The sequence below is a fragment of the Camelus dromedarius genome, chromosome 16 (genome assembly GCF_036321535.1).
Source record: "Camelus dromedarius isolate mCamDro1 chromosome 16, mCamDro1.pat, whole genome shotgun sequence".
Taxonomy (NCBI): domain Eukaryota; kingdom Metazoa; phylum Chordata; class Mammalia; order Artiodactyla; family Camelidae; genus Camelus; species Camelus dromedarius.
In genome coordinates, this window is record NC_087451.1 from 31983110 (window position 1) to 32101767 (window position 118658).

The following is a 118658-nucleotide window of genomic DNA, read 5'->3' on the forward strand; positions in this document are numbered from 1 at the left end:
GTGAATCTTGAACTGGTGTAACACAAATGCCTGTTAGTCATGAAACATAACCAGACCCCATACGTTTCTGATTGTCCCAATGTGGGTGTTGTTAGTATATTTAATTTTCTGAACAGGTAATAAATACATTCACATAGTTCAAAATCCACAAGATGAAGTTTTCCATTCCTGACCCTCCACTACCTATTTCTTGTATTTCCTTCAAGAGCATCCATACAGAGACAGCAAGTATGCTCTTTCCCTTTGAGCACAGGTGGAAGCTTACCTAGCTCATAGTTCTTCGCTTAGCTTTTCCCAATCATACAGATTAACTTGGGGATTTCCTAACAGTACATAAAGATCTTTTTCTTTTCTTTTTACATATGTATATTATTCTAGCAAATGAATATGCCTTGTTTAACCAATTCTTTATTGATAGTGTGAAAATTAATAAAGGAAAACCTCACTGAAATGGAGCCCAGAGGCCAGAAGGGGGAGGGCTCACACATATACCATTTCACCTCATTACAGATCCCAAGAGAAAGAAAATGTACTTTGGATCTTAGGCAGGATATGACTCTGCCACAGACAGCAGGAGAAAGACTTTCTCTTTGCCTGGCAACAACTCAGTCAATGAGAAACTGCCTAACTAAGCCAATGAAAAGCTACTATAATTCAAACTCTCAGTTTCTTCCAATGGACTTTTTGTTTGTAACAGCCCCTCCCAACTTCCCTTTCTCTATACAATTTTCCTCTCCTTTGCTTTACCAGAGTTGTATGTGGTTAGCCATAATTGCTGTCCCAAATTGTAATTCTTTTCTGCTCCCAAGTAAACCTATTTTGCTAGTACAAATAACCGGCTTTCTTTATTGTTTTAGGTTAACAGAGTTTTACATCTGAAATGGATGCTGCTTTCATTTCTTTCGCTTCAATGACAAACTATTGATTTCACTGTATCCAAGCAGAATCAGTTCCTAAAAGTAGAATTGCTGGACTATAGGGTATGTGCATTTTTAATTGGGAGCGTTCCAAATTTTCCATGGAGGTTGTACCAATTTACACTTCCACCAACAAGATAGGAGACCACCCATTTTTCACATAGCACCAAGGCATGGTGTTACCTAACATTTTTGCCACTCTGAAATGTGACAAAATCTCAATGCCTTTTAAATTCATTTCTCTGTGAAAATAATTAGCTCTTCCCCCTCATTCAGCTTTTTTTTTTTTTTTTTTTTTCTTTTCTTAGGAGGCCTATCTTTTCCCATCCTTTACCCAACTTTCTGTTGGGTATGGGTCTGTTTCTTGGTGGTCATACTGTAGTTAAACCCAGGCAGGATTCATGAGCCCATTTGGATGGCCCCAGGGCCAGGAAGCTGCTGCAGGGCAGGTTCTGGGGCATCCAAGATGGAGCCAGATGAGATATCCAGCCAGGGCCTGTGACCTGCCCCATAGGACTCCTGTCCCCCTGCTGACCACTCACTCTGGCCTCTCCTCTCCAGCTGCCCCAGCCAGAATCAGAGCCAGAGGAGGGAGTAACATTCCAGGTTGTGGCACTTTCCTTGGAATGCTCTCCAGTTGGCTGGTACCTGCCTTACACCCACCTCTCTGCACATCTCCTGGAGCCAGCCTCGGACCCGGGTGAAGCTGCTGCAAGCAGTCACATTACCCAGGAGGTACACTCACAGCCCAGAGTCCTGGTTTGAGCGAGGAGTTGAAAGTGACTCGGCCTTTGTAGTCTGCATTCCCAAGGAAGCAGCCTTCTAGGGAAGGAAGCAGCTGTCCCAAAGGAGCACAAGCTCTTGGGTAACATCAGTTAGCAAGTAACTCATAAAACCAGAATCTTTGACTGTGAAATTCCACCACCAATACTGACCAAGACAAAGGGCAATGATATTCAGAGGGTTCATTTCACTTGCAAAAAAGCAGAATGTGGGGTGATGTGTTCACACAGTGGGTGACCACACAGCGTTGATAAGGGCCTACAAGCACCAGCAACATGCATGGGCTGTCTCACAAACGTAATGGTGAGTGAAAGAAGCCAGGCATGGAAGAGTTACTGAATCACTCTGTGATTCTATTTATATAAAGTTCAAAAAGAGGAAATTGAGCTAGTTACAGGATGCTGCTTGGGGTGAGGGTGGCGGGTTGGTAGTGACCAGAATGGTCACAGGGTGATACTATTTGTTCAGTTCGTGGAGATTTCCTGGGTTGTACTCCCATGACTTATGCTATTCTGTATGCATTTTATAGTTTAAAAGATAGAGAAAGAGCTCACTGTTTTACCCTGGACTAATAATAATGACAAGGATGATAATAAAAATAATAATAGCTGACACTTCAGGGCTTATTATGTGCCAGGTACTGTTCTGAGCACTTTACTATGAATTCACTTAATTTTTGGAAGCACTCTACGTGGTGGGTGCCATAAGGATTCCCATTTGATGGATGATAGGACTGAGGCACACAGCTGAGTGTCAGAGCTGGGATGCCCACTCAGGCTGTCTGGCTCCCAAGGCCTGGCAGAACAGGTGTGAGGAGTCACCACCAGCTACAAATGGGATTTCGGTTTCTCCAGCCCATTACAGTGTGTCCTGTGAGCGCTGGGGGCAGAGAGCTCTGTGCCCCCTCTCCAGTCTCTTGTCTTCTGTGCCCTCCTATGCCTCCTGTTGATCCAGGCCAGGGCTTGTATCTCACTCAGCTGGGTGGGCGTGGCAAAGCTTGCCTTATCCCCTGAGCTGCAGGTCCCTTCCCAGGCTTCATTTTATTCAAACCTCCCCAAACCTGAGGAGGGGGATGTGATCTCATTTCTCAGATGGTGAAACAGCTCAGGGAGGATGAGTGGCTTAAGGACCCACGGCCAGTAAATGAGGAATTGGGGACCAAGTTCAAGGGTCCCGCTCTTCTGCTCCATGGCACTTCTGTTGGGAATTGGCTTTGGGACCAGACAGGCTCAGTACCCACTACACCCCACTTCTTGGCTGTGTGATTTCCAACAACCTGCTGCTGTCCCCCTGTCCTCTGTGCAGAACAGTCAACCCAGCCAACTCCTGGTCGCCTCCCCAGGCACATTTCTCACAGGCCCTGGATTTTCCTCATCCTAACACTTCTTGCAAGCTCTTCTTGCCCCCACAGCGGCAGGGACCACATTGCCTTGGCCACCTCTGAACCCCAAGTGGCTGGCCTATAGTAGGTGCTCAATAGAGACAGGCAGATAAAGATGTAGCCCAAGTAATCAAGTCTCCAGCTTACAAGAACCTTCACAGCAGTTTAATCCAGCCCCTCACCTGGGGCTGAGATCTTTCACCTCCAGGCACCGCCACCCCCCCCACCCCCCGCCAGCAGCACCCCACAGTCTTTCCCCGAAGCCCGGAAGAAGCCATCAGGGCTGAGATACTGTGGGCATCTTCCCCTTCTGATGGCAAGGAAAGGCCAGCCAGGGCAGCTCGGGGCCTCCCTCTGCCTCCAGACCCAGGGATGCAGTCAGACAGACTCAAGACGGTTAGCTCATCATTTATTCCCAAAAAGAGAAGGCATATAGTGTTCAGACACAACCAGTTTGATCTGATTCAAGTGGCTTAAAAAACATTCTCCTGAGCACCCGCCTGGTCCAGGGGACACATCCCAGGGGCAAAGGTAAGGAACCGGCTAACAATCATTTCCATTTATATGGGAAAAATCTCTGCACAATTAAAAATTAAAGCCATTGGGCCAGTCCAGAGAAGAGGTAATAAGGTGTTTATTAAAAACTCATTTTCACCTGGAGGCAGTTAACATTTATAATTTAAAATCCAGCCCACTACAAAAAGGGGAAGAGGAGGTTAAAAACTGTGCAACATTGACAAAAGAACCGAGAGAGTCAAGGCCCGGGGAGGGCCAGCCCCAGGGGCCTGGGGTCCCTCTCCTCCTGAGGCCAGGAGCAGCAGCAGAGTGGAAACTGGGGATGCCCCCAGGCCCTCCACGGCCCAGTGCGCGGGCCTCTCCAGGCAGGGCAGTGCCCCGAGGAAGAGCCCTCAGTAGTGTGTGTTCATCGTGCAGCCCGGACGTGCATCCTGCTCATTCCGCTGCAGGAGGAGATAGAGTGACAGCAGCTTAGGGGCATCCTGGGCAGGACACAGGCCTCAGTCACCCACCTGAGCCCAGACATGGAGGTTTTCAAGACAAGCAGAGGCATGTGTCAGGGCTGAGATGGACCCAAAGATCCTGAGGGAACAGGACAGGGGCTCATCCCTCCCCAGAAGCGTGCCCTCCTGGCCGCCCCCCACCCACCCCACGGCAGTGCCCAGAGCCCTTACCTCCCCCGTTGCCGAGGCTGTACCCCACAGCCACTCGCTGAGAACGCCAATCACCACAGCTCCTGTGTGGGCAAAGACAGGGCAGTCACCCTCCATGGGGACTCCAGTCAAGGACCCTTATTCCCAGAGCTCTCCTGGCACCTCGAGGTCCATTCCTGCAAGCCCGAGCAGTAACTCACCCTCGGTCTGCCTCTAGCGTGCTCTGGATCTCCTTCAGGACCTCTGCAGGGCAGGGGTGGGGAACAGAGGCCTGGTGAGGCCAGCAGGGGCCGGGCCAAGTCTCTCTCCCCTTTCTACTGATGGGGTGCTGGACAGGTCTGCCCCACTTCAGAGAAATGGCCCTCAGTTTCCCCTGGCCTTCCAGGCACTCCCCCACCCCAAATGTCCCTCCTGCCAGCCCACTGACTCCTGCCCTGACTCACTCTCGTCATTGAGCAGAGCGTGCTCCATCACAGGGCCCGATCTCCTCTCTGGAAGGCAGAGGCCAGGTCAGGTGAGCCTTGGGCCCTTCTCTGCCCCAGCTCCCTCCTTATGGGGGTTGGGGTGCTGGAGCCTAGAGCTCAGGACTGGAAGGGAAGCTGTTTCTACTCCCAGCCCGAACACCAGCTGCTCACCTGGGGTCCCCTTCCCTCCCCTTTCCATCCCCAGGTCTGGGCCCAGATGTGCTCACAACACCTTTGCCCTAGATGGAGGCCTGTCTTACCCTCTCCATCACTCTGGCTCCCTGAGTTCCTGTGGGGGAAGAGACAGTAAGGATTGGGGGCCACTAGGCTCCCCACTCTGGCTTGGAAAGCCCTGGCTCCACAAAGAATGAGGTCGACTGACCAGCTTGCATGGGGGAGTGGGGCATACGAAGGGGGACAAAGAGCCTGAGCTGGGAGGGTGGGCGGAGCTCACAGGCGAAGGCGACTCTAGCAAGCCTCCCATGGGTACCCCGGGGAGGAGGAGGAGGCGCTGTAGCAAAGACCACCCGCCCTTTTACCTACCTGGCTTGGCCTGAGGCCTTCTCAGGGCTCGACCTGTTGCAGGGGCGGCTGTAGTTCTTTGTTTCTGCTGAATTCACCAGACACCGGGGCTCAACCAGCCACTTGGTGGAGAGAGAGAAGCGCTCAAACTCGGAGGGTGAGATCAGGTAGAAACCTGGGGGGTGGAGAAGTCTGGTAAGTGAGGCCAGCCTGAGTCTCCTGGGCCTTGTGGCTGCCAACACAGCTTCCCTCCCAGCGGGTATCAGGGGCCAGAGCCTCTCCCAAAGTTCTCTGCCTAAGGAGCCTGGCCTTGGCCACAACACCTGTGGCTGCCCTTCCCAGCAGCCCCCGCAGTGCAGTGGGAGCCCCAAACCCAGCCCTGCTGGCAGAGGTCCCCGAGGCGCCCGCCACCTGCACACCTTGGCCATATTTGGTGAAGACACAGGAGGCGATGCCGCTGACGTCCTCCCGGCGGATGCAGCTGTAACGCACCTGGGGCTTGAGCAAGGGCAGTGAGACCACCTGGATGTCACCCAGGTTGGTGAGGACGGCCAGGTGATGCTCCCCGTAGTCCTCAGCTCGACAGCTGCCAAAGCGGGCCGCGCTGACCCGCCGCACCCGCGAGCCTTCCAGGGCGGTCAGCTTCAGCTTCAGCCTGGCACTGACCTTAGGCAGCGTGAACACCTGGGGCACAGGGCAGCCGGTCACACCTGAGGCCAGACCAGTTTGCAGCACTTCATCCAGCCAGGCAAGCACTTCTCGCTTTCCTGCCCAATGCTGCCGCCGGGCTCTGCCCTCCGCCGGATGCCACCCACCCAGCTTCCCAGCAAAGCCGGCTGTCTCAGGCTCCCTCCCTCAATGCTCAGACATGGAGTCACTGCAGTTGGACTGCAGGATGTCAGGGCCTCTTATTTCCCCATCTGCATTTTCTGTGTCTTCCATAGACACGGGTCTATGTCTGCCATGTGTCCCCACTGGGGCCCAGGGAATCCACCAAGACCCCTTTCTTTTCCTGTGCCTCTGCAACCCTCACACACTAGCTACAAAGTGTGTGAGTCCTAGCCATTGTCATTTGTGCCCAAGGTCTGGGTGCCCCCTAATGTCCTGGGGGATTCCCGGGGGACCCAGCCTCCTCCAACAAGGCACCTTGAACTGTTCCTCTGACACGACAAGTAGCTGGTGGCTTCCTTGCATGTCTGGGCTCTTTGACAGGTCGTGGGCCACTTCCAAGGGCTCAGGAAGGGGTACGCTGTGTCCGTCCAGCACCAGGATGCCCACCACGGGTGCTCGGTGCATCAGCTGGATCTCCTTGGCTACAGGGACAGATGTAGGTGGTGGGGCTGGTGGTCAGGTGGAGGCAAGGCTGGAGACACCAGCTGGCTCCCAGCCCAGGCAGACCAGGCCCTCTGCTCTCCCCCACTCAGTACTCACCTTGCTCTGCCCGCACTGGCTCATCCATTCTCCGCTCGGCAGGGGGCACACGCAGGGCAAAGGCGTAGACGGTACCACCATTGGTGCCAGCCCACAGCGAGGGGCAGTGGCGGGAGCCTGACAGGAGGCAAAGGTTTACATCTAACCCCTGGCTCTGAGGGTCAGAGGGAGCCAGGGACCTGGGCTTACTTCCTGGCCTTGCCACTCACTACCTGTGTGACTCCAGCATCAAGTCAGCAAATTTCATAAGGCTCAATTTCTTCCTCTGTAAAATGGAGTTGCTGTGGGCCCTGCCTACCTCCTGGGTGTAGACAACCAAGGGTCCCATGTACAGATGATCCCAAACTCAGACAGCTCAGCCCTTGAGATCCAGCAGTGGACAGCCCTCACCCCACCCTTGCCCTGGCAGCAGGGCAGCATGGGGCAAACAGCCAGGGAAGCTTCTATAGGGCCTACTGGGTACCAGCAGGCATACAGCATGTCCCAACCCTCACAGCCACTCTAGGAGGAAGCTATTACCCCATTGCACAGGGGGAGAAGCTGAGACCCAGAAAAGCTAAGTGACATGTCCAAGGTCACATTTCTAGAGAGTGGTGGAGCCTGGATTTGAAGCCAGGGTGACCTGACTCAGAGACCCAGGAGGGGGAGGGAAAGAGGCAGGTGGGGGCTCTGGTCTCCCCTGCTCACAGAGGGAAGCCCCTTTTAGGGTGGCACCAGCCAGCAGGCAGTAGCCTCCAACACACCCTCATGGCAGCGGGCGCCCACCCAGGCCCCCATCTCAGGCTGGCCACTCACTGTCCTTCAGATAGGTGTCAGCAAAGTAGAGGGTCCGGACAAAGCCTGTGAAGGAGTCTTCTGCTGAGCGGGCCTCGATCTTGCGCTGCACGGGCGCCAGCTCCATGTTCTGCAGGCCGGCCCGCTCTGCCCTGGTGCTCCCCTCAGGCACCTGCAGTGGGTTGGGCCGGGCCTGAGGGTGGGCTCTGTCCTTCCCTCCTGGGGGGTGGAGGGCAGTATCACATTGCTCAACAGTGATCTTTCCAGGGGAAGACTGGCCACAGCCCTCACCGCCACTTGCCTGGTGATATTGACCAAGGACTTGACCCTGAGGTGTTACAATGACTGCCTTTTACACCTGGGGAAGCCGAGGCATGGAGCAGCATTGTGACAGATCTGAGGTCACCCAGTTGGTGGGCAGTGGGGCAGGGCATGAACCTGTGCAGTGCAGCTCAGGGCCTATGCTTGTGACCAAGGCAAGTGGGGGAGGGAGGGGCAGTTTGGACCTGCTGCCAGCCTTGGCCTCACCTCTCCTGGAGGGCCCGCAGGACGCCGCTTCCTGCTGGACACTCGGCTGCGACGTATCCGGCGAAAAGACTGGCGCAGAGACTTCTTTAGGGACTTCACACGGGACAGTGGGCCCTCCAAGGCCAGCTGGTCGCTGGGGTGCAGCGTGCACCTGGGGTGACATTGGCCTGTCAGCGATGCTGGGGCCCAAGGGACCTTGCCAATCACAGAGCTGGGCCCCAGCCACCCTGGGCAAGCTGCTCACTTGACAAAGACCTGCCGCCGCTGCTGGTGGTCAAAGAGGCCAAAGCCATGGCTGGTGCCGAAGGCCACGAGCCGCCATTCGGAGTGCAGGGCCAAGGAGGTGACCACGGCCGGGGGCTGGCACTGCACCAACACGAAGGGCTGGAAGCCAGGCTCAAAGCACACAGGGCCCGGACGGGCACACAGGCGCTCATGCCCCTTCCAACGGTAGCCCTCCTGGTCCTGCAGCAGGTCAGCCTCCACCTGCTCCACGGCGTGCTCTGCCTCCTCGTCATTCAGCTCTAGCACCAGCACCTGGGCGGGGCAGCAGACAGGCTGAGCAACCCCCAGCACCAAGGGACCATGGGACCTCAGGGACCTGATGGCCGGGACAGCAAAGGACCTGGGACCCGTGCCAAGGCCCAGGGCCCAATCAGGATCAGAAGTGTCCCACCCTTCGCCCTTAATTCTGGTTTCTAGAGGGGAAACAACCATCCTAAGGCCTCCCTCTAATGGGATCAGGGAACCTCTATTCGCTGGGCAAAGCCAGAGCCACAGGGTGGGTGATGATCCTGGTGACGCCACCAGTGGGCGCTCAGGAGGCTGGCTTCTGTCCCTTCTGTCCCCCCCCAGTCCTGAGACAGAAGCTTATGGGCCTGGATGCCGCCCAAAGTCACCTGATCATTCCTCACCCTTGCTCCCCACACCCAGCCCAGCCTGCTACCTGCCCTGCTGTGCCAGCCACGGTCAGGTAGCCGCTGTACTTGCAGAGGAAAATCTTCTGAATGCCCAGCCGAGGATCGTCACTGTAGGGGTCAAAGGAGCCCACCTGACAAGGGAGAGGAGGCCCGTGAGTGGCCATGAGCACCAGACCCGGCCCATCCCTGCCCTCCCTGGTTCCCAGGTTCCGGGCCTCACTTTGCGGAGGGGTGGCCACTCGTCCTCGCCCTGGGCATTGAGGCTCTCGCTGGGGTCTGTGTCGGTGAGGAACACCTGTACCGTGCTGAGTTTGTAGAGCAGCCGCAAGCAGACGCCCGAGGCATCCCAGAACCGCACCGTGCCATCCTCGTGCCTGTGGGCAGAGCCCGCCTGCCACCCGTGAGAGGCATGCCGGGCCAGGCACGCACTCCTCTGGGCTCCACTCCCACTTCGCTTATCCCACTAGGCAGGAAGAGAGTACCATCAACATCACCTACCCTGTGAGCAGCAGGTCCCTCTGGGGGGGGGCTGGGGCCAGGCTGGTGCCACCATCGATGGGCCAGTCCTGGAGGAAAAGACAGAGAAGTTCATGGTGGGGCCTGGCCCTGGGGTGGGGCTGGGGAAGGGCCTGGACCCACCATGGTGGAGAAGTGTGTGTTCTGCTGGCTGCCGGCAGCGATGATCCGCTCCCACAGCTTCAGAGGGATGTTGGAGATGTGATGGGAGCAGGTGATGGCGGAGCAGTGCAGGGAAGCCAGGTAGGGAGGCTGGACTGGAGGCCAACCAGCTGTCTTCAGGTCAATCACCACCAGCTCCTCCTCGGCCAGCACCACCAGAGCATAGGGGTCATCAAAGGCTGCAGGGACAGGCCAAGGTCAGGGGCTGTGGGAGCCACTAGGAGCAGTTTTCCCAGCCTGGCCCTGTGGAATCTGAAGCTCTGGGGCTGGAGCCAGGGAAAAAGCCTGTATTTAATATCAAGCTCTGAATCCAACAATGCATAAAAAGAATTATATGCCACGACTAAGTGAGATTTATTCCAGATATGCAAGGCCATGTAAACATTTGAAACTCAATGAACGCAATCCATTACATCAATAGGCTGAAAAAAGGAAAATCTCATGATCATATCAATAGATGCAGAAAAAGTATTTGACATTCCCAACACTCATTTATGATAAAACCTCTCAGTGAACTAGGAATCAGGGCAACTTCCTTAACTTGATAAAGAATACCTAGGAAACCCCTACCGCTAACGTAATACGTAACAGTGAGAAACTTGAAGCTTTCCCGCTGAGACCAGGAACAGGGCAAGGTTGCTTCCTCTTGCCACTCCCTTTCAAGTACTAACCAAGGTAGCAAGACAAGAAAAGGAAATAAAAGGTATACAGATTGGAAGGAAGAAATAAAACTATCTTTGTTCACAGATGACACAATCATCAATGTAGAAAATCTGAAAGAACAGACCAAAAATCTGGACCCTGCTCCCAGCATGCTGTCAGCTGTGAAGAGCAAAGAGGCTCAGAAGGGAGGAAGAGCAAGTTCAGAGTCTCCCTCCAAACGGCCACTGGTGAGGCTGGGAGCACACAGCCCAGGGCGTCCCGAGCAGGTCCGCCCCGACCTGGCCTGTCGGTTCAGAGTCATTTGGGGAGTAGGCCCTCCCTCCTGGGGATCTCCCGCTATGCCACCTCTCTGGGTTTCAACACAGGCCCTTTCCGGCCTTGCCTGTCACCCAATTTAGGAAGCTGACTCAGGGCTTTGCTGGCCCGGCTGAGCACCAGGAGGTCGGCTCAGCTGGCCCCACACTGTTCCTGCCCCACCCCGTAAGGGGGGCTTCACCATGTCCAAGCCAGGAGCCCCGTGCCTCAGCTTGGGTGGGTGTTAAACCCAAGAGTGCAGATCTGCCCGCTTTGGACTAAGTCCCATCTGAGCCAGGGAAGGGCAAAGAGAGCCCGGGGTGGGTGGGAGGTGTGGCCAGGAAGGAGGGAGGGAAGGGGAGAAGCCTCGGGGGCACTAAGAAGAGGTGTGGTGGGGCTAAGGGACTCAGGGAGGAACAGGTCTGGGGACACCTGCAGGCCCTTCCCCTTTGTTTTCCAATGGGGGATGGGCCTGCATCCCCACACCTCCCTAGCCCTCTGAACCCACTCCTGCCTACCAGCCCCAGGGCCCGCCTCGACGAGGACAGTAAAGTCGATGACCCGAGAGGTGAAGTCGAAGGCTGTCTGCTCGCCATTGTGGACCACCGAGATGCAGTGGCGGTCCCCGTAGCTGGCCCGTGGCATGCCACCCTGGAAGATGGTGAAGGGCAACCTGGTAGGGAACAGAAGAGCAGGAGCTCAGGTGGGCTGGGGCTTCCGACACCACTGCTGACAGCCACATCACCCCAGAGAGCCACACCACCCCGTGAGCCAGCCACATGGACTGTTCTGTGACTGGCCTCTGCGGCAGGGCCCGGGAGGCCAGCCAGTCTCAGAGTGAGTTGAGTGTTCACTCAAGGTCCCCAGGAGGGGCTGGGGCAGAGCCTCATCTCTGCTCAACTGCAAGAGCCCAGGAGAGCTTGGGGGCGAGCGGAAGGGCAGGCCGCAGGTTCTGAGACTACCGCCACTCCTGCTCCAGCCAGAGTACCCCCACCACCCTTGGCTGCTTATCCATCAGGTCTCCCTGTATCATTCTGCTTGGTGAAACAGGCCTGCTGCTAAAACAGAGTTGGAAACCTGCTGACCTGAATCACCTCTCCAGGATGACAGAAAGGAAAGAACGGGAATTTTTTTTTCAGGAAATAGCCAGTGAGAGGTACGAATGGCCCCTCTCCCTTCCCTGGAAACCCAGATGTGGGGCCCAAAGGTATTCACGAGGCACCTTCTCCCCTAGGCAGAGGTCTGCAGACTTTCCAGCCCCCCAAGAAGGTTCTGGAAAGGGAAAAGGAAAAGGACAGAGCACTGATACCTACCCCTGCTTAGTGGTCAGCCAGAAGATTTTGGTAATAGCTTTGCAAGGAAAGGGACCTAAAAGAAAAGGAGTCAGCTTGAACAAGTCCTCCCACTCTCAGAGGCACACGGGTTTGTCCCCGTGGAGCAGACCTATGCTTGGGTGTCTTGCTTGGAGCAGTTCCCTGAGCCATCTTGGGTATCAGAAAACCCGCTGCACGGCTTTGGACAAAGCTTTCACCCCTCTGGGCCCCAGGTTTTGCTTCTGTGAGTTGGATGCCTACACCTGACAGCAGGAGAGACCACCTGGAAACAGAGAGGGTGTTGTCCCGCTCACTGGAAGGTGGCCCCAGGTGGTGGGCGGAGCACTGACCGTAAGGCACACAGCTGCGAAGCGGTTCTGGTTGCTGGGTGTCTCGGGACACGGGCCACTGGCAGTAGCTGCCGTCAGAATGGCAGCTGACAATCAGGTGGCCATCCCGCTGCCAGCAGATGTTCTCCAGTTGCTTCACGGTGGGAGAGGAGAGAGCGGACATGCGGGCTGGGATCAGGGTGGCAGTCCCATCGCCCGCACCCCCACACCTCAGCATACAGGGCTTGGGAGAACCACGCGGCACCCACCAGTGTCCCAGGCACCCCCTACCTGGCTGCTGAGGAAATGACAGAGCACGTGGCTGCCCTGCAGGTCCCAGATGACAATGAGGCCCCGGCTGTAGCCAATGAGGATCTGGTTGGGGTCCCGAGGATGCTCCTGCAGAGCCTCCACCATCTCAAACACCCGCCGGTGGCGGGCCTCCTCTGGTAACCTGGGCGAGGGGAGAGCCGTGAGCCCACACTGCCATCCACCAACGGAGTCTGGCTGAGAGTGTGGCACAGCCACACACACACATTCCACAAAGCAGTGGGCACTGAATGTGCCAGCACAGGAAGGCCACTAGGACACACTGCCAAGGGGAGAGAGAAGCAACACAGGACAGGACAGTGATATAGAAAACCCCCAAGGATGCAAACACACGTGGCACAACTATAAAGAAAGGCAAGGAAGTGATTTCCAGAAAAGTGGATGTGGAGGTTACTGCTGGGGGAAGGAGGTGGGGAGCCGTGACTGGGAAGGGAGGTAGGGGGATCCTGGGGATCTGGCAAAGTTCTGTCTTTCCCCAGAGTTGGTGCATGGATGCTTACTTAACAAGAATCCATTATACCATACATTCAAACTTGGTGCATTTCTGTAAGGTGGTGGTATTTCATTAAAAAAAAGTTTTTAAGACCCACAGAACAAAACTCTCTACATCAGTTGGCCTGGCCTTGAGCCTTGACCTCCTCTTCCTTTTCTGGGCCTGGAATGCTGATGTGAAGTCTGGAAGTGCTGCAGCTAACACGAGACTGTGAGGTGGCAGGTACAGAACCAAGAGCCAACACTGAGGATGGCAAGTAGGAAACTGCAACAGCCAGGACCCTGAGGGTATCTCTATGCTCAAACCCAAACCAAATTCTCTATATTTAGAATAAAGATTTAGATCCATTGGAGGTGTTTCCAAGGCACTCAGGCCGGAAAAGCCCAGGCGAAGGGCTCCTCCCAGACTAGACTCCCACCAGCGCAGGTGAAGCAGGTGCCGGCACAGCCACATGCTGAGGAGCAGGTCCTTCTGCTGTCCTGTCCACAGAGCAGGCGCCCCGGCTGAACACCAGCCCTGCCTGTTGTCCTGCAAACAGTCCTGCCCTGACGGTGATCACACTGCCCTGACTCTACCCCATCCAGAGTGGGAAAGACAGAGGTTTGTGCTCAGGGGGACCCATTCCTAAGTGAGAATCTTCCCAACCCAACAACGTCCTGCCCTAGACAGCTGGGCCCTGCTTCACCTTCATCCGGAGACTTGACGGCTGAGTGCCACAAGCCTAGTCCAGAGCCGTCAGGAAGCTTGAGTCTGAAGCAGCTTCACATCCCAGCTGCCTGGCTGCCTCCTTGCCCCTCTTCGCTGCAGAATGTTCCCCTGCCACCAACCCAGCCCCCCCAAGCTCCTGCTAGACTCCTTCATCTCCTCCCCTTTTGGGCCCTGGCCCCCTCTCTCCACACCCAGACCAGATCTGACTCCCTCTCTACCGCAGACACCACCATTAAGGAGCAAAGATACCGAAACGATCTCAAGACACCTACTAGGGCTATGGCTGCCAGGTGTCTGGGGCCAGGGGGCCTGCGTGCAAAGGGAAACGTAGCAGTGACTCCAAAGCACCAGCATCAGCAGAAGCCACCCCAGCTGACAAGGGAGGTTTGGGCCCGGCCCGCCCCTTCGTGGAGCCCCTGGGGCTTTGAAAGAGGCGGTATCAGTGCCAAGAATGCCAGACTGAGAGTTGGTAACATTACACAGTCATTTTGACTCTCATTTTCCTCACCTTTAAATGAGGTGACAAATTACTCCCAAGACTCATTTTTTTGCTAGGATGCTAACACATCTCAGGGTGAGATTCTCAATTTGGGGGACAGGTAGGAAGCTGAGAGTCTGTCCTTCCAACCCCACAGATCTTCCAGGAGAGAAATTATAAGCTCCTGAGACATAACTGGGACTGAAAGGAGAAAGCCATGCCCAACTCAAGGGGACAGGTTCCTAAGGGCAGCAGGGTCTCTGGGCTCAGGGCTCACCGTTGCAGCACGGCGTCCGAGCTGATGGTCCGGTCCTCCAGGGTGCAGAAGGCCGGCAGCTGCACCGCGAACACGTTGCCGCTCTCAGTGCCCAGGTAGAGCAGCTCTTGGGAGGAATGTGGCAGGACTACGGTGATCTGCGTGGCACTGGGGGCAGCCCTGCAGACAGGAATGATGGCTTGTGAACTGGCTGCTGCCTGGGCAGGCATGACAGGATCCCCTGAACCCCTCACCCTTCCCAGGGAAGGCCACGCCTCGGGGAAGCAGGCATGTGAGATCCTTTAATGGGGTCCACAGCAACTCGGGCCAGGACAAACATGGGTTCTTTTCTGCCAAAACAGATGGCAGAGAGCTTGGGCTAGGAGGCAGAGAAAAATCCCTTGGAGCCTCCTATGTAGGCACTGTGTGGGATGGAGGGAGGCAGGTGGCAGCCTGCCTGCTCCTCCCAGGGCACCCAGAGTTGGGTGCAGGGGTCAAGCCAGCCGGGAAAGCAAGACCAGGTCCTTACCCTGGGGGGCCACGTAGTGTGAAACTCTCATCTTCCTGTAGCTCTGACACCCCACCTTTGACCTTCAGGCTCCACAGGTGCAAGCTGTTGTCATCCAGCAGGGTGACCAGCTGGCACTAGGGAAGAAATGGGACAGGGGCAAGGGCATGTTGTCTCTTTAACTAGGGAGGGACAGTATTCACTGAGACCGCCTAGCCCATGCTGGTCGTTTCAAAGAGACCCCCAGCTACTGTTAGGGTGACTGTGGACCGCGGCTGGGGAAAGGCAGGTGGCCCAAGGCCCTCCCACCAGCACCAAACCCAGGGCACCAAATGCCTGCCTCTTCATACATGCCTTCTGGAAGACATGAGAGCAAGGAGGACAAGGAGAGGGCTCCTCACCTGTCCAGGCAGGAAGTGGATCTGTACAACCGCATTGTTCTCCCGGTGCAGACCCATGAACTCCACCCCTGGGGCACCATAGCTAGGAGGAGCAGGCTCAGGAAAAGCTCCAGAAGGCAGGACACTGCCCCCAGGCCAGGACCTCTGGGCTAGGAGTATAAATACCCAGCAGCAGAGAAGGGCTTGCCCTCGCCCCAGGCAGCAGGACCCCTGCTTGAGTGATTAGGGTGGGAAGGATAGCCGTGGGCCTGGCCGAAGGGCACACAGCCAGTAACCTGACCCCTGAGGGTGAGGCCAGCCAACCAGGGAGAGCTGTCCCAGCAGGCAGGTGGGGGGTGACTCGGTAGAAGGGTGAAGTCTTATCTTGGCAACAGTGAGGCCGCCCTTGCCCCCCACCCCACCCCATAACCTGCTGAACAGACCTATCAGCTACCACATGGGGGCACCTGTGAGAAAACAGAGTGCTGCTGTAGGCCTACCCACAGCAGCCATGGCCACAAGTCTTGGTACCGGGAATCGGTAACCAGGGTATGGCTGTGGCCTGGCAATGATTAACCAGCTAAGGGAGGGCTGAGCTGGTGTGGGACCTGGGCCCCTGCCCTCATGTGTATACACCACCTCCAGCCTAGCCCAGGACCCCCAGCCTCCCCGCCCATCCTGCAGCAGAGAGAGGGAGGGAATTACAGCTTTGCAGGAGGAGGTGCCGGCTGGGCTGTCCACACCACCCACCTCCCAATTCTCCTAGGTCCCACCCTAGCCCACCCTAGGGGCTCAGGTCAGATTCAGGGGTCCCAGACACAGGCCAGGGGAACCGAGTAGTGATCTCCCATCCGGGAACCGAGTAGTGATCTCCCATCCTGGAACCTGTGGGCTTGCCTCTGAAATGGACTCACTGGACCATGTCCAGCCTCAGGCCAGGGAAGGTCTGTTCCTGCCGACTGGGAGTCCACTCTACTCCTTGGTGTGTATGTGTGCGTGTACATGGCGGGTGTGCATGTATATGGGGGGTGTGCATGGTCGGCAGTAGAATCTGGAAGAGTAGTTGCCCGAACACTGCTCTTCTAATTTGAGGCCACCCTGTCTGCGGTTTGGACAGAGCCCTGGGATCAGACCATTGCCTCTTATGTGCACAGGCGAAGGAAAAACAACACTTCTTGGCCCTTCACCAGCTTCCACTCACTGCATTCAGAGCTGACCCTTAAGAGGGTATTTAGAATATCCCAGAACAAAAGGGGTCATGTGTGACTTGCTTTTCCATGGAGGGTGGGGGTCTTTCCTGAATCTCATCAACAGCAAGGCCCCCGCCCCTTCCAGGGCATCCTTGGGTGAGAGCTCGGAGAACGTAAGGATACAGTTTGATGGCTCCAGAGCGGGTGCCAATGGCCAGAATGCGCAGAGACAGGCTGTAGCCGAGGGCGCTGGGCTGGTGCGGGAATCCATGCTCCACCGTCTGCAAAGAGAAGCAGACAGGCATAGGTTTACAGACACATACCCTCCGCCCCTCCACAGCTGAGAGGGGTCAGTGCTGGACGGAGGAGCCACAGCAGAGCCACCCCTAGCAGGAAGGAGGAATTCAGTCATGTTCAGGTCTCTACCCGGACCCATCTGGGCCCCCTGCCTCAGTCCATTTCTGACCCAGTCCTTGGCCACATGGCTCTCCCACAGACATCATGCTGGCCCCTTGTTCTCCGAGAACTCTGACTGAGTTCCTCCACCATCCGTAATGTGGGTGACCCACCCAGCCCTCCCACAGGGGTGCAGGGAAGCTCTGGCAGGGGGGCTGGCACAGTGGAGGCACCAGGTCACTCAGGAAGCCTGGTGGCACCACAGATCCAGGTGGTCCCCTGGGGTCCGACGGAACCCACAGCCGTCCCTCAGCAAGGCTCCTCCAGTGCTGAAGACCTGCTCTGTCTCAGGGGCCTTTGCTGTCACTGTGAGTTCTCCTCCACCATCTTCCCAGAGAGGAAGCTGCTGGAGTGCTGTTGCAGACACAGGCTTCTGTTCATCTCTTATTATAGAAGTAATACACATTGTAGAAAACTTGGAACATATAATGGAGTTTGAAAAAGAAAAATCACCCGTGGTCCCCCAACCGGAGTAACCCTTGCTAACAAGGGTGTGTGTCTGACTGTAGGCGTGTGTGGGTCTTTACTTAAAACCAGAGACCTCAGAGAAACACAAATACTGTACAGTATCACTTATATGTGGAATCTAAAAAATACAACAATCTAGTGACTATAACAAAAAAGCAGACTCGCAGATACAGAGAACAAATTGGTGGTTACCAGTGGGGAGAGGTGAGAAGGGGTAATACATAGGGCTGGGGGAGTGGGAGGTACAAACTACTGGGAATAAGAGAGGCTCAAGACATATTGTATAATGCGGGGAATATAGCCAATATTTGTAATAACTGTAAATGGAAAGTAACCTTTGAAAGTTGCAAAAAAAGTTTAAAATACAAAAAAGTTTTGTTGGGGGGAGGTGATTAGGTTTATTTATTTATAATTTTTTTTTTTAATGGAGGTACCGGGGATTGAACCTAGGACTTTGTGCCTGCTAAGCACACACTCTACCACTGAGCTATACCCTCCAGCTAATTAGGTCCCAGAGACCTAATTAGGACCAGGCCACATGGATAAATATGTACATGTATAGCTCTGTAGTCTGTTTTTCCACCTACAGTCAGCCCAGGTTGTTAGAAGCACTAAAAGCACTTTTAAATGCCTAAAGACTATTTCTTAGGTGCAGGTGCCCTAACTTGCCAGGCCTCCATTATTGAACATTTACTTTGTTTTTAGAGGTTTTGCAGTCGCCCGGGGCACTGATGACCATTCTTGGGCTCCTATCTTGGCCTACAACTCAGTATTTCCTTAGGCAGATGTCCCAGGGGTGGAATTACAGGTTAAAAAGGGCCAGGTGTAAAGCACTAGAGATTTAGATCAACAAACCATCTTCGGGAAGGTTCCTGGTAGTTTCTTAATCAGCTAACCCTATCCCCTTAACTCCCACTGCAGGGGATCCTAAACCTGCAGAGCTAGATTAGATCTAGACAAAGGATGCCAGCCGGCTACTTTAAAGATCCCCCCCACCTCAAACCATGAAGACTCTGGCCTGCACCAGAAGGTTGCCCCAGTGAGGCAGCTCTCCTCAGGCCCAAGGCTCTGTGCTCCAGTCTTCACTTGGCCTCAAAGGAGCAGAAGGATATAAGTCCTGGTGACAGCTGGCGTGATAGGTCAGCAAACTCAAATGCTGCCTGCGTGCTAGTCCAGCCTGGTGGTTCACAGAAGGAGGCCCTGTGCTGGGGTCGGCCCAGGGAGGAGGGCTCCCAAGAGTGCCTATTCTGGGGAGGCAGAGGTGTGGGGGCCCCACAGGCCTGGTTCTTTGCCAGGAACACAGTCTGCCCTGCAAATGGCTATACCTGGGAGGGCAGAAGTGTGCCAGCAGGACCTCCCCCTCCAATCTCCAGTCAGCCCAGGTTCCTGTTCAGCTATGTGAAAAATGCAGAGCCTGGAAAAGCCTTGGGGAGATAGCAGAGTGTCTGGAATGTAAACATTTCCCAGGAAAAGGAGGGCAGGGCATGTGATGGCCTGTGGGACAAGCTTCCCCAGGACCCCCGCTAGGCCTCGGCCAGGTTCCTGGGATGAGAGCATTTTCCCATCACCAAAGCCTCTGGGATTTGGAGGGCCCTGGGGGAAACCACCAGCAGGAGCCTGGTGGCTAGTAGAGGGTCCAGGCCTTGATGCCCAGTACAACAGCCACGAGCTGTGTGGGACACTGAGAACTTGCAGTGTGGCTAGTGCCACCAAGGAACTGAATTTTTAATTTTATTTAATTTTAATTAACCTAAATTTAAGAATGGGTGCTCAATTCAATTACTGGAAAACTTCTCAGGTATGTTCTTGGGTTCCAAAGGAACAAAGGCTAGAGTTAGGCAGACCAAGCTTCTAATCTTTTCCAACTGCCACATATTTCCAAAGAAAATTTAATGTCCAAATTGAGATGTGCCGTAAGTGTAAAATACACGTTTGTATTTAAAACAAACACAAAACCACTAAGCAAAAAAAAAAATCTAGTATCTACTGACTGTATATTGAAACAAGAATATTTCAGATATATTGGGTTAAACAGAATATGTTATCAAAATTAATGACATTTGTTTAAAAATTTTTGTAATGAAGCTTTGACAACATTTTAATTGACACATGTGGCTCATTATATTCCTACTGAATCGAGGAGCTGCCCTAGACACTTCTACCTCAGTGCATCAGCAGGAAAGTCAAGCCAAAGAGAAAACAGCCTGCGGTTTTGTCAAGGGTTCAAGCCACACATTATCCTCTCAACTCATCAGCAGGAAGTTCTGCTAACATCTCACCTGAGTCACTGTCAAGTAGCTGTCCTCCCAAGCTCGGGTGCCCCTCCCATTCCCTGGGCGTCCCTCCCTCCAACTCCTAACAGCCTTTGAAGATTTGGTCCACATGGGCAGGAACCCGGTCTTGCCCCCACCCCAGCTTGTTTAGGGTTTAGGCACAGTCCCAGGACCCTGGAGCAAGGAGGGTATGACCTTCCTTAAAGAAAGCAACCCCAGGGCACCAGGGGTGCCCTGCTGTGCGACTGCCACGGCACACAGTAACCCCAATCATCCCTCCACCCAGGACAGTGGGTGGGGTGTGGGCTCTGCCTGGAACAGTAGGTGGGGATTCCAGGGCCGGCCCTCACAGCTGGAGACCCCAGCCATCTCCAGCTCAGGCTCAGGCTAGGAGGTTGACCAAATCATGGCAGCCACTTGGGCCATCCTCCCATATCTCCTGAGCTCAGCATCCAGCTACCTGGCTCAGGTGACCTCTGCCAAGGGAGGAGAGAACAATGAACTCTTTTGACAGGGAGCTGGGAAAGGGAGATTGGTAGGAGCCGCCAAACTGCAACATTAGTCTGGTGTGAGAGAGAAAGCCCGTCTGTCTCAGTCTGGCTCCAGGACCCCATTTCAGGTTCCCGGAAGGGGGAGAGCAAAGGTGGTTTGTCACGGAGCCCGAGGCCCCTTACCCTGCCTCCAGCAAGGGGGCACCCCGTCCAAGACTGAGGGCCAAGGAGTACCTAGCGCTGGTCCCAGGGTGGGAAGGAGGGCTGCCCAGGACCACAGGGGGTGCACAGCAGTGGGGTGGGGGACAGAGAGGCACTGCCCCATACTGGGTGTGGTCAGCCCAGATTCCTGACAGTGGCAGCAACCCAGCCTTCCCTATGTGGCTGTCACCTGACACCGAGGCCCAGCCACGCAAAAGCCAACACAAAACAGCCTGGCCCTGGACAGGGGCAGCTGGTCAGGAACACACTGTTCAGCGCTGGGGGTGGGGGAGGGTGGGCCTGGGTGCCCTTATCAGCCAGCTGGCGGGTTTCACCGGAGGGAGGGCCTTGAGGGATTTAAGGAAGGGGTTTTACTTTAACATGAACTTACATCCCCTGGAGTCATCCCCCCCTCCCCTGCTGTCCCCTCATTTGGTCTTCAGTGGCCCTGCTAGCACTGCCAGCCAACTTCTCTGTCTTCCCAACAGGCCTGAGGAGCCACCAACCAGCACAGGAGAAGAACATTAAGTTGCCAGCCTGTGACCACAGAGCTGGCGGCAGATGGGAGTCCTCATTCCCAGCCAGGGCCCTCCTCGATCTGTTTCCTTGCCTACAGAATAGGACCGCCACCCACCTATGAGTTGTCAAGAGGATGAGGCGAAGACGAGGCCGACCTTGGCTCAGGACTAGCCATATGTGGGCACCACTCAAAGCAAATTTAACTCACTTAGCACACCAGTCTGGATGTAGGGGTTATTATAATGCCCATTTTACAGAAGAGGAAACTGAGGAGCAGAGAGGTTAAGTCACATGTCTGCAGTCACTCAATGAGGAAGCAGCACAGCTGGCATCTAGACCCAGGCCACCTGGCTCCAGGTCCCCACCCCAAACAATGCACAACCTGGCCCTGGTCCCTCTGCTACTTAGCACAGAAGCCTTGGTGAACTACAGTTGCTCCTTGGACAATCAGTCCTCAGCAGAAGGTTCAGAGAATCTGTCCACAGACACAGTTCCTTCCCAGGTACCAAAGCTGAAACAGGACATCTCCTGGTGTGGGTGCAAGGAGTTTGGCCAGAAAGTGCTGGCGGGAGAGGCCCAGCACTGGTTTAGAAGCCAGGGTCTGTATGTCACTTGTGACTGGTTGATGATGGGGCCACTGTCCCATATCCCCTGCACAGTGCTCTGCAGTCCAGCGCTTCTGGGATGGAGCTCTTGGAACAGTGACCAGACGCTTCCTGCTTCCCCAGATACAAGGCTCAGAGCTCCAGTTCTATATATCCCACTGTCTGCTGGGACCTGCTCTCACCTGAGGGTGCCAAGACACTCCAAACTCAACCTCAAGCCAGATAACATTCACAGAGATGCGCTGATACTGTAATCAGGGCCCGACTTATATATTAACTCATTTAATACGCACACCAACACTGTGGAGTAGCTTCTATTATCCTCTCCCTTTTAGAGATGAGTAACTTGTCCAAAGTCACCCAGCTGGGTGAACCCTGGTAGCCAGATGCCAGGGTCAGCACCACTAACCGCTGGGCAAAATTGCCTCTCGATAAATCGATGATCATCATTTTTGCTGTTCTGTTCAAACCAAACATATCACTTTCCTCAACCCTGCTCCTCGCCCCTCCTGGGCTCCCATCCCAGGGCGTGGCCCCACCACCCAGCCAGGATGGAGGCCCCCCTCCTGTAGGACATCCACCTCCCTTCCCTTTTATATTCCTTCTATCACCAGATCTCATCAATCTCATGTCCTGAATAGCTCTCAACCAGGGCCATTTTACCTGCCAGGGTACACTGGGCAATGTCCTGAGACATTGCTGGTTGTTACGTCTTGGAGAGGTGGGGCCAGGGTGCTGCTAAACAGCCTCACAACACAGCAGGCCCCACACGCCCCACATGTCAATAGTGCTGAGGTTGGAAACACAGCTCTACTCCTGCCCTGGGCCCCACCCCCACTATGGGGCCCTCCAGTCAATGCAAAGATCACTTGAGTGCTCTGAGTTTACCTGTTTCTAATTGAAAGATTGAAAAAAAGGAAAACAAAAAGTCCCATGTTAGCATTTCTGAATCATAAATGAGATCCGCTCACGGAAGAGGAGGGGACTGGGGTGGGGCTGGCGTGGGTGGGACCACCCAGGTTCCCAAATCTTCCAGAATCTGGCATCCCAACCCTTCTGACTCCACCATTCACCCAGAGCCTAGATGAAACTAATCTCTTCCCCTCCCCAGTGCCCCCTAAGACTCTCCCCTTCCCCCTTTCTACTCTCAGGAAGTGGAATTTTAGACCATCAGCCCACTTCCTTCCACCAGACTATAAAAGTCCTGGAGGGCAAGGGTCTTATCATCTAAGATTCTCACAGCCGCAGCCCTGGGCTGTGTATACAGTAGGTACTCAATGCATGTTTCTTGCAAATGAAAGGAAGGAAGGAAGGAAGGAATTTCAGGAGCCTCCAGACCCCCTCCCCAGCGAGGTCTGGGGGTGGGGCAGCCAGGTTTGAGGAATACGTGTGGGGGAAGTGGGGGGATGATTCCTCAGCCTCAGCCCCGCCCCAGCCCCACCCTGCTGCTGCACAGTTGGAACTTGGGGCGGGGGTTTATCCCTCTTTGCTGAGCCTGTTTATCCGGTTTCCACTAGAATTGGCCACCTTTTTGGGGTGTGAGATCCCAGCGTCATCAGGGGCAATGGAAGGCGACAGGGGTCACCCAGGCCCCGTGGCAGATGCTCAGGGTCTGAGACCCACACCCAGCACTCATGGGCTGCTCCCTTGGGAGTGAGAATGGCAGGCCCCCAGGGGCCCCAAGATCCCCCAGTCATAACACATGCACCCCCATATCACAAGGCCCAAAAGCCCTGCTCACAGCTTCCTTCTGCCAATGGGAAGAGGCATTCATTTCGGGAAGCCCTGATCCCAGAGGCCAGTGGCCTCACAGTCATAGGTCAAGAAAATCAGAGGAAAACAGCAGAGCACATTGGGACCCTGATTCACCAAAAACAAGCGCCTGGGAGCTCTCTATCACTGGGAGGCAGGCAGCCCCTGCAAACAGCACCCAATGTTCCTGGACCACTTTGCCTAGCACTTAAATGATCTAATTCCACGTAATCCTCATAACAAGCCTATGCTGTGGGTGATGGGCATGGGGTCACCTAGCTCCTAAGTGGCTAAGCTAGACTTGAACCCTACCCATCAGCATGTCCTGGAGGGGTCCCGGGACCCCTGAGGGGAAGAGCATCTTGATGCTCCCCTTCCTGCAGTCTGCCTTTATGGTGCAGGGAAGCTCAGGCATGGGCCAAAGGCCTAGATCAAAGCAGAGGTGAGGTGCTAATTACCCCCTAACAGCTGCAGATTGCTAGGTGGGCTCTGACCTAATAAACCAAGCTGTGCTCCTTTTCCCTTTATAGGTCACCTTCTCAGGCCCGGCCCCCAAGGGAAAGCCCTGCAAGGCTTCTGGGACCCTCCCTGTGATCTCAAGTGACAGGACACTTTTTTCGGGGGCCTTAGGAGGTGTGTAAGGTTGGGGTGGTCAAATGCCAACCCCGGCACCTTCTTGCAGGCGCCTTTCCACACTCACCCAGGCCTGGAGCCTGTCAGAAGGAATCATGCATCCCACCTGCAGAGAAAGCTGCATTTTCCTTTGGGGGCAATTTGGGGAGGGAGGGAACAGTCATGGCCTGTGGCCCCAGGGCACCAAGGAAACTGGCGTCACAGGAACATTATTACATTTTGCAGGGTTCAACATACTTTCATCTTTCCCAGCCCTGAGCCTCCTCAATAACCTCGTGAGAAGGTAAGCAGGGCAGGTTGTTTTATCCCCATTTTACACATGGGGAAACTGAGGCTGGAAGAGGCAGAGTTGACTTGCAGAGGTCACAGAATCAGTGAGAAACTTGGGACAAGAAGTGCCGACTCCTGGGCATCCTAATGCCCTTCCCCAGGAAAGCCTCTCTAACCAGACCCCATTTCCAAAGTCAGATTCCCACGAGGCATTGCAGGCAGTGGCAAGTAAGTACCTTAATCCAGGTAAGGGCGACTCAAGTGCCCCCAGCCCAGCCTTTGGTGAGAGGGACACCTTCAAACCTGACATAAACACCCTGTTGGTCCCCCGCTTCCCCTTACCTTGTTAAACTGGAAGAGGTCCCGCTTGAGCCTCTCTCTCGCAGGGTCATGTCCCGGCCTCAGGAACCGCCTCATCTTGCTCCTGTGCAGCCCCCTGGGGAAAGGGGAGGAGCTGCTGAGGACCAGGGCAAGGGAGGCACTGGCCTCTCTCCCCTAGCACCGAAGGTAGCCACCCTCTGGGCCAGGAGGGCCAGACCCCTGGAGTGTGGTTCTGGTTCCCGGTTTCAGGAGAGGAAACCAGACAGAGCTCTGTACCTGGAGGCCGGGGCTGCCTAATGCTCTGATGCTTGCTCCTGGACACCTGTGGCCTTATAAAGCCAACGGGAGAAGCCGGGGGAGGAAGCCATTTAGCCTGGCTTTATAGGAACCAGGAGGGCCAGAGGCCCTGAGGTTAATTAAGCTTAATTGTTAACCTGTTTTCTGAAAACCCATAAAACTCTGGTTAAACAGAAAGGGAAACTTCACAAGCCTCTCTCCAGAATGGGTTAGGAGGTGGGAATGCAAAGGCTCTCAGGTCAGAACCCAAATGGGGGAGGGGAGAGGCAGGGACATTTCTAATGGGGCCCAGCAGAACTCTCTCGGGAGTCTGCACACCTGGGCAGACTCCTCCTTCTAACTTCAGGGAAGCCTGCCAAGGGACTCTCAGCTTAGGAGCCGGAGCAGGCGAGGTGCAGAGCACACAGTCAGGGGTGCTGGCCCATCCCACTCCACACCTGGGACCCACAGTGGAGCTGGGTCCACCCCCAGGGCTGATGAGGTCTCTGCAGCCGCAGCCCTAGCCCCAGGCTTCCTGGCTGCCCCCTCCCCAGCCCCCATCTCTGGCTCTCCCAGTTCTAGCTCCCCTGGGGTGCTGGGGTGCGCTGAGAAAGGCTCCGTTTCCCACAGGTCCAAGTGGAAGCAAATTGGGAGAAGAAATGTACTCCCAACAAAGAAACCAGCTTAAGGCTCCAAAACCATCTGCCCACCATAGAATGCACTCCCAATCCAAGGGGAACTATTTCTGGATCATCCTTGGGGGAAGGAGGAAGGATCATGTTTGTTCCCGCTTCTGGCTTCCTCCCACTGACCACAGGACACCAGGATCTGTCCTTGGAAACACAGGGGCCAGGCCCACCCCGGAAATGGCTTCATTCATTCAGCACTAGACTCTGAAAGGAAGGAGGCGGAGCCAGTTCCTACCCCGAGGAGCCTACTCTGGAGCAGGGGCAGGTAAAGACAGGGTGGTGCAGTGTGCTAGGTGCTCTGACAGGGAGGCACAGGGGGCACTTGGCCCAGGCTGGGGAGAGGGAGGGGATGTCCTAAGAGAGAAGAATGTAGCTGAGCTGAGACCTGAAGGATGCCCTGAAGTTTCCAGCTTTTTGGGAGGTGATAAAAATTAACCATCAGGCTGAGACACTGCATATGAAAGGACCATGGGAGGCACATATGTGGCAGAGCTGGGGGAACTTTCTGGCAGAGACACACATCCTATGGCAATTCAAACCCACCCCAGCTGGGAAAAGGTAGAGACCAGACCTCAGAGCGCCTCACCTTCTGGGGACACTGGAAAGGCCACCACTAGAGGGAGGTGGGGGAAGGGGTGGGTATGAGAGGTTTGTGCCTTTTTGGGGGGAGCCAGAGCAGGAACCCCACTTCTCCAAGGATCAACAGGTAGTGGGGAGACTCCCAGGTGCCCACTTGACCCGAGGCCCTGCAGCAGGTTCAGGGAACAAACACAGGAAAGTCCCGGAGGCTCCAGGGACTGGGAGTGAAAACAGGCCTGCAGTGACCTCAGCCTCCTGGACAAACAGCTGAGCTGGTGGCCTCACATTCCAGCCGTGGGGGAGGGTGGCGCCAACTCATCAATCGGCCTGGGGCTCCTGGGGGTGCCTGTTCTTGCTCTCTCTCCCCCAACCCAGGTCAGTGGGTCAGAAGTCAGAGGAAGCTGGGAGTGATGCCCTGGAGGAGGACAGGGGCTTGCAGACTCCAGGGAGAGGCCAACCTGGCTCTGCTCTAGGGACTGGCGCAGGTCATGGGGTGGGGACAAGAGGGCACAGGGCTATCTGTGTGCAGGACCCACAGAGGCTCAAGGGTAACATCGCAGTCCCGGGGAAAAATGTGCACGTGGGAGGGAGGGAGATAGGATGTGGAGCAGGGTGGGAGGCAGCCCACTTGGGAGGGTGGGGCGGGCACTCCACCCACCCAACTGCTCCTCAGAGCACCTGCTACGTACCAGGCACTGAACCAAACCTTTGTGTGTTAGAACAAGGTGCATCTAAACCTCATCCTGAATGTTCATTCACCTTCCAGATCCTCCCTGGGAGATGAATGGAATATCCCTACTTGGCAGACAAAGAAACGAAGACCACAGAGGCTGGGCACCTCATCCAGGTCACTGAGGAAGAACCAGCAGAACACGGATTTGACCCCAGGTCTGGCAAATTCCCAAATCTAAGGGCTCTGGGAGGCAGCAAAGGATGGATATGACAAGACAGAGGATGCCTAATTACACCCCTGCAGTTAAAAGGCACAGACGCACGCAGACACACACTCCCACATGACTTCAACTGGGAGCCAACCAAGCAGTTTGGGGCCAGGGGCCTGGCCGCTGGCGAGGTCTGGCTGGGTAGGACTGAATGGCCTTGCATGGATCTGCCATTCATTCCATGGGGGCTGGGACCCCATTGCCCTGGGGTGATAGAGCCAGGACCAAGGCAGGGAAGCCACAGCATCTGCTCCTCGCTCCAACTTACCTTCAGTGTAGCCCCCGATACGGAAATAGCTGCCCAGGTCAAGGCATAGAAAGCACCATCCCATCTTGAAGGCGGACAGGGCTGGGACTGGCTGGACTCACCTCCAGGCAAACTCCCAGCCCCACTCACCCCAGACAAGCAGGTTCTCTTAGGAGAAGCTTCCGGAACCGGGGCCTGGAGCCTCCTGGTGCGGAACAGATCCTACCTGCTCAGCCCACTCCTGGGGGGTGGGGCAGGGAGACGTAAGGGACCAACAGCCAAGGCTTAAGCACTACAGCTCAGCTCCTCCAAGCCAAGTGTCCCCCAGGACAGCTCCTCGAGGCCCAGAGAGTTCGTATGCTGGGAGCAGCGGGAGCAGCGCCAAACGCCAGTGCCTGACACAGTGCTTGGCACGGAGCAAACACTGCCCTAGGACTGAGCATACACCTGTGACAGACAGACGAGATCCCCCAGTTCACCAAGCTTACATCCTTGCAGGGGAGAGTGTGATGACTCACAGGTATGCAATCAGTCAGCGGGATAGTTTCAGATAGAGATCAGAGCCAGCAAGAAAATAAGGGAAGACACGTGATCGAGTGACCAGGGTTAGGTGGTCGAGGGACTTGGTGAACCTTCCAGAGCCTGACCTGTGGATTTGAATTCCTTCTGCCTGGGACGCTTTTCTTGCAGATACTCACCTGCCTCCCACCCTTCCCTCTATTCAAACATGCCTCCCCTGACATTCCCTCTCCTCTACTTCCTGGCTTGGCTTTGCTCCCCAGGACTGGTCCTGATGGAACAGTTAACTAACAGTTTACTACCTGTGCAACCCTCCACAAGGGTCTTCTTCCTACTCAGGGACTCCCGCCCTGTTTCACCCCACACACACGTTGGATGAATGAAAGCAGGTGGTAATACCTCCACCCAGGCCTGAATGATGACAGGAAGTGGTCAACCATGGCAAGATTCAGGACAGGGTGGGTCAGGCAGCCGGAACAGGCTCACGTGTGCCAGGAGGGGCTGAGTACAGACAACAAGGAGAGATGAAGCGGGTCGGAAGAGGGCCTGGTGTGCCCCAGCAAAGAGCCGCAGTTTGACTCCATGGGAACCCACAGACTGCTCTGGGCAGGGACCTGATGGGGCCCGCCCTCCCCTCCCCTCCCCCACGTCCCCTCTGCTTGGCCTCGAGTTGGCCCCTCCATCTGCTCAGCCCCTCTTCAGGCTGCATTCACAATGGACTCTGTGCTTCTGTCTCCACAATTCTGTCTGAAACAACCTTCTTGCCCCTCAAGCAGCGTATCAAAAATCACCTTCCAAAAAGCCTCCCCGTCTGAACCCATCCTGACCACTCTCACCCCCTTCCCTCAGCGTTTGACCGCACCTTGGTTAAAATGGTGCCGAAAACCACCGGACACATGCACCCATCTGGCTCCTTGGATGTCCTCCTCCCCCATGTCGTGCTGGCCACTAGGGAAAATCAGAAGCAACCTAAGCGGCCAATGACAGGGGACAGGTGAAGGGTGCTCAGCCCCATGGTGGAAGGCATATAGTCATTTAAAGGGCAGGAGACCATGGCCAGGTACAGTCTCCAAGAGTCAGGTAGAATCCATTAAAAATATTTACATAAGTCAACAACACACTGGAAGGGTTATGGGATTACTGGTGATTTTTTTTCTTCTTTTGGTTTATCTGCCTCCCAGGCAGGTAGATAAGAGGATCACACAGAGAAGGGATGAAGGCCCAGGTGGTGGTCAGTTGTGAGGGTGGCCCTAAGCTCACAGTAGGCACTCAGTCCCGTTGGGGGAATCATTCCTACTCCCCCTGCTACGGACATTACACGGGTGCAGAGGCAGGGAGCAGACAGGTGGGTTGGACCAGCTGTGTGACCTCAGGCCTCAGGGTCCTGGGGCCGGAGGTAAAGGATGTTACTATTTCACAGGCTGTGACCAGTGGGGTGGCTGTGAGCTTCAACAGGAAGGGCTGGACGGGGGGTTAGCAAACACTTGAGTACTGTACACCATGAGGGATGTGGGAGAAGAGATGAGTCCAGGAGCCCCCCAAGCTGAGGAGCTCCTCCCAAGTCTGAAACCAAGAAGGATCTAAGGCAAAGTCACTGGGGCTGGAAGGAGCTCCGAGGATCCTGGCTAGACCCCTGGCAGGGGGTCTTCCTGAGAAGAAACACCTTCTCAATCCCCTGAACTTCTTTGTGTTTTTAGACCCACCCACAGAAGGGGGCCTGGGCTGCTCGCGACAAGACTCCTGGGTGCGGGTCCCTGAACTTCTAAAGATTGCCCAACCCGGGCCTCCGTTCCTGTCCACTGCACACTTTGTCCATGACCAGACCTACCTCTGAGCTGCCTGCTCTGCTCCGCCCCGCTCTCTGTTCCCTTGGGGGCCGGAGCTCAGGCTTTAGGGCCAAGACATGTGCTGACCAGTGGCTAATTCTTAACTTATTCTCCCCACAGGTCTGTGCTGCCTGCATGGAGCTAGCCTGAGAGTTCCCCGTGGGCAGCCGACCCCGCGATTTCCTTCCCTCTCACTGCTCCAGTCATCCAACGCTGCTGCCGGCTGGCACAACATACCGGGGCCTAGAATCAGTCTCCTCACACCCTGATGCCCACCCCGGAATAAAAGAGGAGGGCTACCTATCTGGCAACAGGCTAGCCACACCTCACCCTGTCTGCCCTTCCCATCCTCTGCCTGGACCCTGCAGCGGTGTCACATATTGACCCTCCCCCAACCCCTGCATCGCAGGCCCTCAGGACAGAGACCAGTAGCGGCAGAGGAAAAAAATAAATGCATGGCGGGGGACTTGTCTTGGTTCTCTGCTCTAAGTAGCAGGTCTGATTGTGTTGCAGGAAGGAAGAAGGGGGTCCCAGACCAGATTGCTAGTCCCACACTAACACTGTTTGGGATGCCTGGGCTAAACTGTCCTCATGAGATCAAGGCTTGACCAAGCTGAGCCAGCCTGTCTTGGAGGTGGGTGATGGGCCAGCCCCTTAGGGGGTCCTTTTAACAGCCTGGGCATTTCCATTGATCTGCAGGGAGAGGCTACATCCAGAAGCATGACTCTGGGTATCTCGGGCCCAAGGGAAAGAAGGCTCCTGGAGCCACACTAGCACCTGCCCGTGTTCACGATCTCTGGAAGCAAACACAGTGTGAAGTTGAGTCCCAAGCTCTCCTCTCCTCTCTTCTCTGCTTATGCTCCTGCCAGTCTACTGCTGCTGAAACTGCCCTCCCTTCCCCAACATCCTGTGTGAGGCCTGTGTGAGGCCCGTGTGTGGCTTTGGCCTCCATCTGCTGGGTGTGAGTGCACCCCAGCACCTCCCACAAAGGGGAGTGGTAAGGCAGGCCTCTAAGCTGCTGGGGCGGCTGCTGACCCCTCCGTGCCGACTCAGATGCCCACGGCTCCTTTGCAAAGTGCCTGAGTTGCCCTGGGAAACCCAATCTCCCAGAGGCGCCAGGCAGGCCCATGGCCAGCAGCTTAGCAACCAAACCTTAGCTGAAAAGGCACCTCCACGGAGGTGGGACTAGGAAAACACAGACAGAGAGGGGGGCGGGAATCACAGAATTGTTGTCTCTGCTGTTGTTAGGTAATACAAGGGAACTGTGGCTAGATGCTACTTGAAGCACTTAACATGCATCACCTCATGTAATTCTTACAATTACTTGTGAAATAGCCGATTCTGAGAGCCCTCAAGCCCGAGCAGTGAGTAAGAGTCCTAGTCCCAATAACCTGACCGCAGACCATCTGCTCAGTTCAAGCCTCTCTCCCAGGGCAAAGGGCCTTGCCCACAGGAGGCTGCATGGGACCACCTAGGGTCAGCAGCCAGAGCCCTCCCTGCCCTCCCTGTCTGGGTTCAGGTGTCACTGTCCATCCTACAGAGCCACAGGCCACTCCCACAACCCTGGGAGGGTCCTCCTGCCACACCCAGCTTCTTCCTACAAGGAGGGTTTCCCGCCCTAGGCCTGTGAGGATGGGGTGGAAAGTCAAAATGCACACATCCCCACCACATCTCCATTCTGGGGGCCTAGTCCCCTTCTCCAATCTAACACCAGCCTCTCTCTAGGGAAGTGACGGATTCCATGTGGCCAAGTACCTGGAAAAGCAAAGCCCTTCTGGGGAGAAGGTGGATGATTTGCATGGATGACCTGAATAGACGAATAAACAGCTCAGACCGAACTGGGATCAATTAGGCAAAGGTGCTGTTCTCCAGTCGGGAGCCATGGTCCCCAAAGAGCAGTGGGCTGTAGCCCCACATGGTCCCTCAGGGAACCGCCCCCCACCCCAATCTCAGGTCTCCAGCCAAGGCCAAGGCCAAGGCCATGCTGCATGTCATGCCTGACATCCTGCTGGGGATACCCTTATGGGCCCTGCCTCAGCCCAAGGCTCCAGGACACCCAGCTCCTTGGCAAGGAGATCCAATAATAATATTATTTACTAGAATCAAACAGTCCTGTGTCCAGATGTCCCTCTCATCAAACCCTGGGAACACCGAGTTAGGTGTCTCAAGAAAAGTCTCCGGTCTCTGCTGAATTCTTGAAAGGTAGAGTCAGGAACCTAGCAGCTTCCCTGTCCCCACGCCCAGAGAAGCAGCCTCTCCTAGCTCAAGAATTCACTGTGGTTCCTAGGAAGGGGAAGGAGTGGGGTGACTCTTCAAAGGGCCAGTTTCCTCAGAGAGGCAGGGCGGGGAGGAAGAGGAAGGCCACCCCAAGGGAGCTGGGCAAAGCTTCATGGGGACAGGGCACAGGGAAGGGAGAGTCTCCTGGGGAAACCTAGGGAGCCAGGGCTGGAGAAGGGCAGAGTATGCGTGGCACCCATGGCGGACACTCATCTCCTGTCCCATACCCCACTTCTCCCTGCAAACTACTCCTGGGCAGGAAAAAACAAAGTTGCCAAACAGACCTGGCATGCCTGACTCAGGAGGAGCCCTGATAATGATATCGCCTGTGTGAGATAAGAAGGCCTCTCTGGGCTGAGTACTCAGGATAAGTGAGTCCAGGCAGCCAGGGCTGCTCAAAGCAGCCAACCAGGCGCAGGGACCACAGGCCTCTCAGGCCTCCACCCTGGCCCCTGATTCAGGTGTCTCAAAAGCTGCCTCTGACACATTTGGGAGGATCCTTCAGGAAACACCATGTTACTCCTAGAGACTCTTCTCTTGCCAGGGATGCTCAGTGTCTCCAGTGGGGTACACAGTGGGTCACAGATTGATGGCAGAGGATCCAAACTTTCTGGCTTTGCATACCACTTTCTCTATGGGAGGGGGAGTCCTGGGGCTAGGAAGTCCTGGGAGAAGAGGATACCTGTTTCCTAAAGGAGGCACTATGGAGTTTGCAGAAAATCTCCTTAATGACAACAGAGAAGCACAGGAATGTGCTTCCCTCTACCCACCCACCCATCAGGATGCAGAATATATACAGCTAAGCCTTCCCTTGAGCAGAAAGTAGAGCAGATTAGATTGTACACACACACACACACACACACACACACTCCTCCCAGTAAAGGTCCCACAGCGGGGTCTGGCCATTAAGCCTCACTCCTGGCTCTTCCAAGGAGCAGCAGAATTACCAAGGGCTATTGGAACCTGAGGTGAGGTTAGGAGAGGCCACGGACCTCTACCTCTGCCCTCCCAGGAGCAACATCCTCATTTTAAAAGTTCTGATCTCTAGAGGTTTTCAAAAATCATCATTTCTGGACAGAGAAGTCAAATTCCCTCACAACCATCAGGGAGGTCCAAGAGGCCCAGGCGTCTGCCCAAAGGTGGACAAGTGACCACGCTTTTTCTGCTTGGTGGGGATGCTAAGCAGCCCACCTTTACCTGGTGCATGCTGTGTGCCAGGTCACATGTCTTTATGACATTTTGCATCCTCTCGTCAACTTTTGTCAAAACAAGGCTTGCCAAGGCTTGGCATAGTTAAGTGCCAGAGCCAAGATCATGTAGCAAGAAATCAGCAAGGCACAATTCAAAACTACACTTGAATCTGGAAATACACTAAAAAACTTAATGAACATTATCTGAGGAAAGAATGCAAGGGAAGAGAGAGAAGTTTTTTCCCTCTTATTTTACACTTTCTAAAACACTTCATTTTCCCCATTGGGGTCCTATTACCTTTTTTTAAATACCAACAAGGGTCATCTGAGATTAAGGGTCTTTTTCTTTTTCCTTTTAATGTTTGGACATTAAAACATTACTAAGCGCTAAACTAGTAAAGTTATATTAATTGCTGCTAACGGGGATACTCCATTGCCTCCAGAAAGAGTAGGAATGCACAATGATCCCAGACCTGGGAAACACTGTCCAGTGGCCCCATGGCCACAGAGACGGGCTGAGTCTAACTTCAGAGAACAGGAATCAGCACTGGTCAGAGCCCCCAGAGCTGGGTTTGAGTCCCGACTGACATAAGTGAGCTCTGTGGGCCAATGGTTTAGGAAAACCAAATCTGAATTCCCTGTGTATAAAATGAAGAAGTTGGACCATCTCTTCCAGGATCATCCTCATGCTTCAGTTCACAAAGTTCCAGACCTGTCTTCCTCAAAAGCCACTTCTGACCTTGGCTCCCCCTGTGTTGGTCCAGGGCTCTTCTGTACTGCTGCTGTTCCTCCACCTGGGGTTTCCTGTCTCCCAGACACACTCATTCCCTCCCTCCTCCCCTCCCTGCCCAGAATCCTCTCTACAGCCTGATAGGACCTTGAGTTGTAAACTCTGCAGAGGATCCCTAGAGCCCAAGTTAAGACGCCGTGCATCTGGCACATGGATCCCCATGGGAAGGGGGCTGAGTCTACGCCCCGCCCACCTCACCCAAAGCTCACCTGTCTCAGGTGAGAACCTCATGGGGCCACGCCACGGCTCTCCCAGTTACAGTCAGTTCTCCCCACAGCCAAAGCTTTGTGTGTCTGCGAACCGTCCAGCCCGAGCAAACCAAGAGCAAACTTTGCACACTTTCTCTGGCAAGACAGAATTTTTTCACTCCTCGCCAAATCCCAACATACCACAGCGCAACCTCACCCTCCTCGGTAGTGAAAAAGACAATGGGTCTCCATAACGTTCCCTAAAGGTGTCCAAAGCCGCCTGAGGCGGAGAAAGGCCCCGAGACCCAAGTCCCTCCCGCGGGCTTTCTGCGTCCGGGGATTAGGAGGCACAAAGAGCCGGCAGGGAGAGGGCCCAGATGGCAGAAGCAGGGGCTAAGCCGCCGACGTAAGGCGCTCCGGCCCCGGCTAGCGGAGAGAGGGCCACAGAGACGTGCGGCGCCGGCCTCTCAGGCCAGGCGCCTTGCACGTGGAGCTCGAGGCCCGGGGACCCCATCTCCGCCTGCAGTGACCCCCACACCCAGACGGGCGGAGCACCTGTTTCCCTGTTCCTCAAAGCCAACGCTATCGTGCAAACTCGAAACCTGAATTCTGTAATCGCGGGCAGATCAGGCACAGAAAAGTTCCCAGCGGCACTTTCTACAGGTGTCCTTCTCCCAGACGAGCGGAATGACGGGATCCGGGGCGAGGCGAGCGGACCTGGGCGCAGCCCTCCTCGCCCGGTAGGGCCTGGGGAAGCCAGGGGTCCCGGCCCTCCCCCTCCTCCCCGCCCCGAGTGGCGGGCACCCCGAGGGTGCGGGCCTGGCTATGAGGGTCCGGGCCCGCGCCTCACCTGGAACCCCAGGCTGGCCCCCACCCGAGGCCTCCACGTCCCTCGGAGTCCGCCGCCGGCTCCGCTCACTCTGCGGCGGGCCCACAGGCTGCTAGGCGGCCGTCTCCTTCCTGCTCACCTCAGGCGCGGCGAGCAGGGGGCGGAGCCTATATTTACATAAAGGGCGAGAGCCTGGCCCCCAGGGCCCCGCCCCCCACGAACCTCGTCCCGCCCCTGGTCGTCCTGCGCCGTCGAGGTGGGGGCGCAGCCGGGAGCCTCGCGGGGAGGGAGCCACGCTCGGGCCAATCCGTGGCTCCAGGGAGCGAGGGGGCGGGACTCTGCCCTGCTTGAATATGCACGAGGTGCTGCCTGCCCGCCCCCAGCCTCACCTGCGCGCACCTGGCCGCACAGCGGCCCGCCGCGCCCAGTGTCCCGCCGCCTCCCGGAGGAGGAAATAGTTCCCGGAACTCGTGGCAGCCCTCGGCCACCTCCCAGGCCCGACTGCATAGGGGAGCGGTTCCTCCCACAACTCTGTCCCGCGCTCCGCAGAGGGAGGGGCAGAGCCAGGCTGGCTCTTCCTGAAAGCGCCCAACCCGATCAGAGAGGGTAACCAGCGGACACAGGGCCAAGTTTCGGGCCCAAGAGCCAGGTGGCTTGGGAAGAAGGGCGTCGCCGAGAGGCACCTCCTCTCGGGGCGGGCCCCAAGCCTAGACCTTCCTCCGAGTCCCTGCCGCCGGAGGCCCCGAGGGACAGCAACAGCGACCGGAGTTTTTAGCACAACTAGGGAGGGGATTGGAACGACGACGCGGGAGCAGACGGGACGCGGACGCTCGGCCCGAGGCCCTGGGGGCAATGGCGCGCCCCACTGCACAGCTCGAAACAACTAGGGTTCAAGCCACACCGACATGGCGCTTCTCCGCCGCCCTTTTACCCGGACCCGGCTGCATACACGGAAAGACCAAAGGAGTGCCAACTTCCTTCCCCGGACTACCCTTTTGAAAGCCAAGCTAACTAGAGGTCTGTTACTTCCCTGAGAAAGGCGCCGGGGTCGCGTTCCTGCCCTGCTGCGGGCGGGCTGCTCTTAGCTCTTGCACAGAGAAGGCGCTCTTTGTGGGTGGGCAAAGCAGGGGTGAGGGCCTGGGGGCCAGTTCCACGGACAATGGTATGGCGGGGTGTTGTAATCGTCTAGTATACCCAGTTACAGCAGAAAAGGGGTCTAATTTTTAATGGCTTTGGCTTTATCACATTAAGCAGGCACCCTCTCATTTAAAGGCACAGAGTCCTCTCTTCTGCCCCACCTCCCTGGGTCTCTGAAATCTAATCCTGAGTTCCCAGAGGATCACTGCAAGGCAGCAATCTCTTGGAAGCTTGGATGCATTGCAATAGCCAGGTACGAGGGCAAGGCTCCACTCTCCTGCAAGCATCAGATACCCAGGGCCAAGGCCCAGACTAGTCCCTAAAGTGACAGGTCAGAGTCTGGGTGTAGGAGGCAACTGAGGTAGTCCCTGAGAGTAGACAGTCCAGGTCCCCCAGAGCAGACCCCAGGCCCTGCCAGAGCTGCGTGGTCAGTGTTCCAGATCCCTGGGCAGCGTGAAGTCCCTGAAGCTGTAGAAGGAGATGTCTCCGTGATCCACCAGGGCAAAGATCAGAGGAACATCCCCACTCTGGTAGGACAACCGCTTGAGGGTGCAGAGGTCTGGGACTGGCTCATCAAATCTGCAGGGATCAAGGTTAGACCGAGACCTGAATGGAGCCCACCCATAAGCTTTTGAGAACCCAGCCCTCTGAGTCTCCCAGGGAACGGAGAGTGTAAGACAGGAGTTGGGGATGCAAGAAGTCTGGCCCTGGGGCTCTCCTCTGTCTGCAAACTGCATGGCTCTCATAAGTTCTCCAGGTAAGACCCAGAGCCCTGGTTGGGTAAGGGGACTAGAAAAAGTGAGGTTCTCATCATTCTTAGCCTGAAAATCCCTGATTCACATCCCTTTTGCTGGGTGAGCCTGGGACTGAAGTGGCACAGGAGAGAGACTACCTGAAAATACCAGGAACGAGAGCTGAAGATTGGGAAGCTTGGGTTCCCAGAGCACTAACTGGCTATGTGGCCTACCTCGGGACCTCTGGTTTTCCTCAGGGGTTGACAGACTAGTCAGGGCCATGGAGAGGAGGTCCACCTGGTTTACAAGAGAACTGGGAGCAGCCTGGGGGCAGCGCTCACTGTTTTCGTACCCACTAACACACATCCGGACATAAGGCTTGCCAGGGTTATTCTTTCGGAACGTGGCCACAGCGTCAGCCTGGTAAACATCAAAGCTAATCTCCAAGCCCCCAGACTTCTCCAGCAGCCTGAGGACAGAGTAAGAAACCTTAGGAAACAGGGGCTCTCCTCCCCCGCCTTTTCTTTCCAAACCACCCTTTCCCTCCCCTAGTTCCAGGGAGCAGCCTCCAGGGGCACTGAGGTCCTGCTGTGAGGTGTCACTTGAGGGCCAGAGAAGGCTCTGTTATAATAAATCTACTCTTGTCTCTCACTCCTCCCTCTCCCCTAGACACACATGAATATTAGCCAGGGGAGAGGTCCCTGGAATGATCCCCCAGCTCATGCCCAACTTCAGGAGTCAAATCCCAGCTGCCAACTCCTGCTGGCAGCCAAAGTACTGTGGAGACAGGCACTACGAGGAAACTCACCGGGCACCTCCATCAGCAAGGTGTGTTGTCTGCAGCACAGAGATATACTGAAGGACAGTGGCTACAAGGACAGTGAAAATAAGGCGTTAGTGAGGAGGGTCAGCCATCTAGACTCCTCTGACATTTCCAAATCTGCCTTCTAGTTTAGGTTTGCCAGATTTAGCAGATTTTCAGTACAGGTATGTCCCATGCAATATTCAGAACATACTTATACTAAAAAAATTAGCTGTTGTTTATCTGAAATTCACATTTAGCTTCTGTGGCACCTCTACTCTAGTTACTTACAATTTACCATGTTCCTGTAAGGACTGTAAGTAGTTCTGAATCCGTTAATACCGTTCTTGCCTTATTCTCTATTCTCAACATGCAGGGCATACAGTAAGCCTTCTTTTTATTTGTCCAACATATCACATCCTTGTTCCCCTCTAACAAAGGTAGGAGTACAGGGGACCAACAGCCAGTTGATGGCAGAGCCATCTAAATTGCATCTTGTTTATGATTTTAAGGATGTGGCCGTAGTTTTCATTCCTCCTTGCCTCTCCTTGGGGCACTGACTTGCCATCTCCAAACTTTCCCACCTGGGTCTTTCGGCTGCTTCCCAGAATGGACTATCCTTGTGGGTTCCACTCTACCAACAGCTCTCTCCTCCCCCACCAGTCGTGGTCAATCCATTCCCCTTTCAAAGTCTTGTGATTCCTCAGCTACCAGTGGTCTACTGCAGGGTGAGGGGGTACCTGGGGAGTCTGCCTGACCAGGGCTCAGCAAGGGGGTGATAGGCTGGTCCCACAGGTGTGGAGGGCGGCTCTGGGTCTTCTGCAGGTGCCGCTTCTGCAGCAGCTGCTTGTACTCCTGCCAGCTGGAGCAGCGCCGCACCTCGGGGTCCAAGTTTACATCCTCCCGGAAGTGCTGGGCCTCTGCCTGCTGCTCCCGTTCCCGCCGGGAGAGCTTCTCCTTCCGCTGGTTTAGCTTCTGGCACCAGGACTCAGCGTCTGTCTCCCGCCCAATGATGTTGGCGGGGAGCAGCTCTGGGGCTGGGGCAAGGAGGAGGGTGTGGCGGCTGTCTGAAGCCATGTTGGGGAAGGAGATCTGCTCAAAGTTCCAGCGTGGCTTACAAGCCCCCCTGACTCCATTCTCTACTTTGCCACTCTCCTGACTGCACCACACCCCCTCCCTGGCCAGACCAGGGTAGGGCTCCAGGGACCCCAGAAGCTGAAAGGGGCCCCCTGGGCCCTTTAGGGGACTTGACTCCTGGGGTTTCTCCTCTGGGCACCGGCTGTTCTTGTTTCGGGGAGGTGGGCTGGAGGTTGCCAGTCTCTCAGGTGTCCCATCCACCCCCTGCTGGGGGTTCTCCAAGGCCTTGGGCTTCTTATTAATGGACCTGAGGGATGTGGGGAGGAAATGCAGCATATCTGCTCCTGATTGCGCAGGTGCACGTGACCCACACATGCCCTACTGCCTCCCTGAGCCTCCACGGGAGCCACCCAAGCCCAGTGTTAAGCCCAGGCACTCTCCGAGGTCCCGAACACCAGCACTCCCCCAACAGCTCTCCCTTGGGGGGTGGCCAGGTGGGAGCATTACTGAGAGCTGGAGCTCCTCCTCTTCCTCTTGCCATTCCGATCCTTCAAGTGCTGGGCACTGCCATCCAAGTTCAGCCGCCTCTCGTAAGGGGACAGGACAGAGCTGTGGGATGAGAATGGGGAGGGCAACAGATCCACTTCCTCAGTCTGGTGCTCCCAGTGGAGTGTATGAGGGACTGGCCCAGATTAAGTCAGTGGGCCAGCGTTAGAGCCATACCCAAGGGCTAAGGCCCAGGGCAGACCTGCACATGAGGAATATGGGGGCAGCCACAGGGGCCTGCCCATGTATCTTTGTCCAGGTCTCTGGGTCTCACCAATGGCACCTTTGAACAGAGCCTCCCTGGAACCAGGGCTCCTGCAGAGCTGGCAATAAATGATTAATTACTGGTGAGAAAAGATCAAGGGGACTAGAAAACTTGGAAAATACAGAAAAGTGAAACTAAAACCCATGGATACCACTATAACATTCTGTTTCTTATAAATACACTGGCTGTCTCTCTCTCCATTTTTTTTTTTTTCTGTCAAAAAGACACTGTACTATCATACTGCTGGGGGGGGGTCTCATTTTACACAGCTGAAAGGCTGCACTGTCCAATATGGTAGCCCTAGATACAAGTGGATATTTAAGTTAAATTTAAATCTATTAAAATTAAACAAAATTAAAAATTCAGGCCCATAGTTCCACATATATTGGAAAACAGAATATTTTTATCACTACAGAAAGTTCTATTAGCGCTGCTCTAAGGGATAAACTAATCTGTGTGGCCATGCCCTCCCTGTTGGGCTCACAGGATGTTTCCACCATCACTGATTTTGTAAGGTGATGGTGTTTTATGTAAGCTCTCCACTTAATGCAAGTTCTGTAGGGCAGTGGTTTGCTCTCTGCTAGGTAGGCAGTAAATGTTCAACGAATGAATGAATGAATAAACATTCTCACAGGTGAACTTATGCACACATCTGAGACTGTTTCCTTAGGTTATGTTCCACTTTCAGGAATTAAAGGATGTACTTGTTCTAAAGCACTCTTGACATACTGTGAAACTGCAAAGGCTGTACCAGTTTCAAACTTTCAAGAGTCTGAAAGTCTCTGTGGCTCTTTGCTATGCTGGATTACTAAAGTGATGATCTTTGGAGGCCCCAGAAGGAAGGAACATCTAACCTAGCAAAAGGAACATGCAGCCCTACTCAACTGTTAATTCCTCACTTGGTCCTTCATAACTTCACTCAAGAAATCTACCTGCACACCTACTAAGTGCCAGGAATTGTCCCAGTACCACATCTACATGCTCACAGTGAGCTGTAAGTGCTCAATTGTTATCTGTGCAGTGAATGGGTTGAAGATGGGGCTTAATCTGATAACCCAGGATCAGCTGAAATGACCCAGATTTGTCCCAACATGCGTCTCAATACAGCACTTCCAGCAGAGGTCTCCAGCCCACGTCCAGGGAGCTGCAGCTCTGGCCAAGGATTCCAGATGAGGAGAGGCCACTTTCTACCTTGGGGCTAGTCAGCCAGGTCCCAGGACTAGAACAAATGCAAGGGAAATGGGATAGGGATTTACCTTGGTTGAAATCGTCGAACCACATAGCCCAGTCTCTTCAGGTGGCTGAAGACCTCAAAAAAAAAGTAGAGGTCAGATGTCCACTTTTGAAAACAAATAGTTTCTCCAGACAATGGTCATTCCTCACACCCCCTCCTCTGCCTCTCCTACAACCCCCAGACTCCAAACCCTGAAACTGGTTGGACTATAATCCATTATAAACACCCTCCCCAAACTAAGGTCTCAGATGCAGCCCTCTACTCTGGCCACACCCCCATACAGCCCAATGCGGTTTGAAACACCATCCATGCAGCCATGAATGCCCACATTTATGACTCTAGGCTTATACCCCTCCCCCTCTGTCTTTTTCCTAGCTGTGAAGTCAATTGTCCATTCGCTTGCTTGCTTATATATTACCCAAGTGCCACTAGGATGTAAGCACGATAACAGCAGAGACCTCACCTATCTTGTGGCCTCAGCACACCACTTCATGCCTAGTGCCTTGCAGGTACCTATAAATACTCCTTAGCTCAGTGTGTGGGTGGCTCCACTCCCAGGAGAGGGTGGCAGATACCTGGTACTGCAGGAAAGTCCTGGTGTCCTCGGTCAGCAGCAGTTGGTAGGCCTCTTGGATAGACAGCGGCAGGTCTTGGTGGAAGAGCTGGATGGAGCCCTGGAATTGGGACCAACAGCTTGGCTTGTGAACCCTCCCTGCAGTGGCACAGCCAATAGGGCAACTTCCCGGCTCTGATTATCTGCGTGCTATATGCCCCTCTCATCATGGCAAGAATATGGCCAACCAGGAAGAAGGTAGGAGTGGTGGAGAGGCAGCACCACTAATTTAAACCAGAATCCCTGCTCCCTGCATTCTTGTCTCCTGCTCTAAAAATCAGTTTACGAGCTCTCTGAATGCTGTTGTACATACTTTTTCTCTAATAAAAACATGTCCTTCCAGCTCCTTGGTCCCAACCCCTTCCCTACCCGCCCAGGGCCCCACTCACACACTCCAGCAGATACAAGGCCTCTTCCGGGTGAAGCCGCTGCCGGCCCTGCTCTGAGAAGCCCATGGTCTGCCAGAATTTACCCTGCGTGGGACCCAGAGCAAATGTCACATAGGAGCCAGGAGAGCAGAGAGGGCGGGCCCCCTGTCTCTGTGCCCCACCGCTCACCGCAGGAGACTTCAACTCCACGAAGCCCTCTTCCGGTCTCCACTCGGCGGCCACCAAACTGCCCCTGGCGAGGAATAGGAAGGGGTCTGTCTCAGACTACATACAGGATTAGTCTACCGGGTCTGGCCGCCTGGCCCGCCAGCCCTGGCTCCGCCCCCGCCCCGGCCCGCCCCCCTCACAGGCGCTCCACGCGCTCCTCCGCCAGCAGTTGCCAAAGCTCCTCGCGGCACAAGCGCAGCCGCTCAGCCTGCTCCGCTGAGCCGTCGGGAAGGAAGTCCTTGGGGCCATGCGAGCGCTGGGGCAGTTTCTGGGACCGCGAGCGGGCGGCGAAGAGCTCCGGGGCACTGAGGAAAGAAGAGACCGGGGTTAGCGCCACGTAGTCGGAGCCGCTCGGCCCAGGCCGGGATTCCCGTCCAGGGTACCTGTCCCCTTCCCCGCGCCCACCCCGCGGTCCAAGCGCCTCCTCCGGGCCGCGCCGCGCCGTACCTGAGCACGCGCCCGGCAGGAACCTCCACATCGGCGGGTTCAGGTTCGGGCTCCATTGGGCTGCCGTCTGCGGCTGCGCGCGCGCTGCCCATGCCCCGCCCACTGCCGGAACTCCGCACGGCCCTAAAGCCTGTGGATCCGACTTCTACGATTGCAGTCTCCGGAACAAACCACCTGTGCTTTCCACCTTCCTGAGTGTCCTGAATCCTAGCGCCTGATAACAAACATGTGCCTCGATTCTGGGGGCGGAGAGCTTGCAGGTTTTTGGATTTGTAGGAGCTCCCCTCCCCTATCCCCAGCCCTCCTCTGGGCTCCTCTCTAGTAAAACTTGAAAAGCCCGGCATTTGAAGTGAAGTATGAAGAGTCAAATGCGTGACCCTGCCTTCCGCAGCCCTGGGCTGCTTAGTGCCTACCACCCAGCTGGACAGGGAGGGAAGAAGAGGGGATTTAGAGAAGGGAGAGCACTGGGCTCCCAAATTCCAGCTTCGCAAACTGAAGGCCACCGAGGGCTAGCAGGTGCGGTCTAGGGAGGTTCGGACTTCTTTCAGGGTCTTCCGTTGAGTCCCTTCCTAAGGGATCGGAAGCTGGGTTTCTAGGGCCGGGGGGGCGGGAGGCGCTGTCCGACCCACGATGGTGCTGAAGCGCCACCCCAGCCCGTCATTAGCACCTCCTCGAGGCTGGGGTCCCCACAGCCGCCACCGTGGACTTTTCCAACAAGGTCCGCTAGGTGGCACCATTACTCCGACTAGTGGCTTTTGGTATGCGACTCTGGCCGCGGGCGGAGGTCGCCGCAGGAATCCCGGGAGGGGCGAGGAGCAAAGAGAAAGAGAGGTTTCCCAAGTGGGAGTCCCAGGTCTCGGTTCCCAGATCCCTTCACATCATGTCTTCTCTCCTACACAGTCACAAACAGGGTGTCTTATCCTTCGTTCTGAACTCTAGAGCCCCAGGTCGTGCCGGCTCCACAACCCGGACGCAGTGGCGCCCACTCTCGCTCCCACTCGCGACGCTTCACCTGGGCGCATGCGCAGACTGGGCCAGCGTCCTGGGTCCGGATCGGGGCGATGGGGGCGGGGCCTGGCGCGGATCGGGGCGGGGCCGCAAGCACTGACTGACAGTCCGACTGCGCGGCCGGGACGGTCCCTCCGCTCCCGATCCGGCGGGAGGGAGGGGGGAGGGGCGGGATTTCCTGCGGGAGGCGCCGAGCCGGCCTTGGAAAAGGAGGAGAAGGAGGAGAAAAGGGCTAAGAGGGGCAGTGGGAGCCACCGTCCAAGTGCCAGGGACCAAGCAGGACCAGCTGGACCCCCGGAGGGGCGGCTGGGAGAGGTGAGACTGCGGGGCCTGAGCTGGGGGTCAGCACCCTTGAGGGCAGACACAAACTAACTTTTCTTGCGGGTTCGGCGGGCTCCTTCATCTGTCGGCTTCTTCTGTCCTCCTCGCGCCTCTATTCCGTCCTCCCGCATCAATCCCTCCGGCGCTTGGCCCTCCCGGTCCCTCCTGCTGCTTTGTTCCCGGGTCGGCCTGGGTTGGGCTGGATTGGGGGGTTGCGCCGCGCTGGACTGGCATTCCACGGGGCGGGGGAGCCAGCCCGACCCCAGGCACTGCCAGGGGCGCCCTCCCCCAGTGTCTGCCTTGGGCCTTGATCTGGAGTGCCATCTGGGTTGGGCTTGGGACGTTTTGGGAGTAAGGGGACCCCAGCCAGGGCCCCAGGCCTGCATGGCTCTCATGCCACAGGACTCGGGCAACAAATTCGCCGCCACTGAGAAACTGCCTGTAAGCTTTCCTAAAGTGAAGCCGGGGCTCTGGGCCTCAGATTCAAGCTTGGGGAGCCAGGCAGCCCCTTTTACCAGTAATGCCCCGGCTCTTGTCTCTCTTCTCTGCCCACCTGCTTCCCCATCTTGCACAAGGGGTGAGGATGGGTCAGCAACAGGTGCTGTAAAGCCTCCCTGTCCTGCCAGCAGAGCTGCCGCCAGAGATGGGGGGCCGTAGCTCCCCACTCCACCCTCTGAATTCATAAAGAGCCCTGGGGCTAGGGCATCCAGATATTAGAGCAAAGCTTAGATAGGGAGGAGCCTGGGGGCAGGCACCTTCCACAGGGAGTGACCCCTGCCCATCTGCCTATGCCTGACCCTCCCAGGCCCCACCTTCTGGCCCACCAGTTGTCGGTGGGTGTCAGAGCCTTGGGCTGTGGAGAACAGGCTGCTGGCCCCGCCTGCCCCAGTGTGTCCTGCTGCCAGGGCCCCTCCTGCCCCAGGTTGAGGTGCTGCCAGGTGCCCCGGGGCCTCAGTGACTCAGCCTCCCCCTCCCGAAACACCACCTCCCCCCCTCCAAATACTCCTCTCATGCATGGTGGTTCCCTCCCCTCTTTGAGCGGCTCAGCGCCTCCCTTGACTCAGAAGGGCAGCTGGGGTGATTTGGGGGCTCCCTGGAGGCCCTGCTCTGTTCGTTCTCTGAGCCCTGCTTCTGGGACCTTTCCAGGCTCTGGCACAGTCTTCAGCATACCTTCAGTGGACCTTTTCCAGACTCCTGAGACCTGTCCACCACTGCTGCCTGAGGCCTGAGGGAATGCTGGCTGCTCTCCAGGTGGGCACTGGTGCTTCAGAGCCACATTGGGAAGATTGGTATACCCAGTCCCGGCCCATCCCAGGACTGTCAGAAGCTGCAAGCTGATATCCGTCCAGATTTCCACACAGCCTCCACCCCCTCAGAGATCAGCTTTCTGGCTTGTGGCGGCAGCTCACGAAGCACCTTGAAGGAGTACTCGTCAGCACCTAAAAAGAAATCCACTGCCTGGGACACCAGACACGCTTCCCCTGGATGCCTGGCCCTCCAAAGGGCCAAGGGATGGCATCCTGACGCCTCAGCTTAGACCAGTTTCCCGCCTCTACCCTGGATTCCTGAGCCCACAGCCCAGCCCAGGGACCAGGATGGGTCGCGAACAGGACCTGATCCTTGCTGTCAAGAATGGAGATGTGACTGGTGTGCAGAAACTGGTTGCCAAAGTCAAGGCTGCAAAGACAAGTGAGTACTTGGTGGGGTGACTGTCCAGCTGAGACTCTCCCCTGATTGCCAGGATATAGAGAGGTCTGGGACAGGGGTCACTCTGATCTGGAGACTTGGGGTGGGAAGACTGCCTTTTTCTGTATAAGGCATGTCTCTGTGTGGGAGAGCCAGAGAAGAAATTGTGTCTCCTTGCTGTGTCTCCTTAGGCAAATCACTTAACTTCTCTGGGCTTCTGTTTCCCCATCTGTAAAGTCAAAGGATTGAAGAACATCCATTCAAATTTTTTTGAGTGTCTATTGTGTGCCAGGCTCGGTTCTAAGCACTGAGCCACAGCAATCAACAAAACAAACCGAAATTCCTGCCCTCATGGAGTTGTGTTTAGCAGGTGGTTTTTCCGGTGTGTTCTTTGGAGCTAGGGGATTTTTGGCAATGGGTGGGGAAAGACTGAATACGTAGAGCTTCATCCCCATCCCCACCTCCCAGTTCAACCAGCACATCTCTGCTCTTTTGTCAGCTTAATGCAGGTATCTGTAAGATTTCTTTTAAAAGAGAATTCTGCTTAAAACAAAGTTCAACATTATCCAGCCACTTAACTAAAAGTCCCCTTTCCCCCTGACTTATCTGCCTTTGTCCCCTGGAGGGGTGTGGCCAAAGTTAACTTTCTGAAGGTTTCTCCACAGCCTCAGGTCACTAGTCTTGACAGAGTTGTGGGGGCTTCGTGCCCAGGTGGCCAAACCTGAGCCCCATCTCTTGAGCACCTCTGCAGTGAGACCTCCCCCCAGGAGAGTGGACCTCTGGGCTTCAGGCAAGCTCTCTGGACTGTCCCAAGAGGACAGTGAACTTGTCCCCTTGAGTTCCTAGACCAGCAGGGGCAGATGGCTCCTGCCACCAAACGGGCTGGAGAAGAGCGAGTCCTTCCAGAGTGCTGGGGTTCTAGACCCAAGCCAGACCTTGGCCTTGTGCACAGGAAGGAGTCCCCCAGGCTACCTGAAGACATCTAATTATCCCCACTCACACCTGGGAGTATGGGGTGCCAGAAGGAAGAATTTTAAGGGCCTGGGAGTTGTGCCCATGTGTACCCACTTGCACAGCAGGGCAGGACACCCAGGGTATAACGAGATGGAGCTGTGGGGGGTGCTCTCTGTGTCCTGGGGAAATGGGTGCAGGGTGAGCTCGTTTGGGGAAAGGTGCCAAGGGGGGGTCCAGGAGGGCCCTAGAGGCTCAAGAGTAGGAACCACTACCCCTCCTCCCCCCACCTCTGTGTTGTTTTTGGCAATCTGCCAGTGGAGGCTTGGTTGAGCTGCTTCTGGCCTCAAGGCCTTGGGGCCTCAGAGTGAGGCCCTCAGGAGGGCAAGCGATTGGGGTCTGGAGGCTGGTGGCAGGAACCTTGCAGCCAGGCTCCTAGGCTCCAGGAAGGTCCCCTGTGCCCAAGGGGGAAATGTCTGTGGTGAAGAGGACCCTTACCCCAGCCCCCAGGGGATTTGCGCAGAGTAGAGGCACAGGCACAGAGTGATAGGGTCCTGGGACTCCTTGTGGGGTCCCCAGTCCTCTGAGAAGCTGGGAAAGCTGGTGGCAAAAAGGAGATCACAAGGTGACATTTGCAGCCCCTTCAGTTTATGAAATATTGTAATCCCTTCAATTCCCTGTGAGATGGATATTTCTACATACACTTTACAGATAAGGGAACTGACACTCAGAGAGGGTTAGTGTCTTGCCCAAGATCACACAGCCCCATTGTGGGGCAGATCAAAGACAACCCCATGCCCTCTGCCCTGTGCTTCCATACTGGGCTGCCCATCAGAATTACCTAGGGCTTGTTCTGAAAGTGCAGGCTCCCTGGTCTCCCGTAGAATTATAGAATCATCACAGAAAGTTCTTCTGGTGATTCTAAAGTAGTTCTCAGAATACTCTGGCTCCATACTCAGAAAGGCAAAGGAAACTGCCGGAAGGGAGGTGTCAGGGCTCCCCTATTCCCCTCTGGGTGGTGGCTAGAGCTTTCTGGCTGTCCAAAGAGAGGTGCTCCCTCAACCTACTCCATCTGATATCTGGTCACAGGGGGCCAGCTTTCCCTGCCTACCTAGTTCTTCTTCAGGAAGCAGGTGGCTGGGAGGAGAGGGGTACAGTTGCCCTGGCCTTGCCTCTGCCCTCCCTCCCTCCCCTACTCCCTTTTCTGAGCCTTCTCCTTCTCTGGCCAGAGGAAATGGAGTGGACTGGGGGTGGCCCGCTGAGCTCACATCCTCTGCCCAAGCCTAAATCAGGAGCGACCCTTCCACCCCCAGAGCCAGGCCTGGAAAGAAGGTCGAGCTGCAAAGGAAGTGCCTGGAGCCACTGCCAGGAACCAGGACCCTCCACCCTCCCAAGGTCCCCAGCTCAGTCACTCGGAGCCTCTCCCCAACCGCCTTTCCGGCCATTGTTCTGGAAAGAACAGAGCCACCCAGCCCCTGTTCCTGTCCCTCCTGTCACGTTGTCCTGCCACTCCTTTGAGGGGCCGCATCTCACCATCAAGCTGCCCCATCCCAGACTGTCCCAGCAGGTGGAAGGACTTTCTGTGTCTCTTCCCTGCTTGACCTTGTTGTCTTCCCTGAGGCTCAGAAAGGTACCATGGCTGGCCAACGTCACACAGCCAGTAAGAGGGAGAAGAATTTGAACCACGCACTTCCTGCTTCTAGGGCCCCAGTTCTTTCCACTGCCCTGAATGATTCTGTGTGACAAGCACTTTCCAAGGGGGGCTCCAGGAAAGCTGGGAGGCCTGTGTTTCTTTCCCTCAGCCCCCACCCTCTCACCTCTTCCATCACTCCTTGGCTCTGTGTTTTCCTTTTTGATGTAGCGTCATTCGGCTCAGCCCTAAATGTAGCTGTCCCCTCTCTCCCCATCCTAGGCTCCTCACTGCAGGGTTGTTCCCTCCCTATTGGAATGAGGCCCTGTCTTGCTGGGGTATTCAGGGGCCCACGAGGGCCTGGGGGGCAGGCCTGGACCAGCATGCTTGGCACCCTGCCCAGCCGGGTTGAGCCAGGCCTCCTCCTTCCCAGCAGGGGTGGGTTCCAGTAGGAGGCAGGGGCCGCCAGTGATAGGCATTCTCCTTCCCCTCCCCAGCACTCATCAAGGGCCGCCCCCTCCCGTTCCCTGGCTCACGCATGGAGCACACCTGCATGAATCCTGTCCCTGCCCCCGAGAGGGGTATGAACCAGCATCCTACCCATGCTCCTGGCTTTTCTTGCCACCACTCAGCAAGAGTCCCCTTCCCCAGGGTGTGGACCTCTCTGCTAGGAGCCTATGGGTGCAGAGTCAGCAGTTACTCCCCTGACAGGGGCCAGTGGGAGGGTCTGTACCAGCTTTTGCTGGAGGCCAGCATCTTGGTGGTAATGGCTGATGTGTAAGCGTGGATAGCTCCCATCTTTTGCATGCTGACAAGGGTCAGGCATTGTGTACACACCCCTGTGAGCAGGTTCTGGGATCAGCCCATTTTACAGATGAGCACGGAACCTAAGAGAGCACGGAACCAAGTTCCTGACTTGCCCAGGAACACACACCTATTACGTGGCAGAGCCCAGGCACGGTGGAGGTCTGTGTGACACCACCTTCCCCACCATTCTCCCACTCAGGGATGCCCCAGGGCCGGGCAGTGTGCCTTTCAGTCCAGCCCTGGCACTTGCCCTCTACTCTAGAGCATCTGGTCCCCCCTCCTTTCTCTCCCAGCCCACTCGTGTCCCAGCCCCCGTGGGACAATGAGACTTGCTCCTTGGCCCTTCAGGCAGGAATGTTAACCATGTGCTCGTGGGCCTGTCCATTGAGGGCATGGCATGCCAGTCCTCCCCCCCCATCTCCGCCCTCTTTGACTCTATAAACAAGCGGGCCTGGGGGCCTGGGGAAGCCAGGCCACTACTGCAGCAGCTCCCTGCACTTGGTACCCTGGAGCAGCTGGGTCAGGGTCGAGAGCCCTGGGGACTGGCCGGCTAAAGGGCCATGGGGCAGGTGCTTTTCTGCACTCCAAGAGGTCAGCTGGAGTTGGGAGGTGGGTAGGGAGGGTGCACTGGGTTAGGTTTGGGTAAGGGTGGATCATTCGAGGGTGCCCTGATGCCTCCCGCTCTGACCCCCAGAGCTCCTTGGCTCCACGAAGAGACTCAACGTCAACTACCAGGATGCTGACGGGTGAGTGGGAGCTCTTGTCCCTCTAGAGAGAGCAGGGGGGTGGGGGCGGGGAGGGGAAAGACCCGGGGCCTAGAGTCTCTTCCCCTCTCAAACTTGGCCCTTGAAGTGTGTTTGTGGATAGCTCTGGGCCCTGCCCACCCACCTGCCCATGGAGCTCTCCCTTCGTAAGGGGAGTGGGCTCTGGTGCCTCTATGAGGGGCCTCCTTGGGTCAGATTCCTGCTGGGCCCCCTTTTCTCCCTGGAGGGTAGGAGCCCTCAGGCTCCTGCTCCCACAGCCCCCTCCCCTGGGCCGGCTGTGGGGGAGGCCAGACAAACAGGCCTCTCAGCCCAGACACTGAGCCCTTTCATGCTGCAGCCCGGCTGCTCTGCGCTCCCACGGCAGGGCTGGCAGAGTGGGGGTACAGGGCACAGTGGGCAAGCAGCTCATCCCTGCCAGCCCCCAGGATGGGTCTGCTTTGGAAGACCAAGATCTGGGGGGTGGGGGCCTCACACCAAGACCCCCCACCTTATATCCAGATTCTCTGCTCTCCACCACGCCGCCCTGGGGGGTAGCCTGGAGCTCATAGCCCTGCTGCTGGAGGCTCAGGCCACCGTTGACATCAAGGACAGCAATGGTGAGGCCCCAGGGCACCCCCTACCCAGACCCTGTGGTCAGTTTGCCCCTGTTACATCGTTGCAGTGCTCATAGATGTTGGCGTAGCTTCTCTGAGCTTGCAAATGCTTTACCGCTTCAGTCTTCACAGCCTCTGGGGTAGTGGGTGGTACTGACATCCCATTATCCAGATGAGGAGGTTGAGGTTACATCACCGTCATGAGGTCACCAGATCATTTGTGGCAGGCTCAGTGGGATTCTGGCTTCAGCCTCATACAGCCAGACCTCTACCTGACCAAACCCCGGTGAAGCCAGCATTGTTGGGTCTGTCTCCCCTCCAGCTGGGGTGGCTCCAGACTGCTCAGCTCCCTCCCCTGACCCCACGCCATCCTGGGACCTCCCTCAGAACCCCTTCCCCGCTGCAGGCATGCGCCCGCTGCACTACGCGGCCTGGCAGGGCCGGCTGGAACCCGTGAGGCTGCTGCTGCGGGCCTCTGCGGCCGTGAATGCTGCCTCACTGGATGGACAGATCCCTCTGCACCTGGCTGCCCAGTATGGACACTATGAAGTGGTATGTGCACCTGCCTGCCTACAGGGGCACTGAGACGGGGGCAGGGGCTTGTGCAGGGGGCTGGCCAGGCCAGACCCCTCACTCGGCTGCCCCCACCCCAGTCAGAAATGCTCCTCCAGCATCAGTCCAACCCGTGCTTGGTCAACAAGGCCAAGAAGACGCCCTTGGACCTGGCCTGTGAATTTGGACGGCTAAAGGTGAGGCCTGCTGCCCTTGTGATACTGGGATCTAGGCTTTTGTGGGGTCTTAGGAGGATGCCTTGCCTGAGTGCCAGTTGCCACAGGTGGCCCAGCTGTTACTGAACAGCCACTTATGTGTGGCGCTGCTGGAAGGGGAGGCCAAGGACCCATGTGACCCCAACTATACCACACCCCTGCACTTGGCTGCCAAGAATGGCCACAGAGAGGTCATCAGGTACCCACCGGGGCCCCCCCACTTCCTCATCCTCTTCCTGTGGGACTGGTGATGTCCCTTCAGTGCCCTGCCCTTCTGCCCTCTTCACCCTTGCTCTGGATTGCTCTCCCGGCCCCAAGCAATTGGCTTCCTCTCCTGTCCCCACACCCACCCCAACCCATAACTCACCCTGCCCTCCACAGGCAGCTCCTAAGAGCTGGGATTGAGATCAACCGCCAGACCAAGACAGGCACTGCTCTCCACGAGGCTGCACTATACGGCAAGACCGAGGTGGTGCGGCTCCTCCTGGAGGTGGGTGTGGGCACCTGGTCTCCCCACAGGTGTACACGGATCCCCACCAGATGCCAGGTCCACGCCCAGCTGGAGAGGTGCAGGAGGGGGGTCTCCACCACCAGTGTGGTGTTTGGTTTAGGTGGGGCCAAGTGGCTGGAGAGCAGACAGACCTGGTTCGAGCCCCAGTCTACCTCTTACTAGCTGAGTGACCTTGAGCTTGTCCTTAACCCCATCTCTGTGCTTCCATTTCCTCATCTGTAAACTCTGAAAATAGTAGCTTCCTCCTGGGTAGTCCTTAGGATTAGGAGACATGACAAAGCAGGTGTCACACGCTCACACCGCACTGTGCACCCAGGGTGGGGTGGATGTGAACATTCGGAACACGTATAACCAGACGGCACTGGACATCGTGAATCAGTTCACCACCTCCCAGGCCAGCCGGGAAATCAAGCAGCTACTTCGGGGTAAGTGTGCTTGGGAGACCTAGCCCAAGGGGTCTGGAGCCACTCCAGAGGGTACTAGAAGTGGACAAGGAGTGGATGCCACACTCCTGGGCCCACGGCTGGTCGGGGGATGCTGCAGGATGATGAGGCAGGGACCTGGGGGAGGGTCATGAAGGGGCCTGGAAGAGTGGAAAGATAATCTAAAGACCCCCAGATGACATCTGTCCTCCTCCTTCTCTTAGAGGCCTCTGGGATCCTGAAGGTCCGAGCACTCAAGGATTTCTGGAACATCCACGATCCCACTGCTCTCAATGTCCGGGCAGGTGACGTCATCACGGTGAGGACCCAGTGCAGGCATTCCTTTGTGAGCTCAAATGATTGCTGTCACTTACTTGGGTACCTACTGTGGATCGAGCTCTGTATTAAGGTCTTTATGTGTGCTGTCTCATTGAATTCTTCCCAACCCATGTAAAATAGGCACTCTCACCATTTCCTTTTTAGAGCTGACAAAATTGAGACTTAGAGAATTAAAGAAATTTGTCTAGAGTCTCAAGCTAGCAAGAGGTGGAGCTAGGATTTGAATCCAGGACTCTTACTTGTATGTATGCCCTGGAGGCACACAGGGGACTGAGCGGGATGCTGGCAGCAGCAGCAGAACTGTGGGCCGGCTTGGGCATCAGAGACCGCCTCCTTGGAGGGAGGAGAGGATCTGGACCACAGGTGCAGGAAGTTACCATTGTCATCATTCCCTGCCTCAAACTGCCACAGGTGCTTGAGCAGCATCCTGACGGCCGCTGGAAGGGCCACATCCACGAGAGCCAGAGGGGCACGGACCGCGTGGGCTACTTTCCCCCGGGCATTGTCGAAGTGGTCAGCAAGCGGGTGGGTGTGCTTGCACCCCGCCTTCCTTTGGCGCCCACCCCTCTGCGCCCAGGCTTCTCCCGGACACCACAGCCCCCTGTTGATGACCCCCTGCACCCTGTTACCTATGGCCAGCTGCCTCGGGTGGGCCTCAGCCCAGACAGCCCAGGTACATCCTCCCCAGGGGCAGTGCTGGGCACCAGGGTGGGCATCTGGCTTTGGCAAGCTGCCAGTCAGCTGTTCGGGTAGGGCCAGCTGAGGCTCTGACCCCTTTGCTTCTGCCCCCTGCAGCAGGTGACAGGAACAGTGTGGGCAGTGAGGGCAGTGTGGGCAGCATCCGCAGTGCCGGCAGTGGGCAAAGTTCCGAGGGCACCAATGGCCACAGCACCAGCCTCCTTATTGAGAACGCCCAGGTAGGAGGGAGGGGGCGTTGGGGCCAGGGCCAGTCCCTCCCTGTTTCTGCAGTCCCTCAAACGCTGAGTCAGCTCCTTCCTTGTCTCCAGCCGCTGCCCTCTGCCGGAGAGGACCAGGTGCTGCCAGGACTGCACCCTCCATCCCTGGCAGGTAGGAAGGGTGACTGGGACCTGGGTGGGCTAAGAGAAGTGCAGGTGGGGAGGCTGAAGGCTCAGCAGCCCTTTATTCTGCCACCCTGATTCTATTTCTCTTCCTCCTTGAAGACAGTCTGAACCACCGCCCTCTGGCCAACTATCGCTCTGGGGAGCAGCTCTTCACCCAGGATGTGAGGCCAGAGCAGCTGCTGGAGGGGAAGGTGTGACCTCTACTAGGGAGTGGGCTATAGGCCCATGGTAGGGGGTGGGGTGGTCCTCAGTGTGAACTTAAGTCCCTGCTCACAGCAGGTCCCTGGGGAGGCTGGGGTTGATGTCTGCACTGTGATCTTGGCCTCCCCAAGCAGACTCAGCTCTGTTAACTTCACCCCCTCCCCCCATGCCACAGGATGCTCAGGCCATTCATAACTGGCTGAGTGAGTTCCAGCTGGAGGGCTACACTGCCCACTTTCTGCAGGCCGGCTACGACGTGCCAACTATCAGCCGCATGACACCCGAGGTAGGAGCCGCGACGGGAGGGCAGTTCGGAAACCAACGGGCAGAGAAGGGGGCCTGATGGCACAACTCTGTGTGGCAGGACCTGACAGCCATCGGGGTGACCAAGCCTGGGCACAGGAAGAAGATCGCCTCAGAGATCGCCCAGCTCAGCATTGCCGAGTGGCTGCCCAACTACATCCCAGTGAGTAGGCGGCCAGCACGGGCTCCTACCCTCACCTGGGGCTTTGCGGTGCCTTCCTGGCTTTGGGGCTGAGGCTGCCCGGGGAGCCAGCTCCGATGGTGCTGCTCTTCCAGGCGGACTTGCTGGAGTGGCTGTGCGCGCTGGGGCTGCCCCAGTACCACAAGCAGCTGGTGAGCAGCGGCTACGACTCCATGGGACTGGTGGCCGACCTCACCTGGGAGGAGCTGCAGGAGATCGGTGTCAACAAGCTGGGTGAGGACTGCCCTGGGCCTTCCGGCTGGGCCCCCACGTGCTCCCCAGGGTCTCCAAAATGTTTTCGGGGTCCAGGAGGGACTAGAGTGACCCTTTCCAGCACCAGCTAACCTTGCTGCCTCTCCCCACCCCACTCAGGTCATCAGAAGAAGCTTATGCTGGGGGTGAAGCGGCTGGCTGAGCTTCGGCGGGGCCTACTGCAGGGCGAGGTCCCAGGGGAAGGCGGCCGCCGGCTGGCCAAGGGCCCGGAACTGATGGCCATCGAGGGGATGGAGAATGGGGACAGTCCAGCTGCAGCTGGCCCACGCCTCCTCACCTTTCAGGGCAGCGAGCTGAGCCCGGAGCTACAGGCAGCCATGGCAGGGGGTGGCCCTGAGCCACTCCCCCTGCCCCCTGCCCGTTCCCCTAGCCAGGAGAGCATTGGAGCACGCTCACGAGGGTCCGGTCATTCACAGGAACAGCCTGCCCCCCAACCCAGTGGTGGAGACACCAACACCCCACAGGAGAGGAATCTTCCAGAGGGCACAGAGCGGCCCTCTAAGCTTTGTTCCCCACTTCCTGGCCAAGGAGCCCCCTCTTATGTTTTTATGTACCCCCAGGGCTCGCTCTCCAACCCAGCCCCAGGGCCGCCACCTGGTGCACCTCGGGCCTTCTCCTACTTGGCCGGGCCCCCTGCCACTCCTCCAGACCCCCCTCGGCCCAAGCGCCGGTCCCAGAGCCTGAGCCGCCCCAGTGCGGCCGAGGGGGAAGCAGAGGGGGAGGCTGAAGGGCCAGTGGATAGTGCCTTGGGCAGTTATGCCACCCTGACTCGGCGACCAGGACGCAGCGCCCTAGCCCGGACCAGCCCCAGCCCGACCCCAACCCGAGGGGCTCCCCGCAGCCAGTCCTTTGCCCTTAGAGCCCGCCGCAAAGGACCCCCACCCCCACCCCCCAAGCGCCTCAGCTCTGTCTCTGGCCCTACTCCGGAGCCGCCTCCACTAGATGGAAGCCCTGGGCCCAAGGAGGGGGCTGCTGGGCCCCGGAGACGAACACTGAGTGAACCTACTGGCCCCTCAGAGCCCCCTGGCCCGCCAGCCCCAGCTGGCCCTGCATCGGACACGGAGGAGGAGGAGCCAGGGCCTGAGGGGACACCCCCGTCCCGGGGCAGCTCAGGGGAAGGGCTCCCATTTGCAGAGGAGGGAAACCTGACTATCAAACAGCGGCCCAAGCCGGCAGGCCCCCCACCCCGGGAGACACCCGTGCCACCCGGCCTCGATTTCAACCTCACAGAGTCAGACACTGTTAAGCGGAGGCCCAAATGCCGGGAGAGGGAGCCGCTGCAGACGGCACTCCTGGCCTTTGGGGTGGCTGGTGCCACGCCCAGCCCCCCTGCTCCCCTGCCCTCCCAGGCCCCCAGTGAGTCCCCCTCAGCTTCTCCTAGCCCTTCCCGGTCTGACCCTAGCAGCCTTCCAACTCCAGGAGCTCCAGCCCCTCCTTGTTCCAGTCCCCCGACCCAGGCCCCGGTGCCTCCCTGCCCTGGCCCGGCTCCGGAAAACTCGGCAGGCAATTGGCATGGGGAGATGGAGCCCCCGGCTCCCCCCGCTGCCCTCATCAAGGTGCCCGGAGCAGGTATGAGGCTGGGTCTGCAGGGAGAGGGGGTGGTTTGCAGGGGTTGTGTCTAGCCCAGCTGAGTCACAAGCCACCCTTTTTGTCTCCACAGGAACAGCTCCCAAGCCTGTGTCTGTGGCCTGTACACAGCTGGCATTTTCTGGCCCTAAGCTGGCTTCCCGGCTTGGCCCCCGCCCGGTGCCTCCTCCAAGGCCAGAGAGCACTGGGGCTGCGGGCCCAGGCCGGGCCCAGCAGAGACTGGAGCAGACCAGTTCATCCTTGGCAGCTGCATTGCGGGCCGCAGAGAAGAGCATCGGCACTGAGGAGCGAGATGGGTGAGGGGTGCTGGGGGCTGGGCCGGGAGGTGGAGAAGGCGGCATAAGAGCAGTTCCTGCTGAATCCTTTTCCCAGGGTTCCAGGAATGTTGGGAGGGGGACATCGCTGTCATGTTGCAGGCAGATCCTCAGGCTGGGGAGGCCCCTATTGGGATGGGAGGAGCCCAGGTTCTGGAGCCTCCCAGACTTGACCTGCAGGGAATCCTGGTGCCTCTTAGAGGCATGTGAGTTTGGGCAAGTCACTTATCTCTCTGAGCCCCAGTGTGTTTGTGCAAGGAAGGGAACAGTAACTCCTACTGCTTCAGGAAGCTGTGAGAATTAGAAGATGTACACCAAGTGCTTGCACCAACCAGGCTCTCGGTAGTAGCCCCCTTGCCCAGGGCTGGCAGGATGCAGACCACTGGCTGATCTGACCCAGTCCTTCCCCTGCTGCAGCCCTCCTGGGACCTCCACCAAGCACATTCTGGATGACATCAGCACCATGTTCGACGCCCTGGCTAACCAGCTGGATGCCATGCTGGACTGAGCTGGACCTGCTGGTAGCCTTCAGCAGTGCACACCATGACCTGCAGCGACCAATGCCTTTCCCCCAGCACGGAAGCAGCTCCTGCTGCCGTAGCAGGGTCCCTTAGGCTGCTCCAGGCCAGCAGCTGTCAGCACCACCGCTCCAGGAGGCAGCACCCTTGCCCCCTGCTCCTGCCCCAGGGAGCTGAGGGGACCTGTCAGAAACTGACATCTTAGCAAAGCCCCCTCCAGTGTGTAATCTGATGGGATGGTCCTGCCTTTTGTACAGGGACCTGGTAAGAGCTTCCTCCCCAGGAAGAAAGAAGTGGTAGCAGGGCTTCTTGGGGTGCTTTCTCTGTCCCCCGTGTCTTGAGTCCCTGTTTTGAGGGCCTCTTGCCACCCACTTTGCCATCCTAGCTCCCGGCAGGCTGGAGGAGGCTGAGTGTCTGGCCTGGTCCCCTGCAGGTGTACATAGGACATGTAAATAAGCAGCCAGGGGCCTGCTCGCAGCGGCGGTGGCAGTGCCCAGACCAGCCTCTGCTCCCGCCCCTGCCTGCCCTCAGTGAGACAAAGCTGGCAGGGGTGGGGGCAGTGGAATTAACAGATCCCCAAAGTCCAAACTCTTTCAACTGTAAATGTAATTTTTTAAGCAGAGAGAAAGCATATATTTTAAATGGAATTTATTCTATCTATAACTGCCTGAGAGGACGCAGTGGGGGAGGGGCTTCGGACCACAGCAGGAGCGCCCACTGCCCACCTCAGGTCTGGAAGCCTGACCTGGTTGGCCCGGGCCTCGGTTCTGTAACCATTAACCTCTTCCCAAAACTAACACCAATGAAAGTGTCATTCCACGTGATCACACTGTGTGTTTGGATCTGTGCCGTGGACCTCTGAGCCCAGGGTCGCACCTGAGCTGGACCTGAGCACTCCCGCCAATGTGGGAAGGAGGAAGGTGTGGGCCGTCTCCCCTCCTCACCGTTGGGGCTCCCTCACTGGCCCAAGCCTTGAGTGGGCCCCTTAGTGGCTGCCTCATGGACCAGCCACAGGTTTTTCTTAAGCAATTTATAAGTTTTAATACAAATCAGTCTACATTCGTTCCTAAAAGGCTCATTTCCAGTAAAAAATATACACCAGTAAAAACATCCTCACAGGAGAACTAGGGCAGGGAGCTAACAGGAGCCCTGGGCCGTATCCCCAAGACGGACTCGCGGCCAGCCAGGGGAGGCACAGGAAGAGGTTCCAGGGCGAGGCTGGGGCTCTGTTCCATCGTCGGGTCTGAGCATGAGGCTCCCCCACAAAGGGAGGGAGGGAAGGTCCTCAGGGCCAAATCCAGGCCCCTGCCCCAGGAAGACAGGATGAGAGGAGCACAGAGGATGACCACCATCCCTGCCTTCAACAGTGGCTGAGGGAGTTGTTCAGACCCCCCCAGGGCTGCTGCCACTGCTCTTCCACAAAAGGTTGGAGCTCAGACCCAAGAGCAGAGGGCACTGTGTTAGGGGACCCTGACGGGAGGGCGGCTCACAGGCGGAGGAGGCTGAGGGCCCCTCTATTAAGCACACAAGGTCATACATTCAGGGGTCCAGGGGCTCCCCCCTGGCAAGGCCCAAGGAAGAGCCAGACTGTCCTGGCGCCGAGGCCACAGGTCAGCATCCTCTGTAAGCCCCAAGGGTCAGGACAACAGCTGGGTCTGACACCGGGAGTGGGGCCGCCAATGCCATGGGGCACAAGAGCAAACTCTGAAACATTCATGATATCAAACTCCAGATTCAAAAATTGGCCTGGTTTTAGCCTCAGGAATCAAGGCAACTATGGCCACCATGGTCAGTGGCTCAGAAGGGAGAGTTCATGCCCAGCTTAGTTTCAAACTGCAGCTTCTGTCGCTTCTGGTACCGGACCCGGACCCTGGTGGGGCGGGAGATTATAAAGTTCAGGTTAGCCCAGACCCCCCAGGCCAGGGGACAGGCAGGACACCCAAGGAGAAGGGAGGCATGGGCAGTGGGAAGGTGGGGGAGCGGTGCCCAGGAGGTGATGGGCTCAGGGAACATGCCCGAGCCTGGAGGGGGCACCAGGCAGGTGGCTTACCGAATCTCATGCAGCTTCACAATCTCATTGGTGACCACCACGAGGACCAGGGAGAGGCAGCCCAGGAGCCACGTCAGCAGAGGCACATCCTCCAGGCCAAAGTGGACGTGGCTATCTGTGTGTGTCCACAGCTGCAGGTCCACTGCCGTCTGGACTACCTGCCCCAGCAGCCTGTAGGAGGTGGCATTCCGGCGTCAGCCAGGGTCTCTTGCTTCCTTCCATTTCCTTCCAGCAGGAGTAGCTCATGCAGGGCACCCTTCAACCTCTGGCCCAAGCCCCGCCTCAAATTACAGGCCTGCTGCAGCCCCTCCCTGCTCCTGCCCTCCTTCCCGGCGAGACTCACACCACGGGCACCGTCACGGCCCACCAGAGGTTCGTCAAGGGGCTCTTTCTCCACAGGGGCTTGGTGCGATGCACGTGGGTGATGGAGATGAAGACTGGAGAAAATGGGGTCGGTGGCAGGTGTCAGACTTCCCACCACCCGGGGCCTTGTCCCTGGGGTGCCCCACCTGCCCCCATCGGCCCCTCCCAGGGAGCCCCTCACCAGTGTGTAGGACAGTAAGGGCGGCGGCGAGCTTCTGAGCCGGCAGCAGCCCGTTGGCGAAGTCATCAAACCAGGCTGGAGCCGTGTTGGCATGGCTGCCAAAGCAAAGTGTGGGCTCAGCCTCCTCTGGGCCCCAGGGAAGTGGACTGGGGCGGAGGGGGTCGGCGGGGAGACCCACCTGGGCAGCATGATGGAGGAGCAGTTGGTGAGGTTGCGGGCCCGGGAGCTGTCGCAGAAGCTCTGCAGGGTGAAGCCAAAGCAGATGAGGCACGAGCTGATGGTGAGGCTGAACTTGAGCAAGAAGCAGAGCAGGAAGTAGTGCTGGGTCTGCGGGAAGGAGGAGGCCATCACTCCCATGGTGGCCATGATTCAACGGGGTCCTTAGTCAGTGGGCAGGCCCGGGGGATAAGCAGCAAGGATCTTTCCCAGCTCTGTGCCACCACCTCCCCTTTGGTCTGGGGACGTTCTGATGAAATCCTCCCATCGCCCTCTGCACTCACATTCCTCAGGAAAGGCCCAGGCTCACAGGGCCCCGCCCCATGCATACCTTCTTAGGAATGGACTGAAGGTTCTTCCCCGTTGCCATAGACATGATGGAGCTATGGGGTGGCTTCCCCAGCAGAGAGATGCTGAAAAGCAGAGACTCAGTGAAGGGTGGCAACTGTGACCCTCTGTCCCCCAGTTCTTATGTGGAAAACCTTCTGACAGTCTTGAGAGTGAGCTCAAGTCTGCTGGGCAAATGGGATAAGACAAGAGGGAGAGACTCCCCCAGGGCCTCCTGTGCCAGAGGAGGTAAGCACTGAGCATGGCTTCCTGAACTGGGCTCCAGGGGGATGCTCGGTGACATTCCAACCCTGCCTGCCCGGGCTTGGAGGGGTGGCCTGGCCTCTCACCTGAGCAGAGGGTAGCAAAAGGAGGACAGCCACAGGATATCGGTGGTACTCAGGATTGGCGGCAGCTGGACGAGGCAAGAGAGGAACTGGACCAGGAGGAGCCAGGAAGCTCGATTAGATTCTGGCAAATAGTCAGATGCTGGGAGCCCCAGGGCTGCCTTGCCCTGCGCCCAGACAGAGACTCACGCCCTGGCTGAGAGGATAGAGCTGGAGGGGACACTACTCTGCCAATGGAGTCATCTCCAAAAGCCCAAGGGTTTCACAGATGCTCTGGAGGCCCCCCTAGGCTGTGATACAGCCTCCTAGACTCTCAGTGGGCCCTTGAGTGAAGAAGCCAGCATGGAGGGGCAATGCCCATGCTGGCTCCACCTCACCTGGATGACCACGAGAGTCAACTGGCACTGCAGCAAGAAGAGGAAGCATTTTCGAATGCCGTAGGTGGCGTGCCGAGCCTAGGGACCAGGAGGGACAGATTGTGGCCTCTCTCAGGCCCTACAGCTGACAAGCTTCAGCCAAGGGCCAGGTGCCCCAGATGCTCCTGCTAGGAAGGGGTGGAGGCAAACTAAACTGCCTGGGAGGGCATCCCCTGGAGATGAACCACCCTTGGGAGCCCAGGTGGATCCTGGGTTGCAACTCCCCACCCCAAGCAGACTCTGACCCCCGCCCCCTCGCCCGCCTGAGCCCCCACCTGCTCGATGAGCCGGATGATGCTGATGGTCTCCTCCTGGCGAAAGGTCAGGGAGCAGGGCAGGCTGTTAAGCTGCCCCGAGAGCTGCAGAGGAGCAAGGCCGTCCGAGGCCTGGGCCATGCTGGTGCTGGTGGCATAGCCAAAGGTCTCCCAGGAGCAGCGGGATGGGTACAGGGGATCCAGGGCAATGCTGCTCAGCGTAGGGGGGCAAATGGACCCATCAGCTGCACTCTGCCAAGACCCCGTCTCCCACAGGACTGAGCAAGTACCTGCCCCCTCTTCTCCCCACCATGCCCAGATCCCTTGGTCCCAACCAGGGCAAGACTGGTTGTGGAATACACCCCCAGGGCTATGCCAGCCCAACTCTGGGCTCTCTGGGAGGTAGAGGCTGGCCCCTGGCTGCAGGGTGTCACCCTGACCTGATGTCACTCTGGAGGAAAAGGCAGCTGTTCCGCAGGTTGGCAGAGCTGCCCAGGCAGCAAGTCACCTCCCCGTACTCCTGCATGATCTTGATCATCTCACACATGGCTAAGGGAGCAGAGGGGGGAGCACAAGAGTCAGGGAGGCAGAGCCCCAGCTGGGATGCTGGGCAGAGACAAGACAGAGAAAGAGACAAGGGGAAACGGGCCCCTCTTTGGGACCATCCTGTCCCCAATTTCATGAACATCATATGAATATTGTCACTTCTGACCCTCTAGAATGGGCCACCTACAGCTCCAGCCCACCAGACTCCCCAGCTCTTCCCGAGCCAGGTTCCTTCGCTCCCTGCGTGGGAAGCCAACATCCCCTCCAGGGCCCACTGGGTGCCCAGGCGCTGGCAGTGCTCGGCAGAAGGGCTGGTCTGGCTGAGTAGCCATGGCCACAGTACTCACTCTCAGGGGTACAGTCGGTGAAGAGGGGCACTAGCAGGGGCACGTTGTCAATGTTCTGCAGGTGGGGCCGTACTTGGTGGATGCCCCGGGGCAGCTTGGCCTGGAGAAAGCAGAGATGCCAGTGGCCTCAGGGTCCCTCTCCCTCCCTCCTTGGCCCTGGACCAGCCATGCACCACCCCCGGGACTCTCGGGGCATGGACCCTGCCTCTGTACCCGGTTGCAGTCCTCCAGGAAGCTGGGGAGGTCGCTGTCCGTAGGCTGGAAGCTAATGAGATCTGAGTGACCTTCCTCCTCCATCAGGAGGAGACCTTCCGCATCATCTCGGGACACTGTGGGGACAAAGCCTGTCCCTCACCTTAGGGTCAGCCTTCTGGGGGCCTTTCCTTGCCCCGCAGATGGCATATAACCTCCTGCCTCCAGGTCTCCTCTCCCCCACCTGTCGACTGCTGCTACCACAGGGAGATTGGAGCCATTTTCCAAGGGAAGGTATGTATTGGGAAGGAATCCATGGAAGCTCTTTCTAGCTATGGCTCCAAGGATGGGGAACAGCCCACCCCCACCTCATTCCCACACCAAATCTTTGCCCTCACCCTGATTCAGGTCATCATGCAGGGAGCCAGCATGGCTGGGGCTGGATGGGGGGATCTCCGAGCCAGGCACATCACCATTGGGCGTGAGGGAGATGTGGCAATTCCAGCCTGTCTCCAGGCCCATCTTTTCTGCAAACACCTGCACAAAGCAGATGGCAATGAACAGATGGGCCCAAAAGCCCGTGGGGCAAAGGGTCAGTGGCCGCAGAGGAGGCAGCTCCCCCACCTTGCTTTTGAGCTCATCCTCCAAAGAGAAGTAGACAAAGCGGATGCAGGCATTGACCAGCCCATCAATGAGGCGCACAATGTCCAGCCGGGCCTGGTACTGGGAGGACACCATGCCCATGAAGATCTGGCCGCTCAGGGCCTGCATGCAGTCTTCCTTCTCCAGCACCTCCCCGATCCCTTCTTCAGGGGGCACAAGGCACAGAGCCCGGCCAGGTCACAGCCCAGGCAGGACACCCAGGAACCGACAGATTCCAGGAGGCAGCCCAGGGCCACACACAGAGATGCCACACCCAAATCAATGAGCACACGGGCCCCAGGGGACCACATACATACAGCCACACACACATACACACAGCCAAGACATAAAGGAGCCAACGGACATGACACGGGAGAAAAGACAACGAAAGGTACTCATCAGTCAGGTGACAATCCCTGGTCCAGGGCTAGGGGGCAGGCCCCACCCTCAGCAACAGCTTCAGTTCATGGTCTCTTGGGTCATAAGACCCCATAAGGCTGTGTGTTTGACCGAGTGGGGAGGGGTGGGTGGAGCTCTGAGTCTCTCTGTTCCAGCAGGTGTGTGAGCCAGTCTTTTGTCTGATTTGAATACAGCTACTGCTCTATACATGCTGCTGCTTTATCACTGTCCAAGAAAAGGCTCACCTCTATGTCATCCCACCGGAGTGGCACAATAAACCCGTGAGCACCTGGTTATAGATGAGAAGACTAAGGGACTCGTCCACATCACTGGACCGTAAGAGCCACTATGGTGTTCCAGGTCCACTGCTATGCCTGCTGTCCCCTCTGCTACAATGGAGTCCAGGCCCCCAGAAGCCCTCCCTGCCCCCGGCCCCCAGGGATGGCATGCGTGATACCGTCAGAGCTCCAGCTGCCACGGCGGGCACTCAGCTTGATGGGGACGGTGCTGGGCAGCTCGCACATGGTGAAGATGCTGCTCTGGCCGGGCGCCTGAACTAACTCAATGCACTTGCCGTTGAGCTGGGAGGATAGCGCACAGCTCATGGGCTTGTAGGCGAAGGCAGAGCAGTAACCAGACAGGCAGGCTCGCTGATAGAAATCCAGCACTTTCTTTCTGCCAGGAAAGCAGGGCAGAAGTGAGGTGAGTGGTCCTGGGATGACCCCATGCCTGGGAGCCAGGCAGGCAGACCTCCAGAGCTGACTGCCCTCACCACCAGCTTGTGCTTCCTTCCTTACCTGTCCGAACCCGAGAGAGGGTAGATGTCGGCTCCATCCCAGAAGTCCGTGCAGGCCTCTAAGACCACGTCAGCTGTGCCATGGGACAGCATCTGTTCTGTGCCTGCGGGTGGTGGGGGGAGAGGCAGACCAAGCTGTGAGCACCCCAAACCACCCCACCCCTCACTCTGACTTCCAGTGACACACTGCCATCCTTGAGAAGGGTGCTAAGGAATTCTCAGGGTGGGTGGGAACTCCTCAGGCCTCATGCAGCAAACCTGCAGGGAACATCGCTGGGTACCTAACACAGGCACTGAGCTGCCCACCCTCCAGACAGTCTCATCATGTGTGGCCACCACTGTCCCAGCTGTGGTGCCCAAATCCAATCCCTGCCATGTGTGAGGTCTCAGGGAACAGTCTAATGCTTGTCAGTCCAGCTGTCCCTGAAAAGGGATGCCCTAAAAAGAGCCCTGCCCCGCCCAGCTCCTGGGAAGTTTGGCCTGATGCAGGTGGAGCCCCGGGAGGCTCACTGGTGGTGGTGTCCTTGATGAAGAGGCTGATCATGTGGCTGAGTGGGGGGCGCCGCTTAGTGACACAGGAGAGCCTCCCCAGCGAGGTCTCCTTCATGGTCTCGGCACTGGGGAGGCGGTAGAGGGCAAGGTGGTTCCCCTGCTTGAAGAGATCCTTGGCCCCAGGAGTGAAGCCTGTAGGAGGAGGGACGGCAACTCAGGAAGTAAGCCCACACCCCTGCACCTCCCTCCCTGGTAGGGAGAGAAACCTAGGCAGGCTGGGCTGCGTCCGTCCGCCTGTCCATCCCACAGTTACATTCCCAGATGAGGAAATGCTGTCCAGCGGCAGTTAAAGGGAATGATCAGGAGCTCTAAGGGTTGGTGGTGCCCTTGACCAATGCCATGCCCAGGCCCGATGTGTTTGGAGTCGGTGGCCAGCCTCTGGGAAGAGGCCGGTGGCCACATACCGATGAGACGGGCAAGCTCGCAGAGGCCCCAGGGCACGTGCACGGGCAGCACCGCGCTGTGGCTCTCCTGCAGGGCGATGTTGCACAGGTGGTCTGAGAACCGGCAGAGCCGCTCAGTGACGCCAGCGCTGCACAGGTTGAGCAGCACGTTGAGGCCCAGGGGCTTGAGGGAGGTGAGGTGGAGCTGCCAGTTGGAGTCATCGAACTGGATGCAGGAGGGGTTCTGCTGGTCCTGGGACAGGCTCAGCATCTCCAGGTGGTAGTCACACACAAAGTCCTCAGCTTCGTAGGGCTCGCCCTCCAGCCCGCGCAGGGTCTGGAGGACACATGGAGGGGAAGGGGGCCTCAGACAGGAAGGGGCGCAGGGGGAATGCCCCGAGAGAAGGCAGCCCTTCCCCTCAGGGCACACTCACACTCACGCTCTCCCGTTCCTCCTGAAACCCTCTCCCCGTCCTTCCTGGCTCCTGGCTGCTTCTAGAATCTATGCCCAACAACACAGGCGCTACCTGAAAAGAGGTTGACCAGACCAAGCAAGAAAAAGCCAAGGACCTTTCTTAGCCAGGGAAAATATTTTTAGAGGGAGCCACTGGCTTTCTGTCTTTAGAAGGTTGTGATTAGGAAGAAGGGTTTTGCCCCAACCAATTACAACCATCAGTGAGACCCCCAGAAAGGGGGGAAGAGCCTACTTCATAGAAGAGTCCCAGGCAAGGCCTCAGAAGGCCCAAGAACAGAGGCCAAGACATCTGTGCTCCAGGCTGGGCTGCACCCCTGTGGCCCCTTGGGCGGGGAGACCAGGACACCCTGAGGCTGAGCAAGATGGCTGCTCCCCATCCTCTCCCCTCACCTTGCCGGGGTCTTCTTCACCGCCCTCTGTGTCTTTGCTGAAGCTCACATTGGAGCCAGACAAGTGCTTGCTGCGGCCGTGTGCTTTGTGGTGAGAGTAGGGTTCAGGGACCTTGGGACCGTCACCTGGCCAGTCGCCACGCTCCTGCTCATTGGAAAGGTGCAGGGCAGTGTTCAGGGAGCCGGCCAGGAGGGCATCTCGTTCGTGGGGCTGAGGAGGACAAGGAGCACAGGCCTTGGACCGGGGTCCTGTCGGCTGCCGTGGGCCAGGGAGGCAGGGTAGGTGAGTCCCCTCTGTGCCTCATCTAGTGGCTCGGCCTGAAGTGCTCAGAAGCAGATCCTGATAGTGCCTGAGCCCTCCTCCTCCCTCCTAGCTCCACCCTCCCTAAGGCCACCAGCCGGGCCCAGAGCTGGGCCCACGGGCGCTGGCCATACCTCCTCCTCCACCTCAGGATGGCAGAAGGAGCGGGTGGACAGGTCATCTGTTAGGTCCTCGTGGCTGCTGTGCGGGGGCTCCACCTTCCCACTGAAGAACAGCACCGTCTCTGGGCTGGGGTTTGGCCAAGACAGGATCCCCTGTTTGTCCACACAGCACAGGACCTGCAGGGAGACATGGGGTCGGGAAGGGGGCTTGGCATTCCCCAAGTTGCCAGGGGCCCTGAAGTGCCCCCAACATGGCCAGACAACAGGCCTGCGGAGGTCAGGTCCTCCGGCGGGGCTGCCCTCACCGTGACAGAGCCCAAGCTGTGCAGGAGGCTGGAGCTGTGGCTCAGCGTTGGTGATGTTCCCTGGATCACCCGCAGGAAGTGGCCCCAAATGCAACGCAGCATTTCCTGGTGGCAGAGACAAAGCCCGCAAGGCCATCTGGGGCTCGGCCATATTTCCCTGGAGATGGTCCCTGGGGCCAATAGAGGAAACAGTCTGGGGGGCACTCGGCAATTGAGTGGAGAGGCATTTGACCAGTGGGGCAGTGACACATTGCCCATGTAGGATGGGTGGACTGAGGGCTCCAAGAGCCTGCTGGAGGCTCAAAGGCCATAAAGTGGGGGGAGCCCTAGGGTTCTGGAAGGGGCTTGAGGGAGCTCAGGCCGGTGGTACAACGCCTGGGGCAGAATCCATCCCAGGAGCATACCTGAGAGGAGACGGCTTCCGTATAGCTGCTGAGAGTGTCCTCCGAGAACTTGGCCAGCTGCACAGCAAAGAGGGCGTGAGTCTCAGGGAAGAAACTGCCACCCTCTCACAAGCCTCCAAGCTGGCAGGGTGGGGGCCTCACGCCAGCCAAGCTCCTAACGCCTTTGATAAAGGACACCCAGGGAGCCCCTGAATCTTCCATCTGCTGAGAGCCAGGGTGGACGCTCAGCCACTCTCAGGGCCTGGCCTGGAGGCCCTTGTGGATGGAGAGGGCAAACCCTTTGGCTAGCTGCCCAGGGCCTGCCAGCACACTGGCCCATAGTGGGGCTGGACTTCTGCCCCTGTTTGCTGGGGCACAACCCCCCCTCTCTCTTTGTTCCTGTTTTTGGTTCTTTTTGCACTGTCCCCTGGATACCTTGGAACAACCTACCAGGGAGCTGGGGGAGGCTTTGCTCATCTGGGCCAGGACGCGGGCTTCTCCACAGGCAGTTGCCAGAACCCAGAGGACTGGGAAGAGCAGGGGCAGGATGGGCAGGACGCCATTCACCTGGGAAGAGCGAAGAGCCCCCAAAGAGCTGCTGGCAAGACAGAGGGACAGAGGGAGGGAGGGAAGGGCTTCCCTGGCCCTGGGGACATTCCCTGAGTAAAAGGGGACAGCTGGGGACAGGGGGCAGGAAGGGAGGAAGGGAAGCACGCACTCTTAAGCTCAAAGCCTGAGAGACTCCTTGTAGTCAGGGCACCACAGGGAGACCCAGACTCAAGGGAAAGAGAAAAGCAAGGCAGAGAGGAGAGGGCAGTCGTTACCTGCAGCTGGAGGAGGGTGTACTGCCAGGTCGTGACACCAGGCGCATTCAGCAGGAAGCGCAGGGCATTGGTGATGAGGAAGCTGGCCTGTTGCGTACAGGAGAGATGCTGCCTTAATCTACCCTCCCCACTAGAAAGGAGCCAGATTCAAAAGCTCCCCTTCTTCTGTCCACTCACGCCCATGCCCGGCACTGGCCAGCTCGTGCTGGGACCCTTCAGTCTTCACTCGCACGCTCACCTGAGTCTGGCCTTGAGCTTCCCCGGTCTCCTGGCCCCTCCCCCACCCTACGCAGCCCCGTCTCACATACCAGTACCACGGGCACAGCGTAGCGCAGCATCACTGACTGCACAGTGAACCTCTCGTTGTCCAGGGCGGTGACTGGGCGGGACAGCGCCATGTCCAGGCACCATCTGCAGGAAGAGGTGACCCTATACTCAGGCGAGCCCTGCTCAGGGGAGGAGCCAGAAGCCTGCACCTTCACTGAGCATCACCAGGTCCTACAATCCCCTCCTATTTCCCGGCCCCGGCCAAGTGGCCTCTCGGACAGTGGCCCCTGGCAGCCTCCGGAGCTGCCCCCTCAGAGTTCAGATTGTTGAGCGGGGGTCAATCACCCAGTCTGAGAATTCTCACAAGATGCTAAAGAGAAGGGCCTCTGGAGACACCTGCCCTAAGGGGCCTCGGTATGAACGAGGCTCCTTCCTGTCACCCTACCCCCTGCTCATAGGAGGCTCCGGGGCAGAGAAGTCGGGGGACGGGAGGAAGGCAGGGCAGCACCCCTACCTGATGTTGTCAATCACGGGGGTCTCCAGGACACGGAAGAGCCGGTGCTGCTGGGGGTTCTGTGGCCCTTTCTTCACTTCTCCCCGGGGGGAGGGGGGCGGAGAGAAAGGGGGAAACAGGTCTCCTGGCTCCAAAACGATGTGCTCATCATCCTGCCAGCAATGAAGGGGAGGAGGGCGAGGGTAATTCATGCGTTCTGTGGAAGCCACTCTTCCTGGACAGCTGCAGCTAACTGGAGGAATCTCACTGGGTTAGGGACCATCCGTTAGCAAAGAGGCAGCAGGGGTGGGGCCTGGGGACCGGATTCCTAGCAGCTTGAGGATCAAAGAGAAGAAAGAATGGGACAAGGGGAGAGATGGTCCAGCTTCTCTCCATTCTCCTAGAGCCCTTGCCAAGAAGCCTAGGAGCTGGCTGGGAAGCATCCAGGATTAAACCCCCGGACCCTCCCACCATTGTCGGTGGACATTCCCATAGGATTTCCAGGGAAGGAGAAAAGCTTCTAGCTACCTTGATCCCCCTCAGAGAAGCAAACGATTCTTGGCCGGGCCTCAGAGCTATGATGTCTCCTTCTACCAACAGGCTAACTGGCAGGTTGACCAGATGTCCATCTCTGTAGGCCCAGTGCAGGGACCAGGATGGTGCAAAGGGCATGTGGAGGTCTGGGTACATGGCATCTGGCCACTTGATCTCCTTGCCATCCCTGAGGGCATCTGATGAGAATGGAAAGCGGGAAACAGCCTCACCCACGGCCCCGCACACCAGCCAGACCCAGCACACGCCTACGGAGCCATGTCTGCTCTATTTCCCCAGAAGGGCCGCTCATTCCAACACTTTCCCTCTAAGGCTGCCTCCCAACCATGCCAGCCTGGGCACTTCCACCTCCCCTGAACACCTGAACCTCCTATTGTTTATGCCCCAGTTCCATTCAAACACATTTCACTAAATACTTTTCACTAACTTTGCTGCGGGCTTTGAGAGGTGTGCTGAGCCCCAAAAGGAGTACAAAAGTCAAATGTTGAGACAATTCAGAGTCACAACCAAAAGAGGAGATGAGACGTATGGGCAGATAACATCAAACAAGGCAAACACATGCTAAGAGTGCTGGGAAAGATCCCAGAGCCACAGGGGCACAGAAGAGCTGGGGTGACCAGAGATGGCTCCATGGAAAAGGGAGCATTTAAGATGGGTCTTGAAGAATGGGCAAGATTTTGTCAGTTTGAGATGAGCGATGGAGAAGCACTCAAGGCAGAGGGACAGTAGGATGAAGGCAAAGAGGCAGGGGAGTCTGCAGTGGGTGAAGACTGGTGGGTTGTTTTAACGTGAGGATGAGTAAGAAGAGAAGAAGCTGGAGAGGAAGGCTGGAGCCTGAGCCAGAGGTTCTGGGAAGCCATGTGGGATGGCTTTGATAAGCAAGAGGGAGCCATCGATGGTTCCTGAGCAAGAGACTAAGCTCCCAGAGAGCAGCCCTCTAGTCACTGTTGTACCCCCAGTGCCTGGCATGTGGTCATAATTAATCAATCATTTCAGAATGAACCAATACATCTTCGCTTAACATTTACACCCCCATGGCCCAGCACTGTTAAAGAGAAGTCTCATGAGAGCTGCTTCTCTTACAAGGCCATTCGTGTCTGGGAAAGCAGGAGCCAGCGTTTCTCAAAAGAGCCTAATGTGATCCTCCATCCACAGCTGGGGCTTAATAAATACTAGTTGAAAGGAAGGATGAGCAGAAACCTGACTGACCAACACCTTTCTTTAGGAACTGAGCTGCTCTGCCTTGGCCTCCAGCTCCCTGCTCCCAACCCTGATGCTCACGGGTATCTCAGACTTCTCTGGTCCACCTTCCCACCTCCCCTGGCCCAGGACCACTAGACAAGACAGACTTGGAAGAGAAAAATCTCAACTGTCCTCCTGCCAAGAGAGGGTCTTTTCTGTTAGTCTCCTGATCAACTGGGCAAGGCTGCAAGTCTACTGTGCTGCCATTAGCCTTCCTGCCCGCCCAGGCCCCTGCCGGGTGCCCACGGTGGTCCCACGGCTCTCACTGCAATGCTCATAAGAGGGCAGCGCATCCTTCCAACCCTCTCGATGACAAGAGCCCCCAGAATGCTGACCACAGGCGACACCGTGCTGGGGCACCCAGCTGGGTCTCTGGAGGGGAGCTCAAGGGCTCTGACATGTCCAGGGCATCTTTTCCCACCCGACACACCTGCCCCTTGCCCTCACCTTGGATTTGGTCAATGATCCCTCGGAGTCTCCGTTCTACCTCCTGACGCTTCAGCCGATCTTGCCGCCCAATGAGGACGAGGTTGAGGAGCAGCAAGAGGAACAGCGCAGAGGTGTTCACCAGCTCCACGCCGTGGCTGGCAGGAAAAGGTGAGGGGGTACAGGCAGGGAGTCGGGGGACCCTCCAGCCCAGCCAACCCCGGGCCCTAGACTCTCCTCCCCACTCCCTTCTGAAGAGTCTCTCATTCTGGTCCTGACATCAGCCAGCCAAGGGACTGAGGATTCCCATACAACCCAGGGGCAGGAGCCCCTCTCCCCGGGACATCCTAGGTGGGTGCTGAGGCAGGAGAGGGACAAGCCCAGACCCCATGCTGTGTGAGGCGGGAGGAAGCCTGCCCCAGGGCCGCGGCTGTGTACCTGCCGGCCGGCTGGCTCCCGTGACAGCCCAGCAGCAGCAGCACAGCCAGGAGCATGAGCGAGGCGCCCGGCCAGTGGAAGCAGGAGCAGCGGTTACTGTGGTGCAGGAAGCTGCTTCTCCATGTCTCCTGGGGGGGGGGGGGGCAGGAGGCCGGGGAGTGAGAGGCCGGGGGACGAGGAGGGAGCGGGGAGCTGAGATCCTCCGTCCTGCTAGAATCTGGCCACCTTTCTCCCACACCCACCCGACCCAGGCCCCGTGGCCACCTTTGTCTTCTCACTTTGGTCCCAGCTGGGGTCAGGACATCACTCTGAAAGGAACCCAGGTGTCCTTCTGAGTTTTAGTGATGCCTCAAACAGGTCGCACTGCCCAGGGTGACAGGGCAAGTCAGAACCCAGGAACGAGCCTCCCAAGCTCTTCTCCGTCCTAACTAGGCCCTGGGCTCCCTGTGACGATGCTTCACCTTCCACGTGAGACATTGCTTCCGCTCTTTCAGGTGTCCTTCTAGCACGGCCTCCAGCTGCTCCTTCAGGATGCTGAGGGCCTTCCGGGTGGACAGGCCCAGGGCCAAGGGTGGCTCGCCCTGGAGGCAAGCGGGAGGTACTCAGCATCTCCCCGGAGGCCCAGGTCCCTGCCACGATGGGGCCTTCCCCTCCCACACCCCTAGAACCTTCCTCCCTCCTCCCGAATCCCTGCCCTCCCCGCCTCCACTAGCCCCAGTCCCTCTGGGAGTGAGCATGCTCAAATCTCCACCAACTTAAAAGACGTTAGAGCACACAGTCCTCTGCTCTTCAAAGCCAAGTTTATGACCAAACCAGAAACAAAACTTTCTATACTCAATGTTTCCTAACTCATCTCTCACTCAACTCTCAACCCACTGCCATCAGCACCCTCCGGCCCCACTCAGACCATGCTCACCACTGGCCTCCCAACTTAGCTTACTGCTGCCATCTTTCAGATTTCCTGGGCCAGAAAATACATATTGTTTAAGTGGGGAGAAAAAAACTAACCTAGAGATGCTAGCATTTCTTTGTTCCTAGTAAGAACGTTAAGGAAAAACCCCACCAACTTCTGTTACCACCATTTCATAAAAGGGAGGCTATTGTGACACCACAACATTGGGAAGGACACGATCTCAGAAACAAGACAGCCGCTCCCAGAAAAGGACCGGCACCGACTGTACTGCACCCTCATCTCACCGAGGGTGGTGGATGGACGGGGGTGGCTCCTGGCACATTGTCCCGTGTGACCCCACGGCCTGACCACTCCCGCTGAGATCCCATGCTCCTGGGCTTCTCTCCTGTTTTTTTCCTGTCCGTCTACCCCACAGTCCATCTTACGATATCTTCTTGAAAACTTCATGTACGTTTCCAGGGCAACGTCGGCCACGTGGATTCACCCACCACCGATAAGCTTACAACTCCTATATTGTACCTCTAGCCTGACCACTACCCTGAATTCTGACTTGTTTACTGAACTGCCCCACAGCTGCTTCACAGGTACGTACAAGCTGATATGTCCAAAACCCCGAAATTGCCCCCTGGACCTCCCCGCCAGAGTCAGCACCCTTCCTGCAGTTACCACCTCACCCAGGCAGCCCAGCCCCTTACCCTTACCCTAACCCCTCCTGCTCCCTCCAAACCCCCAAGTCCCTACCTTTTCCAAACCAACTGCCACACCCCAGCCAGTGAGTGCAGCTGACCCCAGTTACCTTTAAAATCTAGCCCAGACTCCTGAGCGTGACCTGGGATCTGCCAGCCTCTCCAGCCTCCTTTCCCGCTGCTCCTGCTGCACGTGCCCTGCTCCCCCAGCTCACATGCAAATAGTTTTCTGTATTTTCCTAGCCGAGAACACACTCCCTGCCCCAGACAACTCTTACGTCTCCTTCAAGACTCAGTTCAAGCATCGCCCGCTCTGGGAAAATTTCCCAAAACCCAGGGCTGCATTTACAGGGGGAGGCTTGTATTCCAACAGCACCCCGGGCAACCTGGCCCCAGTCGGCATCGAGGAGGACTGTCATTATAGATTTACTTGTCTGGCTCTCCAGCCAGACTGCCAATTCCTTGAAAACAGGTACTGAATTCTTCCATCTCTACACCCCTCCCACCAACCGCTAAGACAGTGCCTGGCACAGGGCAGCAGCTCAGTGAATACCTGCTGAATGAAGGAAGGAAGGAGTGTACATGTGGCTTTGCCGGTCCCAATGACACCCTAATCAGGGTTGTCAACCCAGGATTTGTAACAGAAACACCTGGAGCTTTTACATATGTGGATGTCCAGGCCCCACCCCAGATGTACTGAATCAAAACTTTTGGAGGCGAGGCTCAGCCCGGGTTGGATCTGATGCACAGATCCTGTCGGGGGACCTGGGTAGAAGAATGCCCACAGGGAAGGCTGTGCCTGGGGGAGGAGTGAGTCTTCCCCAGGGGCTACTGGAAGGGCACCTATGTGGGCTTCCACCAGGAGAAGTTCCTGAGCAAGAGGAGCGAAGCCCTAGGCCTGGGGCACCAACAGAGGGCCAGGGCTTATCTACTGAGTCCTGACCAAGGGTCGCTGAGCCAGAGTCACCCTGGCCGCCTGGGCTCGTGGCCTTCCCCCTTCTCTCCTATCTCCTGTCCATCTGCCTTCCCCAGGGTCCTGCCCTGGCTCTGCACACTCAGGTTCTGGATTTCCTCCTCCCTGCCGGCCTCCACATCCAGCCCCCTCCTCAGCAGCCTTGCCTCTCATTGGACACACATCTCCACGACTAGCTGTTGACGGACTGGGGGCAGCATCCCATGGCTGCAGACCTGGCACGGTGAGATGCACCTGAGTGGAGCACCCCATGCTGGCCCATCGCCAGCTCCCTCAGCCTGATGGATGAGGACGGGCCAGGCCCAAAGACTCCCCAGATCCCTTGCCTAAATCTCACCAAATCCCCGCTCTCCACGGTGGCTTTGGGGGATTATGAGGATGAGAGCTGCTTCTTCCCAGAGGGGATAACTGGTTATTTCAGCTCAGGAAGAAACGGCCCTCCAGCCAAGGAGCCAGCATCCCAGAAAGGGTAAACACTATACCCCAAAGTGCTCATCTCCTTCTGGCAGGGATCCTGGGGCCTCCCTGAGAGGCCACGGTCCAGGACAAAGGAATGTCACATAAGGCGAGGTCTGGACCTCTGCCTCCTCGACTCCTGGCACGAGAGAAGAAAGCCTCTAGTGGCTGGAAGGAGGCAGGGGAAAGACAGGGGGACCACAGGCCTTCTCGTGTCCAGGGGGGTGGCCCAGAGGGCCTGCCCCTCCCAAAAGAGCCCAAGAAAAAGACAGTTTGGGAGGCTGGATCCCTGCCCCTTTCTCCCTCAGGCTCAACCTTCTGAGCTCCCTCCCTGCCGTGGGATGTGGGAGTTCTCAGGATGGACTTGCACAGGCCAGGCCTCCAGAAGCAATAAAGTGAGCAAACCTCCTGGAGGCGGGGAAGGCTGGCCTGCAAAGGGGGAAAGGCTGCGTGCAGGCAAGAAAAGGGAAGGGTCGACGCGTCCTAGGGGGCTGCAGGATCACCTGGGACACTGCTCCCTCTGGAATGAGTGCCAGGCTCATGAAGGCAGAGAAAGGCTAACGGAGCAGATGGAGAGCTGGGGCGGTGTCCTTCCTCGGGCCTGGCCTTTGGACCATGGATGCTCAGGAACTGCCCTCCACCTGCCCTGTGGCCGCCCTGCATCTGCTGCCTTCTTCCAGGCATGGCCTCCCTCAACCTCCTCGTCCCCTTGCCCAGCAATTGTTTCACTCCTGCCTCCAGCTTTCTAGAACCTGCACTCTGCTCCTCTCCGGGTGTGGGAGGCAAGGGCCAGAGGGTGGCAGGTGCTCCCAGGGCAGGGCCCACAGAGGCGGGAGGGTGGCTGCAGAGCTGCCGGAGTGTCTGCCCCCGCATGTTGTGTCTGGCTTGAAGCACCAACTCCAGACTGGCGATTAAAGCCAGCATGGCAGTGGAAAAATAAGCCATTCTGTAATTATATGCCTCCCGAAGAAAGTGCCTGCCCACACAGGCTGGCCCCGGGGCAAGGACACAGGCTTCCAGGCCAGCTGACTCTCCACAGTCCCCCAACCCCTCTTATCCAACTGCCACGGCTGCCCACCAAGCCCAGTGCCAACTCTCCACCCTGTCTCCGGCAGAAGGGTCCCGGTTATGGGTGAAATCACTGTTTCTCTCGTGCTGTGGCTCTTCCCCGACGCGGTGTAAGAGCTGACGCCCAGGAAATGGCGAAAAGACCTTCACACTTTCCAAAGGAAATTCAGAAAGGGCTCACTGGTGAGCAGGCTCTGCCGGCCTTTCTCACAGCAGGGAGTGAGGCTGGGCACCCCCACATGGTGGGGAGACCAGGCGAGGATGGGGTTGGTTTGAGAAATAAGAAGTCGAACACATGCCATCTGAGTTCTGCTCTTCTCATCCACCAGGGCCAAGAAGGGTGAGGAAAATCTGCCCCAGCCTTCAGTACCCAAAGGCAGTAAGAGATTCTTCCTGCTTCCCAGATGCTCAGAAACTCCCACACCCCGGGATGTCCCTGAGGCCAGGAGCAATAGCTAAGCTCGGCTTCTACACCAGAGGGGAGGCGAGGCCCTGCCTCTCCCCTGACACTGACGCTTTTCAGGTAGAAGCAGTCCCGTCCCACTGTTAACTGCTCAGGCTCAACTGGACCCAGCAAAGGAACCAGAGGCTCTAGGAAGTGTGGGCTCAGGAGAGGCCACCAGCAGATGCCCCTCAGGCCCTGGACTTCCTGTTCCATCATCAAAGGGGAACAGGGGCAGGGCATGGGGATTGGGGAGCTACAGGTGGTGAAAGAACTCTCCGTCAAGTCAGAACTGCAAGGAATCCGCTACAGAACAGGACCAGGCCCTCAGGGCCTGGAGCATCTGGGTCAGTCTAACGAGCCTTCAAGAGCCAACCCACCTGAGTCACCCGGGCCACCTGGGTCAGGTTTCTCAGGCAGCCCAGAACCAGAAGCCCCCAGCCCCTGTCCTTTCAGGACTCCTCAGAAGTTCCCTCAGCACAGCAGCTGCTCCACCTATTTCGGGAGAAAGTGGAATCAAGGTCTCCCAGGCTCAGGTAGACAGATTATGAACCTGTCTTCGCCTTTGGCCTTGACAACAGCAGATAACCACTAGGTCCCCACTGTCACAGCCTTCTTGGCCAGTGCAGGTGGGAGGGGACCCAAAGCTGGACTCCCTGGGGTCTGAATAACTGAAGCAGAGATTCGGCCACGACACACCAGGGTCCTTTAGAGCAGTCACCATAAATCTCTTCTGGGTCTGGCCGGACACAAATCGACTGCAGACTGGCAACTCAAAGCCTCAGGCAGAGGCGCCTCCTCTTCCTCACACTTCCAGGCTCATGCTGACCTTGGCTTTTTCACCCATCTTCTTCCTCACCTCCAAGACCCAGGAAGAAATTGCCCCGGCCCTGGTGGCTCCTGTCTCAGTGACCCACGCAGTCTAGCGAGAAAAGCCCCTGTCCTGGCCCTGAGGAGGGACTGGCATCCACGCCTTGTGCGTTGGAGACCCAGGTCCCAGCACACCTTGACAGGATGCCCCACTAGGAAACCTGGGCCCCAGGCCTGTTTTGGGTGACTCGGGAGCCTGGCTGGCAGGTAGCACACTGGTCGTCTGGCCCCGACTCCCAGTCTCCTTCCACGGTCCTCGCTACCTCGTAATCCAAGCTGCCTCCGGTTCAACATCCATCTCTGAGACTCATGCCAACTGTTAACCCGAAGCCTCCGGCACAAAGCGGGGAACAAGGCATTTGGAATGGGCAGGTCAAGCCGGGTTGGCATACTCACTTTGTTTCGTTTGCCCTGATGGGCCATCCATAGCTCCGCCTGCTTAAAGAGCATGGGGTAGCGCCTGGGCCACAACGAGGCAGCCACAGAACCTCCAACACCACCCTTGGAGACAGAGAAAGACAGGGACAGAGAGGGGAGAGGGGAGAGCTGGAGAGCCTGTGAGTGAGGAGCCCCTGCAGCAGAGAACCCAGCGGCAGCAGAGTGGAGCTTCAATCTGCTGATTAATTCAGCCTACTTCCAGTCACGCTGCAGATTTAGGGAGGGAGGAGGAGGCAGCAGCGCTGCAACGGGGAGGCAGGGAGGGAGGGGCAAGACAGAGGGAGGGAGGGGGAGGGGTTGAGAGGAGAAAGTTTGGAGGTGTTCTGCCAGATGTCCAGGGGCTTGGCCCCTTCCTCAGAGGAGGCCACCATAGGGTGTGGTGTGCAGCCCAGGGGGTACGGACACGCCCACAGTGGGGAAAAGAAGCTGTGTGGGAAATGGCTGCTGCCCCGGAGCCCCGAGGGCAACTGCTAGTCTCAAAGGAGTACCTGCCTCTCTCCCCAGACTCCCTTTCCTGGGTCCCAAGTCACTGAGCAAGGTTCAGAGCCCCACTCTGCTGAGCCTGCCGTCCACAAGAGCCCCCCAGATCACTCTGAGACCCCCAGCGCAGAGCCATGCCAACAATAGCTCTTCCCACAGTTAGAGCTGCAGGAAGGAGGGGAGAGGGGACCTGGGAGTTATTAATAGCAGCACATCCTACGTGGAGGGGGAAGGACTGGCAATTGAGAAAACTGGAGCAGTGACTTCTAGGAGGGCAGAGCAGCAGGAGAATCCAGCAGGAGAGGGGAGAGCCAGTTGAAAGGAAGGGCCCCTGGGGATCCCAACACCTAAGACCCAACAGCCACTAATCTGAGAGTGCAGAGCTCGGCCAGCTGCTAATAACCACCCAGGCACATTGAGACACACCTGCTGAAGTACTACTGGGACCAGGACACTGCCTGCAGACATGAGGCCTCATCCCAGGAAGAAGGAGGAAGCCTGTGACCTAGGGCTCCCATCTCAGCACCTCCCAGGGCTTCAAGCAGAGCCTGGGCATCACTCTGGGACCCCGAGTTGGACGTACAGGAAGCTCTCAGCACGGACCCTCCCGGGTGATGCAGGGGGCAAAAGACCCTGGAAGTGGACAGGAGATGTCTCTGCCTCTATCCAGGCCACCCTGAGGATATGGCTGGAAAACCTCAAGGGAGCAGAAACAGCCTAACAGGTCCAAAAACCAGAGCGCAGTCTGGAGCCCGAGTACACTACTCCAGGGCTCTGTTTCCTAGACGACACCATCTCATCTGCAGGGAAGGGAAGAAAGAGCCTAGCAGAGTTCCAGCCAGCCTCTCCCCTCCCCCTTCTCTAGCACAGCTCCCTGTGGGGCCCCACCAAACCCAGAGCTGAATGGGAACAGAGAAGGAGGGGCCCTGGCAGTCCAGAGGTTAAGGACAGGAAGTCTCTATGAGGTGCAGGCCAGGGGAGGGGGGGCCAGCTTCCGAACCAGCCGCTCAGGATGGCTGCTGCCTGTGCGGTCGAGCTGTAGCCTCAGCAAACTGCCAAGGAGAGACTCCTGTCCCCCAGTGCCCCAGTCCCAGGTCACACTCCCCCTTTAGCTTTCTACCAAGGCACTGCTCTACAGGCAGCACAACTAAACAAACACTCCCTCCTGTGCACCAGGCCCTAGAAGAATAGTGCGTAGGGTCTAACCCAGGTGCTCCACGGGGCCCCCAGCGCAGCCCTCTGGCGTCCTGCCCCCTTCCAACACTGCCCACTTCAGCAAGTGAGAGGCAGAGCTCTGCATCTGAGAAGGAGAAACCCAGACCATCATTGCCACAGCATATCCACCATGAGCTGGGGGACTGGAGATGGGAGAAGAGTCTCTGCAGGGGACACTGAGGAAAGGTCACAAGAGAAAGGGGATGAGGTGCAAAAAACCAACCAGCAACAGCCAAACTGATCCTGGGCTGTAGCAAGGTGATGACAGGCCACCTTACCATCCACTACCACCACACCAGCTCTCCCACTCCTTAGTCTCCAAGAAGCCTTCGACTGTGGGAGGCCACAGAGATCAACTATAGAAACCCATTTACACAACACGCAAGGTACTTCAGGTAGCAATGCCATCATATCTGTTGCTTAGCTGCTTGTGCTATTAATTCCTCAACTACACCGTAAGCCTCTCCAAGCCAGAGGCCATCCCCCAGTGCCTAGAGTTCTATCAACCCAAGGGAAGCATTCCATAAAGATGGCTCATGATGATGGTGATGACTCTTCCTACGGCGGGACTCGTCTATTCAGAAAGAAAAAGAATAAAAAGAAAAACCCTCCCGGACAAAAGTCCCCTGAGAGTTACCCACCTTGGGCTCACAAGTGTTCTTCTTGAGAAAGAAGCCAGCCCCCTGGACCACGGAACTTTGTTTCCTCAATTCACTAGGAATGGGGGTTTCAGCAATAGGCTGGAACCACAGAACAACTCTGGGGACAGTCAGCCTCACCCAGGCAGGCCACCATATGCACAACATCATAGCCTCTGCCGGGGTGCTCCCTGGAATTGAGTAGTGCACAGCCCTTGCAACCGTATGCAGCAGCCTTGCACCAGGGTAAAGGAGAGGCAAGGGTGGCTTTCCCTGCGTGCCAGTCACTGCTAGGATGGACACATGCAGAGCAGCCAGGGGCATCTGTAAACAGTGGGCTAAACACACCTGCTTCAAATTCAGGTCCATGAGCCTCTTCCACAGCTGATCCAGAGGCACGTGAAGCCTGGAGCTGAACACGTCAGCAGTCAGCCAGGCACCAGTGTGTGGACCCACAGCTCCTTCTCCAGACCTCCCAAGATCTCTTTGGCAGGAAGATCACTATCCATAAGTTCAAGTCAATAAATATTTACTAAGCCCTTGCTACATGCCAGGTTCTACGCTAGGAGCCAGAACACTGAGATAAACAGACAGGTGATATCAAGACAGCAGAGCAGTATGATGGTGGAGGTGCTATGAATACTGAAAGGAGCAACTCTGGAGAGTGAAGGAGGCTGTATCTGGATAAAATTATGGGTCTTTTTTGTTTGTTTTGGGTTTCTTTTAATTTGTTTGTTTCCTTTTTAAATTAAAAAAATTTTTCATTGGGGGGAGGTAATTTTAGGTTTATTTATCTGTTTATTTTTTTTAAACAGAGGTAGGGGGAATTGAACCCAGGACCTCGTGCATGCTAGACATATACTATACCACTGAGCTATACCCTCCCCAACTAAATTGGATTTTGAAGAAAGAATAGTAGGAGTTTGGAAGGAAGAAGGGTGAGTTTAAAAAAAAATTAATTAAAAAAATGTTTTTAATTTAAAAATGTTATAAAATAAAATAACTTTAAAATTTTTTAAAAATCAAAAAATAAGGGAGGAGAGTGTAGCTCAGTGATAGAACACATGCTTAGCACGCATGAGGTCCTGGGTTCAATCCCCAGAACTTCCATTAAATTAAAAAAAATTAAATTAAAAAAATTTTTAATTTAAAATAAAATTAAATACAATTTTTAAAGTTTAAAAGGGTGGGGAGAATTTTAGGGTGACAGCCTAAATGTGGAATGTGTGCCCAAACTCTGAAGTGTTCAGAATTAACAGCGGTAAAGGCAGAGGCAGGGGAGGCTAGGGACGCTGGGTGGGTGGGCAGGAGTGGGATTCTGGAGGGCTCTGTACCCCACACTAAAGGTTTCAGCAGGCAATGTGATAACTTTTAAGCAGGGGCAACAAAGGTTCAGCTCTGCATTTTGGATGGCTTTCCCTGACAGCCAAGTGATGGAAGATCAGAGACAGACGGGCCTATGAGGAAGGTGTGACCGAAGTCCAGGAGGAAGGACCTCCTCTCCTCTAGGACAATCCTCGTCCCAGGAGAGGAATGCTCTGATCCATGACAAATCTACCTGTGCGCAAAGACGGCATACCTGGAGGCCGGGGTGCCTGCGTCAGGCTTGGGGAGGACACCTGGACATCTGGGATGCCCACCCCCAGCTGATCCCACAGCTGTGTTTGGAGTCTGACCAGGTAGCTCTTCCCTAACCACAGAGAGGGTGCCCAGCAGTACTCAACACGGCCCAGCAGGTTGGGGAAGAGCCCTAGCAAAGAGCCAACAAATGAAATTACACAGCCCTAGGCAAAGAGTGGAAGACTGGCTCCGAGCCAAACCAAATCAGAAACCAGCTCCCATGCGGCTATGTTGACTGGTCCACCCTTCGACCTTGAGTCACAGTTCCCTGAGCCTGTGCGTCCCAGCTGAGCAGTAATATCTCTCAGAGGGATCACAATTACATATCCCAAGCCTCAGAGCCGTGCCCCCTCCCTTACTTTTGGTGTAAAGCCCCCAGATGAGGACCTCCCAGGCAAACACAGGTAGGGAGAGCCCAACAGAGACACACAGGCAACACCCATGAGGGAACCGACCGTGGCCTACCGTATGCTTCTCCTTCAGGTCCATGGGCCCAGAGTACTGCAGGCATGCCCAGAGGAAGGTGGTCACCCCCGAAAGGAAGGCTCCTCCCCAACATGTACAAACCCCAGGGACTCTGTCACAGGCACAGCATCTGGGGAAAAAGGAAGAAAGAGGTCCCCTAAGTCCAGGCTGTTGGAACGGGCAGCGATTGTGAAACGCAACAGTATCATCTAAACAACAGAGCAGTGCGTGGAGAGGCTGGTGCCACTGACTACCAGGGCCCCGGTCTGTCCTGGAGGCAGTGAACTTGAAGTCCACTCTCTGAGGCCAGGAGGGAGAGGGCCATGGAGAAGAAGCTGCAGGGCTGCCAGCCTTCCCCCTTTCAACCCTAATTTTCGGGGGCACATATGTTTTGCTCCCTGTGTACTCTTTCACTCGCTGACTTCCAAGGGGCAGGGAAAGCCTTGGCTTTTCAGTGCTTTAAAAGTGAATGTTATCATTAAGGTAAACTGGAATCTAGATACAACCCGAATAAGTGGGCGAGTGGTGCGGAGAGCAGCAGGGATGCTAAAAGCAGAGACGAGCTCACTCCACTGCCAGCAGGCGTATAGCATCCTTCTACTCCCTCGGGCTGGGAAACACACCACACGTGCCAACACAGATGTGCCCATGGACAGCGGGCCTCTCGGGCGGTATGTGGACAGGGCGGTGCTCAACAGGCACCTGGGCGGGTGACCACGAGGATGGGGGATGCAATCGGACAACAATCAGGAAAACGAAGATTAGCCTTACCTCCCTACCCGCCACCCCCTCCCCACACAACCCCAGACCCTCACCCATCCATCCCGGCGGCCAACTCACTTTAGTCATTTCAGACCAGGGCGTGTTGGGGTAAAGAGTGCCACTGAGTAATCTGGTTTAGTGCCAGGTGACTGCTTGTGGAGAAAGCACTAACCTGCTGACTGGGACAGTTCTTTTGGGGCCTGCAGCAAAGCCTTGTTAAGAAGGGCTGGTCAGAAGCCCAGGAGAACTGATCCATAAAAGAGCTGTCTAGAATCAATTAAAAAAAAAGCTGTGTCCAGAGGCCCCTAGCCGGGAGATCCAGGCTCTGCAGGCGCCACCTCCGCTCCACAATCCCATCCAATTCCTTGCAAGGGGCACTGGTGTCACTGGGCTGCCAAGTCTCCCCACTCCTGCCTTTCCAGCCACAGCTCTCAAAGCGGAGCTGGCCCCAAAGGGTCAGAGACAGCAGCGGTGCTGGGAGCAGCCTCACAATGTGGTGACACTCAGTCTTTGGCAGACGACTGAAATGGGATCCTGAGAGGCCGAGTGCACTTCTCCCCAAGGCCGCTCTGACTCAGGCACCCAGGGCCTGTTTATGAGTACAGCTCAAGATCCCCATGACACCCCCTCCCAGCAGGGGCTGGATGAGGTAGTCACCACACAGGGAAAGGCACCAAGAGCCAGATGGGGATTCTGCTTAACTCCTTCTGCCAACACTCCAAGAGTGAAATAACTGTGGCCGGCTGGAACCACGGCAGTTCAGAAAGGGCAGCCAGGAGCGTGACATTTTTCTAAGAGTCTGTTTTCCCATCGCTCCATACATGGGATTCTGGGAGAGAGCTGTCCTTAAGCATCTAATCCGAAACAAGCAGCTGTATCCTTAAAGGGCCAGGTCTACTCTCTGGCCATAGTGAAAAAAAAAAACCCCACAGGCTTCAAAGCCAAACACTCTTGGGTTCAAATCTTGGCTCCATCATGTATCAAGTGCCAAGTGACCTTGGCAAATCACATGTCTCTCTGAGCCTCAGTATCCCTGGTCACTGAATGGAAGTGATAATACCTATTCCACAGATATACAACAAGAATTTTGTAAAATATGATATACAACTCATTTATAAAATAGAAACAGACCCACAGACATAGTAAACAATCTTACAGTTACCGGGGGGAAGCGGGGGGAGGGATAAATTTGGGAGTTCGAGATTTGCAAATATTAACTACTATATATAAAAATAGATAAAAAACAAATTTCTTCTGTATAGTGCAGGGAACTATATTCAATATTTTGTAATAACCTTTAATGAAAAAGAATATGAAAATGAATATATGTAAATATATGTATGACTGGGACATTATGGTGTACACCAGAGATTGACATGCTGCAACTGACTAGACTTCAATAAAAAATAAAATAAAAAACATATATGATATGCAGAGGGTCTAGCACAGTATTTGGCACATTGTAAGTCTTAATAAATAGTTACCATTACTATCACTAGCAAACAAGAAATATGAACAAAGAGCCACCTAGATCAAAATGAGAACTCAAAAGTAAGGAGAAGGAAAAGAAGTGAAAGGCATAAAGATTGTAAAGAAATAAGTAAAACTGTATTTGTAGAAGACTAGATCATATATGTAGAAAATCCTAAGGAATCTACAAATAAGGCGTTAGAACAAATAAATGTGCAAGGTTGCATGATATAAGGTCAAAATACAAAAGGCAAATATAAATTTCTATATGCTATAATGAAATATAGGAAAATAAAAATGTGTAAATGTCACTTACAGTACAAAAAAGCATGAAATACTTAGGGATGATTTGAACAAAAATACACATAAGACCTATATACTGCTGAGAAAAATGAAGACGACCTAAATAAACTGTGAGCTATACCATGTTCATGGATTGGAACACTCAATATTAAAATATTTTGATACTTAATTTTCATATTAACATATTTATATTTACCAGTATTAATATTAATATACACCCATTAGAATGACCAAAATGAAAAAGACTGACAGTACCTAGTGTTGGGGAGGATATGAACTCATAAATCGCTGGTCAGAATATAACAAGGTATAACCACTAAGAAAAGATTTTGGCAGTTTCTAATAAAGTACGGGTGACTCTTGAACAAAGCGGAGGTTAGAAGCATTGACTCCCAACATCCCTACCCCTGACCCCTGAGTGCAGTGGAAAATCCACATATAACAGTTGGCCCTCCATATCTACAGTTCTGTATCCGTGGATTCAACCAACCATGGATCGTGTAGCACTCTGGTACATATTTAGTGAAAGAAATCCACATATAAGTGTATCCATGCAGCTGGAGGGTCAACTATGTACACTTACTGTATGATCCAGTAATGAAAACATGTCCTCAAAAAGAATTGCATAAAAAATGTTCATAACAGTTTTATTCAAAATAGCGAAAAACTGGAAAGAATCCAAATGTCCACTCACAGGTGAATGGATGAATGCATTGTGGTAAACCCATTCAGTGGAATTCTATCCAGTAACAAAACAGATGAAGTCCTGATACACACAACAATGTGGCTGAATCTCAAAAACATTTGATGAGTGAAAGAACCACACAGAAAAGAGTACCTACTCTCTCTCTGATTCCATTTACATAAAATTTAGACCACGCAAAACTAATCAATAGTGGCAGCAAAGAGGTCAGGGGCTGCCTGGGGGTGAGGAGGGGAAGGAAATGACTACATAGGGCACAGGGAGCGTTTGTTTAATATCTTGATTGTGGGCGGTAGTTACAGGGATGCAAATGCTTGTCAAAATCCCTTAAACAATGTACTTAAATAGGTGCATTTCATTATGTGGAAAGAGTTGCCTCTATTCCAAAATCATAGAGTTGATTTTTTAAGGTAGGGTAAGGAAAAAAAATTAATAAAACAGAATTAGGGTAGAATCTGAGCTCCAACTAAATCAACTCAACCAACCTCTAAAATGCCACAACATACAAGGTTTGGCAGATATACAAGAGAAGGGACAATGAAGCAAACATTTATCAAGTTCCTACAGTGTGTTACAGTTGTAGACATTTAATAAGTATAAGGAATGGGCCTGTTTTCAAAGATGCATAAGATACAGTCTTCCCTAGAGGGATTTATAATATTGTGGTCCAGGCTATTATGAAAAAAGATAACTAAAATTCAAGACAGCACTGAAATACTAAATGAGAATTACAAACAGGGGCTTGGGAGTAAAAAGAGGAAGAGCTACCCAAGCAAGAGCCAGAAATCCCATCCAAGGCACCAAGGAAGAAACGCAGGAGCCTTTCTGAAAGATGGTGATCTGACTGTTTGGTAAGACTGGTCTCACCTGAGTAGGCAAGAGTGAAGAAATCACTGAAGGACCACATAGGACAGGGAATCAGGGGCCGTAATGCAGGGGCCCTTGAAACAAAGAGACCCCGAGGAGTCACTGAAGGTTTCTGAGTAGGTCCCAGTATTTTAACAAGGTAGAGAATGGATCAGAGGGTAAAGGAAAAGAAATCACAGGTAGAAGAGTTAGAAGAAAGTTACAATAACCCTGGTTTACCCTGACAAGTATCTAAAAAAAGGTGGTAATGAGAACGAAGGAGTGATGCTTCCTGCTGCCAAGCTCAGAACCTGCATCAAAAAGAGCTAAGTGGATGCCCAGGGTTCAGGTTGAGGGCAGGCTGAGAAACTGGCTGTCCTTCTTATCTCTTCCGACACAATCTTCATTAGCTGTGCTGGCACTCTAGCCACATCCAACACACCAAAAACACAATTTGGCGGACTTGTGTTCAGCTGAACAGCTGTGCCCAAAGTGTATTAACTGGTGGATTGGTGTTCAGCTGGAGGGAGGTTTTCAATAGCAAGGCTCAGGGTTCTATGCTTGGTGGCACCCTAGTCAATATATTTATCAATGACTTGAGAGAGGAAACAGATGGTATGCTAATCACATTCTTGGTTAGCATAAACCTGGAAAGGGGAGCAAAGTCAAGCTCCAAGAAGATCTCAACAGGCAGAAATGATGGGCCAGAAATGACTCAATTTAACTGTAAGAGATTCAGTATTAACTCCTGCACTTGGGTTCAAAAACTATCATATAAAACTACTACCAATGGCTTAGTTAAATATAGTTTCAATATAAATGACATGGCCACCCAAAGTTCATTCATATTTAGGCTGCATTAAGAGACATGCCATGTCCCCAAAAATAGAGGGGTGAGACTGATTCCTGCGCATTTCAGAACATCTCTGAAATACTTTGTTAATTCATGCATCACCTACTTTAAGCAGGGCACTGACAAAACTGGAAGGATTCCAGAGACCAGCAACCAGGTTGGAGAAACTATCACATGAGAAATGCTAGAGGAAACCGAAGACATGTAGCCAGAGCACCAAAAACACATAAGGTTAGAGCAGGGCTGGAAAGGGCATGGTGGCTGCCAGGTGGAAGAACGGCCAGGTTTACTCTGAGAGGCTCCAAAAACAGGGACTAAATTAGGGGAAAGGAGCTATAGGGAGGCAGATTGGTACTGACTATGAGCAGTATCTTTTACATAATTAAAACTGTATGAAAAATGGAAGAGGCTACCCTGAGAGGGAACGAGCTCCCCATCACTAAAGGGTGGAGGAGGTGGGAAATTATGGAGATAATAAATACAGCAGGTAGCAAATAAGAAAGAGATGATTTTTTATGGTCTCTTCTAACCCAGAGAGACCATGAAATCAAGAAATCCAGTAGCATCTACATATTGAAAAGATGCTCAACTCCACTCACAAGAAGAGATGTTCAAATTAGACTACCCTAAGCAAATAAAGGAGGAAGAGTTTCACTACCTGACTTCAAGGCTTATAAAGCTACAGTAATCAATGCAGTGTGGTATTGGCCTGGTAACAGAGTCTAGAAATAGACCCAGACATATGTGGTCAATTGATTTTCAAGAAAGGTACAAAGGCAGTGCAGCGGAGAAAAGACAGTATTTCAACAAACTGTGCTGGAATAATTGAACGTTCAGACGAAAAACTAAAAAAGAACTCAGAAATATAGCTTGCACCATACACAAGAATTAACTAAAAAATGGATCATAGACCTAAATGAAAAAGTAAAACTACATAATTTCTACAAGAAATAACAGGAGATAATCTTTGTAACTTTGGGTTGGATTTCTTAGATGCAATACCAAAAGCACTACCTACAAAAGAAGGTATTAATAAACTGGAACTGAGTAGCTAAGGATAGGAGTGGGAAGGAGAATTTTCACCGTATATACTTTTGTTCCTTTTGATTTTCAAACCATGTGAATGTATCTTAAAAATTCAGCAACTTCACTGGGGGTGGGTACAGCTCAGTGGTAGAGCATGCACAAGGTCCTGGGTTCAATCCATTTAAATAAAAAATCAGCAACCTCTCATTTCTAGATATATACCCAGAAGAACTGAAAACAGGGACTCAAATAGATATTTGTATACTCATACTCATATCAGAATTATTCACAACAGCAAAGGTCGAAGCAACCCAAGTGTCCATCGACAGATGAATGACAGATGAATGGATAAATGAAATATGGTATATGCATACAACGGAGTTTTATTCAACTTTAAAAAGGAAGAAAATTCCGACACATGCCACAACATCGATGAACTTTGAAAACCTTACACTAAGAGAAATAACCAGTCACAAAATGACAAATATTGTATGATTCCTCTTATCTGAGGTTCCTAGAGTGGTCAAACTCCTAGAGACAGAAAGCAGAACGGTAGTTGCCAGCGACTGGAGGAGGAGGGAATGGGGAATTAGTGTCTAATGGAGACAGAGTTTCAGTTTAGGAAAATGAAAAAGTTCTGGAGATGGATGGTGATGATGGTTGTATAGCAACGTGAACATACTTAATGCTACATAACTGGTTAAAATGGTGAGTTTTGTGTTATGTATGTTTTACCACAATAAAAAATAATTCAGCAACTTCTGATTCTGCAATTGGCTCTGGCTGAAATTACTAAGCAATATTCCCTCAGTGCACTCCATGTCAACTTTAGGGATGTTTATGCCCTTTTTTTTTTTCTCAGTTGAAGTACAGTTGATTTACAATGTGTTAGTTTCTGGTATATTGCATAGTGATTCAGTTATACATTTATATACATATATATTCTTTCTCATATTCTTTTTTATTATAGGTTATTACAAGTTATTGGATATAGTTCCCTGTGCTATACAGTAAGACTTTGTTGTTTATTTATGCACTTTTAAATACACCTTTGAGGGGAGGGTATAGGTCAAGTGGCAGAGTGCATGCTTAACATGCAGGATGTCCTGGGGTTCAATCCCCAGGACCTACTCTAAAAATAAATAAATAACTAAACCTAATTATCCCCAGCCAAAAAAACTAAAAAGAAAAGAAAAAAAGTACACCTTTGAGTCTCTCTCCAGTATATACTTTTTCCCAAGTGTTTCTCAATATTGTTCTGTTCACCTCCCTACTAAGGAAGACTGCTGTCAGGAATCGCTTTTTCAAGAAAATTCTGAAATTAAGAAAACTGGGTTCACATACTCTTTCTGGTTTCCCAAAGGCCCATGTGAGCCCTGGAAGGGTTTCCTTCCTTTGGGCACCCCTCTCTGCCCCACTCTCTAGGCCTCTGCAGGCAGGCATCATGCCAGGTCTAAATCTGGCCCTAAGCCTACGAGCCCTGCCACGTGACCCTGTTTACTACTGTCTCGGTAGCCACAGGCAAACCTTATTATTACACAAACTCCTGGTCACCAAACCACACCTTCTGGCTGGCTGGTCCGTTTGGAAGAAAAAGATTCCTGCTGCAGCCACAGCTTAGCCTTTAGTTCACCTGTGTACTGTAAACATACCTAGGCCTGCTCAGAAATCTCAGTCTAAACAGTATTTTTAAAGGAATCTATCTTTTACATAAAGAAAGACGCTCTTGTGAAAGCAACACTGACACAATAACCAGACAAAAAAGTATTAACAGCTGACCAGTGGAGAAGTGCCAACCATGACCTGGAACCTTCTCATTTGAAGACCAGGAATGGTTCCGGGAAAGGCAGTTGTCAGAGCTCCAACTTGACTCACCAGGTGAGGCTCAGTCAAGCCTTGGGTGGAGGTAATCTTTCCGATGGTGCTCCTCCCTCTCCCTATAGAAATTGTTTCGCAAGCCCAACAAGAGGGAAAGAGCAGTGGGAGGAACCCCTGGACAGCAACCTTGGTTTCTCGTTAGTTCTGCAGGAGTTAAGCTTTCCAAAAGGCTGATTCTCAACACTTGGAGCTGGCACTCCCTAGCAACTTCTCAAAATAGAAATGTGAAGGGCTTTCTGTTTTCTTCCATCTCACCGCCCAGCCCTGGCTCTCCCAGACTAATCTTCTGATGTCGGGTCACCACCAACAAGGGGTGGGAGTGGGGGTGGGGTGGAGGTTCAAGGGCAGTTAACTCTCAATTATTTGGTGGCTGATTGTCCAGGGGATGGTTTGTACTCCACCTCCCTAGTCACTGCACTTCCCCATGGTCTCCACCGGTTTCCCTACTTGTCATTCTGACACAAACCAGTGAGCAAGGAATTTAAAGCTAACATGGCAGCTGAAATAAGCCTTTGCGGAGTATTTGCGGATTTTACGTGAACATGCTATCTCCAATTCTAGGCTCAATTACAGTCTACGTTCTGATGTCTTCTGATCTCTACAGTGGTTTTCAAATTGTTTTATTCTATGGATCACTTTTACTGGACTCTTTAGATAATAAACCTTACTTGTGCCACTTTTTAAAAATTAAAACTATCTGGAGTGGAGGGTATCACTCAGCAGTAGAGGAGCGCATGCTTAGAATGCACGAGGTCCTGGGTTAAATCCGCAGTACCTCCATTAAAAAATAAATAAACAAAAATAAATAAACCTAATGGTCTGCCCCCCCAAAATTAAATTACAACTATCTAATTGGAATACATAAGATCAGCTCTTTATTTTGCCAAGAGTACCATAAAGACATACCACCATAGTATTTCTTCTTAAGGTTCTCAACATTTTTCTGCTTCCATGTGTACACAATCACACTCTCATTAAACACCTCTAATGACACTATAATGGTTCCTCAAAACAGGGGAAGAGCTACCTTGCTCTGACTCCGCCCCTCCCAGCCTCCCCTGTGAATCACTGCAATAATTTACACACACAAATATAAAGAGAGACCTCAATAAATGTTAATACAAGAAATCAGCCAGTGAACTACTTGTTGGTTACTTAAAACTAATGACTGCAAAAAAATGGATTAAGAACCTAGTAGGTGCTAGACCCCGTGCAAGGGATCCCATCTATACCATCTCATTTAATGCTCACAGCCCCGCTGCAAGAGGCTCAGCGAAGTCAGGGAACTTGATTTCCTCACTTGATCACACCTAGAAACCAACCAGCTCTAGTGCATAAAGAACTCAAGAATCTGGACTTTAGAGTTCCAGTCCTGGCCCTTGGTGAACTTGGACCTGTCTCTCTGCCTCTCCCAACAGTAAGTCTCCCCATCTGTAAAATAAAACGTTAAAACTCCCTCCTGACTTCCATCTTATCCGAGTACCTAGGCTTAACTGAACTATGTCACTACAGCTGAGGCAAGTGTCTTGATTAAGCAAAAGAAAACTATCATATTCCCCAAGGCACAAAAATCACATACTAGAAGGAAAACGGATTCAATGCAGAGCTCCCTCCTTTTTCCCCTAAGAGCCACATACACAAAAAGAGGGTGGGATGAAGCAGCACGTGACCAAATCAATGAACGTGCCAAAGTGCAGCCCGTGGTTACACACCAATGAAAGAGCCGGGTTTCCCTCGTATCTGGCACCGGGCAGGGGCTCCCACGAGGGACTGTAGGAACTGGACTTCAGCAGTGTGCAACAGAGGAATGAGAGCACTGCACAGAGATCAGGTTATGGGGTGGCAGTAATGTCCCTCTGGTTGCTTCTAAGGAGTCTTTAAACATTCTAGAAAGGCGGAAGTGGGGTGGGGGAAGGCAGGGCATCTCCAAACTGCAACGTCGTCTCTCAGGTTTGAGAAGCCCCTCTGGCTCCATTCACCTGGACATAGGGCAGGTGGTCAGCACCAGGGCCCCGGCGGCGGATGAGAGCGCACGCAGGGGAGACAACCGTCTGAATTGGGACGGGTACGGGGACTCCCAGAGACCTATAAAGGCACTGAACAGCAGTGTTGGTAGCCCTCTGGGCCAGGGCCCAGCAAGAGCAAACCTGCAGCAGGAAGCCTTTGTTGGCGGGAGGCTTCGATTTCTGACGCGGGACCCCTAAGGGGCCAAGCCAGGGCCGAAGGCAAGTGTGAGCACCTGGGGAAAGGAAATGGCCAAGACCTGAAGGCAAGAGTCAGTCCCTTGACTGCCCCACCGAAGGGATCCCCCAAGGCCATTCCCTGGGTGCAGACCCCAGACTCCCCTCGCCTCGCCCTAGAATATCGAGGACACGGAAGGCCGAACCCCACACCCCTTTGCTCCCCTTGCTTCGGGCCACCGGCCTTCCCGTACTTACCGGGGCCCAGGGACCAGTCTTCCTCGCCCGGGTCCTCTCCCCTCCCTGCCCCCTCCTCACTTCACGTCCCCTCCTCCAGGGGCCGCAGCCACGTCCGTTACTGGCAACTCCAAGGGGATTTGCCTCCCTTCTCTGACAACGAAGGCGCCGGCTAGCAAGCTAAAGTCCTGGGCGACGATTGGTCAAAATCCGAGACAGGCGGGACTTTCTGGCTTCTTATTGGCTGGGGGGCACGCTAGGCTGTAGCTGCAACCGCCCCTCTGGGAGCCTGGCGGAATTAAGTGCAGTGATGCCGGCGGGAGAGCGCGCAACCACTGTCCATCCTTGAGCGTCGAACCCAGGCGTCTTCTGATCCTGAAGTCCTGGCCAGAGGAGAGGGCACGGCTTTTACCTCGATTAGTTTTACTACGGAATTATCCTAAAAAAATAGACAGGACCCTACCACCCCTCGTCTTTCTTTCTTTTTAAAATAAGCCCTTTGCAGAGCGCCTGTGTCTCCTACTCCTAAGCTCTTTCCTTGTTGCTGGGAACAAATGCCTAGAGACACCTTGCTCAGACACCTTAGAGGGAGTCCCTCAGGGACCAATACTGCGTCTAAAGCAAAGCTGGAGAATCTAAGGCAATACTGCAGTTTTCCCCCCAGCTCGGCTGAACTCTAAAGGGAAAAACAAGTTAAATTTTTTTTCCCCTAGATAATTAGAGAAATCGCCTGGGAGACCTCTCTTGGGAAAACAAAGCAAGTCTGTGTCAGTATTTACTTCTATTTTCCCAGGGATCTAAGTCTGGAGACTTGGGTTTTTTTTGTTGTTGTTTTTTGTTTTTTTTGGTTTTTTTTTTTTTTTTTTTTTTTTTTTTTTGGTCTGTTTATAAAATTGGAAGAGAGTCATGGCTGGCCCTGGGAAGCAAGAGACACTTCTCCCTATTAATGAATTTAATTATGTAATTAAAATCTCTCTTCTCAGCTGGACAAGAAGGTTCCATTTCAGTTCTTAATCTTGTATGTTTGAACTATTTTAGCTGTTGTCTAAAACTGGTAAAATCAGGTCACTTTCCTGCTTACAAAAATCTTTTGCAGTTTATCTTAGCAAATAGACAGAGTCCAAATCTCTCTCCCTGACATTCAAAGCCCCTCATAAGTTGACTCAGACATACATTTCCAGGCTTAACTCCCCAGAAGCTAAACTGCTCTTGCAGCTACATGGATTTACCACCATCCCCTAAATTCCTCGGGAATCCTCCCACCTCTGCTCCTTTGCCCAAAAGATCCCCTATGCTTTGAAGGTTCCCTCCTACCAATAAAGCCAATGTTCAAATACACAACCATCCTAAAAGTCTACCTCAAATACTACCTGCCTAAAAACCTTCCCTAACTTTTAGTCATTGAAACTCTCTCTGTAGTACTGTGCTTTTTCTTTGTGTCTCCATTGCCGCCTTTACAAAAGTATGCTTGCACAGAATTATTTTTGTAAGGCCTCAAGCTCCCTGAAGATAGCTGGTTTATCTTGGTAGCCCCCACAGTACCTTACTCAGAGCCTGGTCCCCAGCAAATATTTGCTGAATTGAACTAATCAATTGCCTATATCTTACATCTTTTCACTTCATCCCAGAAGGTTTACATGGCGACATTTGGTTAACAAATGTAACACAGTCATCCTGCCCTGCCCCACTTTGTACTCCATCCCCTCTGGCCATACTTGTTTCTCTGTTCTGTGAGGTTTTATGAATATCACTCAACAAATTTGAACCAAGTGCCTACCAGTTTCAGGGACTGTGCTACAATTCTTCACACTCTGACCATCCCTTCTGATAATCGCCCCAGCCATAAAACTTTGCTGAAGAAGTAAATCAAATCACTTGGTTCAAAACATACCAATGCACCCTCTCTAAATTCACCCTGGCTAGCCTTTTTTGTGTCTCTGGGGTCCCTACGGCGATGTCTTGTTGGTTGCCTAGCAACTGCAGTCAACTGTACCAAACTGTCTTCATTTTTCTGGAGCATCCTCTGTCTCTCCATAGCAAAATGACCTTGATGAGAAGACCAAGTCCTGCCAGTGGAGCTGTCTCATCCACTTCATCTACTTCTATTTCCCTTTCATCATTCCTCCAAGGATGAGATACTCCTCTGCCTTTCCCCATCTGTATCGTCAGTCCTTTCCCTGACCCCAGCCTATTTCCCATCTCTAGGCTTAGCTTATGCTGTTTGCTGTGCCTGAAATGCCTTTCTCCTTTCTTCCTAACTCCCTGCCATCCTTTAAGATCAGGTTGGCTTGTCCCTGCTCTGTTTTCTCATAATTCCCTGAAGATGAATGTGTCATTTCACTTACCACATTGTTTTACATATTTGACAGGAAAATAATATTAATAATTCATTAGCATCCAAGGTCTCTTTCTCTCCTCCTGCCTGATAAGGAGGACTCTGTTCCTGTTAGGTTGCCAGCTTATTGCACAGGATCAGAATAATAGGGAAAAGGTAGGACCGATAAGACCAAACCTTGAGTGATTTGGCTTACTTTGGATAGGATGCCGAATTACTGGCAGGTGAGAGCAGATGGGTTTTTAAAAGAGGGCAGGAGGGAGGGGAGGGTATGGCTTAAGTGGTAGAGCACATGCTTAGCATGCATGATGTCCTGGGTTCAATCCCCAAGTACCTCCTCTAAAAATAAATAAACCTAACAACCACCCCCCCCCAAAATTAAATAAATAAAAGAGAGCAGGAGAAAGTGAAGTGAGAGGGTATGGATTAGGGAGGAGATGGAGGAATTTTGGAGAGAGGGCAAAAGGGAAGCTTGAGAGCAGAGTGAGAAATGCCTTAGGTGAATAGGTGGAATGCTTTTCCCTGTTATTCTGATACTGTATGATGACCTGGGAGACTGGACGTAGCCATCCGCCAAGCTTGATGTAGTTAAGAACACTGTCTCTTTATGTGTCCTTTCTCTTCCTGTGAGCCCCTTGAGTTCAAAGACTATGTCTTATTCATCTTTGTGTCACTGCTGATTAACAAAGTACCTGGCACACAGCAGGTGTCTGATAAATGTTTCTTGACTAAATGAGTTGGTGCTCAATTATCCCCTCTAGCATCTTTAGCTGCTTCCATTGGATCCTTTCCCCTAATTCTATGAACACTCATAGTTCTCATCTCTCCTTAAAACAAAAGAAGGAGGGGGGATAGTAGAGGGACAAGAGGAGAAGGGAAAAGGAAGAAAGAGAGGAAGAGGAGAAGGCCCTCAGGAAAGGGGAAGAGCAGAGTGATGAGCCACCAAGCCAGAGGAGTCAGGCAGCAGCTCATGCAGGGTCTTCTACAGCCTTAAGGGTTTTGAGCTTTATTTTGAAGACATCGAAAAGCTACTGGAGGGTTTTAAGTGAAAGAGTGCCACAACCTGATTAGCATTTATAAAAATACTCAGGTTGGCTGCTGAATAGAGAATGGATTGAAGAAGCAAGAGCAGTTTTGAGAAGCCCAGAGAGGAGGCTTGGCAGTAACCTGAGCAACACAGCCCCTGTGCTAAGGGGGTAACAGCCCAGGTGGCAAGAAGTAGGGGTGCTCGAGAGACCTTTAGCAGGTAGGTTAGGCGAAACTTAGTGATTGATCAGGCTTACAGTTTGGGGAGAAAGTGGGAGGGATGACTCCTAGGTTTCTCCACCCTGGACCTCATAGGGTGTCGGATGTAGACAACGTACCTCTGCTCAGCTCCAGGTGCCTCAAAAAAGGCTAATTTAGAGCAAAGAACTGAACAGAACATCATCCAGAAAACATTCCTGTTTCTTTATGACTTCACTTCATCTAGATGGAGATATGAGAGGTGAGTTAGAAAACGTGAGTAACTTCGGCAGGACTGATTCAGGATTTTGAACAAGGAGTGACATGCTGAATCACATTCACACGGAAACAAGCTCCTCCCGCCTCACACCAGAGCATCCTTCATGTCGCACCATCCTTTCAGCCTAACCAGGTGTTTCAAGGTGATAGGATGACATGGTGATTGTTTAAGATTCCTGGGCTTAATTTTTTTTTAACACAACTGAACTGAACACCATCATCGGAATTAGAGTCCCTTGCCAGAAGTCACCATTTCAGGATCCACATTCTTCAAATGACTGAGAAGTATTGATTGTTGCTGCAGCCAATGTTTCAGACCGACCTCCTACTTTCAGGCTCTCTGAAAGGATGCACCACATGATCGAAGAACGTGAGCAGACAGTTTACACAGGAAGAAACCAAGTATCAAGAATTGTTATTTGGGGAGAAAGGTTCTTATTAATAAGCAAAGAACATTCAATTAAAAAGGATCACAGAGGTGCCATTTCTCTCCTTTTCTGTTAGATAAAATAATAAAATTTAATAATGTGGAAACTGTAATGAGACTGGTAGCTTTAAACATTACTTCTTTATATATATATGTACATATATATTTAAAGTATAGTCAGTTACAATGTGTCAGTTTCTAGTGTACAGCATAATGTCTATCATGCATATGTATACATATATATATTCATTTTCACATCCTTTTTCATTAAAGGTTATTACAAAATATTGAATATAGTTCCCTGTGTGATACAGAAGAAATTTGGTTTATCTGTTTTTACATATAGTGGTTAAACTTTGCAAATCTCAAACTCATGAATTTATCCCTTCCCATCCTCTTTCCCCCAGTAACCATAAAATTTAAACATTACTTCTTTTTTTTTTATTTTTTGGGGGGAGAAGGTAATTAGGTTTATTTATTTATTTATTCATTTATTTTCAGAGGAGGTACTTGAACCCAGGACCTTGTGCATGCTAAGAATGCTCTCTACCACTTGAGCTATACCCTTCCCCCCTAAACATTACTTCTTGATTGCAATCTACATTGTTATAATATCTGCTGGGCAATCTGACAGCAGGTGATAAAGAACCATAAGAAAATCAACTCTTTTGTCTTGATTATCTCTTTCTATGGCAGTACACCTTTAGGAAATCATTCCAAAGCTGTGTAGGGGTTGGTGGGTGGCAGATACAGCAGTGAACAAGTAGATAAAAATCCCTGCTTTCACTGAGCTCCCATTGTAGTTGGGGGGGTAGTTGCCAACAGATTAAAAAAACAAGGAAGTAAAATTGTCTGTCAGATGACGGTAAATGATATACAGAAAAATAGTTGGGGGAGGTGAACAGAGGACAATGAAGGGTTGGGGTATTTGAGATGGGTGACCAGAGACAACTTCACTGAGAACATGTACTTGAGCAAACATTTGATTTAGTGCATTTTGTATTTACTGTCTCACTGATGAGGGTCTTTCTTGAGCCCTTTGATTTGCCAGAGAGGTCCTATGGGAGAACTTTGTTGTAAATACTGAGAAGGAGTAATTCTGACATTTCTTTGTCCTTTCAAAGAGCAATCCTGAAACAAGGGCACAATTTCACAATATGAGCATCTGGCTGCATTCCCTTTTTCTGAAATTTAAGTCTCTGCATATGATGACTGTCCACACAAAGACTTGGTTCATAACAGCCCCAAATGGGAACCAACTCAAATGTCCATCAGCAGAAGAATGGATGCACAAATGGTGGTATAGCCATACAAGGGAACACCATGTAGCAGCAAAATGAATGAACCAACGATACACATCACGGTATGAGTGAATCTCACAGAAATTACACTGAAGGCAGGAAGCCGGACGTAGATTACACACCAGATGATTCCATTTATATGACTTTGTAGAAGATGAACTTCAAAGAGGAGCCAATGGAGATGGGAAGCCATTGGAGGTGGTCCAGGTGCCAGCAGACAAGGCAGCCATCCTTACTCCCCACGCCAACCCCAGGAATCTCTCCAGCACTTTATTTCCCAAACACCAACTCCAGACTTCTCTGTCTGGCATTCTGAATTCGTTTTTGCACTGCTTCTTAGCACTTGAGGTGTAAATATCACTTCATTAACTTTTAAGCTCTCCAAGAGCATGGACAGTGCCCTACTGCTTTTTAATTCCTCACACATTATCAGAGTGACTGTTTACATATACGATCACGTCCTTACAGTAACACCAAAAGTCCTGAAAAGGGAGGAAACACTCTTTGTTTAGGAAATACTTGATAAAAGTTTTAAGGAAAGATGAGACCCATAAGGCCTAGGTCTGCAAACATCAAATAAGAGAAGGAGCCCAAATGTTCTGCATTAAAAAACGAACCAAAAAATTGAAATTAGATGGAATAAGAAAGGGAAGAGCAGAGAGGAAGGCTGAGCCATGTGAAGGGAAGTTGGAGCCTGAACTGTGGAAAAGGCAAAGGACTTTTAGGGAAAAATACCCTGGTATGAATTTAAAGTTACTTGTGTTTCTACAGTGTAAATCCCTGCATCTCCCTAACCTAACCCTTCAGTAGAGACATCTACATGTACAGATGGCTGTGTGAGTGGTTGGTTTAGTGAAAATTACTGAGCAGCTGTATAGATAAGGAACTACACCAGTGGGATTGTGGGAGAATCCCTGAAGTAAACCAATTCACCTGGGAACCAGAAGCAATCATAAGAACATAAGACTGTGCAGAGAATTCTTTCGACTGGGGTTTAAGTTAGTATTGTCTAGATCACAAAGGACCAAGGAAGCCCCCTGCTGATACCTAAACTACATTGACATACAGGGGTCTTCTAACCTGGTAGATATGCTAACGGAGGGAGCAGCCGGCTTCCTTTTAGTGCAAGAGAACACTGGCTTATCTACAGAGGGGGATGTCAAACAGGATGGAGAGCATTAAAGCAACAGTAACACATTCTGCAGAGGAGTGCTCTTTGTCAGTGCACAGCTGGGTCTGTATAGGATAACAGACATGCTTCCTGGAATATAAACAGCTGCTCTTGGCCCGCCCCTCTTGCTCTTAGAAATACATTCTTCTGCTGGCTTCTGGGTCACTCTGGTTTACCTCCTGCCTCACTGGTTACTCCTTCTCAGTCCCTCTTACTAGCTCCACCGCTAATCAGCCCCTAGGTATTGGAGTGAGGAGGGCCTCTTCTAGGGGGCTGAATTCAATCTTATGGTTCTAAATACCATATACATGCTGATGACTCCCACATTTCTATCAGTCTTTTTTTTCTTTAATTAAAAAAAAAATTTTTAATGGAGATACTGGGGACTGAACCCAGGACCTCATGCATATTAAACACACTCTCTACCCACTGAGCTATACCCTCCCCACTGTCAGTCTTAATCTCTCCTCTTTTTTGTTTTTAACTCTTATTTTTTCTTGACATGTAGTTGATGTACAATGATAATTTCAGATGTACAGCAAAGCGATTCAGTTATATACATACATATGTATTTTTTCAGTTTCTTTTCCATTATGGCTCATTACAAGAAGTTGAATATAGTTCTCTGTGCTATACAGTGGGTCCTTGTGGTTTATCTATTTTATATATAGTAATACGTATCTGTTAATCCCAAACTCCTAATCTGTCCCTTCCCCCACCTTCTTCCCCCTTGGTAACCACAGTTTATTTTCTATGTCCGTGAGTCTATTTCTAGTTTGAATAAAATTTGTTTTTGTTTTTTTTTTGGATTCCACATACAAGCAACATTATATGATATTTGTCTTTGTCTGACTTACTTCACTTAATATGTTAATCTCTCCTCTTAATTCCAGATTCACTTACTTAGTTGCTTACTTAACACCTCCACTTGGGTGTCTAACTGGTATCTCAAATTAAAAAAATTCAAAGCCAAGCTCATAGCCTCTTCCCTGCAACAGCTTTCTTATTCCAGTCCTCCCCTTTGCAGTAAGCAGCACTAGCAAATACCCTAGCTGCTCCAGCCAAAACCTCTCATCTTTGATTTATTCCATTTTCTCACTTTCTCTATTCAATTAGCAAGTTCTATGGGCTCTAACTACAAACTACACCCTACTCTGTCTACTTCTCTCATTTCCAACTCTACCACCCTGGTCCAGGCTGCTATCAACACCTGCTGGACTATTGCAGCAGCTCCTAATTAGGGCCCTGTTTCTTCTTGCCACCTCCCCCAAACACACACACACAATTCAGTCTCAGCACTGTTGCCAGATGGATCTTTTCACAACATAAGTCACATCGTGTCACTCCCCTGCTTGAATTCCTTGAATGGCTTCTTCATACTCAGACTAAAAATCTCAAGTCCTTACTGTGATGTATTAGTCATCTATTGCTGCCTAACAAATTGCCCCCAAGTTTTGTATTTTAAAAACAATATGCATCTATTATCTCAGACAGTTTCTCTGGGTCTAGAATCTGAGAGTAACTTGGCTGGATGATTCGGACTCTGGGGTCTCTCATGAGGTTGCAAATCAGGATGCTGGCCAGTCACCTGAAGGCTCCATCGGGGCTGCAAGACCCAGGGTGCCTGACTCACGTGCCAGGAGAGTTAACACTGTTTGTTGGCAGGAGGCCTCAGATCCTCATCACAGGGGCTCCAGAGCACTGTATGAGTAGCCGCAGGACATGGCAGCTGGCTTCCCACAGAGTGAATGATCCAAGGGAGAAGAAGGCAAAAGCCCCAATGTCTTTTGTGACCTATCCTTAGAAGTCATGCTCCTTCATTGCTACAGTAGACTTCTGGTTACACAAGACATCCCTATTCAACGTGGTGCACATGTGGTGCGGGAGGGGAACCACACAGGAAATTAATCCCAAGAGGCAGGGATCACTGGGGCCCACCTTAGAGGCTGGCTGTCACACATGGCCTATGAGACCCCACATAATCTCATCCCTACTTAGATTTCCAGTTTCCTTCCTACCACTGCCCCCTTGTTGCTCAGCAGGCTCCAGGCACACTGGCCCTCTTTCTTTTTCTCCAACACACCTTGTATGTTCCTGCTTCAGGACCTTTGCACATGCTATTCCCACAGCCAGAATGCCCTTCCTTGGGAGGTTTTCATAATCGAATGTCGCCTTCCAAGAGGACGCCCCTGACCCCTCAACCTAAAATGCCCCCCATCACTAGATTTTATTTATTTATTTATTTATTTATTTATTTATTTATTTATTTATTTATTTATTTTAGAGTGCTGATCTCTATCTGCTATATTTTCTTGTTTATTTGTTCATTGTCAGTCTCCTTCACTACAATACAAGCCTCATATGAACAGGAAATTGTATCTATTTTGGTCATTGCTGCCTTCCCAGCACTTAGGACAGTACCTGGCACACCCTCATGACTTTGACAAATGAGCGAAGGAAGGGCTTTCCAAGGTCTGATGAAATATCCCACAGGAACATCCACCTGCTTCTGACTTCATGCTTTCTAAGCATCCTTTTTGAGTGTCAAAAGCAGTGAAGGCATGTCCTGGGAGACACATGTGACTAATAATATTATCAGTAATAGTTAACTTTTACATAGGATTTACTATGTACTATGCATTATTTGAAGTGCTTTCCATAATAATGCATGATAACCCACAAGGATGGATATATTATCATTCACATTTCAGAGATGAGAAAAATGAGGTCCAGAGGGTCCAAGTAACTTGCCACTAGATCACACAGCTACTGAGTAGTAAGCAGGATTCAAGCCAGGTAGCCTGGCTTCAGTAGCCAGGTTCTTTGTTTTTTTAACCATACAGCTTTGTTGAGATATAATTCATATGCCATATAATTCACCCATTTACAGAGTATCATTCAATGGCTTTTAGTATATACACAGAGTTCTGCAGCCATGACCACACTGATTAGAGAACATTTTCAGCATCCCAAAAGAAACCCTGTACCACCGGCACTCAATTCCATTTGTCCCCAACCTCCTCCTCCAGTCTCAGCTGACCCCTAATCCACTTTCCATCTTTATAGATTTATCTCTTCAGGACTTTTCATATAAGTGGACTCACACAGCACATGATCTTTTGTGACTGGTTTATTTCACTTCACACAATGTTTTCAAGGTTCATCCATGTTGTGATATATACCAGCCCTCCATTCCTTTTCATTACTGAGTAATATTCTAGTACATGGATAGACCACATTTTGTTTATCTTTTATCTATTCATCAGTTGGTGGCCACTTGAGTTATCTCCACTCTTTGGCTATTATGAATAATGCTGCAAGAATATGTGTGTTCGTTTTTGTGTAGATATGTGTTTTCATTTCTTTCCGGTAGATAGATACCCAGGAGTGAAACTGCTGGGTCGTTTGGATACAGAGACCAGGCTCTTAAAGGCTTCACTCTGCAGCCTCCTGTAGTGAATGAATACCATGAATCAAGAGTCATATTGGCTTAAACTACATTAGTCTAAGGGTCTTAGCACAACTGACACCTGCCTGACCCGAGGGGCTGATCACTTCCAGGTGACCTAAAACCCAAGAGGTGAGGTGCTGCCCTGAGAATGACAAAAATGCCCCCAGAGAAAAACTATTGCCAGTTGCAGACTCCTTGCATAAGGTCTGTGCCCCTAAGGTTGATGCCACTTTCTTTTCTTTTTTTCTTTTTGCCACTTTCTTTTTTAAGGGGAGAAATGAGTTTGCATCAGTTCGCCTGCATCTTCTCATCCATGGCCTTCTCTGATCACACTTGTAAGATGATTGGTTAGTGTCTGGAGGTGCTGTCAATACCTGGAAATAGAATATTGCTGTTCCAAATAATTGGTCATTTTAGGGATCAAGTGGAACTGAGGTCTTGCAATACTTTTCCCTACCCTTCAGCTCAGGCTCACATGGCCCTATCAGCCCCTTAGGACCAAGGCTGCATCCACTCACAGTGATGGGTCTTTCTCCCCACATAGCTCATCAGGATGTGCAGACAAAAGGAAGTTAGCTATGAGACACCAAGGCCCTACTGTAGAGCACAGGGAACTATATTCAAGGCCTTGGAATAGCCTATAATGAAAAAGAATACAGGGGTGTGAGTACAGCTCAGTGGTGGAGTATGTGCTTAGCATCCACGAGGTCCTGGGTTCAATCCCCAGTAACTCCATTAAAAAAAAAAAATAGTCTCTTAAAACAAAACTTTTTCAAAAAATAAAGAGAAAGAATATGAAAAGGAATATAAATATGTATGTATAATTGAATCACTAGGCTGTACACTAGAAACTAACACAACATTGTAAATCGACCACACTCCAGTAAAAATAAATATATAAAAGAACAAACAAACGAAAAGGAAGTCAGCTACAGAATCCACAAGAGCCACAAGCCTCAAAGAAGGGGCCTGACAGCTTGGAGGGGACGGTGCTTTGGGATTTGCCTGAGGGCACCACCTGAGACTTCCCTTTCAGGTCTCTCTGCTGAGCTCTGGATAATCCCTTGGCAGGTTGGCAGTATCACATGCCTCAGCGGTCACTGCCACCTTGCCCACCTGAGGGGGCCCGCCGCAGGGCCTGCTTCTGGGGCTCAGGAGCAGACAGCCCCATGCCGAGCAGTTTCATCTGGGTCATAAAGGCCAACAAATATCCGTTGTTGCCTTGGTTTTGTTTTGATTTTATCATGGGTGTGGTGAGCGCGTAGGTCAGAACCAAACGAACTTTAGTATCCCCTGAATGTCTTTATTGGACTGAAGTTCATGTCTGTTTGCAGTTCTCATAATAAACCCTTGAATTCACTCGCTGTCTTTCCTTTAGGTTCTCATGGATAACCTAAAACATCCCTTAGAAATGGGCTGCAGTCAGTAACATCCTATGGTACCCGTATTCTAGAAGGCAGAAACGGTGGGACCACTGGGCTAAGTGGCTTTGCTCAGGACCACATAGTAAATGAGCTGTGGCTTGAAGCTGAAAATAAGCCTCGTCTTGTCATTCATCACACCCTTCCCACAGCCGGACAGCTTAAGCCTCCTCCCGCCGCCAGCTGAGTTTGCGAGGGGAGGGGGCACGTGAAGTAGCGAGAAGATGCCTGCTGCGCGCGCACCCTCGCCCCGCTCCGCCCCATCCCTGCCGATTTGAACGTGCCCTTCCAGCTTCTAGACTGGGAGGGAAAATCCGAGCTTAACTGGAGGGTACAGTGTGTGGCTTTCTTTGTTTTCTTTATCCCTGCTAAACAGCCAGGTGATTCTGGGGTCGCAGAGGAACAGCTTGGCCCAAGCTGTCAATCTGTAGGCTGCAGATTTAAAAACTGAAAGTGATTAAGTCCAAATTTACCTAATGGAGGGGAAAAAAAAAAAAGCAGGGGAGAGCTGGGGGGTGAGGAGGGACTTCAAATAAAAAATACACAACAGACAATTTTCCTATTCAGCATTGTAATACCAGTTGCTTGATATAACTCATAATTTCCAAGTAAAGAGTGATGTATGGGGCCATCTAGAAAGGAATATTATGTTCCTAAAAGATAAACATTTGAATTTCCTCTACGAAATGAATTCCCAGTGGGGGCAGTATTGCCCCAAAGGGGGAAAAAAGAAAGTCGGTTCTTGGAAGACGAAAAAAATCTGGGATCTTATAAGACTTTGTGGTCTTCCAAAGCTCAACTCTACCCCACAGAATCTTATTTCTTAGTATTTAATTTCCCTCATGAAGGAGAATTTCAATTCAATTTACTTTTTCTCTTGGGGAGGGGGAATGATAAAAATTTTGAAAAACTTTAAAACACTGCTCTAGAAGAAGGTCTGCTTTCTCATGGAAAGACTGCATCAGCACAGAACATCTTTAGCTCTGATTTTTTTTCTAGGAGTCTTAATTCTTAATTGGGAGTCAAACACCCAGGGTCACATCATTGGAATGATGGCAGTCAGTCCTGCATAATCTGGAGGGCAGCATCCTGCCAGGATTTGTTGGGCAGAGATGGGTGAGCACGGGGAAAGAAGAGGGTCTTCTGGCTCAGGCTGTCTCCAGCCCCACACCCCCCCCCAGTCACATGACTCACGCAGGTGGTTGCTCTCCTTTGCAAGAGGTTAATTTCAAGAGTGTCAGGAATGCAAACTCTGAGAAGGAAGGTAGGAGAATCTCTTAAATTTTGTGCTAGTGCCAACACGGAATTACTGTGCCATTATTAGTTAAAAATGAAGTCTGTGTCCCAAAATACTGCCCCTTGGACAGAGCCCACAGACCTAGCAGCTTGCTTGCTGCTGCTTCCCAGGGTCTGCTGTTCCAAGCCCACCCAACATGGTTGCTTGTTGAGGGGGGGATGGGGAGAGGGAGGTAGTTGGACATCGGGTCTGGAAGAGGACAAAGACCCTCACTTGATCAAATGAAATAATGTGTGTGAAGATACTGATCAGATGAGATAATGCATGCTTTTGCACTGCAAAGTGTACTCAGTATTTTATAAATCCTCCCCCTAACGGTGTGAAAAAGCTACATGAAGGAAGACAGGTTTATTTAAATGCGATGACCAGATCCCTGCCTTGATTTCACCACAGAAACTTGGGATAATTGATGGCTGTTTATAAAACTTCTTTTCTATCTTTGGGTGACAGGGGCTTGGTGAGAGTGTGGGATATGTTATCAGCTGTTACTCCACCTGGCCTTCTGCAACCTCGTCTCAGATTGCTGGCTGCTTAGTTATTTTTCATTGCAATCCTGTCCTTTCTTCCTGTGTCCATAGAAACTGCCAGTAATGCAGGGACTCGTTCTTTCATGGGGCCTCTAAGATTCTCACAGCTTTGCTCTGAGCCCGAGAACTTTCCCCATTAAGCCAGAAATAGGGCTGGTGTATCTATTGGTGATGTCTTCTAATTTAAACCAAAAGTGTCCCCTTTTCAGGGGAGAGGTTATAGCTCAGTGGCAGAGCATGTGCTTAGCATGCACAAGGTCCTGGGTTCAATCCCCAGTACCTCTATTTAAATAAATAAACCTAATTACCAACCCCCCAAACAAACAAAAAGTGTCCCCTTTTCCATTTGAATGCTGCTTAAGATATACCCCACTGAGAGAGTCCTTGCTCAGGATTTGGTTGTGAGGAATCAGAGTCTTCATACTTAAAAAGCCGATGATCAGTCATTTTGTAGAATAATCAGTGCCCGACCCCTGCAACGTGAAAAAGCACATGTACTGAAAACCTAGCTTTGCTATCAGGCAGAGAATGTGCATTAAATGTGTTTCATCACTTTTGTGTCTCTTAAGGGTTTGGTTGACATAGGAATTTGGGAGCAAGTTCCTAATATGCTTGATGCACTTAACCCTGTCAGTGTTCTTCCAGCTCCTGAGGCAGTAGGCTGTGAGGGTTACAAGTGGAGCCTAGTCAGGTAAACCCAAGTTTGAATTCCAGAGCTGATACTTCCTGGCTCTGAGACCTTTCTCAAAGCCTCAGTTTCCTCATCTGGAAAATTTCGATAACAAGAGAACTTTCTCACTGGCTTGTTAAATGAGATCAGGAACAGAAGACGATAAACCCAGTGCCTGGCACAGTGAGTGTTCACTATGCAGTGGTTGTGATTATTAGTGAAATGGGTTGCTGAATGAGACAGAGCAGGGGAAACCTGATTTGGGAGAAAAGCAGCTAAGTTAAATCTCACACAGAATTTTACAAACCCTATGTTATGTATGTATGTTAAAAAAAAAGTATTCTATTTTGTAATAGGTAATCCATGCACATAAATAGTTCAAAAGAAACAAAGAAGTATGAAACATAGGTCTCCCTCCCACCCCTGACCCTGACCTCCCAGTTCCCCTCCCCGAGGCAATTAATAAACCAGTTTCCTGAGAATCGTCCAGGAAATTTTCAGTATTGAAAAATTCCTGCCAAGGGAAAGAGTTTTGAAGGGCAGAAGAGTTTGATTATAAAGACAGCTGCCTGTGTTTCGTGTTGGACCCCAAGTGTACCAAGTATTTTGAAAGCATATTTAGTTCTCTGCAGCCTGAGCCAGACTGGATGAAGTCTTTCTAGCTATAATAAGACACTTGGGCTCAGAAAAGCAATATGATTCAGAAGCAGGATTCACAGCTCCCAAAGCAGAGCCCCTCATGTTTGGCGGGGGATGTCAGGGCAGGGCAAAGCAAAACTGTGAGATCTGAACTCTGGACTGTGGGCTCATTCCCGACATTCCCTGTTTGCCAAGCCCGCATTGCCGACATTCCCCTGGGGCTTAGGTTCTCCGCTCTCCCCCTGGACAGGGATACTCGGGGTCACATAGTTTTGCCTTCAGCTGCTGGAGGGGCTGGAGGACAGGTTGGAGGAGACAGTGATCCAAAGCCAAGTGAAATAAGCAAGGATCCCTTCCTGCATTCTCCCCTGACCTGCTGGAGTCCAGTTTCTATTCTGTAAAATGCACAGATCTTATATTTATCCAGGATCCACTGGGTAAATTTAAACCTGCTCAAGTCCCAAGAAGCACCTGTTTATTGGCCAAACAGGGCTATTTGTTGCCCTACTGTTAACAGGGTAACTGCGTGTAAATATGGAGCCAAGAGGGCTCACTCACTGGCCTCCCAGCTTCTGTCAAACAAACAGGTATTGAGTCACCCAACTGAATGGGATTTTGCAACCTTGGTAACACATTCTGGTACTTAACTCTACATCAAAAAGTTCCCACTTAAATCTAACCTGAATTCACCAAGCTGGAATTTGTCTGGTATCCAGTTATTAAGGAAAATGGTGGTGACCATCTCTTGTGCGCTTGAAGACATTCATTAGTCTTTGTCCCTTTAATACGAAATGAAAGCCCATCCAAGTTCTTTCATCTTCCACCTAGATTCAATTTCTAACCCCTCAGATGCTCCTGTGACTGTCTTTGTGCTCTCTTTTCCCAGCCTCCAAACCAGGCCCCATGCAGAATATCAGGGAAGACCCCTGACATAGCATCTTTGTGTGTGTGTGTGTGCGCGCGCGCATGTGGATGTTCATTGCCTTTTCAGTCACAATAGCCAAACACTGGAAACAATCCAAATGTCCACTAATTGGAGAATGGATAAACAAAATGTGGTATATCTAAAACGAGGAGTCCCACTTAGTAATAAAAAGTGACGAATTACTGATGTGCACAACCAGGTGGATGAATCTCAAAATTCTTACACTGAGTCAAAAAAAGCCAGATCCAGAAATGTTTATGATGTCTGGTTCCATTAATTTTTTATTTTGTAACTTTTTTGGGGGGCGAGGTAATTAGGTTTATTTGTTTATTTATTCTTTAAATGGAAGTACCAGGGAATTGAACCCAGGACCTCATGCATGCCAAGCATGCACTGTCATTGAGCTATACCTTCTCCCCGAAATGATTCCATTTTAGTAAAATTCAAGAAAATGCAAAGTGTGTTATAGTGACACAAACCACATCAGTAGTGTCTCCTCCAGTAACTGCCTGGGGCCAGGGATGGAGGAACAGATCAACTGCAAAGGGCCACAAGGAAACACCTGAGGTGGTTGGAAGTCGTCTGTATCTTGCTTGTGATGATGGTTTCACTATACACACACACACACATTTACATACACACACAGATATATACACACACACACAAACTCATTGATGTGTACATGGACATAGCATCTTTTACTCTATTTTCTGCTTCCCTTGCATCCTCCAAGCCTTTGGAGCTGCTTGCCTGATTCATCTTAAGCCTGCGTGTATATCAGCTCAGCTATATAAAGCTCAAGATTTTCTCCATCTGATATTCCTAAATGTCAGAGTGGACGAGTGATGATCCTCCTTTCTGGCCTCTAGGCAGTTCTGCTATTTATATTGATCTGAGTTCATGATGGTGCTTGTAGAGATTTAATTTTCCTAAAGCCCAAGCCCTCACGTTAACTTGGGAGAGGGTGGAGATTTGATTTCCTGAGCCGAGCCAAAGACTCAGGAACGGAGTTGATTCCTAGCCTCAGAAGGGCTGCCGGCAATACTGTGAAGCCAGTTGCTTTATTTCTTTGGCGCTCAGAGCAGAAGAACAGAGATAACGTTAGTAAACTTCCCCCGGGGTTTTGTGACTGGCTAAGGTCTCAAATGGACTGAAAAAAAAAAAAAGAAGAAGAAAAAGAAGGAATTGGAAAAGCACAAAGCATTAGAATTGATTTTCAAGCAATTCTATCCTATTTTCAAGTAAAATGAGCCTTAAGAAAGCAAGTATAATACATTACCGATTACATCACACAACAGCCTACACTTATTATGACTAAGGGCCCTGAAGCCCAGTTAGATGAGATAAATTATGCCAAGTGCCTTGGACAGCGCCCTAAAACAGGGATGGAACTCAGGACAAGTTAGTTCTCTTCCTAATTGTATTGCTGTTAACCAGAAAGGTTAAAGGAGTAATGGAGTCAACGTTCTGCTGGATGCTAATTAAACCGTCAGCTATGTTGTCTATAAAACACAGCCAGTACATGGTGTCTATAGCCAAAACACCCAGGGAGGGCTGTTCCCGGTGACAGCCTGGTTTAGGTTGTCTGGCCACCTCGGGAGGGGCCTTGAGATGCCACTGAGTCCCTGAGAGGACTTATTTTCAGTCCTGACAATTATCTTAGTGTCATGGTCCAGACACCATAATAACAGTAATAATACTAACAATGAACATTTTTTTTAGAGCTTACCGAGGGCCAGGCTCTGACTTAAACACACTTCTTGCATTATTTCATTAAGGATTCTAAGACAAATGTTCAGACACTGAGGATCCTTGCCAGAAAGTGGGACACCAGAAACCTTTCCACTGAGCTATCTAAATTAGAAAAAGGTTGAGAAAGAGAGAATAAATTCCATAACGTTCTGCCCTTGGGTCATAAAACCAAAAGAATAGTCTAGCAGCCGAAATATGTTTCACACAAGAAGGCAGGGAAAATGCAGCTTTGGGGTTTATTAAGTAAATGGGGAAATATTACTTCTGTTCTTTGGTAACCACAAAGAATTGAAACTTGTGGTTAAAGATTAAGGGGTTAGGGAGAGTGAGAGGGGAGGATTGTCTTGTTCCTTCCTGATGCCTTTTCTGGTTCCAGGGACTTAGGGTTTCCATTGCATAGGGTGCAACTGGATATTTCCTCCACACTTCATTGCTGGGACCTGGCAAGTGGCATTTCCTGGCACTCAGGAGCAGCGAGTCCTGACAGCAGCAAGGTCGAATCCATTTTTGGAGCTAAACACCCACATTCCTTTACGGTGAGTTCTGCAACCTCGAGGCAGGCTTCACTAGAGTGCCCTCTAGTGGTAACCACAGGGAGTTGCCCAATTTTCCAGCCTATGGATGATGAATCACCCCAGAAATGTTAGACTCCTTGTGGCAACAGAAGCCTCTTGGTTTTTTCCGTCACTAATTGCCCTGTGGTTGGTGATGACAAATGCGGCTGACAACATGAGCAAGTTGACGTTATTCCACTTGCTAATTAAAACCATGAAGTACACTTTCATGTGAAACACGAAAGCCCTGAAGATGCTTGTATATGTCCAACCTCCCACCTGCGGCAGTGATTGCTCTGAACTGGAATGAGACACTTGTCCACCAGTGATGCAACTTCTCTATAAGGTGGCAATGGGCTGTCTCCTCTCTAGAGGGGCCTTAAGACTGTAGAGGAAAAATAATGGTGATAATCTACAAACTGTTTAGAGATTGTTGGTTGGCTGGAAGTATAGGTGTGTATACTTGAGACAGCTAAAAGATATGGCCTGATAAGTTTTTAATAACTATGGGAAATGAATCCATATGGGGTCATTAAAATGAAGACAGGGAAAATTGAGATGTGAGAGTCTAAGGTTATGACTAAGAAACATTTTACAGCACTTTTATGATGCATTATCTTATTTTGTTTCATTTTCACAACTCTGTCTTGAGATGTATTTTTTCCTCATTTTTCCACATGAGGAAATTAAGTCACAAGCAGCTAATATCACATGTCAGAGATTACAATCATTTAGTGGAAGGGCTAGGAGTGGAACCACCTCTCCTGCCTTCAATACTATGTTTATTTCACTGGGTCTCTTGGGTCAGTCCTCCGATCCTCAGGCTGGAAAAGGGGGAGTCATCCTTCATTTCTCACTCTCCCTCACCTCTCACGTTCAGTCCACCAGCAAGTGGAAATCACAGGTCTCCACGCTCTGTTGCTGCAACCTGAGGTTTCCCCCTGCAATGAAGAGCTCAGGTCTGCCCATCCCCATGCCCCTTCTGTCCACCTCCAACACATCGTCCCAGTCCAGACTCCCTTAGACGGTTGACACAGGCTTCTGAAAATTGTTAAATATTTACTTGTTCAGCAGATGACTGGTTAAAGAAGATGTGGTAAGTATATATCTACAATGGAATACTACTCACCCATAAAAAAGAATGTGATAATGCCATTTGCAGCAACATGGATGGACCTAGAGGTGATCATATTAAGTGAAGTAAGTCAGACAGAGAAAGACAAATACCATATGATATCACTTACATGTGGAATCTAAAATGTGATACAAGTGAACTTATTTACAAAACAGAAACAGACTCACTGACATAAAAAAACAAGCTTAAGGTTACCAAAGGGGAAAGAGAGGGGAGGGATAAATTAGAAGTTTGGGATTTGAAGATACAAACTACTAAATATAAAACAGGTAAACATAAAGGTCCTACTGTTAGCACAGGGAACTATGTTCAATTTATTATAATAACTTATTATGAAAAAGAATATATATAAATGTATAACTGAATCCCTATGCTGTGCACCAGAAACTAACACATTGTAAATCAACTATACTTTAATTTAGAAAAAACATAAAATATTTGTTGACTGATTTGTTGTTCACCTTTCCATATAGGATTGTCAACTCCACGAGACAGGAGCCTTGTCCTTAAATTTACCAGTGTGCCCCCTATGCCAATCTCATAATGTGCATTCGATGTGTTCATGAAATGAATGAGGGAAAAAACACACTAACTCAGCAATTTCAGTCTTTTAAAATACTCATGTCCAGACCCTCAACTCCAGAGAGTCTAATTTATCTGGGATGGGACCAGGTATCGATCTGGTATTTTTAAATTTTCGACGTATTTTAAAATTTGTTATTGTGGTAATATATCCATAACATAGTATTTACCCTTTTAACCATTTAAAGTGTACCGTTCAGTGGCATTAAGTACATTCACGATGTTGCGCCGTCACCACTGTCCATCTCCAAAACATTTTCCATCTTCCCAAAATGAAATTCTGCCCCCAACAAAAGCTTACTCCCCTCCCCACTTTCTTTTCTGCCTGGCTTAGAGTCCACACCCCATCGCTGCGTCTAGTGCCTTGCATGCACCCTCAGCACCCTGACCCCTTCCTCCTTTGGTGAAGTTTGCCTGGCAAAACCCCAACCAGGCTCAACCAGGTTCTTCAGCTGTCCTGTGTCTGCAACCAGGCAGCTGAATGTAACTGGTTAAACACAGGTAACCAGGCTGAGTGGCCTCTTTTAAATCTACAATCCCAAATCCAGGTGGGACCTTAGCACCACCTGTGGTGTTTCCTACATCGATTTGCTCCCCCTTAGTCCAGAAGTTCAGTTTCATACCTTCCAATCAAAACAAATCTCCTAGGGGGAGGGTGTAGCTCAGTGGTAGAGGACATCCTTAGCATGCATGAGGTCCCAAGTTCAATCCCCAGCACCTCCACTAAAAACCGAAAACAAATAAAAAACCTCCTGCACTCTTCTCCCCTCCTCCACATCAGGTGTTCACCCCACTCATTTAACTAAGGGAACAGAAGCCATCAGTATAGAAGGATTGCATCTTCCCACCACCATTGCCACCCACCGACCCACATCTGTTTTGACATATGCCACACCTTGTCCATGAAAATGGGTAAATTGCAAGGACTCTGCTCCCAATTCCCTTCTCTGTCCTGTATCCTAAAGTTTCCCTCTCTACCAGATAGTTCCCTTCAGCACACAAAACATGCCCTAATAGGTCCTCTATTTAAAATCCCTTCCTCAGCTATCCAAATCTCTCTGCTCTGCTTTATAGCAAAACTCTTACAGAGTTACCTTTCCTGGCTGCTTGCACTTCCTTATGTCCCATCCTTTCTTTCCACCAGTTCTTTCTCCAATCTCCTGCAATCAGACTCTCACCCACCTCCTATGAAGACTGTTCTTGTCAATATCACTAACAATCTCCATCTCTCCAGATTCGCTGGTTGATTCCAAGCCTTCATCTTGCCTCCCATTCTATTTAGCAATATTGGACACAGCAGACTCTCCCCTCTTTTTGGAAACACTTAATTTCCCCATCCGTAAAATGGGCATAGTCATAATGTCTACCATGTAAGGTTATTGTGACAGCTAAAGGTGGTAATGCACATAAAGCCCTTAGACTTTTCCTGGCCCCAAATTCATGCTCAATCCCTGTCAGCTAGTCTTAAATATAACATTTTCATCTTTCACGGGAGGATGGGTTCATGTAATACTTGTCTAATCAAAACTTAGTTTGCAAAAAAAATTAAAAAGCAAAAGGGCAGCAGAGGCTCAATTTTTTTTTAAGTGGGAAATTTTAAGGGAGAAGAAGATAGAGTCTCATAGGTAGAATACTGAATTATTTTTATAAGGTTAATATAACCAATTGCTAATGCTTCTCTCTCATAAGCATGGGAACAGTGGGGAAATTTCCACTCTTTGGATACACCACTTGCAATTTAGCTCACAGCCAAAATGGAATTGACTTCATCACTGTAATGAACAGAATGTGTTCTAATGAGAGAGCAACTTGGAAACCAAAACAGAAGGAACGGAGAAGGGCCAGCCTCCTCTGAACTTGACTCTGGCAGGGCTACAGAGAGCTGTCGGGATCAGAGTCCATTTGCTTATCTGGGCTTTTATTTTTTTAATTTATTTACAATGTGGTGCCGAGAAGTGCCACCCGCCCAGACCTTGACCACACCAATGGGCTTTACTGGCATTTATCAGCTGCAGGCAGCTTAAGACTAGAGGAGTACTCTAGGGGATGAGTCCCAAGTTCTCTCCTCCCCAAAGCAACTCACATTCTGATTCCTGTAATCTAGGGCATGTCAGCAAGATCCCAGAGTCCCCAGGACTCAATTATTCAGTACACACTGTCTCTCAAAGTCTGGTCTAAAGATGACCAGCCTAAGAATTACCTGCAACTGCTTATTTAAAATGCATATTTCTGAGCCTTTCTCAGACCTAATCAGCTGAATATCTCTGGGTCACTGGAGCTCGTATTTTTAACAGGTCCCCAGGCAATTCTCTTATGTATTAAAATGTGAGAGCTGCTACTTTGGAGAAGAATTGTCGACCCTTTTCTCCATTTAAAAAACTTGCTATTTGGTCTAGAGGGGCCTCCACTTGATTCTACCTATTAGAATGTTAGCTGTTCTTCAAGACAACTCAGATAATGCCTTTTCCATGAAGCCTTCCTGGACTCCCTGTCCCCAAGTTCTCTCTCTCTCCTGGCCTCCCTTAACCCTGAGTCCCAGTCCTCCTAGAGCACTTGTCCTGTTGTATTACATCATCTGGAGTCAGGCTTTCTCACCACTGTAGTTTATAAAATTCTTAGGAACCCTGACTTGTAAAAATTCATTTTTTTCCTGTCCACCACGGTCCCTAGTTTCCAATCTTGCACACAGTGTTCAATAAAAGTTAGTTGAATAAATGAATATTGTGTGATAAAACTGATTTGGGGAATGACCAAAGAGGAAAGAAGAGTGAGGGACAAGAATATGGAAAGAAGAAGATAGATAAGAAAGAAATTACAAAATTATAGCTGGCTACTTTACTATGACTTACATCAATGCATACAAAAAAATGGAGAGTGATCAATATTTTAGGAAAATCAAATTCTAATGCTTTGACATTAATGGCTCTTAGTAATAACTGAGGAAGGTAAGGGAACTCTAATGCTCCCCATCAGACGTACCCCTTTTCTCTCTACTTCTTTCCTTCTTTCCCTTCTCCTATTCCTCTTCCCAGACTTTCTTATCTACTCTTTCTCTCCCTTATTTCCATTTACCTTTTTTGAAGGCTCCTTCTAGCATGCCTTACGCCAGCCTATCATTTGGTTGCTAAACATTAATTACCAGGCATTAGGCCAGGTGTGAGGAGCCAAAAAAATAAGACATGGTCCCCGTCCTTGAGGAACGTGTGGACTAAAGGGGAGTACAAGAAAGTAAATGGCTCACATATGGCTTTATGAAAACGCAGTGATGCTGTGGCTGAGGGTGCTATGAGAACATGTTGGAGGGACCAGAGCATCATGGAAGGCTTCCTGGTGGAGGTGGCACTGAGTTGAGATTTGGAGCACAGACAGGAGCCAGGTGATGACAGGGAAGGCAGGGAGAAGAGGCACTCCAGCCCAAAGGAGCAGTTTGCACAAAACCTAGGTCATAAGAGAATGGTAGAGTCATTCAGGAAACTGCAAGTCATTTGAAACAGTAGAGACAGATGGGTTCAAAGGATGAAGCTGGAGTTACTGGCAGGGCCAGCCACGAGGGTCATGTGGGACTCGTAGGGACCTTATCTGTGACCCCCTGATTGGATTTGTATTTCAGAAAGCCCGCTCCGGCTGCAGTGTAGATAATGACTTGGAAGGGGGCAGGGTGATCAGTGAACAGGCCAGAGCAGCCCCCCAGGAAAGACGGTGGTGTGGACCAGGTCGGGTGATGGAATTGGAGTCAGGAGGTCAAGGAAGGGAAGTCACAGGACTTGGTGTCCCAGTGGTAGACACAGCATCAGAGGCCACCCTCAAAGCCCAAGAGGTGTGTATCTCAGCCGTGGCTCACAAGTAGAAAAAAGCAAATTCCAAGATGAGAATTTCCAAGATCAATTGAGCAGGTGGGAGTAGAATTTCAATGACCAAATTTTAGTGGTCACTGGCTGTCTCGTTCTTTCCCACTAAAGAGAAGCTCGGAAAAGTGGGCTCAGAGGAGGTGCCTGAGATGGGATTTCAAGGTTCAGTTAATGCCAGGGCAATGTCCAGTTCTTACCGGCAGGCGGCAGCACCACAACTCAGAGAAAGCAAAGTGAGAAACCCTTTCTGACGACTAAAAATAACCGCAAACCCCAACCGAAGCGAGAGCCGTTTTGGTGATTAATTTGTGCATTCCGAAGCAACTGATGTGGCCAATCTGCAATTAGCAAGTTTTGCTACAGTTACAACAGCTTTTCATACCAGGGTGTGGCTTTTACTTTACAATTTGCCTCTTGCTCCAACTTTTTTCCTATTTAACATGAGCCATTTTTGTTAATATTTACTCATTGTAATCCACTAATGTGGATTGTTTCTCTGTATAGAATGATCTTGGGCAGCGTTCTCTCAAGTTTCTGAGTCTGCGTCTGCAGAAATAAATTTTTGATCAAAAAGACAATGTAACAAATGTGGATTTTTTTTTTTTTGAGTCATCCACAGTGACTTCATTACAACACAATTATTTTTACTTTTAAATGTTCACTTCCAAGTCTGGCCCATAGGCATACATTTTTACATAGACATACTCAGAGTCTGTTTTATTAATTTTAAAAGAAAGTGTATCTTTTTTTTTTTTTTTTCCTGTTCTGTTAGGGTATCTAGTCTCTTCTGAGATCTCACCCACTTCCTTAGCTTCAAAGATCACATTGCACAGAAAAGCAGCCACATCTTTATCTCTGGTCAACTTCTGGTATTTATTCATCCATCCATCCATCCATCCTTTAATTCACTGTATGCAGTGGGCTGGGGGCTGGGAATACAACTGCGAGAAGATTTGGTCCTCTTTGTCTGGGAGCTTGTAGAGGATTTGGTAGAGGATGAAGGGAGGAAGTGAACCAACCATTATGCTGCAATGAGATTGGAGGCACAGTGGGAATTTTGAGGAAGAAACCCTAAAACTGACTTGGGGGGCCTAAAGCAAGGGGAGAAGACCAACCAAGCAGAGGAAACTGTATGTGTAAAGATATGGACACTCAAAAGATCATGGCACCTTCCGGAAACCACAGTGGTTTAGTAGTGGTGGTGTGTGTTGGCCGGAGACTGAGAGAGTGGGGCTGGCAGGCAGGGACCAGATCCATAAGGGTCTTGCACAGGTCTTAGGACATTTTCCTGTGGATAAACAGCTTAGTTCCAATTGATTTTCCATTCTGCAGCTAGAGCAATAAAATATTCTGAAGATGAAAATCTGCCCACAGTCCACCCCTGCTTCAGTGTCCCATAGAATCAAGTCCCTAGTGTTTTTCTTTTTAACTTTATTTTTTGTTAGTTTGCATGCTCACTTTTTAAAAAACACTTTCTAATAGATTTATTCAGTTTATTTTTATTTTATTTATTTTTTGAAGGGGGAGATAATTAGGTTTATTTATTTACTTACTAAAAATTTTTTGTTGTTTTTTTTTGCAGGGGAGGAAGGTAATTAGGTTTATTTATGTATTTTTTAATTCTTTTTTTTTTTTTTTTAGTGGAGGTACTGGGGATTGAACCGAGGACCTCATACATGCTAAGTGTGAGCTCTACTACTGAGCTATACCTTCCCCCTCAAGTCCCCAGTTTTTCGCAACACTGAAAGGCCCTGTAGGCACCTCTCTGAATGCTTCACCCACGTGCCACATTCTTATTCATCCCAGCTGTAAATGGCTTCTTGGAGTTCTCTCTTACTGCCTGGACTTTGCACCCTTTTCTGGAACATTCTTTTCCTCTCAGGCTAACCAGGGTTTCAGTTTAAACCTCCCTCCTCAGTCTTCCCTGATCCTGGATTAGGTCAGGTTCCCTGCTTTATGCTCCCAAAGCTGCCAGTCCTAAGTGTATCCTGTTCTCAGAGGTCTGTCTTCCCCTTTAGACTGCAAGCTCTGTGACAGCTTGTCCTGCTGTCTGCAGGACAGATGCTCAGCTAATGCTATGGACAGAAAGAATGAATGCATTGAGCTTTTCAATGACCTACTGGAGATTTCCATCTTCGAGTCTCTACATTTCCCAAATTGGGGCATCATCACCATCTTCTTACCTGTCCTTTCCCTGTACACCTCCCCCACCCCCAACCTCCTCCCCAGTCAGCTCCTCCTCTGGCCTAGTAAATTTCTCTGCCGTTCTTCCCACTCAAAATAAAGAACTGAAACTCTTCCCTCACTTCCTCTTCTACTCTGCTCAGCAGCTAAGTCCTTCCCTTTCATTTCTATTTTTTTAGTGGCCACCATTCTAGGAAAAAGTATCATAGTGGGAAAAAATATATACGGGTTTTAGGACAAGACAGATCTAGGTTCAAATCTCAGATCTACTATATTCGGATTTCCTTGGATGAGTTTCTAACCTCAATTTCCCAGTCTGTAAAATGGGGATATTATCCACTGTAGCAACACTATGGCTTTAGTATATATCAGGTGGTAAATAGATGGTCCTCTTGTTGTTTGCACCTTATATCAGACATCTGCTCAAAAACCTTCAGAGGTTGCACGTCACTTGTCAGTGAAGCCTAAGCCACACATTTTGGCCTTGCCTCTTATTACTTTTCCCCCTAAGTCCTAAACTCTGGCCAATCTGAAATACTGGCTGATCCCATCACTCGTCCTTCCCTGCTTTCATGTTGCAGTTCAAACACCAAGTCCTCCCTGATTACCTGAGCACCAACTGGCTCCCTCCTCTGCAATCCTACATGTAGTTCAATGGTACTTAGGGCCAACGGTTTTGCCCTGAAGACTAGGCAACTCTCCTCTAGATGACAAACTGCTGAAAGCAGAGGTTTTGTAGGGTTCATCTATCACTCAGCCTAGCGCCTTGCATGCAGTTAAGGATCAATAAATACTTAGTGAAAAAACAATTCATTCTCCTTACTTCAGTGGGCTTGTTTTCACCATAGTATCAGATGTTTGGTTATTCTCATCTCTAGCTATTTTGTTGGCTTCCAGGAAACACATTACCATTAGATGCTCCGTTTTCTCCTGTAACTGGAAAGCGCTTTTGGAACTGAAAAATAAGTTACTTCTCCAGGATTCATCTTCTGCCACTCCCCAGTAACTCACCTCGCCTCATACAGGAAGCGAACTACTTAGCATCGCACAGAACACGACTCTCACGCCTCCGATCCTTTGCACGTGCGTGCCATTCCCTTTACCTAGAATGGCCTTACCCCGACTTTTCTGGCGAACTCCTACTCATCCTCCAAGACTCAGTTCAGACATCACCACATCACCACCTCTGAGAAGGTTTTTCTGAGATGGGCAGAGTACCGACCCCTCCTCCCCATGTTTTGGCCTCCTTAGCATTTTCCAAACAATTCTGACAGTACTTTTGGTATTATTTGTCTACTTTTCTTCTATTCCTCCGTGAATTCCTTGAGTGCCGGGATTTCTGTTCGTCGTTGTACTTCCTATACCTAGCACGGTGCTTATCACGTATTAGGCACTTGATTCAACCGATGAACGAATGAATATATGAACTCATCTAACACTGCAGAGTTTGGACCGAATTCTCAAATATTTCGAGACCTGGTCCTCTATTTGAAGTGCTTCGTGCGGGAGGGAGATTTCCTGCTCGCTCCCCTTCCCCCCTCCCTTTCCCTCCTCCAAATTGCCCTGGTTTGATGGAAAGGGAAGGGAAGTGATTAGGAAGCGGTTAAAGAGTTAGTTACTCCTTCAGG

The 118658-nt window shown here is 52.6% G+C and overlaps 4 protein-coding genes and 1 long non-coding RNA gene across 15 annotated transcripts; 2 read left to right on the forward strand and 3 right to left on the reverse strand.

Moving 5' to 3' along the window:
* Positions 1-3473: 3473 nt before the first annotated feature.
* Positions 3474-34989, reverse strand: LLGL2 (LLGL scribble cell polarity complex component 2). 7 transcript variants are annotated; one of them, XM_031469069.2, is made up of 26 exons: positions 34871-34989; positions 24520-24613; positions 16693-16790; positions 15341-15422; positions 14961-15076; positions 14453-14611; positions 12458-12620; positions 12188-12320; positions 11838-11892; positions 11043-11197; positions 9529-9746; positions 9388-9455; positions 9110-9263; positions 8916-9020; positions 8214-8506; positions 7970-8120; positions 7463-7613; positions 6668-6784; positions 6383-6549; positions 5656-5920; positions 5258-5411; positions 4975-5003; positions 4694-4741; positions 4451-4493; positions 4272-4333; positions 3474-4040 (listed from the first exon to the last, which is right to left on the reverse strand). In XM_031469069.2, the coding sequence occupies exons 2-26, from the start codon at positions 24592-24594 to the stop codon at positions 4033-4035; spliced, it is 3069 nt and encodes a 1022-aa protein (XP_031324929.2). In that variant the 5' UTR covers positions 24595-24613; positions 34871-34989; the 3' UTR covers positions 3474-4032. The 7 variants fall into 7 exon arrangements, 6 of the variants coding, with proteins under 6 accessions (XP_031324929.2, XP_064351595.1, XP_064351594.1 ...); XM_064495525.1 differs by having other exon boundaries at positions 24520-24601; positions 34871-34983; XM_064495524.1 differs by lacking the exon at positions 34871-34989 and adding an exon at positions 24775-24814.
* LOC116157821 (uncharacterized) lies at positions 24986-30158 on the forward strand. Its single transcript, XR_004142061.2, has 4 exons — positions 24986-25033; positions 25592-25728; positions 26809-26930; positions 29696-30158. It is a non-coding gene; the product is annotated as an uncharacterized LOC116157821 (long non-coding RNA).
* A 1058-nt stretch (positions 34990-36047) lies between the features above and the next one.
* On the reverse strand, positions 36048-42424 carry TSEN54 (tRNA splicing endonuclease subunit 54). The gene is made up of 11 exons (XM_031469070.2): positions 42301-42424; positions 41994-42158; positions 41815-41878; positions 41647-41730; positions 41220-41318; positions 40667-40719; positions 39107-39208; positions 38263-38906; positions 37529-37589; positions 37073-37189; positions 36048-36565 (listed from the first exon to the last, which is right to left on the reverse strand). The coding sequence occupies exons 1-11, from the start codon at positions 42390-42392 to the stop codon at positions 36415-36417; spliced, it is 1632 nt and encodes a 543-aa protein (XP_031324930.2). The 5' UTR covers positions 42393-42424; the 3' UTR covers positions 36048-36414.
* A 1045-nt stretch (positions 42425-43469) lies between these two features.
* Positions 43470-57382, forward strand: CASKIN2 (CASK interacting protein 2). The gene is made up of 20 exons (XM_031469079.2): positions 43470-43623; positions 44776-45318; positions 49398-49449; positions 49966-50063; positions 50467-50612; positions 50714-50809; positions 50896-51026; positions 51209-51317; positions 51655-51763; positions 51985-52079; positions 52511-52772; positions 52895-53016; positions 53107-53167; positions 53281-53372; positions 53558-53668; positions 53747-53848; positions 53962-54100; positions 54239-55708; positions 55800-56022; positions 56458-57382. The coding sequence occupies exons 2-20, from the start codon at positions 45225-45227 to the stop codon at positions 56546-56548; spliced, it is 3603 nt and encodes a 1200-aa protein (XP_031324939.1). The 5' UTR covers positions 43470-43623; positions 44776-45224; the 3' UTR covers positions 56549-57382.
* On the reverse strand, positions 57192-91488 carry TMEM94 (transmembrane protein 94). 5 transcript variants are annotated; one of them, XM_064495530.1, is made up of 33 exons: positions 91330-91488; positions 81051-81180; positions 71248-71367; positions 70787-70914; positions 70370-70506; positions 68657-68859; positions 68150-68301; positions 67677-67779; positions 67369-67455; positions 66995-67142; positions 66566-66622; positions 66162-66331; positions 65869-66033; positions 65435-65644; positions 65004-65096; positions 64591-64906; positions 64145-64318; positions 63636-63738; positions 63296-63513; positions 62422-62603; positions 62196-62334; positions 61819-61934; positions 61606-61705; positions 61153-61261; positions 60734-60923; positions 60420-60497; positions 60046-60131; positions 59700-59781; positions 59331-59392; positions 59153-59247; positions 58952-59045; positions 58609-58779; positions 57192-58428 (listed from the first exon to the last, which is right to left on the reverse strand). In XM_064495530.1, the coding sequence occupies exons 2-33, from the start codon at positions 81072-81074 to the stop codon at positions 58356-58358; spliced, it is 4185 nt and encodes a 1394-aa protein (XP_064351600.1). In that variant the 5' UTR covers positions 81075-81180; positions 91330-91488; the 3' UTR covers positions 57192-58355. The 5 variants fall into 5 exon arrangements, with proteins under 5 accessions (XP_064351600.1, XP_064351599.1, XP_031324935.1 ...); XM_064495529.1 differs by having other exon boundaries at positions 59331-59479; XM_031469075.2 differs by lacking the exon at positions 65004-65096 and having other exon boundaries at positions 59331-59479; positions 66162-66266; positions 66995-67111.
* Positions 91489-118658: the final 27170 nt, after the last annotated feature.

Excerpts from the sequence above, each read along its gene's own strand:
- CASKIN2 (XM_031469079.2), top strand. The coding sequence starts at position 45,225 with ATGGGTCGCGAACAGGACCTGATCCTTGCTGTCAAGAATGGAGATGTG. Across the intron at positions 53,168-53,280 it reads GCACCCTCCATCCCTGGCAG|ACAGTCTGAACCACCGCCCT; the intron begins GTAGGAAGGGTG and ends TCCTCCTTGAAG. Across the intron at positions 53,849-53,961 it reads GGCTGCCCAACTACATCCCA|GCGGACTTGCTGGAGTGGCT; the intron begins GTGAGTAGGCGG and ends CTGCTCTTCCAG.
- TSEN54 (XM_031469070.2), bottom strand. The coding sequence starts at position 42,392 with ATGGGCAGCGCGCGCGCAGCCGCAGACGGCAGCCCAATGGAGCCCGAA. Across the intron at positions 39,209-40,666 it reads GTTCGACGATTTCAACCAAG|CTCTGTCCTGTCCCCTTACG; the intron begins GTAAATCCCTAT and ends CTCATCCCACAG. Across the intron at positions 37,190-37,528 it reads CTTGCTGATGGAGGTGCCCG|GCTGCTGGAGAAGTCTGGGG; the intron begins GTGAGTTTCCTC and ends CTCTGTCCTCAG.
- TMEM94 (XM_064495529.1), bottom strand. The coding sequence starts at position 81,074 with ATGGACCTGAAGGAGAAGCATACG. Across the intron at positions 66,034-66,161 it reads ACAGCTTGGGCTCTGTCACG|GTCCTGTGCTGTGTGGACAA; the intron begins GTGAGGGCAGCC and ends GTCTCCCTGCAG. Across the intron at positions 65,097-65,434 it reads GTGAAGAAGACCCCGGCAAG|GTAGCGCCTGTGTTGTTGGG; the intron begins GTGAGGGGAGAG and ends ACCTCTTTTCAG.
- LLGL2 (XM_064495526.1), bottom strand. The coding sequence starts at position 24,594 with ATGAGGCGGTTCCTGAGGCCGGGACATGACCCTGCGAGAGAGAGGCTC. Across the intron at positions 9,264-9,387 it reads AGGGACCTGCTGCTCACAGG|GCACGAGGATGGCACGGTGC; the intron begins GTAGGTGATGTT and ends CTCTGCCCACAG. Across the intron at positions 8,121-8,213 it reads CGGCGGCAGGTCTTTGTCAA|GTGCACGCTGCACCCCAGCG; the intron begins GTGAGCAGCTTG and ends ATGTCACCCCAG.